This window comes from Phalangium opilio, unplaced genomic scaffold (assembly GCF_054372755.1).
Source record: "Phalangium opilio isolate 3A_F unplaced genomic scaffold, DU_Popi_V2 ptg000022l_1, whole genome shotgun sequence".
Lineage (NCBI taxonomy): Eukaryota > Metazoa > Arthropoda > Arachnida > Opiliones > Phalangiidae > Phalangium > Phalangium opilio.
This window is the reverse complement of record NW_028324154.1, coordinates 4081755-4225933: the sequence shown is the minus strand read 5'-3', so window position 1 is coordinate 4225933 and position 144179 is coordinate 4081755. Positions and strand designations below refer to the sequence as shown.

Here is a 144179-nt window from a genome sequence, read left to right as displayed (position 1 = left end):
TCTTGTGATTCGTGGAGGAGAGGCACGGGAAGAAATTCGTCTGTCGGCTGCTACTGTAACATACCACAGACGAATTTCTCAATTTTCTTCCAGTTAATCCCCTCCAAGAATCCCGAGATAGCCCCAACTTAAGACGATTGGGATTAAGGTGGATTAGCTGTCATAACCGAGACAAAATAACTTCCCCACTGTTTTCATCTAAAAGTAATTAATCTAACCTTGATATCTCACAAATGTCTGCGGTAATTCAAATTACGCTTGGAACCAGTTTCCATTTAAACGACACTTTAATTAGGATTATTTTAAATTCGTGTAATTAGTCCAAAATTAACATGTTGTGAAGGAATTGCAAAATAAATGCGAACAAACCAGAAGCCTTCCAGAAGCTATATCAAACCCATAATAGGGACTTGGCAGTACTACATCATGCAACGTCAGTCTACCTTCAGTAGTGCTAAAAAACCTACCAGTTGGAGGGGCTTATATAGCTTTCATTCTGTTAAAAAACATACCATAATGGCGCTGGGGGCGGAGTTAAGCCCGAATTGCCAAGTTCCTATTCTTCCAATTAGTTGCAACAATTAATTCTCCTTTTCAACAGAGATTAACGCCGATAACGATGAAGACACTTGTACGCGACTCTTAAGTCACATAACACAAGCCTGCAGTGTACCACATGACCACGTCCACGTTTTTAGTTATTCGTAAACCTTCGGTATAGTAACCCATAATGTACCCAAAGAGAAACGAAGAGTGAAATTTTCTTGTCCACTTTTAAAAATATATTTAGCCCAAGTCCCAAAGGCCCCACGTCAAGTGATGCTATCTGTCTCTGTTATCCGATCTATTTTATCCCTTTCATGCATTATCATTATATATAAATCCGCCTACAATTCGTCACGTAGATTTTCTTGTCAGAAGTAAATGAACTTAAAGCTACAACTCTATGTTAAATTTTATTTTCAACAAGCCGTTAATATAATTTTAAACATATTTAGCCTTATCAAACACAATAAGAAACTCTCCCAGATAATAATAAATACATTTCAACCATAAATTTTCTGGAAATTAGAGCCGAAATTCAAAAATAAAGTTTTCGCGCCACGGTAATCTACTTCTGTCTCCTTTTTTCAAGTCTTTGAACAACACTCCTACCACAAACCCGATTTCCATCTGTTTCCTTCATGTACATGTAAAGAACCAACAGTAGTTGGCAGAACAAAACAGAAGGTGTATAATTCTCCCCTACATTATCTGCACTGTCATAATGGATGGCAACCAGACAAGACTCTCTCCTCTCGTTTTGTTGGGAAATCATAATCGCGTGAGAAAAATTGTTTTCTCGCTATGGGATAGTCGACTCCGAGGGGTCGGCCATTCACGAAATCCAACTTAAGAAATCCGAAAACAATAACAAAATCACAAATCCGGCAACAATTCAAACTTATTTCGCTGATTTCGAAATCTCACAAGAAAACCGAAATCAGTAACGAAATAACGAAATCACAAAATCAGTAACGAAATAACGAAATCACAAAATCGGTAACGAAATAACAGCATAAAAAAATTAGTAAATAAATCACAAAATCAGTAAAGAATTCGCGAAATCCAAGAAAAAGTCTCAGAATCCATGGAAATCACAGGAAATATCTCAAAATCCGTGGAAATCACGGGGAAAATCTAGCAAAATCCGTGGGATTTTATCGAATCTTGAAATGAATCAGAATCCGACTAAATCAAACGATACCCGAAGAAATCAAATTGTATTTCAAAATCCGTACATTTTATCCAAAACGTCCGACCCCTCGCTCTACTCCGTATCTCCGACGGCAGCTGATGCGATATATACACTGTTCCAGCTTCGGTTGTCAGTAAGCGCAGTGCTAGGTCTCTATGTGAGGTAGGTTTTTGCGTACTGCCAACAGAAGAAAGCAATACTGATATTTAGGATTTTGAAACGCGAAATTCTGTATAGATAGTTTTCACACATGGAGGATTCATACCATTTACACAAGGAACACGGGCTATCTGGAGGACAAAAGCAGACGGGTTTTTGTCCGCCAGATAGCCCGGTCTCCTGGTGTAAATGGTATGAATTCTCCATGTGTGAAAACTATCTATACTGAAATAAATATTTGTTCGTCGTTACATAGAGACCTAGTTTGGCTAGTGCTGAAAACCAATGCTGGAACAGAGTATATATCGAATAATCATAATTAGTTGCCATCGAACGTTTTAAAAATTTATTTACTAAAACCTTCCTCGCCATTCAAATCAATAAAACCACAGGAAAAATGAATCTAATCTATCAAACAACAAAATAAATTCTCCTCTCGCAAAGACTTACTAACTCATACTCTTACACAAAAAACTTCTTCTGTTATCAACAAATGTTTAGCCATTAAAACAAAAAAATAAAAATATTAAAAATGGTGAAAATCGAGCTTCCTCAACTTAAACTCCATAAATTAAAACTTAAAAAGTATATACAACCCAAGGTTTACTCGTTCAGCACACGCAAAGTGAATTTGTTTACATGAGGGTTCGGTGCTAATAGGGAATCTCAGAGCAGGATTCTAGCCATGTCAATATCAGGTTAATGTCAATATACATTATGCATGACGTCACGAGTGACGACTTCTACACCTGCCCTCATTAATTGACGCAGAAAGACCCAGAACACGGCTGTTAAAGATTCCACGCAGATGAAATCTATGAATTCCTCCCCATATATTTGAGGAGAATTCTTAACAAACACTTCGATTTTGAATTTGTGTCAAACCTATAAGATTGTTTTAGGTATTTCAACAGACGAGTGGGGTCTATTAAACACACTTTTTCTAATTTCATGTATATTATAATTTCATAGTTAAAATATTGATTATTATAATGAAATTTAGGTATTTGACCTATCTCTAGCTTAACACTTAAGTGTTGAGCTAATTTCAGGTTTACAAGTGGGGACCTTAACCGTCTTCCTACCTTATATCTGGGGACATGTGTATAAATTATTAGATTTTGAATTAGTGTCAAAACCTATATGGTTCCATCAAGTATTTTAATTTCATTTTTCACACTCGATAAATTTACAAGTGGGGACCTTCACTGTCATTTCAACTGACAAGTGGGGTCTTTTAAACACACATTTTCAAATTTCATGTATATTATAATTTTATAGAAAAAAATATTGATTATCAGAATGAAATTTAAGTAATCAGTCCTGTTTCTAGCTTAACACTTAAGTATTGAGCTAATTTCAGGTTTACAAGTGGGGACCTAAACCGTCTTCCTACCTTATATCTGGGGACATTTGTGTATAAATTTTTATATTTTGAATTAGGGTCGAAGCCTATATGGTTCCATCAAGTATTTTAATTTTATTTTTCTCACTCGATAAATTTACAAGTGGGGACCTTGGCTGTCATTTCGACAGACAAGTGGGGTCTTTTATACACACATTTTCTAATTACATGTATATTACACTTTTGTAATTAAAATATAGATCATTATGATGAAATTTTAGAAATAGGATCTTTACGGTTCCTTCAAATATTTGAAGATATTTTTTTAAACTCGAAAATTTTACAAGTGGGGACCTTCGCTGTCATTTCAACGGACAAGTGGGGTCGTTAAAATACATGTTTTCAAAGTTCATTTTAATTCACTTTTTTCAATTAAAATATTGATAATTATGATGAAATTTACATTATATGTAACGTTAGTCCCATTTTAAAATGTGGGGAACTTGGCCATCTTTTTAATGTACATCTGGGGACATACAGTTTTTTAAATCGAATTAATGTTTTAAACGAAGTTAATTTAATGACGCCTAAAGAATTAGGAAAAGTAGTTTTCGTACGTCAAGTGTAATTAAATTATGAAAAAATCACCGTTCGGTCTGTGAGATACAAGATTTTATATTGTTATCGCTGAATAATGTATATTTTGTATTTCTAAAGTAGCGACATCTATCTGTGCTTATTGTAATGAAAACCCATTTTTGTGCCCCCACATGTACGCCGAAGAGACCATATGGTCCTCATTTCGTACAACTGGGTACCCGGGTGTGTGAAAACCTCTGGTTACATCTCTCGGATATGTGTTAATTTCCATGGTCCCCACTTGTAATGTGAAAAGACCAAGTACCTTACAAGTGGGGACTTTTTTAAAAAATTTAATTTGGGCTCTAATTAGTCTAATTATATCATTTATCTAATTACTTACATGTGAGGACTTTAAAATGTCCCCACATGTAAGTCGGGTCCCCACTATGTGGGTGAAAAGATTGTCAGAATCCCCACTTGCCAATCGTATGCAGACGCGGCCGTTACAGAACCTCTCCTGGACTACGTCACACGGAGAGGTAAAAATTAGGGCTAAAATGCGTGTCTCTAACAGTGGTAAAACGCCGTAATTCCAATACCCAAAACAACGTAAGTCAAAGTATGTGTTAATAATGATAAAAATCAATACTTAAACTTAATTGATCTTAATGAAACTAAGAAAAGGCGATACATTGAACTGTTCTCTTTCATTTAAGATGGTTCCCAAACGTATCGAATGAATAGTTTTCCTTATATGCCTGCTGACATAATCCTCTTTTTTATAAAATTCCCAAGTTATGTCTATGGAAGAATATTGTATTTTTCACCAAATGTCGGATTCATTTTATGGATACTAAAACCACCCTTAACAACTTTTTTCTTTATAGAATTAACTATTAGTTGGATCTCTTTGAAATTTTAACCACAAATTAGGGTCCAAATTTTAGTTCACTGGCAGAATTTCAAAGCAGCAAACACAATATGAAAAACGTTACGGCCAATCAAAGAACCCTCCTTTAGCATTAGAGGCAGTATCAAGTCTTATCTACGAGAGCGACCGCTCTCCTAGAATTTAGGAATTGTAGGTTGAAATTACGTTGATTAAAATGAATAATCTCAGAAGATAAAAATTTCAAAATGCCTGTAGAATTGTTTGACATCTATGGCACCTATTATTGAAGAGGCAATTCAAACTGTGGGACAAAAGATGATCTTCCTCGTGGAGCTAACCATAGCAGGTTGGTAAAAAAGATAACTGGCTTATTCACTTTATGGAAGATACCTTACACCTCTTGTTTTCGATGATATTCACGAAAATCTACAATTTTTGAATTGAAATATCGCACGCAATATTATTGATTTGATAATAATGGAAACATTAATATTTAAATACTTCTTGCTTACTGTTACGGGTCTTACTTTGAGTTTCAACTTGAGCAAAATATTTTTGCAAACAATTATTTTCAAGCGTTCACACGTTTTTGCAGCACTGGATTTCGACGCATTAGATGCATCGCGCCGTTTTAACTTAAATAGACCGTGGCTATGTTTTGGTGATTTTTTAGCCGAACATGGTAAATGCATATGAACTTTATGAGCCTATTGTCTCTGTCAATTAACTTTGACATTCCAATTTCATAGGAATACAAACCATGCAAAGTTTATTTATTCTAGGCTATTACGACACCGAATGGAAACATGTTTGAAACGTCTCACCTTGCCTATCGTCAGAGGTTTTTAGAGCCTTTTGCGAAAAAATTTTAGTATCGGAGGATGCGGTTTCAGTCTTAGGATTGGTTGATTCCTGGATAAAGTTCCTTCAAATTGCTGAAAAATGGGCCAAAACGCTCTTGACCAACATGGTTCAAAATTCAGGAAATGAGTTGGAGGAGACTAGCTGCTCCCTATTTGAAGGCTTGGAAAGCCCACGATAAATGTTCTCTATTTCATCTTCAGAAAAAAACCTACGATGAATATTTAAAAGAGCACCTATAGTGTCCACTAAAGAATCGCAACAAAACAACAACTTTGCTGTAGACTACTGGAGGGGCAAAGAACGATTCCCAGAGTTAGGAAATATTGCTTGGAAAGTTTTTTCAAGAAGTTTTTCATCTGGGCTTGAAAAATTGCCAATAGAAAGGGCTACGACAATCAAGAAATTTTTGAATTCGGGTTACAAAATAATCGACATGGTCTCACTTTTGACCCTAAAAGTTCAATTACAATAGCTTAAGCATGATTCTGTTAATAATTTCACCACTAAAATGACTTACAACCAAATATTAAATAAAAATGATTCATCCTCAGGGTTCACATTTATATGTGAAACTCAAAATCCAGGGTATTTACTATGAGGGAGACAAGAGTCATACAAATAATACATCGAATAAATTTAGTTTTGAAAATAACACCACCATGATGTGCTCCAGACTTAATTAATTCGATTCTATTGTACCTCTTGAGTTGACGTGGAAACAATAGGTTGGAATTATTGTTTTGTTCTTGGAGGGTTAGATATTACTTTTCCTATTTATCGGTCTTGACCATAACAATCTGACAAATGATTTGTGTGCCGATTAACACGAAAGTCATGGTTCTTAGAATAACTGATTCGCGTTAAAAAAGATGTAATTTTTAATCTCGCCACTAAAATTAGGCGGCTCGATTATAGTTTGCTGGAGAGTTAACTATGCCACTCTTCCAGAACATTCGATGTTTTAACCCTCAAATTTCACAACTTAGCGTCGTCCATTTATAAAAATAATGGACTAATCGTGACTATTTATTTTTGCAGTTAAATAGAGAAATCAAGACCGCTTATGCTGACCCTCGCTGAAGGCTTGTGCACCACTGTCATGCATTACCATTTTAATTTTCTATATTGAATCACAGGTTTGTATGACACTTGAAACCGAACTATACAAGGAAAAGAATTGCGGATTCTTCCCATAAACACTTAAGCATGATTTTCACTTGGCGTAAATCACGACTTTTCGCCCTACGTCAAGCGACAACCGGAAAAAACATAGTTATGCTGTATAGAAATTACGTTGAGTGTGGCGATATTAGCTTTCTATTTTTACCTCTCCAAGTGACGATGACGTCACGGAGAGGTATTACACCGGACGTTTCTGTTTGTGTGTCTGTCTGTCAGACCCCACGTGACCGCGTTCGCAGTTTACAAAACGGAGCAAACAAATACCCGATTTCCGGAACGCGTTTGCGGTTCACGGAAATTTGGCCATTCATCTGCCAACACCAGTCTTTACCAACTGGCTTGTAAGGACCACAATCTGTTAGTCTTGGTCCATCCCACATGGACACTAGCCTGTACTTGCTGGCTCGTAAGCACCACCATCTTCTGTTCTTCGTCAATCCCACATTGACACCAGCTTCAATGCACCACCATCTTCAGGTCTTTGTCCATTCCGGCTTCTTCTCCATCGTTATCGTTTGGTTTAAAGATTTACGCGGCGATCGTCTAGGGTTACGAGAAACGTCTAACCTCCCAATGGCAGGGCTTCCACCATCGGTTCACGCGAATGCGTTTTTTATCTATTATTATAATGGAAACGAATCGTATATATACCACAAAATTTGAAGAAAGCGGGCAAGAGGGGTACCCTTCACTTTAAACGTAAAGTTATTTAAAAGGGTAGGACACGTGTGACACGTGATATTATTTAAGCAGACAGTGTCTGTTGCATTTGGACAACCGCCATTTGTTTTTGGAGCGCCTAGAATGTTGTTGCGCAAAGATAGGTCAAAATTTGTATACCCGCGCCATCAAGGTTACTTGCCATATCAACAGGAAAAGTCGAAAGCACTCACGCACTGTGTTTGTAACGCGTAAGAGAATTTAGAAATAAGAGAGAAGCAACGGTTTTAGGTTTTTACTGGCTTTACGTGTTTTTCTCTTCGCATTGAGTTCCGATTTTAATTTTTTTTGCTTTAGACAATATAAGGAAGGAATAGCAGATAGACCAATTTTTTAAAGGTTTACTGTTAATGTCAACCTCTCATGGCTTATACAACTCTGCTGCTGGAAAACGACTCTTATACTACTTAAGAAACTGTGTTTCACGTTTATACCAGTGGGCAGCTGTCCGAGTCGAGCAGGGCGGCTGAGCCGCTCCCAAACAAATTACCTTGAAAGATAATAGGCCTATTTCATGTTTTTATAGTTTGACCTTTCAGAAACAGTACGAATCTGTTTGAAAGAGTATAGTGTTGAATCGCCTCTAGATGAGGTATATTTCCCTTTTCGAAGTCCGATTTTTCCTCGTTAATCTTTACTATTTGCCTACTAAATTTTCAATTGTTAGGCAACAATTACTAGTCTGTTGTCAAAGCTACTTGAATTAAGGATATAGATTAATTTCAAAAGTAGGTTCGCATGCGGTTGCAGAGTTGAAGGATTGAGTTTCCGCTGGTGTAGTATTCCGCTTTCAATACGGATCCCTTCTTACAAGTCAGTGGCGGCTCCTTTTGACCCGTCTTTCTATGTTTATCAGTAGGGTGTTTTCGTGGTTCAATGATTAGAAGAAACGGTGATAATAACGTTGGCCGAATCGAACTCAATTCGGTTTTGGCAGAATTTAATGTGGCCGCTATATATTTATATTGCAAATTTGTAAAATCAGTTTGGTGGAATCTGTTTTAATTAATTAATTCCGGTTCTGTGGGCATGCTTTATTTATATATAGACCGAAAAAATAACACAGTTGGAAAATAATGATAATGTTTATTCAATTTTATTTTGTTTTCTACTTCAAAGATAATCATTCGGCACATTTTAAAGGAATCAGTGTTAATAATTAACTAATACTACAATTTTTACTTAATAATGCGACCAGTAACCGCCATTATCGAACACTTCTCTTACTCGATTGGGCATTGACTCATTGTAGGATTAGAATAATTCGTCCTTCAGCTTTAGATCTCGCCAAGCATTTTGCACAGCCTCCAACAACTCTTGGACATTTCTCACGTTTCTGTGATCAATAACACGAACCACTTCCGCCCAGAGATTCTCAATTGGATTCATGTCGCATCGCTTAGCAGGCCAATTCATGACCTTCAAATAAAATAAACCATTAACTACAAGGTCGCAATGTCCAATTGATTTAAATACTTATACAAAAGTAAACAACATAACTTACTCTAAATCCATGGATTTCCCTAAGCCTTTTTAATGCTTGGGTTGCGATTCTTGCCGTATGAATCGGGGCTCTGTCGTGCATAAAGTCGAAGTCCCCGTTCGGAAACCTCTCCAGGATGCTTGGAAGGCCATCGTTCTCCAATAACTCGACGTATCGTTGCGCGGTATTTCTCCCTTGGATGTGAACAAGACATCCGGAGTTAGCTGCCGATAGCCAGCCCCAACAGTTTACGGAAAACCGACCACTTCTTTGAACCTCGGTTACGTATGGTTCGTCGAAGCGAGTACCGATTGGTCTTCTAACCCAGATCTTAAATATAAAATATTGACGAATGCTTAAACTATTATTCTAATTACTCGTTAAAAACACTCATTACCTGGCCATTGTGCCCGACAACGAAGCTTTTTTCGTCCGTGAATATAACTCGCGCCCACTGCTCGGGTGTCCAGTTTAAATGGTCTCGTGCAAATTCTAGTCTCCCTCGTCGGTTTTCTGCGCTTAACTTCTCTTTCTTGCAGGCAATGCGTCCGTGAAGGTCATGCCTGATCAACTCCCTTCTCACAGTTGGTAAGGACGCTTGGAGTTCTAGTTCCGTTCGCAGGCCTCTGGCTGTCAGAAATGGTTGCGCTCTACTGGTTCTAACTAGACGACGCGAATCTCTGGCAGACAAAACCTTATTTCTTCCGGCTCGTTCCAAGTCCACCCCACCATTAAACCCATTGTTGCGGAATCTATCTACCCACGTAGCTACTGCAGCGCGAGAAACGTTCAACTGCCTTGCAATTAATCTATTTGAAAATCCTTGTTGATGCAACTCTACTATCTGACGCCTAACTTCAATTCGATCGCCCATTTTTCGCGTTAGGATTCCAAGATTGAACTGTGATCTATCATGCGTTTCATTCGCTTTTATACTTTAATTTTCTTACTAATTTTTTATTCCTGGCCAATTGGCAACGGAGTAAATACAGCTAATGTTTTACCTAAAAAGTAAGCGATTAATTTTCTTACTAATTTTTTATCGCTTACTTTTTAGGTAAAACATTAGCTGTAATTATTCCGTTGCCAATTGGCCAGGAATAAAAAATTAGTAAGAAAATTAAAGTATAAAAGCGAATGAAACCCATGATAGATCACGGTTCATTCTTGGAATCCTAACGCGAAAAATGGGCGTTACCATCTGTGAGAAGGGAGTTGATCAGGCATGACCTTCACGGACGCATTGCCTGCAAGAAAGAGAAGTTAAGCGCAGAAAACCGACGAGGGAGACTAGAATTTGCACGAGACCATTTAAACTGGACACCCGAGCAGTGGGCGCGAGTGATATTCACGGACGAAAAAAGCTTCGTTGTCGGGCACAATGGCCAGGTAATGAGTGTTTTTAACGAGTAATTAGAATAATAGTTTAAGCATTCGTCAATATTTTATATATAAGATCTGGGTTAGAAGACCAATCGGTACTCGCTTCGACGAACCATACGTAACCGAGGTTCAAAGAAGTGGTCGGTTTTCCGTAAACTGTTGGGGCTGGCTATCGGCAGCTAACTCCGGATGTCTTGTTCACATCCAAGGGAGAAATACCGCGCAACGATACGTCGAGTTATTGGAGAACGATGGCCTTCCAAGCATCCTGGAGAGGTTTCCGAACGGGGACTTCGACTTTATGCACGACAGAGCCCCGATTCATACGGCAAGAATCGCAACCCAAGCATTGGAAAGGCTTAGGGAAATCCATGGATTTAGAGTAAGTTATGTTGTTTACTTTTGTATAAGTATTTAAATCAATTGGACATTGCGACCTTGTAGTTAATGGTTTATTTTATTTGAAGGTCATGAATTGGCCTGCTAAGGGATGCGACATGAATCCAATTGAGAATCTCTGGGCGGAAATGGTTCGTGTTATTGATCACAGAAACGTGAGAAATGTCCAAGAGTTGTTGGAGGCTGTGCAAAATGCTTGGCGAGATCTAAAGCTGAAGGAGGAATTATTTCAATCCTACAATGAGTCAATGCCCAGTCGAGTAAGAGAAGTGTTCGATAATGGCGGTTACTGGTCGCATTATTAAGTAAAAATTGTAGTATTAGTTAATTATTAACACTGATTCCTTTAAAATGTGCCGAATGATTATCTTTGAAGTAGAAAACAAAATAAAATTGAATAAACATTATCATTATTTTCCAACTGTGTTATTTTTTCGGTCTATATATAAATAAAGCATGCCCACAGAACCGGAATTAATTAATTAAAACAGATTCCACCAAACTGATTTTACACATTTGCAATATAAATATATAGCGGCCACATTAAATTCTGCCAAAACCGAATTGAGTTCGATTCGGCCAACGTTATTATCACCGTTTCTTCTAATCATTGAACCACGAAAACACCCTACTGATAAACATAGAAAGGCGGGTCAAAAGGAGCCGCCACTGACTTGTAAGAAGGGATCCGTTTTGAAAGCGGAATGCTACACCAGCGGAAACTCAATCCTACAACTCTGCAACCGCATGCGAACCTTCTTTTGAAATGAATCTATATCCTTAATTCAAGTAGCTTTGACAACAGACTAGTAATTGTTGCCGAACTATTGAAAATTTAGTAGGCAAATAGTAAAGATTAACGAGGAAAAATCGGACTTCGAAAAGGGAAATCTACCCCATCTCTAGAGGCGATTCAACACTATACTCTTTCAAACAGATTCGTACTGTTTCTGAAAGTTCAAACTATAAAAACATGAACTAGGCCTATTATCTTTCAAGGTAATTTGTTTGAGAGCAGCTCAGCCGCCCTGCACGATTCGGACAGCTGCCCACTGGTAAAAACGTGAAACATAGTTTCTTAAAGGCCGACTTCCACCAAAAAGGGTTCTTACGAACTGAAGACCGTGCATTGATTCTTAACAATAGAGCGACCGTGCCAATTTTCGAGTCCCCACTGAGGCAAATTTTGGAGGGGTTCTTACGAACTGAAAACCTTGCTATGCGGGTTCTTACGAACAGAAGATAAACAATAGAAAGTCTCTTAAATATTTTATTCCCGATTTTTACGACCCTCTGAAGGAAAATATCTATTGTTTATCTTCAGTTCGTAAGAACCCCCGTATCAAGGTTTTCAGTTCGTAAGAACCCCTCAAAATTTTGTCCAGCGGGGATTCGAAAATCGGCACGGTCGCTCCATTGTTACTCTCGATGCACGGTTTTCAGTTCGTAAGAACCCTTTTCGATGAAAGTCGGCCTTAAAGTAGTATAAGAGTCGTTTTCCAGCAGCAGAGTTGTTATAAGCCGTGAGAGGTTGAAATTAACAGTAAACCTTTAAAAAATTGGTCGATCTACTATTCCTTCCTTATATTGTCTAAGGCAAAAAAAATTAAAATCGGAACTCAATGCGAAGAGAAAAACACGTATAAAGCCGGTAAAAACCTAAAACCGTTGCTTCTCTCTAATTTCTAAATTCTCTTACGCGTTACAAACACAGTGAGTGAGTGCTTTCGACTTTTCTTGTTGATATGGCAAGTAAACGTGAACGCACGGGTATACAAATTTTGCTATATGTTTGTGCAACAACATTCTAGACGCTCCAAAAACAAATTGCGGTTGTCCAAATGCAACAGACACTGTCTGCTTAAATAATATCACGTGTCACACGTGTCCTACCTTGTAGTTTTTCCCTGGCAAAAAAAAAGCTGGCAATGAGGTTTCAACGTTGACGTGTGCATATTTTGTCATGCTGAGGATCAATATCAGCCACAACTCCACATTCCCTGCCCAACCACGACATAAGACGTCCTTCGTCAATTACACCATTCTATAAACATTCGCCCTGTCCAGTTCTATCACTGTTATTGAACAGTAGTCACCCAAATAAAATCATTCAGATTCTGTCCGGTTGTCTAGAAACCCCGACCAGCAACCAGCCATTATGAAACAATGTCGATCATGAATCGGTAAGCACTCAATTCTCCTTCAGTCATCCAAAGCGTGGACGATTCTCAAATTTGCAAATCACCTACCAACATGACTCTTTGAGACTTTAATGTCGAAAACGTGAATAAGCGCCACCGAAACGAAATTCAAGTTTCCAGACGTCTCCCATTAGTCCACCCTTCCACCTTCACATGTCTAAACAAATATCCGCGATTTAGACAACTAGTGAACATTTCCATTACAATTGTATAAGTTTACGTTCTAGGGTGAAGCTAGATTTTAATACGGTGTGGCCCAACTTGTTTTTCCCAGCTATAGCTTAAGCATAGTCGGGTTGACTCTAATTTAATTATAATTATTGAAAAAGTGTTTTTTTGCGTCACTATTTCCTTAATTACCTTTGAAGTTCAAATCCGATTTTAATTTTGAAAACAGATTCGGTTTCTGGGTAACGTTATGCATAAAATGAGACCAACCACCTCAAATTCGAAGAAATATTTCGTGACGTCATTTTGCGATAATTTACACATTCATGTGTTGCTCGTGCTCCTTTCAAGATTTTCTATTAATTTCGATGGCATCGGGTTTTCAAGGGTTCAGCCTTTCCAAAAACGTCTTACTCGTCGCTCTAGCTATTATAGTAAAAAAATGGCGACCGAATGAAAACGGCCGGAAACTTTTGATCGCGACTGTACATGCGCTAAGCTTTCAATACTGCTTTAATAATTCACAAATTTTTATTTAAAAAAAAGAGAAATATTTCCATATCAGGGTAAATAAGTTTGACTCGGAGAGGTAATATTTTGGTTTTCCCAACTTGTATTAGTTTAATGTAACATGTTTAAATTTCTAAAAATGCTAGTTTTACGAAAAATTAGAATATTTTAGGAAACCAATAAAAGGTCGCGGTATCCTTTACTAAAGAGATGGTCACTCAAATGGTTAAGTTAACGCTCTTTTTATTTAAATCGGGAAAAAAATAATAATTAAGCTGTTAACGCTACCGTGGTTGACTATGAAAAAAATCCTAAGCATTTAAACCAACGCACATCGTAACACCAATCAAAAGATTTTAAGATTAATCCGCAAACTAGGCTTTTAAACCTTTAACTTGTTTTAAAACTAGACATAAGAACGTGAAAGTGTTAAAACCTAAACATACAAACAAAAAAAACGTGTTATGCAACTAGGCATATAATCGTGTAAACATGTCTTAATACTAAGCATTGTTTAGCATTATGGTAGAAAAACATGACATCTACCACATTAAACATGATTAAACGCTAAAGATGAGAAGAAATCAACATATTGTGAACCTAAACATAAGGTGTTGCAAACCTGAGCTATTGAAACAGTGTTTTTAAACATGAAAAAAATCTGTTACGTATTCTTGTTTAAGTCTCTAGTTTCTTAACACTGTTTTTTGTGTACTATACGTTAAAAGGGAAGATTTGAAGTGTCGTAACGTGCAGTTATTTTGAAGAACAGACACAATTTGTGAATCTTCGAGGAATTCCATTTCCTTTCGAGGCGTATTTAGTTTGCATCTTTCATGTTAAATAATAGAAGATAATTTCTGTTATAACAACAACTGCTGTTCCTGACGAGAACATGAAGAGAAAGTAGAAAGTAACGCAGACGCTACTCAGGTCCAAATCATTCACGCTTTTCAACGGTTTTTCCCACTTGAGCTGTTCAATCCTGTAGTCGAGCTCAAAGTTCAGAAATTTGAAAACTTTTGTTTCGAAAATGGGTGCCATACTGCAATAGAACATTCGTCAAACCAATTTATATTTTTACGATAAAATTCTTACAGACCTCAGTTGGACGGACTCGTGCAGTTGGGGACTGCTTCTCACCCAAGAGGTGTTGAACATGGTGTGTACGTAGTCGAACACGACGTCTTCTTGCGAAAAGTAAAGTCCTCCTTTGCTCTTGATGAACTTTACGAAATTTTTGATGTCCTTTTCGAAACTGTTTAGGCCCGTGTTCATACTTAAATGTGGTAGCATGCAAAGTAGCATTTCGACCGTTACTATCATAGCTTTTTTCCCGGAATTAACGGGTTCGAAATTGTTCTTCAAAGTAATTCCAGTTTCTTCATATACCTTCGGCTTATCGAATGCGCCAAGCCACTCTTTAACAGCCGGGTCCTGGGCTGCCTGTAGACACGCAACAATGATGTCTGAAGAATAGGTAAACTTAACATACAGATGGATATTCACCAAAACTCGGAGGTGATCGTATGTTTCCGGCAACATTGTAGGTGCAATTCCCGATTTGATCAAGTCCGAGAGAGTGTCGATGCAATTGTAACTTTCCGTCGTGAACTCCGTCCGCAAATAACAAACCAAGTAGAACAGAATGAAAGTCACTCCGATCATCCACGACGAAGCCAGCAGACGACAAGTAATGTGAGGCAAAACGGAGGGAATCGCTGTAGGAAATAAAATTATCTAGTTCGCTTTACCATAAATGGTTAAAGCGCCAGCCATATTTTTTTATCGGGACATTTTCTTTGTTTAGTATGTCCCTCATAGGAAACTAGTTCGCTTGAGGGTCAATTGTTATCAACTGTTAGTGGTGCGCTTAATCGCTTACGTTCAGCGCAGAACAGCGACACGTTCTCTCAAACATTTTTCAGGGTTTCTCGGGCCATTTTCTTGACAACTATCCTACTGGGTACCGATTCGTATTTGTTGGCTACAATGGAGCGAACGACGAGCAAAAGCGAGAGAAGCACCAAAGTGAACACAATTAAAATCACCACCTAATTGAACGGAGAATAGGAAAAAAATTTATTTCGTGGTGAAAGGAATGTAAATTTAGCGATATTTACTGGCGTGTCCATGTTTAAGAAGGACAAAGAAGTGGATGTGACTCTCTTCGGAACAGCCGAAAGGATAATCGTGTTGGTCGTTCCGTAGGGAAAAGACGGAGTGAAATATTCCAGTCGTTTATCGAAAATTGAGCGTGGCGTATCCATCGTGAAGATATGAAATTTCTAAGACCATCGTAACGACTAAGTATTTATAATTCTTAATTACGTAATTAACTATAAACCTTTTAATCACTTACAGTGAACAAGTGTAGCATAGATTCGGTATATAATGAATTTAAGTAAGGAATTGGAACATGAGTCCACTTCACTCTGTAAAAAGAGCGACAAAATGAATTAAAATATGACCTGAATGTATTCTTAATAGTTTTCATTAACAGAATGATATTCGTTTCTGAGGGATAATTAAGATAACATATAAGGAATTTTTCATTTATTTTTTTCTCAAATCACAACCCTCGGTTCGATTACATTAGAGCTTTCCAAATTTCGCAGATCTTTTTCGTCAAAAGAGCGAGCGAGAGAAGATTAATTCATCGCGTTAAGGCGATTCTTTCTCGCTCGCCCCAATTAATAGTTGTCTAATAGTTTGAAATATGAAATTTACTTCATGTTCAGGGATCATTTTAAATACTGCCGCATCATTTCGATCTCGACCCTTTTATTTATGCTATAATGAAATTCCTGAAAATAAATAAAAGTTCAAATGTTCTAGAAAATGGATTTTAATTCCGAGACTCTGGGCGATCTCCCTTCAACAATAATTATTAACTCACTGCAAGTGTCCCGTAATTAATTTCGGTCTAATTGGCGAACCTATTATAAACCACGCATTTGTGAAAATCAAGGATAAATAACATTTACGATTTGAAAATTCAAATTCTTTACCTGTATTTGAAATATCGATTATTTCCCAGAAATTCCATTTCGTTCAGCGCCATTTTGGGCTTCACTTAAATCATAACGTGTAAAATCCGAAATTCGAATTACGGCAATCCTATTATCGTCTAATCTCTAAAATTTTCGAGGCATAACAATTTTAAGAAAGTTTGCTACGCTCCTTCGAGTACCATTTTACGTTTAAGTATGTCAAGCCTCGTGCCGAACAGTTTGCATAATGAATATAAAATATCATATTAATAGCTAATTTTGTTAACCATACAGTCCTGCTAATGTTTCTGTTGCCAGGGTAACTGAAATGAAAATTCTGAATAATGCATTTTTCTAATCAATATTTTTAATTTAAAATAAAATCCAGAGTAAAAGAGTTAAAGTTTAAAACATGGAAGGGAATGGGTTTTGTAGGGGAATTTTACCCTTTCTAAGACTGAATTCTGATATGTACAGACTCTCGTTACATTTGGTCTTGCTCGTCGCCCCACCTCCAATCTGTTTCGTTTTTCAAGAGGTGATGAAGTGGACTGGCGATTTTAGCGAAATCTTTTTTAAATCGCCTGTAATAGCTCGCCATGCCGAGAAAACGTCTAAGTTGACGGACGTTTCTTGGTGTAGGGAATTCGGCCATAACATCTGTCTTTTCTGGGTCCACCTTCACACCAAGCTCCGAAACAGTATGTCCCAAAATTTTGCATTCCTTTTTGCAAAATTGCATTTTTGCTGCGCTCACTGCCAACCCTGCTTCCAATAACCGATTGAATACGTTTTCCAACGTTTCTATATGTGAATTAAAATCTGAGGAAGCAATAATTAAATCGTCCAAATAAGCGCAGACGCCTTTTCCCAATAGCGATAGGTCAGCAAACATGTTGTTGACCATGCGCTGAAATGTAGCCGGTGCACCGGTGAGACCAAACATGGCAACGCTTGGTCGAAACAATCCGCTCGGTGTCACGAACGCAGCTATATCGCGGTGTGGCTCATATATCGGTACTTTATGGTATGCGGCGTTCATGTCTAAGGTCGTTATGAAAGCGGGCTTATGGATGGAGTCTAAAATGTCGTCTATACGCGGCAACGGATATGAGTCTTTTCTAGTTACACTATTAACCGGTCTAAAATCTATGCACATTCTTGGTTTCGACTTTTGCATAACTAAAAATGATGGGCTTGCCCAGGGGCTGTTACTTGGCTCAATTAGATCTTACTTAATCATATCACTAATAATGTTCTCTAAAATCACCCTTTTAGCTGGGTTGAAACGGTATGGGGGACTAGATTTAGGTAACGCGTTCCCCACGTCAATATAATTATAATGTTCGATTCTTTCGGTTCTACCGGGAATTGTGGAAAATATGCTTCGGAACCTATACACTAGTCCCTAAGCTGTTCCTGCTTCTCAAAATCTACAGTATCCGTCCTTTCTAAGGCTGCTTTAATTCCTTCATAATCGGTGAAACGGTTTTGATGAGCTAAACTACAACACAATGGTACCTTTGCATTTACATTCTGAAATTCTATTAGCTCGCTATCCTTATCGGGCAAACTAAAACAATTTTTCCCAAAATTAGCTATCATACCCGTTTCCCGTAACATATAACGACCTATAATACAGGAATACTCTATGTTCAGAACGTAGACCGCCTCAAAACTTAATTGTTTCTTCAGTAAACTAAAATCTTCTTTAACTAAACCCTCTGTAGCCAAAAGTGAACCATCTGATTGAGCTAATTTTCAATTATTTTGTTTTGTGCAATATTCGAATTTTTCTATAAGGGGTTTTATTGCACTGTTAAGCAAAGTATGAGTGGATCCAGGATCCACTAAAGCTAAGCACGGTATAGGACCTACAAAAATATCACGATAATCTTGACCCCCTACAAAGTTCAGTGGTTTCGTTTCCCTTTTCTTTGGTTATCGGAACCGGCCCTTTCTTATTTGGACAGTGAACCTTTTTGTGCCCGAACTGATGGCATTCGTAACACTGAATGTTTGGAAAGTAAGGAGCACTCCTTCCGTGGTCTGGCCGGTTACTTGGCCTAGACCAACAATTGTTTATGGTATGCCCCTGCTTCCCACAGCGCGCGCATTCACGAGGACGAGCGCCATTATTTACTCTTTGAAAATTTTGACGGGTTGGTTGACCGGCAGTGTTTGCACTATGGTTAGCTACATTTTGATTTAAGTTCGAAGGCTGCCTATTCCTTCTTGCTAGTCTTTCTATCATTACCGCGTCATCAATTAAATCTCGAAACGTGGCATAACTCTTCGTTATGAGATGGATTTTAATCTCCTGTCTGAGATTGCGTCTCGTTAGCCTGACGTTCGGCTGACGAAAGGGGCTCATTTAATTCTCCAAACAATTTTTGGAGGACGTCTAAATATTCACAGACCGATTCCTGTGGTTTTTGTAATCGTTCACTAATTTTATCCTTGACATGTTCGTCATTAGTAGTACGCTCGAAACGAGCCCTACATCTACTTTCAAAATCGGCCCAGTCATAAAATCCGCCCTCTTCGTCAAACCAGTCAAACGCTGGACTCAACAACATTGTCGGCATCCATCGTTGAATAAATTCTGATTCAGGCTGATTGCTAGTTAGCATCACCTGTCTCACTCTCTTCAAAAACTGTTTCGAACTGGGGTCTGACGGATTACCGATGTACGAGGGAATGTTTAACCGGGTAGAGGTTGCTGTATTTGGACATACGCTAGGGGCGCTACACTCTTAAAAAATATCGTTCCCATCTGAACAAAATGTTGTTCAGAGGCTTGTCCCCGTAGCTAAACACTTTTTTGTTCAACTTTGAACTCATTATATAGCGTTCAAAACTGAACGCAAGGAGTTTGTTCTTTCAAGAACACAAATGTTCCATACTATATGCGAATCTAGGGTTCATTTAAGAACGCAAGTGTTTTTTGGATTGAGTTTAAAATGTTCAGTACTGAACGAAATTGTTATATCTTTTACGCACATTTAACGTTCAACTTTGAACGTTACTGAGAAATCTCGAACGTTCTATGGACGTTCAATATTGAACGAAACCGATTTATTTTGACCAAATATTTACCGTTCATTTTTGAACGAAATTGGTGTATTTTGAATTCATAATTAGTGTTCAATTCTAAACAGTATTTATGTGGATTGAACAGATATTTAGCGTTCAACACAGAATGATATTGGTATACCTCAAACTCGCATTTTTCGTTCCACAGTGAACGAGTAGGTGCTTTATTGAGCAGATATACAGCGTTCAAAGTTGAATGATTTTGTTGTATTTCGAACCCATATTTAAGGTTCAATATTGAAAAAAAGTGTGCTTTTGAAAATAGTTTAAAGATAAGTAGAATGCATAACATAAAAACCCAGGATTTTCTAGAATTTCAATCCACTTTATTTGATTTACCAAAGTAAATTACAGAATAAAATTATCCGTTATAAATCTATAATTTGTTATAAATTGAAAGAAGAACAACTTTCTGTAGGAACTTCATACCTCGAACGACTAAATTTCCCATTTGCATCCTTTCATGACGAAATTTCATTTTCAACGAATTCATCTAATAAAAGATAATTCATATTTTAATTACCAGTCCCTTAGAATAATTAGTTGTTTTAGAAACTTGTGTTTAGTAATTAGAGCTAAACAGATTCTGTAGTAGTCAAACCTTTTGGACATCTAAAAATATTCCGAGTATGGTCCGACTAGAATGGAAGAATGAAATGATATCATGGCTATGAACTTACATGTCAAACTTACTGAAGTCCTCATTAGAGATTTTATGGATTTAATTTAAATCCATTTGCGGTATGATAAATTCTTGAATGTCATTGAGAATAAGATATTTGGACCACCTTAACATCAATTTCAAATAAATTTCCAAAAATTTGTAGTAAATTAGTTCGTGTACAGCTTTCCTTGCAGTTAAATATAATTATTTTTTCTTATACATTACATGATATTGCCAGTCCATTTTCCAAATTAAAAAATTGGTCGAGAAGTTCCACCTATAATGGAGAGTTTTTATATATATTTAAAAGAGCATATAAAGGGTGTTTCGAAATGGGGGCTAGGACCAAAATACCGTTTTTAAAAGACGATTTTGAGTCGAAACTTTTCTTTGACATTTTGACTTAGAGACAATTATTTACGAGTTATGATTAGGGATGGTCCCGTAAATTTAAGTAGAGCACTGAAAGATAATGCTAATTTAACGGTTCATACGCAAAATACTGATCACAACTTGTAAACGGTGGCGCTTAAGGAAAATATCCAAGAAAATTGTCGACTCAAAATTGTCCATAAAATTAATAGTATATATATATATAATAAACCTAATACTTCATTCCACTAAGCTTGTGAAAATCCCTAGGCTTTTAAAAACTTTTTCTTTGGGCCACAATAGCCCGGTTTTTTCGACATTAAGGCGCGACTCCACGCTATTGGGGGAGGGGGGAAACTTAGGAAAAGTACCAGTAGGAAAGGTTCGATTTACCAGTACTAGGGTTTTTCTTTATTTATTAATGATTTTCAATTATATTTTGAAATTTAGCACTAGCTAAATGACCACGTTAATTAGAAGTGTTTTAAACAAGAGCTCAAGGTGAAAAATAATATTATTATGGACATTTTTTCTGTTTATTTCTGAAAAAACACTTAGGCGTTATCTCTTAACACAGGACCTTTACAAAAAGTGACTGGTTCAGCTAATTGGTAGAATTTATAGTGGCTTTGAGCTCCGTTATATTCAAATAGCCCTATTGTCCAATTAAATTGTACACATTTTAAATTTTAATACCTTAATTAGCTAGAAAATAAAATAAAATATTACATACCTGAATTATATCTTCAATAAAACAATTTTTATATAGACTTTCAAATGGATCATCAGATTGAAATCATCGGTTTAGCTAGCGTACTGTAAAAAAACCGTTTTAAGCCGCTTTTCGAAAACATCGCGAAGCACAGTGGAAATTTTTAGTAACCGTTTACCACTTAACAAACACACAAAGAACCGAACCTGGCCCATCCCCATCGTCCACTGAAGGGGGAAAGCCTTCAAAGGGTTAAGGGTCTTTGTACTCGGTCTATCGAGGGGTCGGACAGAAACTAAATTTAGGGCTTGTGGTTGTAGGAGAATTTACTTTTATGTGGCTATAATAGGCATAATTAAAATCATATACGAGTATTCCGGGAAGTATATCCAGAACGTGTTTGTACATTATGTTCGACCCCTCGGTTTTAATGCCACGAGGGCATATTTTACAAATACGGTATTTTTTTTGCAGTTCAGTTTTTTTTCAGCGGTAACCTGGACCGCGTGACCTGGCGTGACGTAGGATGAAGGCTCGAGGGGGTGGAGAGGGTCACATTTCCAATGGGGAGAACGGGGTAGTACACCCCTTTTTACATTTCTTTTCAAGAGGGGGGATATTGGTGATAGGGGTCGAATTATTTTAAACACACCGTGACACCTCCCTTTCCTGGGTTTCTTAGAAAACCCCACCAGGCCGATTATTATGTGTTCTACGTTGAACGCTTATCTTTAAAAAGATGCAGCGTGAACGCTTTTTGAAATCTAATGAGCCTCTGAACAGCAAATGTTCAACGAAGGATCGTACAGTTCAAATTTGAACCTTATTGAACGCTTATTTTTTAGAGTGTAGCGTTGGACGGTACAGATACGCCGCTTGCCGCACCTGACGCAGAAGCATTTTGCATTAGGGTTTGAATCAAGTTTTGTTGAGAATTTTGGGTAGGGATTAATGAATCAATACGTGTTAATAATGCGTTTAGGGCATCCTGTGGGAGTACTACGTTCGAAGAAGCGTTAAGTGAGGCATTACCGCTATTATTAGCAGTGGGAACATTACTTTTACCGACGGGAACGTTACTTTTACCGATGGGAACATTACTATTACCAGAATTAACATTACTAATTAAACTAACACCGAGAACCTGAGTTCCAGGACGGATGGTCTGAACGGGACCTGCTGGGGGAACACTTTGCGTTTGTGCCTGACTCACATTGGGATGAAGAACAGTAGGGAAGCTAGGAGTTGTAGGTTGTGATCTAATAGGTGACGGTTGCCTGGAATGCGTAGGGGTTGCTGACAAAGACATGCTTGGCGTTCACACCTTGCGCCGAATTATTACCTGGCTGACTTATCGCGTTGCGTCTCTCATAACGCTCATTACGTAACTGTTTTAATGTCTTTACTAACGTTGAATCGAACCTACTATAAGTATTATCCATAAACAAAACCTTTAGTTTCTGTTACCACAATTAAACCACCCGTACAAAAATTTACGGCTGCATTTTGCTGTTAAGTAGATTATTTTGAATCTGCAATATATTGCAATTAAACTGTAATATTCTGGAATAATACTGGAATAAACCTGAAAAAGGTTCAACTTCAGACAAAATTAAGATGCATTCCAGAGAGCAATGCAGAACATTTCAGACGTTTTGCAGAAAAAATATCTTCCGTACAGCAGTATACAAAATTTAGCTACTCTAGAGTCATAAAAGAGCTGCCTTACAGCTAGAAAACAGAGGGGAAATAGTAACTCCCGTAAGAAATCAGGATGTTTGTAGGCTCATTACAGGTACCTTCCAGATATTTTGTAGGCATGTTACAGTCGGAAATTGCTAAGTTTGTAGGATAATTGCCGGCGTGTTTCGGATACTTTTTAGGATAATTACAGGCGCGTTTCATATACTTTTCAGGACCATCACAGGCGCGTTTCAGGTAATTTGTAGGATAATTGCAAGAGCGTTTCGTATAATTTTCTGGACCATTACAGGCGCGTTTCATATACTTTTCGGGATCATTGCAGGCGCATTTCAGATACTTTGTAGGATAATTAAAGGCGCGTTTCAGATACTTTGTAGGATAATTGCAGGTGCTTTTCAGATATTTTTAGGATAATTGCAGGTGCTTTTCAGATATTTTTAGGATAATTGCAGGAGCGTTTCATATACTTTTCAGGATCATCGCAGGCGCGTTTCAGATACTATGTAGAAAAATTGCAGGCGCGTTTTAGATACTTTGCAGGATCATTGCAGGCGCGTTTCAGATACTTTGTAGGATAATTGCAGACGCGTTTCGGATACTTTGTAGGGTAATTGCAGGCGCCTTGCTGATACTATGTGGGATAATTGCAGTCGCGTTTCAGAAACTTTGCAGGATCATTGCAGGCACGTTTCAGATACTTTGTAGGATAATTGCAGACGAGTTTCAGATACTTTGTAGGATAATTGCAGATGCGTTTCAGATACTTCGCAGGATCAATGCAGGTGCGTTTCAGATACTTCGCAGGATCAATGCAGGTGCGTTTCAGATACTTTGCAGGGTCATTACAGTCGCGTTTCAGATACTTTGCAGGATCATTGCAGGCGCGTTTCAGATGCTTTGCTGGGTCATTGCGGGTTTTCTTATCAATTATTGTGAATCAGTCACCTTATAAACCCTAAATTTCCAAAAATTGTTAAAGAGGCTTACGCTTGAGTTAAAACGTCAACAATAGCTATGTTTAAAATGATTTTAGTAATAAAGTTTCTTAAAACGATTTAACTATAATAAAGGTAAATTAATGACGATTAAATTAATGAATATCAATTATATTTTTTTAATTATTTAAAAATAGCCTCTAAATTGCGTCTCGACTTCGAGAATCTTATTTTGGATTCCCAACTTGTACTCATCCCTTACAAAAATATTAAGCTGTAATTCATCTGCATACACGCTTTTTTATCGCTACCACGCTGTAATACGTATACATTAAGGCTACATTTTCTGCAGCTCAAAAAACGGGAAAAATTCACAGCATTTCTAGGACTGCAAATTGACTGCCGTTTTTACATTTTCTGTATGTTAACTGTTAACTGTCTAGCCTGGCAGAAATATGCAGCACAATTCTGCAAACGCTATGCAAAAGTAGAAATACCAGCTGCTAGTTTAAAACTAATTTTTCCGTTTTTATAGACAAGTTACAGGTCTGCAAAAGTGATGGAAATGTAGAAATCCAGCTGCTAATATAGAACTGTAATTTGACCATTTTAATAGACATGTTATAGGTCTGCAAACGTGATAGAAAAGTAGAAATCCAGCTGCTAATTTAAAACTGCAATTTGACCACATTTATAGACATGTTACAGGTCTGCAAAAGTGATGGAAAAGTAGAAATGCAACTGCTAATTTAGAACTGTAATTTGACCATTTTTATAGACATGTTATAGGTCTGCAAACGTGATAGAAAAGTAGAAATCCAGCTGCTAATTTAAAACTGCAATTTGACCACATTAATAGACATGTTACAGGTCTGCAAAAGTGATGGAAAAGTAGAAATGCAACTGCTAATTTAGAACTATAATTTGACCATTTTTATAGACATGTTCCAGGTCTGCAAAAGTGATAGAAAAGTAGAAATCCAGCTGCTAATTTAAAACTGTAATTTGACCACATTTAGAGCCATATTGAAGGTATTCAAAAGTAGGACATTTTACTTGAATTGAATACCTGCAATATGTCTATAAATATGGAATAGCTACAGTTTTAAATTTTAGGCTAGATTTCAACTTTTCAATCACTTTTGCAGACCTGTAACATGTCTATAAAAATCGTCAAATTACAGTTTTAAATTGGCAGCTGGATTTCTACTTTTTCAGACCTGTAACATGTCTATAAATGTGGTCAAATTGCAGTTTTAAATTAGCAGCTGGATTTCTACTTTTCTAACACTTTTTCAGACCTGTAACGTGTCTACAAATATGGTCAAATTACAGTTTTAAATTGGCAGCTGGATTTCTACTTTTCCATCACTTTTTCAGACCACTAACATGTCTATAAATGTGGTCAAATTGCAGTTTTAAACTAGCAGCTGGATTTCTACTTTTCTATCACTTTTGCAGACCTGTAACATGTCTATAAATATGGTCAAATTACAGTTTTAAATTGGCAGCTGGAATTCTACTTTTGCATCACTTTTTGAGACTTGTAACATGTCTATAAATGTAGTCAAATTACAGTTTTAAACTAGCATCTGGTATTTCTACTTTTCCATAAGATTTGCAGACCTGTAACGTGTCTATAAATCTGGTATTTCTACTTTTCTATCACATTTGCAGGCCTGTAACATGTCTATAAATGTGGTCAAGTCGCAGTTTTAAACTAGCAGCTGGTATTTCTACTTTTCCATCACATTTGCAGGCCTGTAACATGTCTATAAATGTGGTCAAGTCGCAGTTTTAAACTAGCAGCTGGTATTTCTACTTTTCCATAAGTTTTGCAGACCTGTAACATGTCTAGAAATATGGTCAAATTACAGTTTTAAATTGGCAGCTGGATTTTTACTTTTCCAAAACTTTTTCAGACCTGTAACATGTCTATAAAATAGTCAAATTGCAGTTTTAAATTGGCAGCAGGTATTTCTACTTTTCCATCACTTTTGCAGATCTGTAACATGTCTATAACTGTGGTTAAATTACAGTTTTAAACTAGCAGCTGTTTTTTCTACTTTTGCATCGCGTTTGCAGAATCGCGCTGCATATTTCTGCCAGTACAGAGAATTAACAGTTTATAAACAGAAAATGTAGAAATGGCAGACAATTTGCAGTTCTGGAATTGCTGTGAAATTTTCGCGTTTTTCGAGCTGCAGAAAATGAAGCCTTAAAGTATACATATTACAGCGTGGTAGCGATAAAAATGCGCGTATGCAGATGAATTACAGCTTAAAATTTTTGTACGGGATTCGCTGTGAGCCTTAGAGTATACGTTTTCCGAGGAAGGTAGCGAAGTTCGGTTTTGTCAAACCATATTTACGTCTTCAGGTTCTGCGTTAGGTTTGGATGTAGTGTTTTCCCAGTAACGACGTATAATGAATGGACTGGGCCAGTTGTCATTGTTTAAGATCAGGGTATCATATTTTTGAGCTGCTTCTATAAGGAATGATTTTGTCCACTTTGATGGGGTTGCAATTTCAGTCACCAGTACCTCCATTACATTCAAGTCCATTAAATGAAACTTTATACATCTTCTGCCGTGGAGTTCCCCGTACAATACGAGAGTACGTATTTGGTTTAAGTTGAGTTTGATAGTTTGATTCCATCTGGGTCTTCGTTTGTTCCCCATATTCGATTGGGTCTGTTCAGTTGACCACTGGTTAACTTATGGCAAGATATTCCCGCAGGCCATACCTCAGGTTTTAAAAAATATCATTGATGTCAGTTGATGATTGGAACACAAAACAATTATATCTTGAAGAGGGCTCTTCAGATATTTGCATATTGTCCATTGTTGAGGTTTTCGCACAGTTTCCAACAAAAAAGTCGTACAATAGGACTGTTTTAAATCGAGAGTTTTCAGTTCTTAGATCTGTCATTCTACCCACAGATTTTGGTTTATGGGCTACAACATTGGATGGGTTATTTTTTTAATAAATTGGGCTGGTTAACTTCTTTATCTCAATTGTTAAAAAGATCCGTGTATGATTTCTTTGAATAAATTAACTTGATATTTGTCCCGAATCTGGTATCACTCCTAACGGGAGGTACTGCGAAGGGATTTATAAGTGGGTTAATTGTCTCCAGAAGTTGAGTTTCTTTATTATTCGTGGTATTTGTTGGTAGCGAGCTATGCTTCTCTTCTAGTGACTGATCTTGCAGTTGATCGTAATATTAATGAAAGAGCATAAAAATAAGAAGTACATTGTTACTCAAAGAGGTGATGAAGGATTTTTCTGTGGTGTTAATTTTATTGTTCGTAGTCATAAACAGTACAAACCTATGGTGATGTTTTTGCTATTAGCATTAGACATTTAAAACCATATTTTCATTGAGCAGTTGTTTCCGGTAATAAAAAGTAAAACAATTAACAATAATGAAAGTGATTTTGGAGTAATAACACGGACTTCAAAAGGGCTTTTTGTTGAAGCTATAGCCTAGCTTGATTATAACTTCTGCAAAGAAGGTTGCTGTGGCAATACCCACACCGTAGACGAACAGCAAGAATGTTCCATATGTTTCGTTGATTGACATTGCTGCAAGGCTTTTCGTCGGTTTTATCCAAGAGATTCTCGAAATGTAGAAATTGTTTTTCATAAACAAGTAATCCGAGAATTTTGTCTCGGTGGCTACCATCGTTCTAAAATGAAAGATAAAAAGAGAATTTGTTATTGCTCATCAATGAATGCCGTATAAATGAAACAAAGCAATTTATTCTATACCCAAGAGTCAGTTGCTCGATAAACTCAGGGCACTTTTTCGCTTCGCTACTGAGAGGAAAGACGAACAGCAGATTTTTGATTCGCTTTGCGTTGAAGTAGAAAACCAATTTCCTGAAATCTGCGTCGTTTTCAAGTAGAATTGACCAAAGATTTTCCATGTAAAACTGTGGAAAAAAAATTCCAGTTTTTCCCAAATACGCATTATAATAATGCTCAACGTTTAAGGCGTCTTCTAAATAGATGTATTCAACTCTGGAAGCCAGGGACAATTTGGGTTCCTTTTCCATGATGGACGTTTCCTAATATAACAGCGCCATTACCAAATATGGCTATTTTTATCAATGACAACTTTGCTTACCCATTCTTTGAAAAAACTGGCGGCGATGTCTGTTGGGTTAAATAGAATTTTAGCTTCGGTGTATTTGCCGAAGCTTTCCAGACTGTCGATCAAGACGTGTTCGGTTGAGTACAGTTCCGTTTTCAAGGCGGATCCCATGAATATCGATATGATTAAAATAGCAATCAGCCACGAACCGATTGTTGTCCTCCATGAAATGCATTTTGGAACACGAATAAAGGCTGGAAAATTATTTGAAATATCTTTTCAAAATTTTGCAGTTTGGAAAATATCCACAGGAGAAAGTCAATAGTCACTATAGTTATGAACTTACGCTCGAAGAAAAATATGCAAACGAAATCCCATGAGAAATTGAAATGGTTTTGAATTTTCCGACGAATAGATGTTTGCTCTTGCGGTCGTCCTTGACCAATGTTGGTAACAAATTCGGAAAGCTTTGCCAGCAGAGGTAGAGCGACGATGCACGAAACAAGTAGGTATGAAGCCTGGAAAATAAATTTTATCTCTTGAATCTTATGCCACGTTTTATGAGAGCGATTTGCGAGAAAAAACCGGAAAAAATCGCTCGAGAATTTTTCTCGCCTATTTTCAAGTTTGCGAGAATTTTGAGACAATAGCGAGAAAGAGCCTGCGAGATCAATGTTAGCGAAATCGCAAACGTCTGTTCGGTTTTGATTTCTTCGCTCTCGCATCACCGATTTTTATAGCATTCCTCTACGTCACAACTTGGCTAAAGTTAATCAACCATTAAAACTGAATAAAAATTTGTCACGCGCTTTTTTAATTATTTACCCACATTAGGCCTAATTTTCAAACTTTTTCTCTTTGACCGCGTGCAGGATAGTGACGGCTATTAACATTAGGCTTAAGTTTTCAGAAATCATTTAGATATTTCTTTATTGTTTTACTACATTCCTCAATCTGTCGGAAAAAGTGCCTACGAATCATGAATATTTCAAGCCTTTTACCGAAACTTTGAACAGTATAATTAAACAAATGTAAAGGTGGGAATGGCGGTAATGTTGAAGCTTTAGATACTACTAACCAACGTTTCGTAATGTCCCTGGGATTTTCTGGTTCGCTAGACTGGGTGAGCCCCTTTTTGAATATGTACGTTTTTATTTCTGTTCAAGCTAAACAAAACTTGCAAAAGCAGAAGCTTCTTTATCAGAAGTAGGTCCTTGAATTCATGTTCAACCGCCATTTCATGTCGGCTTAATATGTTTAAAAATCGCGCGTGAAATCACGTGCTTATAAAAATCGCCCTTCATGAAACTTGAAGTAAGACTCGCTAAAATGTTGGTGCGATATCGCTGTTTGGAAACTCGCTCTCGCAAATCGCTTCGAATTTCGCTCTCATGAAAACGGGGCTTTAGAGTATTAGCAGGGGTAAATAACGAAAGGAGTTAGAGACGCTAGCTTCCGTAGTGTAGAGTACAGTGGGACTTTCAAACGTAGACACAGAAAAGAGAAAGCGCCTCGGTCGCGCCGTCTATAATTCAAAATAAGTATGATATTTTCCAACCAATAGCGTGGCAGCAAAGATTCGAAAGTCATGCTGGGATATCGATTTTCTCCTGTCTGCTTGTTTTCGTCTGCTAGTTTTCGTCTGCTAGTGTTCGTCTGCTTACGACTAAGTGACAATTAGGCTAAGAGTAAAGTTTATTCATTAATGTGCACTTGAATTAGAAACAGGCAACTTTAAAGTTGGTAAATTCCTTATTCGATAATGAAATGGAAGTAAATGTCGTTTTTGCATCCTTCAATACAGTTTTAGTTGTTTTAATTTCTTTAGTCACAGATACAGATACAGTCGATGATCCTGATCCCACAGTTCCACTGGCACTGACTCGGAAAAATCACTAAGCCTTGGCTCACTGGACCGACTCTGTAACCACGCACTTACGGCAAAACAAGTTTGATCACATTTTGAGGATTTCCCCGGCTTCAAATTGCAAATTGTTGACTTATCTTTCTTCTTTAAATCGCTGTTAACTCGCGATTGAATATAATAATTTTATTGGGTTGATTTATGAGATGACTTCACAACATCGACACCCGCCATTTTACTTTACCCAGAATACCTTGCGGCGCCAGATTTTAAGGCAAAACTTTTAAGGTTCTGGTCTTATTTACAATACAGTTCCAAAGACGGCACTACGTTAGTTACAAATTCTATGACGTTTCAAGGTCCCAATGTATTCTACACTACGGAAGCTAGCGTCTCTAACTCCTTTCGTTATTTACCCCTGGTATTAGATATTCTTTTGGTGACAAATTGTTAGACAAAATATTATTTTACCGTATTGTCAATGGTCAAGAATGACATGGAATACTTTTCAACTTCAGCCGGTGGCCCAGTGATTAAAAGGAGCTCTGATGTCAAGAACATTGGTGTATAGTACCAAAAATTGTCCTTCGCTATGTCCGAAAGCTCCACGGGATATAGTACACCCAACATATTCTGTAGTATCGAATTAAAATACTCTTACCCATGATAGTGCAATAATTATGAAATACAATTGAGTCGTTTACTTCATTCAACTTTTACCTGAATTTGTGCGATGGAGGTTCCATTTGTTGTTAATTCCCCATAAGGAATAGGATTGTATTCTAATCTGAACATTTAAATTGTAAACAATTGTGCTATCTTCTTAATTAAAGGGATACAATCAATCTTTGTTTTGGACTTTTCCAATAACAATTTCGACAAATCGCTTTTATTCCTTACTCTACAACGTAACCAAGAGTTAATAGAACAATGAATTATAATTAATAAACATGAAAAATCCTAACATTTTTAAAAATTTCCCCTCAAATATGCGCCGCTAATTTCACAAGGGACTCTCTGGATTGTAGTTAACCTTTTATACACGTCTAGAGTTTCCAACATTTTCATATTTCCTAACAACCAATGAAACAAGGTCCCCTTTCTGACGGCAGAACGGGGAAAACAATCTAGTCAGTATATCGCGGTTGGTTTGAATTTGAAAATCTCTAAGGTACTTTCCTTAACTTTAAACTGTTTATGTCGTGGTTTGAATTTCAAAATATCTAAGGTACTTTCCTTAAATTTAAACTGTTTATGTCGAGCTGTTTTGTCTTCTACATAATTTTAGGCGCATTTTCGAACTAATACTGGCCCATCTAATAATAGTCGTAAAAGATTGCGAGTATCCCTTTACGCACAACATATTTAGTATTTTCAATATCAACTCCTTACTTTACGTTAAAGAATTTGAGGTAAAACTCATCCATTAACTTGAACAATTTGACAACTGACTCTAGAAGTAGAAGCTCCTAAAAGACAGATTTAATATTTCAATATCTCGATCAGTAAATTTTAATGATTCTTATATTACCTGGCATACTACAATGGGAACACTTACGCAGGTTGCAGCCCTGAAAAGAATAAAGAGTTCATGTTGTAATAGCTACAGGAATTGTTTATACTTGAAGCTGAAAACTCTATTAAGGAACTAAAAACTCTATTAAATAGCTTAAAACTCTATTAAATAACTTCTATTACTTGTATTTGAAGAAGCGATCTTCGCTATTATAAACTTTAGTCAAGTTCATCCTAAAAACATTCTCACAATTCATGGCTATTCAATTGTGAAAAAAAACTACTCTTTTAAAGAATTATTTCATGAGATGCCTTAATTTCGTGTTTTGTTTGCGTTAAAGACTATTTGATGTTAAGTCCCATGGGCGATTGCCAGACATGTTGTACAAATGAGTTTATGATTGACTATTGCGTTCGAACGTATGTCCAGATGTTTGTGTAATGATTGAATGCCTGCAAATATTGGGTTTCTTTCGTTAAATGTTATGCAAACCTTTTTATGATCATTGCAGTTCAGTTTCGAATCGGACGTGTCATGATGCAAGTCGCATTACCCTCCTTACAGCGTCCCTTTGTAATTGATTTAAAACAGGTTCTAAGAGTATCTCTTTCACCCTCTCTCACGTATTACGTTTACACTCTATTATTAACCTTGACTCTTCTGTCTGAGTCAAAACTTGTAAGCAATTTTTCATATTCTTCTACCGAAACGATTTCTCTCATTTTTAGTGTGCGCGGTTTCAAATGTGACGACAATATTACCATGGGAGGGTTCAGACAGTTTGCCACCCAGTGAAAATAAGTAATTTTAAAGCAACTCTTTCTAAATTATTCTATTATTGAATAACTTGTATTATTGGAGGTGACTTTCTCTGTTGTAAAGAGAATTGTTGACTTGCTTTATTTGCAATAGACGAAAGAGGTTACTTTTGAGCAATGCATGTATGCACGCGAATAAGTGTTGAGAATGTGTCCAAATGTTTCTCTATTGATTTAGCCACGCCTGTAAATATTTGGAATAATTGCCGTCTGACGTGTTTTCTGTGGAATGAATTTATTTTACTTTGTTATATTGTTGGCCTGTTTTTATGATATTTCGTTCAGTTTCGTGGTCTATCCCCCTTATTGCGTTCCCTTTTTTTGACATAATACATTCGGTAAAGTTTTGTTCATTGCCCCTCCCACGTATAAATTAAAAATGAAGTTGTTGTACTGTGGTATATTTTGACCCATTTTTATGAGAGTTTGTGAAGTTTCGATTCTGCGGTTTTGTGTTCTAAATCGCTCTGTCGATCTCCCTTACTACGATCCCTTTTATTGACTTAATACAAGCGGTAAAGTTATATTCACTGTCCCTCCCACGTGTAAAATAAAAATGAAGTTATTTTACTTTGTTATATTCTTGAAGTTATTTTACTTTGTTATATTCTTGAAGTTATTTTACTTTGTTATATTGTTGAAGTTATTTTACTTTGATATATTGTTGAAGTTATTTTACTTTGATATATTGTTGGCCTATTTTTATGAAAGTTAGTGCAGTTTCGTGTTCAATGTCGCTCTATGCCGCTTACTGCGTTTCCTTTTATTGACTTAATATACACGCGGTAAAGATATGTTCACTGCCCCACCCATGCGTAACTTATAATTTTCAAATTGATTTCACGTCAAAATGTTTTCTTAAACATGATTAATTTCCCAATCCATAATTTATTGATCGTAATATTAATTGAAGAACATAAAAATAATATGTACATTACTTACCTAAAATAATCCATTAATTTTATATAATTTTCAACAGTTGCGTTTCTAATCGTGGAACTCACATTTACTTGTATTGACACAAATCGAAAGACATTCAAATTTGGCATCGACCCTTATACTAGCCTAGGCAAAGTTTAAAATTTGGGGTTCGAGACTCGAAACTTCTCGAGTAGTTGCGCAGGCCTACTTTAAATCAATAATGAAAGCATTTCTTTTGTCGACCCAAGGAGTACTATATCTGGCCCACACCACACCCCATCCCTTAAGGAGACCTAACTTAGCCTTTGAAAGCGCCTAGTTACTTTCCGAGACAATTGTTATTGGTCAAAGCGAAACTTGGTCTTTGATTCGCCAAAAATCCGTTTGCACTAAAATTTTCTTTTGGAGCGCTAAATCCCTTTAGATTCCCGCGGCCGTATTCTGCAGAAAAGTTAAGCTCCTCCTTCTGCCCTTGGCTCGCTGGCTGGACCGTCAACCATTGCCCTTGGCCTTTTAATTGGCTACGTCTACCGATGACGTTACATGCCTTGGCTCAGTGATTGGTGCAAATTCCGTGCAGACTTAGATGTAAACTATCAAATTATACACCAAATCCAAAATGTTTTTTCAAAAACTGACAAATGAGTCACCGGTTAAACACCGGTTTTAATAATTAAATTTTGTTAAAAGAAGAGAAAACTTATGGCAATTAAATACAAGTATTTTATTAGGTGTAGAATGCCTAATTAAAATACATTAAGATGAGAGCTTTCGGCTCGTGAGCCTTCATCAGTCATACTAAAATCTAACGCGCGTGACCCTTACGAGGTGACCTCGGTTTTTTTAACAAATCATATCACGCCCTCTCTTGAACAAAATGCCTGTCGTCGTTTTAATGGTTGCTTCGGTAACACTATGTGCTGAACGCACTTACAGCAGCATAGATAATAATCACCAGGATCAAAAGGTCGGGGCAGAGCTTGCCGCGCTTTGTACAAACTGGGTAGGTTCTACTTCCGGAAACCAGCGTACAGCGTAGAATCATGGATAAATAATGCACGTGTGGAAAAACAAATTTCCCCACGTGTATTCTTTAAAGTTTTTATATAAAGATTAGGCCTAGAGGTTATCATCTTATAGTATCATATAGGCATATCTTGGCAGTATGGCTTTAACTGACTATAAACTACTTACTAGAAACAAAAGAAGGATAACCCTTAAAGGTCAGGTTAATTTATACTTTAGTATTTTCAATAATTATTGAAAAACACCCTAAGCCTCGGTTTAGATTAAGGTGCCACACGGGTGCCACGGGGCGGCGCGAAAAACGAGCAGGCAGACCTCGTCTGCGCATAAGTGGAAGTCAACTGCAGAAGTTTGGCGTGCGCCCCCCTGCACAAGCGCGGCAAAGAGAGATGCACTACGGAAGGCATACCTTCCGATCCTTGTGTTTATTATCTATGACAACAGACGACATTTCAACCCTTTAATCAAATCAACCTCCCGACGTTGATCAACGTGTCGAGTAAAGTGGTGAGTGTAATTTATGAAGTATTCAACTAAACTCTTTAATTTTCACCCTTAAAAATCCGATTTAAATAAAAACACACCATTTAATTTATTTCTTTTATGATTTATTACTTGTTCAGATTGTGTGGCAACTGTCGATCGCAGTATAGAAGTCACTGCAGTAAAAAAGTGAGAGGGCTGATCGCCCGTGGTAACTGAATGGTTAAAGCCTTATTTGAGCACTTAGCATGACCAAAATCGCAAGAGCAACTCCATGATTCGTTCATGCTCTTGTGGCACTAACAATTTCGCACTTATCATATTCTCGTGGAGTGGTGTGTTGATGAGCGAGATACACCCTTACCCTTCAATCAATATTTATCCTTTCCTCTCTCAGACGAGGTATATCTTCCAACTGCTGACGAACAAGCTTATCCAGACACTGAGTGTCAAGCCATTTGCGCCTCGCAACTAACACTGGAAGTCGCGGATCACCCGCTTAGAGCATTACAATTGCAAATCGACATAACTTATAAAACATAACCAGTAACCATATTTACACCTTCCCAATGAACAGTTACTTGAAAAGTAAGCATTTCAGTATGCAGCAACTGGTATAATCACCCCTTTGTTTCTCTAAATATGAATATGGTAAATCTGAAGTAGGTCTAATGAATGACAATAGAATTGAGAAAGACTAATTTTGCGAAGAAAAACTCATGGTAATGATTTAATACTTTATTAGAAGTAAAATGTTTCTAATAAATATAACAAGCGGAAAGCTTTCGACCCGAGGGTCTTCATCAGTCTAAGCCACTATTGGCTCTGACAATAGAATAGTTAAGTTATATTTAAAATAGGTATGTGGTCATGAAGACTTCGGAGGATGTAAATTGCAATCATGCAACAGAAAAGAGCAATGAACTCTTGACAGTCAGAAATATGTAAAGTTTAATACACGTGGAAAATAAATTGCTGAATTTTTGGGTTTGAGAGCGTATCGGGACTGATTGGGTGCTGGCATGCTGGTTATAATTAATGTCATCTTGAGTAAAGGCTAGAAATCATCAACATAATTCTAATGTGAACATATTAAAAACATGCCATTAACGCTTTTAAAGCATTAAAGGCGATAACAGACTTTTTCTTCTTTTTTAAATCCCTCCCCGGCTCCACTTAGCTCTATGAGGATGACGAGCACTATCCACACAGGCTCACAACCCCTTTTAATAACAGTCAATGATAACAAAAATCCAACTAATTTAAAAAAATGCATGCAATAAATTTAATGCGCTTATTAAATGAAGCGTCTACTAAATTACAATATAAGTTAACAGTAAACTAACACGTATGCGAGAAATAAATCATAAAATAAACGCAAATATCGCGTGTAATAAATTATATGGATTAAACGCGAAAAAATAACTATTTATAATGAGAGAATGAAAAAAGTACATGTCAAATTGGATATTAAAGAAACTTTGGTGAAAATGAATTAATAGAATATCTACAATGAGTACTATAAAATCACAAAGGAGAATACAATAATCAGAAAGAGTTTATGCCATCATGAAGAAAGTGCATACCAAATTGAGCATTGAAAATAATCGAAATACAGGGAGACGTTATTCAAACAACCTATCATGGCATTTAGAATATTATCTACAGTAAAGTAGAACATGCTTCGCTTGAGCATGTCTTCAAAAAAGAAAACTAGTCATTATTTTCAGGCTGCAGTTGTTCACTTCGGTCATGATGTTGGCTTGAATACTCTCGGTTTCCAGTCTAAACCTTTTATTTTCAAACCTTAGCTTTTCGAATTCATTCCTAGCCCTTTCATTTTCAGTCATTATTTGCCAAACAGTCGCAAACATGAGTAGGGCCTCCAAACATGCATTAGCGGAAGCTATGAGCGTTTCTTACTAGGCAGCGACTAAGCTATAAGAAAGTTTAGCCCATTTATAAATGAAACAATAAAGGAAGGCCATGCATGCAGAAACAATAGCAAGGAATGATGGAAAAAATTACAATGAAATGTTGAAGTGAAGAATAAAATTCAAAGGTCACCGCAGTAACTCTTAATGGTTAACTGACTTTGCAGCAACCCTCTATCTCAAAAAAATGTCCAAATGAAATTTTCAGATGAACTTAGAAACCCTACGTCGAATAGAAACCATTCTTATGACCATTTCTGTGTTATTCAGTGGCAATTGGATGAGCACCATGTTCATGGAAAGCAGAAGGCTCTTTGAGGAATCTTCAGCAAAAACTGGAGGAAGGCTATTCAAGAAGCTTGCACCCACCTGCAACAAAAAATAATGTTAATAACATGGTTAATACATTACAAGAACTTACCAAATTTGCAATACGCAGAGCTTCACGTTCTTCTATAACAAGTGGAATATTGTTGAGGAATGCCTTTCATTGTCACCTCTGGAAAGGGTTCTCTGTTGGCGGTGGACATCATTTACCTGCTTTGTGATATGTTATCACATCTTTGTACTCACTTCGGGCGTGTTACCTAAGTCACTGATGACCAGCAAGGGTACAACCTTCAACTCATAGAGGGAATGCGGCGCCTTTTTCAGTTTTTTAAACATGTTTCATTACTATGTATAAATCAATACAATAACTACAAATAAATCTTACCAATGTTAGAACATATAATTATACATGTAATTACAACTTTAAAAGTTGAAGTTAAATTACACAGGAATGAAAAAATTACTGTTTCACCATTACCAATAAAACTACTGACACAAAAATCTGTGTGCCCTTCACCGCCTTCACGTTATGCCTTCATTACGCTTAGGTAGTTGTGGTTCGATGTTATCAAAGTAAAAACATGGAAACAGGGAAAGATTTGACGTTTAATACTTAATTCAGCAATTACAATTGGTTTTTAATTTTTTATACAAATATGTCAAGCACATTATTTACGTGAAAATATATAACTTACTCAAAATTAAACGATGTTACCTTGACCAGCGGCTGCCTCAAATACGTTGACGTCATTTAAAATTAAAAAAGAGCAGACGGCACGAAATTACTCTTCAGTTCACACGATAGGTGGCGTTAATAGCTTAAACGTTTCGGGTGAAAGGTTGCAGCACTGACCTTTGGCGACAAATTTACACTGTACCTTACACCGAAATTTGGTTCAACTTGAAACTCAAACTGAACTGAATTCAAAGGCTTATTTTTGCCGGTTGAACCTCCAATCACTGAGCCAAGGCAAGGAACGTCATCGGTAGACGTAGCCAAATAAAAGGCCAAGGGCAATGGTATACGGTCCAACCAGCGAGCCAAGGGCAGAAGGAGGAGCTTAACGTTTCTGCAGAATACGGCCGCAGAAGTATTTTAAAGTGTAAAGCCTAGGGTTAGGAACTTAGGATATGTTTCTAGCATGAAACGAAGCAGACTATATCAAATTCCAAAACAGAGCTGGAAATCAGCTTTTTTTATAATCTTTAAGGACGAAAGACGCTATAAATAGTATAGTACACAGACTTACCAAAATTCAACTTAAGCCTTGGCCAAAACGAACGTTGAAAAGTTACTTCAAACAATATTAAAACCTCTATTAACTGTAATTATTTACCTGAATTACTTTTTTAGACGAAAATTGGACCTGATAAAAACAATTTTGGTTAAAGTATAGGGCGTTATAGTTCATTACAAAATCCAAATAAAGGTGTTAAAGCTCGGATGAAATATCAAAAAATTAATTAGCGTTGCCTTACTGTCGTCTGCTATGAAATAGACTTTCTTACTGTCGTCTGCTATGAAATAGGGAATTCGAGGCATAATTAATTAGTTAAATTACAAAAAATAAACTTCATTTATTTTAAAACTAAACAGGTAGGTTTCTCTTTTAGTAAATGCTTGTTAATTTGAAAGTATTCCGAAAACTAACTTCGCTGTAGTTTTTCCGTATCGCCTATGACAATTTCCCTAAAAAACCGGGTAAAGTGTAATGCTTTTTCTATGGGACGCTAACCCTAAAAAGGTGATTTTTTCCTTTGGCATTACAAATGGGTATCAAGTCAAATTCAATTTTAAATATAATATGAAATTGAGTTAGTGACAGAAGGCGCGAGATGGACTCAAACCATTACAGAATCCCAACATCGCATGTAGTGCGGAGTTACAAAGGGGCTTTCGGGTATATGTAGCTGTAAAGTTATCATAAATCTTTTAATTTATAATATGATATTAAGTTAGTGAATTACATTATAATTTTCTTTTACGGCCTCTCATATTGAAATTTCCACGTTGTGATATATTTTGACAATTGACTTCAGAGAATAAAAATTCTGCCAGATATAATTGAAACAATGAGCACGACAGTCTTGAAACAATGAGCACGACAGTCTTGAAACGACTGGTCCCGCGTTTTCTGCAACGAGGTTAAATGGCTCAGTTTTCAAATATTTAATACTCAAAACTGGAGACGCTTCAAAAATAGGACTATAACCTGGGGCCGTATTCTGCAGAAAAAGTTTGCTCCTCCCCCGGACTTAAGCTCGCTGATTGGTCGGTCAGGATCGAACTTAGGGCTTTTCATTGGCGGTGGCGGTTTTGGGGCAAAACTCACTTAGGACTTGTGATAGGTTGAAATTTTCGAGCAGACGACATTGACACGTGTCAAAATATACACCAAATTCAAAGTAGTAATTTTAGAACTCGGCAAACCGTTCAGCATCATGAATCGGTTAATTGAGCGGTTTTTTGCTTTCTTTTTCCACCGGAACTTAGCAGACTACACTTCGTCGTTGCTAATGGCGGTAATGGCAGGTAATGGACTATATTCTACAGGGCCGGTAGGCCCTTGTAGATATGACATGACACCCTTCCGTAATGTTAAAGGAAAATTCACCGTTTTTAGGGTTAGCGTCCCATAGAAAAAGCATTAAAACTTTTTCGTTTTTTTGAGGAAATTGTCATAGGCCATACGGAAAAAGTATAGCGAAGTTAGTTTTCGGAATACTTCAAAATTAACAAGCATTTGTTAAATGGGAAACTTACCTGTTTCGATTTTTAATTAATGAATTCTAATTTTTGTAATTTAACTAATTAAGATAGTACGTCAAAAAATTACTTTTGGGTCAGAAGTCAGCCTAACCTTATAGCACGCTTAAACCTAATTCTACATTTCGTTCTCGTTGACAACTAGAAGGGCCTAGGTTTGTGGGTGCTAACAAGTTACGTTGGCTTTCTTGCTGATTTTCCTAATTTCTTAGCAGTGGACGCTAACAAATTACTTTGGTATTTCATCCGAGCTTGAGCACCTTTATATGTATTTTCTAATTAACTGTAGCACCCTTAATAAGAAATACGTCGTTATCAGGTCGAATTTTCGTCTAGAAAAGTAATTCAGGTAAATAATTACAGTTAATAGAAGTTTTTATATCATTTAAAGTAAGCTTTTCGACGTTCTTTACGACCAAGGCTTAAGTTGTATAGACTAATGGCACTCCATGTTATTTCCCCATAGAGCTTAATACAGTCGAAGGCAGAGGGCTGCCATTCCCCTATTTTAGTTACTCTATGTAATTTTAGTCTCATATAGTGTCTTTCCTCTTTAAAGATTATTAAAAAGGCTGATTTCCAGCTCCCATTTGTTTTGGAATCCTGTAGTCTGCTCAATTTTATGCTAGAAACATAGCTTAACCAAGTACCAACCCGCTGGCAATCCCTAAATTACCGCCAACTTGGAATCTGCCGAAAATTGCCGAATCCACAATAGTACTTTTCCGACTATGCGTCGTCTGCTAGAAAACACCCTTTGGCTAGATTGACTTGGCTTTCGACTTAGGCGGTAAAATAGAGTAGTAATTCGGCAAATCAAAAGACTAGGCGGTAAAATCCAAAAAACCATGATTAAAGCTAAATAACGACTTCATTTGAATAGAATAACGCAAGACCATTTAAATGCGTTTAAATATTACAAATCAAAGTAATTAAAACGTTTTCTCTCAACAAAAAAGCCTGCGAATAGTGGCGGTACAGTAGTGTGTTTATTTTCGGCATTTTTCGAAACAAAACAAAATTGAAGCTAATTAACGACTTAAACAAGTTTAAATTAATCTTATAATGCTCTTTCAAAATTTTCGGACATTTAAACATCATTTAAACATCACTTAAAATCCACCAAACCCCTCCATTGTCTAACGCAATGCCATTTAAACACGTTTAAATAATACTAATCAACGTAAATTCGAACGTTTACTCTCATAAAATAACAGCGCGAAAACTATGCGGTAAAATTGTCTCTTCGCTTTTACTATTTTCCAAAATAAAAAACACTAATTAAAACTTCTATTGGTTCTATCCATCCATTTAACGCAAAAAAAATTAAATTTCGGCAATTTCCAAAAAAAGTAACTAACTAACTAATTAAGTAAATTTTTTCCAAATACCAAATCGTTTTGCCTGTTGTACCGAACCACGTAGCAATAAATTAACAACAATGACCATTAAAATAATTTTACAATTAACTTTAATCATTCTCGGCGTATTAATATTCTAATTTAAACATCAATTCAGTAGAGAATTCGCTTAAGACCGATTAAGTTTCATCATCGTCTAATGCAAATGCCTTTACACACCTTTAATCATTAATTACCAAAGTTAATTATACTTAAATGACTTCGTTACGATAAATCTCATTCAAATAACTCGCTACAAAAACATGGCTGTCCAAACCAGGCGGTAATTTAGTGTATGTACGCTTTCGGCACTTTACAAAAATCACGTCAGTTGCCTACTCTAGAGCCTAGATGGCAACCCTATCGCCGTGAAACCGATCGATAGAAAAATGGCTGTCCTAACCAGGCGGTAAATTAGTGTATGGACACTTTGGGCAATTTCCAGAAAAACCCTATTTAAAAGTAACAAACTAATTAAATAAATAGTTTTGGAATACCAAATCGTTTTGATAGTTGTACCGAACCACGCAGCGAATAAATTGACAACAATGACCATTAAAATAATTTTACAATTAACTTTAATCATTCTCGGCGTATTAATATTCCAATTTAAACATCAATTCAGTAGAGAATTCGCTTAATACCGATTAAGTTTCATCATCGTCTGATGCAAATGCCTTTACACACCTTTAATCATTAATTACCAAAGTTAATTATACTTCAATGACTTCGTTACGATTTATCTCATTCACATAACCCGCTACAAAAACATGGCTGTCCAAACCAGGCGGTAATTTAGTGTATGTACGCTTTCGGCACTTTACAAAAATCACGTCAATTGCCTACTCTAGAGCCTAGATGGCAACCCCATCCCCATCGCCATGAAACAAATCAATAGAAAAATGGCTGTCCAAAACCAGGCGGTAATTTAGTGTATGGACACTTTCGGCACTTTACAAAAATCACGTCAGTTGCCTACTCTAGAGCCTAGATGGCAACCCTATCGCCGTGAAACAGATCGATAGAAAAATGGCTGTCCTAACCAGGCGGTAAATTAGTGTATGGACACTTTCGGCACTTTACAAAAATCACGTCAGTTGCCTACTCTACAGCCTAGATGGCAACCCTATCGCCGTGAAACAGATCGATAGAAAAATGGCTGTCCTAACCAGGCGGTAAATTAGTGTATGGACACTTTCGGCAATTTCCAGAAAAACCCTATTTAAAAGTAACAAACTAATTAAATAAATAGTTTTCGAATACCAAATCGTTTTGATAGTTGTACCGAACCACGCAGCGAATAAATTGACAACAATGACCATTAAAATAATTTTAGAATTAACTTTAATCATTCTCGGCGTATTAATATTCCAATTTAAACATCAATTCAGTAGAGAATTCGCTCAATACCGATTAAGTTTCATCATCGTCTAATGCAAATGCCTTTACACACCTTTAATCATTAATTACCAAAGTTAATTATACTTAAATGACTTCGTTACGATAAATCTCATTCAAATAACCCGCTACAAAAACATGGCTGTCCAAACCAGGCGGTAATTTAGTGTATGTACGCTTTCGGCACTTTACATAAATCACGTCAGTTGCCTACTCTAGAGCCTAGATGGCAACCATATCGCCGTGAAACAGATCGATAGAAAAATGGCGGTCACTCTCGAAAACTTTACATTAAACGTCCACGACTCAACGTCGTTAAACAGTCATTTTTTTTACCGGGTTGTTCCCTTATGGAATTCCCTTCCCAATGATATTATTAATTCGACCTCTGTCAAATCATTTAAACTTAAGCTAAAAACCCACCTCTCAAATATGTAACTGTTCTTAACTCTGATGTATACTTTAATTTTTAATCTGGCCCATACCTACCAAATATGTCCCTGTTTCCTTGGTACTATTATAGTCAAATTTTAAATATGCCTCAAGGAGCTGCTATGGCCTGCGCCCTAGCTCCACAAAAAACCAGAAAAAGAAAAAAAAGAAAAGTCCTAACCAGGCGGTAAATTAGTGTATGGACACTTTCGGCACTTTACAAAAATCACGTCAGTTGCCTACTCTACAGCCTAGATGGCAACCCTATCGCCGTGAAACAGATCGATAGAAAAATGGCTGTCCTAACCAGGCGGTAAATTAGTGTATGGACATTTTCGGCACTTTACAAAAATCACGTCAGTTGCCTACTCTAGAGCCTAGATGGCAACCCTATCGCCGTGAAACAGATCGATAGAAAAATGGCTGTCCTAACCAGGCGGTAAATTAGTGTATGGACACTTTCGGCAATTTCCAGAAAAATCCTATTTAAAAGTAACAAACTAATTAAGTAAATTGTTTTCAAATACCAAATCGTTTTGCCTGTTGTACCGAACCACGTAGCGCATAAATTGACAACAATGACCATTAAAATAATTTTACAATTAACTTTAATCATTCTCGGCGTATTAATATTCTAATTTAAACATCAATTCAGTAGAGAATTCGCTTAATACCGATTAAGTTCCATAATCATTGTCGCCTGTACACACCATTGAACGTTAATTACCAAAGTTAATTATACTTAAATGACTTCGTTACGATTTATCTCATTCATTTAAGCTAGTTATCTTTCACACTCTATCTAAAAATAGCGACCCCCCCTCACGCCAACCCAACAAACTGGTCTTTACTCTTTAAGAAAATATTTTCCGATAGAGTAATGCCAGTACTACGTTTGCCAACGTCAGACCCTTCTATCTCTTAGCTCAGCCTCAGTGTCATCCCCCTACTGAGCGTGTACAGTATCTCCATGGATGAAGAATGCGCGTGAGGAAATTTGTTTAACTCTACAGGATCGGCAAATCCCTATCTCGAACGACAGCTTATTCTGTATATAGGCCTACTCTGTTACAACATCGGTTGTCAGCACGCGCAAAGCTAGGTCTCTATGTAACCTAGCTTTGTACGTGCTGTCAAAACTCGTGGATATTAAAATCCTGAAGATCCTGAAGTTTTTTTGGTCTCTTGACAGCACGTACAAGGCTACGTTACATAGAGACCTTGCTTTGCGCGTGCTGACAACCGATGTTGTAACAGAGTAGGCCTATATACAGAATAAGCTGTCGTAAGAGATAGGGAGTTGCCGATCCTATAGCGTGAAAACAAATTTCCTCACGCGCATTCTTCATCCATGGTATCTCCTCATACAAGAGCGCTCTGGTTTGATGTTTTCTTAGAAACAGGCGATCTCTTCGGTGTAAAATTTTGTATAGGTCTTTTAAATAGTGATAAGAATCTAAGAATACATACCTCGATACATACACTCAGTGAACTTAAAAGAGATTTTTGCAGTGCCCATCTCGGTTTTTCCCTGCTTATTTTACCAGAGAACACTTCATCCGAGCCCGCTTTGTCGCCGAATATAATGTCGAATTTGTGATTTCCGGTTTCGACAAAACTGTTATATTAATCTTAATTAAATTTAAAAGATCCTCTTGACCAAATTTTTTTAGGTGACATATATTTAATTTTTTGAAGGTTACATATATATTTTTTTGGTTAAATGTTAATATTTTGTAGGTTAAATGTTAATATTTTGTAGGTTAAATGTTAATATTTTTTAGGTTAAATGTTAATATTTTTTAGGTTAAATGTTAATATTTTTTAGGTTAAATGTTAATATTTTTTAGGTTAAATGTTAATATTTTTTAGGTTAAATGTTAATATTTTTTAGGTTAAATGTTAATATTTTTTAGGTTAAATGTTAATATTTTTTAGGTTAAATGTTAATATTTTTTAGGTTAAATGTTAATATTTTTTAGGTTAAATGTTAGTATTTTTTAGGTTAAATGTTAATATTTTTTAAGGATTTAAGAATTTTTTTTAGAAAAAAAAGAAAGAAAGAAACATTTTTAGTAAGGACGGCCCCTTCTTCCATAAGGTCTTCGCCATTGACCGAAATAACCTCTCCAATATGGGTCCGGCTGAAATCCACGGCCGCGGCTTCTATTGGGTCCGGCCAACCGTTTCTGTCCCATATGAATCGTCTGTTCAAATAGTTAATTTAAAAATTATATTCCACTAATTGCAAGGAGTTAGTTTTTATTATCCTCCTTTGATCATCCGAAATAATAATGCTTGTCTGACCATTTCGTTCTCCCTTCAAAATGAATTAAACGCGATTATAGATTTCGAGACGAACTTACTTCTTCTGTTCCTTCTATTTTTTTCGATAACTTCAAGGCTTTTTATGGCCTTTTCATGTTCAGCCAATAGCTGCGGACCGAACAGATTAGAGTTTCTTTCCAGGTCGCACTTTCCCATCAATTCTTTGGTCTTTGGAAAGAATACGTATACATTTTCCCGCCGACGCTCTTCGAGCACTTTCATGTGCTCGAAGACGAGACTTTTTGTTGCATCTAATGCTGACTTAATTTCGGCCTATATAACGTCAAAAAAATTACGCAGTTTCAGAAGCTGATCCAAAAGATGTAAAGCCCTACAGATTCGAGTGATATGCTCGGCCATACAGGTTGGTCGAATGCAGGGGGAAACCTGAAGCTCACCATTATGGCTGCCAAACCAAAGTAAGAGCTTGGAGGGTTTAACGCCATATCGGAATTGAGGGAAGTTGGGAACATAGTTGAATGTCATTTGTATAAATATTCCGACTAAAAACGAAGACGTTTCGCTGTCGCACTTTTTATTATTTATTTGAAGGGATAGTTACAGCGGATTCTGAAAGGGACTTGTGCCTCAGAACAAAACACAGACCATGTGCATCGCTTTCATTGACTAAATCGCGACTTTAGCCTGAATTAAATGACTAGAAGAAAATCCACTGCTGAGTAATAGCCCGTTTAAATACTCTTCTTTATTTTAACTCTCAATTACGTGTTCTTCCTCAATCAATATCACGAGCCACTCGGTTTGAAATACCATGACGTCAATAGTGACGGTTTCTACACATCCTCCCTTTAATTCAAGCACTAAGACCCAGAAAATGTCCTCTTAAAGATTCCAAGTATAAGTATGCATTGCAGCCCCTGGTAATAACCATATTGTTTCAAATTTGACTGCCAGCCGAAACGTTTTTTTTATTATTATTATTATTTATGGTCAAAGTGAAGATTGATGTTATTTTAATAGAAAGTTTAAGAAATTGGGCGAAAAGCGTATACATAAACGTTGAGCGCCCTAAACGTAAGATCTTTGAAATACGGCGTGAGAAAAATCATCCGTTCTTTTAAATTTTAATATTTTAATTAATACAAACTTAACGAATTTGAAGTGCGAAAGCAGTGAAACGCCTAGGGAACTACAAGTTTTCGTACAAGTTTCTCGGTCAATACGTACAAAAACGTGTTGTAGCTTTTACAGTAGATAAGACCGATGAAATAATAAACAATGCGTTCGCGTATTTAAGTCGTTTTCTTATGGTGTAATTCATAAACGTCGGACGAAACGCAACGTACAGGTGATTTTTGCGCACGACGCCCTGCCTTTGCCTGTACAAAATAGCGTTGCGTCCAACGTTTATGAATTACACCTTTTAATCTCTCTTAATGCTTAAACTCAGTACGATCACTTCCGCGATTAATCCACAGAAAAAATCCTGTCCTCTATAGGGTCTTTGCGCGTGACGTCAAGTTACCTACCCCCTTTCCTCTCCCCTTGCCGGCTGCCCGCTCTGGCCACGTTAGGACGCCATGTTGACATCCCCTGAAAACCGGTTTTCGCCCCCTATTTCTTCTCCCTTTTTACTCTCGCGGAAACACCCTATAGAGTAGTGTCGGTAGAGAGGGGAGTAGACTGTTTATCCCTCCCTCTAGGCGCGCTTTTGTAAGAGGGGATACTGTACGCGCCTGGTAGGGGGATGACACTGAGCTAAGAGAGTAATGTGAGTTCTACGTATGCAAACGTCATACCCTTCTATCTCTTAGCTAAGTGTCATCCCCCCTACCAGGCGCGTACAGTATCCCCTCTTACAAAAGCGCGCCTAGAGGGAGGGATACACAGTCTACTCCCCCCTCTACCGACACTACTCTATGGTATGACGTTTGCATAGTAGAACTGACATTACTCGTGACGTCACAAATTGTTAAAATTATTTATATAAAAATGATTCCACATGTTTCGTCATGTTTAGTTAATGCATAATATAAAATGCCATATGAAAGAAAGTAGTGACCACCAATATATGCCTGTACGCGTATGGGGTATGCGTATGCTAAATCTCTCTAATTTCTTAAATTATAAAATAAAAATAGTTGTAAATCATTACCATATCTTGTAATTTAGTTGTCTCATTAAGAGTACTTAGTACCCCGCACAGCACCGTCTCCGTCTGGAAATAGATCGCCTCTTTTTGCTTCAATTCTTCCGTACATCTTGTCGACCGTTTAATAAATTCGTCTATTCTGGGCACAAAGGCACATTCCTCGAAATTTACCTGTTTATATAAAATTACAACTGTTAGATTATCCGAATAATCATAGAACCATAAAAAATAGAGTGACATTGAATAATAGCTCCTCGACCTCATGCTTAAATCGGAAAGTGCAGCTATTCTTCAATATAGCGGAAAAGCGAAAGGGAGCTGTAAGGCTGTTTGAGCCCTAGCTCGTCAGGAAAATTTAATTTCAATTATACGGTGCTGTCAGAAGTCTCAGTGTGACGTCACCCATGCTATCAGCCCATTATAGAACTATCTCAGAAGACTTAGTCGTCACCCATGCTATTTGTTCATAGAACCTAAGCCAAATCCAACCACGTGACGTTTTACCTAGGCACTGACGTCACAACTGAGATATCTCTATTAAGATAAAACTTTAACAGTCATAGCCGCCCATTACCAATTTTTGTTTTTGTTGTTTAATGCCAAAAAAAATAATTGGTATTATGGGTCTAAACATCCAAAATTATAGGATATTAATAGGTCCAAAAATGATTAATTTATAAGTTCAAACTTATGGTAGTTTTATAAGTTTCAAATTTTTACTGAAAGTATATGCCTCGGGGTTTTTAACCAACGTATTAAAAATAGAGATATTTATAGGTTAAATTTAGAAATTATAGGTTTGTATAGGACCATCTCGGAATTTTAGGTATTTATTGGTATCTCCCTTAGATAAGACTTAATACTGCCTTTGGTGGTACGGGAGTCAAGACACCATCGGCGTAAGCCCAGTCCTCGAGTATAGATTCGGCCGGAGTTAGATTTTACGTTTCTGGATCAGTTTACCCAAGAAGGTACATCGTTAATCTGAATTTTAGCGTCATCCTGAGGACAGAGATGGGGTGTCCGAAAGTCCGAGCGCTAGAGCGTTCGGGATCCAAGAGATCTAAGCTGGTGTCCATTGTTTGAGCCCAGGCTTTTCTACTGGGACCTCAACGTTTCCGTTAGAACGTCCGACGGCGATTGGTTTAGGTTTTTCACTTCCATCAGAAAGTCCGGCGGTGACTCGTTGGAGATTTAACCAAAAACCCGAATATGCAGCTCTGCGAACTTTGACCAGTTATCTTAGGCCGTCCGACTTTGCAGGTGCAAAGTTTTTTTCGTAACGCGAACTTGACGGTGCTCGTGATGAACAATGGGGTTAACCAAGGGGGGAGGGGTTGTAACCTGTAACCAGGCAAAAGCCAAAAGAGATAGTTTTTATAGATAAAAATAATATAATAGACAAGATTTTACCGTCCCTATCCTTTGCAAGCAATTTTGAAAGGTTTAATTTAAATTTAGTTTTAAATTCGTCAAACCTTTCTAAATAGGAAATTTTTAGGAATTAAAGAAACAACTTGATCCAGATAGAAGTCCTTTCTAGTCTATTTTCAAGTTTGCAACGAACGGGGTTTGCTGTATAAAAACTAAATTCCAATTTTAAGGAATGTATCTGTTCAGCTTTGGTTTCACTTTGAGAGATTAGCAAGTATGAAACTAAGGCGTAGGGATTCTATTCAGAGGTCGAAAGTAGGATTCAAAAATTGTCATGTTTAAAATCTTTTACTTTTTTAAAGGGTTAAGTCATTTAATGTTTTCCTATCGGCCCCTGTAAAGGTGATACCCACAATACACGGGTGTATCATAATTTTAAAAAATTCGTATAATGCTTAATTATTGACCAATTTTGTCGTGCTTGGGCTTATTTTGCACCGCAAATTACGACCTATATGCATATATCGTGAAATGCTAAGAGATAGCTTGAAAGGACAATAACACTGCCAAATATTAAAACCACGATTTTTCATATCAAACTTTTCTATAATAAAATTTTTATACTCGTTTTCACTTTTCAGTCGGAATTGAGGAAAGAAGTGTCCCTGAACTACGACACGAGTGTAGCAGTACAAGTATAGTAAAATTGCGCAACTCAAATAAAATTACATGATTTTTATGACAAATTGATAATTGGAATCCATTCACTTTTTACACTTATTTTCTAAATCCCTCGCCTTTTATAGCCATTTTCAAGTTCCCTAAGAAAGCTACAGACGCTAATCTCTAGTTTGATCCTTTAACCATATTTTCGTGTTTACCCTTTTTGAATTTCCATGTTGATCACTTGGTGTAATGCGGAAATATTTACCTGTATCAGTTTTAAACATCAACATAGTTCAAGGCCGTTTTGATTCTAATTTTTTAAATGTTGGCTATTTTAATCATTAAATTAAAATACAAATTGAATCAAAAATGAGAGAAAGAATTTGTCTTTATTTTAATAAGTTACATGAATATCTACGCAAACCGCTCGTGAAATCAGCTGTACAATGTTTAGCCACATCGTATATACGATGGGCTATAAGTTTACCTGGTGTGTAGAAGAAGAAGAAGATGATGATGATGTTTCGTTCGCTATTTTTAAATAGTATTTCGAAAAATCACTTCTATGTGGCGCTGGCTCCATATTTTTTTCATGTGAACGATTTTTAAATTCATAATATTTATTTTCTTCTCCACAGAGAAAGAGAGAGAGTTTTTGTTTTTAAAAGGAGATCATTTAATGTGTCAGTATGACAATATGATGATGATAATTACAATGTATTACTAAAATATTACAAAATTACAAATCAAAATAACCAATTTAAATTAAGAAATTAAAACTAAGGGGTTGGCTGTTTTTTTTAAAAAATAAACAAAAGAAAAGGGGTAAAATAGTTGCTAGGGGGGAAGGGTACAGGCAATCGAAAAATCCCACGTGAGATTCCATGAATTTTTAGAAATTCAGGATCGTCACTCCCAGAGCGTAGAGCAGAAACTGGCAATGGTGAGACGACGATGCCTGGAAACAAGGCGTTCAACAATATTATTAAAATCCACGGGGTTCAGGGTATTGTGCGGGATGGCGCTATAAAACTCGTAAAAACGCGTTTTAGTAAAAGAAAGGCAAGGTTGCAAAAGTCGTGACTCTTGCCTAAGGGAAGGAACCAGATATCAGCATCATCATGAGCGTGATGTCGCACCTCGTGAACCCACAAAAGAACGCGAGAGGAGACTGTCTCATAATGCGGGCAAGTGAGATACATGTGATCTAATGACCGAACACATGGACAGAACGGGCATGAGGGCGTGGCGTAATCAGTATGGACATGGTGCATACGCGAAGGGAAAGGTAGACTACCATGCATTAGGCGCCATTGAAGGGAGTTCTCCATTCGAGTCGTAAATTTCGAACGGCGTGACTGTTGCCATACACCAAAGATGTTAAAACGAGGTAAGCGTGGCACCAAAGGAAGTGCGGCAAACGGTGTAGGGGGCAATATTATGGTGAACCATAGATTGGTAGATTGTCTTGGTGACTGTGAAATCTACTAGCGGGACAACATTTCGGCTCAAGCGTAGGTCAGGTTTCAAATTAAATACTGGGTCACTAGAGCCCCCAAAAATGAGTCCATGAACAATTCCATACTCATTAAATATATGAGGTAATGATAGAGGGAGAGAGGGAGAGAAAGAGAGAGAGAAATGGGATGGATGTAAAACCGGAATTCTAGAAGCGCGCTTTGGAATTTTTTTGGTTTCATCTTAGCTACAAGGATCGATCGATGGGACTAATAGTTTTACCTGAGTAGTAGTAGTAGTAGTAGTAGTATAATTAGTAATTTAGTAACGGGCGTTAGCGATATTTGATTCTCTTTGCCAAGCAACCATTGAAAAATTATTCCCTCTGACCGGTATATAGGGACTTGGCAATTTGGGCTTAACTCCGCCCCCCGCGCCATTATGGTATATTTTTTGAAAAGAATGAAAGCTATATATATTTTTAGCACTAGTGGAAGGTAGCCTGACGTTGCATGACGTAGTACTGCCAAGTCCCAATTAGGGGATATTTCACTAGAAGTATATTTATTGTAGTAGGGATAGCGAGAGTACGTAAACGATGTGGCTTAATTATGGGCTAGACCATCTTCTTTATACTTGTGGTTTCCTACTGATACTCGATACGCAAATAAAAGATGCAAATAAAAGATAATATTTTGATAATAGCCTAGTGCAATTTAGAAATATAAGTGTAAAATATAGCGACATAAAACACTAATAATTTCCCAATAACCACAAAACGGATAAACCAATTAAACGTGTTTAAAAAAATTGATTTGCACCTCTCTCAATGACGTGAAATTACAAGAATAATAATAATAAAGCTTTATTTCTTGGATATTCCCGTTCAGGCTAAAGTGTGGTTTACGGGGGAGTCCAGTGTTAACTTCCAAAAGGTTTTCCATATATAATCAACATCAATTTATGAGCTAAGTTTCGTTTTAAATTACAGTTTTCTTATTGAATATTTAAAAAATATTGTAGCCTTGTTTTTAACTTAATTGGACCCTTTTGTAAATAAGCGAAACTTCCTTAAAAGGATATCACGAATAAATCTTTTTACTATAATTATTTAACATGACTTAATTTAGTGTAATTTAATAGTGTATGATTTAGAAAAGTATTTTTGCATGTTATCATGCACTAAGTAAAATCCTGTTCAATTATTATTATTTTACTTAATAGAAGAGCTATCTACATAACTTGGAAATATCTACGAATGATTTTAAAAGTTCAAATTCAACAGATTTATTGGTCTTTATAGAACCCGGTTTCGCCTTATCTGAGGCTCATCAGTACTGGGCAGGATTATCTTGCTACAAGTGCTTATGGTTCACTCACTTTTTGGTTAGCACTTAAAAATGGACACAATGAGCGCGAGTGTGCTAACTCAGGTGATATGTCCATAGTATAAACTATTAAACAAACCTAGAAAAAGTAGAGCTTCTATCCGTGAGAAGCTCTGCTTATACTAAAAGGCAATAGGTGTAAATTAAAAGCAGGAATCAACACCACCCCTTGGCGTTATTATTACTTCTTTTATTCCATCCCTATTGCCTCTAGTTCAGTGAACCTAACATAGTGACTCTGAGCAAGAATATCCACCAGCAGACCGGTTTCACTATACCAGATCTAGAAACTCATTTTTTTTCTGCTTTATATATATATATATATTAAATTTTTTTGGTCTGATTCTTTGAATTTTTTGTATTTTGTAGCTAAGTAACTTACTTTATTTGTGTTTTGCGCGGAGATTCTGACAGCCCTAAATCCAAAGGGCCTCCTGTGGCTACCAATTATCGTATAATTTCATATGAAATTAAAAAAGAACACAAACGGTGAATATTACAACGTATTACACAGTGGAAGCAGTTTTTCGGCACTTATGGCAAACATAGTATGTTTGGTAACTTTCAAATTTTACACCTTCGCAAGTGTAATGGTACCACCCATGGCAAACAGTGCAATGTACCTGCCTATCTTTTCTTGTTTTTTTTACAGTTTTTTGTGCCTTTGTTACAAATTGTGTAGTTTACCCTTGTATTTTCAAACCAGCCGCTAAGTTTAGTTTCGGTTCCTTTAAGTTTTGGATGAATCTTAATTTCGTATAATATTTTAGTTTCATTGAATGAAAACTCTGGCATTTTGAGGTGTTTTCGAAATTTCATTCCATCTTTGTAAATATGCTTGTTGTTATGACTTTTAGAAAGAGCATACAACCATTTTCTACCGTCACAACTTCCAACTTGAACAGCGTCTGATTTTTGAGCAGTGAGAATGGCATAAAGGTAAAAGCGAGCATATAAGCCGCAATCAAAGTTATTTGGTTGCAAAGCGCAATCATTACTTTTGAAAAAACGCCATTTCCTAGGATAGAAGTTGATCTTAGCTACACTGTGAGCCATCCATGAAATTGCTAGCAGAGCTCTATAATGAGATGTAGCAAATTCAAAAGATTCTCTTTTAGGATCCAAAACATAAATGCACTTTTCCTTGAAATGGATAACACCCAAAAAACAATGTACTCTTTCTACTCATGGTTGATCGACCATGGTGACGACAATCATATCTTTATTTGCAGCTTCATGCAAGTGCAAAAACGCCATAACGCGCTGTAGTAAATCATTGTTTTTGTTCGAGTTGAACATTACTAGGCCTTTGTATGCATTTTCATACATATGAGTTGGCAATGGTAAAACAAAATTTTCCATGTTGGGCTCGTAGGTTTGTTTTGTCGATTATACTAACACTTCTGCAGCTTTGTTTAAAAGGTGCGTGCAAATGAACTTTCCGTTTTGAAGAGTTGCATGATTTGGATCTTTTTCAAAAAGAGTTTCATCAATTGTGTCAAAACGGAAATGTCTCTAATTTGTAGTTCCATTTCCTAAGGATGCCTTCAATGATTTCATCGTTTATACTCCTAAATCCACAACCCAAGGTCGAGGTGTCATGCTGCGAAGTACTTTCACTTTGCACTATTTTCATAACAGACTCCACTATTTTATCGTTTCCATTAGGCAGTCCAATTTTGGAGGGTGATTTGTTGCCCTGTTGTGAAACTTTGATGTCCCGAATGGATTGAAAACACACTTGTGTTTCATTTTTTTCATTTGACTTATAAATATCGTCAAATTCGCGTATTTCAGAAGAAATTTCAGCGTAATTGAACTTGTTAGGTATATTTTCTGAAACCGATTTTGTAAAATGGGCATAGGTATGGTCTTGGTTAGGCAAATGAGGACTCTGGGCATTATCGAAAAACCAACCCTTCATTTGGTTTTGGGTGTCTTTACTTGAAATTTTAACTACCGCCTTATTAATCTTGTTTTCAATAGCCTTAATAATTTCTGGTTTAAAGCAATTCCCGTCTGCCATATTTTCATCTTTGTCTTTTTCGGATGACCCGTTCAAAATGCTATACAACCATTTTCGACCATCTTCACTTTGAATGGTTTTTGCCTCTTCTCCCTTAAGAAAATAGTACAATGCCAATTGAGTATATTATCCGCAGTCATAATGATTTGTTTGCTTAAGGCAATCCTGAGAAATAATAAAGTGCCAATCTGTCAAGCAAACACTTGGATCACAACTATACCCCAGGCTATACGATCCAATCAACATCAATGTTTGGAAAGGCTTTAACAATTCATTAATGGATGTATTCATCGAATCTAAAATATGAATTTCTTTTTGTTCCAAAAATATTAATCCCAACATCCAATGATCGTCTCGACTGGGATTTCTGGGAATCAAAACGGCTAAAACGGATTTTTTACAAGCTTCTCCTCCAATGAGAAATTGAAGAAGGTACTGTAGACTAAGCGTATCATTTCTGTAAAAAGCCCTAATATAATGATCGCTGCTAACGGCTAGTACGAGATCTTTCATATCCAATCTGTTGACAGTGTTGACATACAATCATTTAAAACGTAGTTTGATATATATTCACCAGGTAACAAAGTCTCGTATTTCGGAATTTTACAAATTTCTGGCAAATTAATTTTTCTTGTAGACGATTTTGTCTATGTCCCAAAAGCCCCCTTTTTTTGATGAAACGAAATCAAATTCATCTATCAAATTTCCATTGCATTTGTCAATCCGAGTAACAATAAATTCCTCACTGTTTCGTAAAGAAGAGTTGTTTGAACTTACGTGTTTAACACCAGAGATGTCACATCCCGAATGAGAGTAATCATCTTTCGTCTGATTTAATTCATCAAAATGAAGCTTGCGGCTTGACGCTTTCATTGAAGATTTCGAATCTGATATTTCGCTTGGAGAGAATGACAAATCTTTCTCCGCTTCTTCAATACAGGGAGTTGACAAAATTTTTGTAAACGAGGCATTCAAGTCCATTTTAATGGACTGGGTGGAGTCAGCAAACAATTGAGATATGCATGTTGCCTTTCTTCTTTTTGATTTGCTTAGATCACTAAGCTGAAAGATTCTATTTTGTTTTAAAATTGTTTCCGAATTTCTTTCTGAAAACATGTGCGCTGCTAAAATGTGAAAACACATTTTTTTCTTTCTGGACGTGCAACTGCATGGCTGTTCAACATCATTTAGATTCACAAAATTAATTCTTTCCAGTTCGTAAGGGTCTCTAACATAATAGACGTCAGAACTTGGGCAGATCCTTCTCACAGCACAATTTTCCCAGTGTTTTCAGAGAAGCTGGTACTCTGGGTCTCTTAAGTGCCTTAGGTTTATCAGAGGGATACGCTCCCATGACTACACACTTGATAATATCTTCATCTGAACTAAACTTAATGGGAAAGAAACTGAGTATTTTCTTTGGATTAATTTTATCTTTAACCAAATAAGGCCCATCTTTCCTAACATAAGCGATATTAAACTCTTGAATTGCCTTCAGCTGTTTGAAGAGAAAAATTAGAACAATTTGGTCATAATGGAGATTTTTAATTTTGATCTCATGCAATAAATTGTCATTAAATCTTTCTGACGTTTTATAATAAGGCATTTCGTCTTTAAATGCATCATAGGCCTTAAATTGAGCTGCGATAGCGTGATTTCTCAATGCATTGTCAATAACAGAATGAGGAAACTCAGGAATGTTAACCCAGCTCTCTACCTCAAATTGAGCACGCAATTCATCAAATTTTTCAATTGATTCGCAATTAATGAGATCGTTCAATTGTTGTTTGCAAACCTGCAACATTAAAATTTTCAACATCAATTAGAGAACGAGTTACACCATCGAGGATTTGGGCCGGGGAATATAGCAACCAATTTTCGCCATTGGCAATTTCTGTGAAATGTTTGTCAGTGTAATCGCCCACTACAGCTACACTTCCAAAACATTTTTCCATTTGCAAATGTTTACGAACATACTCTTGCCAGAAAAATCTGATAGTTTCTGGAAACTTATTTTCATGTAGCAAATAGTATACATCAAAAAAAAGGATCATTTTCAAGTTCAGTGTTTCGCATAGAAACAACAGTAATGTACATTCCACTGCCCAGATTAATTTTTTCCACTGCTATAAACTGTTTCGCAGAAAATTTGTTACTGAAATTTTTAAGCACACGCTTTCCCAAATCTATAGCTTGTTGAAGACCAAATATTACCTGGAGCTCTTTTTCTATTTGTACTTTTTTAATATCATTGTTAAATCCACTATTTCTCAAAGCCAATACTGCATATAGTGAATCTCTACAAAATCTGGACTTACTAATGACGTTTTCTTGTTGTTCCCCAATAATTTCTACATCACATTTTGTTGCCTCTCCATGGCCAATTGATTTCTCTGCTACATCTTCAACTAATTCCTCCTGTGGAATGTCTTTGGTATTTCATCTCTTATGTCAGAGATACTTTGTTCTACTTCTTCAGTGCTAGCCTTTCTTTTTTCCTTTAGAGGAATAGCTTTCAAAATTTTGGAATTACCATGAGGAATTTTAACACTCAACTTTTCATTGCCTTTGTAATGAACAAGATAAGGTTGGCTGCCAACACATGTATTCAATGTGAAAACATCTCTTTGGAATTCATTTGAATATGCGCTTTTGGCAGTTTTTACATAGAAATACCTCTTTCTAATGAGAAGCTTGTCTTTTTTACAGGATTTACTGCTCTTATTTCTCCATCCAATTCCATCATCTTTCAAAATTGTTTTATCACTTCTGTTTTCTCTGTTACAAATGACAAAAACATCACCACCTTTTATGCCTTTAGAGGGTAGCTTGTCAAGCATTTTCCCTTTAAATGTTCCATCTTTTACTTTTGTTAAAATTTCATAGGCATAATTTAGGTCAATACTAGTTGTGACACCTGTGTCAAATGTGAAACGTTCGACATTTCCTGATTTAATATTTGTTGCCATATCAGTATCAGTCTAAACCAAATTCTGGTTTACAATCTCATAAACTTTTTCGACTTAAAAAATGTCACAAAAGTAGTGAATTTATCATGTGACTATTCTTGCTCAAGCGGCATTTAAATTATAAATTATTTGGATTATATCATGTGATTACTCTTGCTCAAGTGGCATTTAAATAGCAAGTGGCCTTTAAATTTAAATTATTTCGCAAAAGTAGCGATCATATCATGTTATTGTTTTTGCTCAAGTGGCATTTAGGTTAATCAAATATGAATATCAAGTATTTCGCAAAAGTAGCGATCATATCATGTTATTGTTTTTGCTCAAGTGGCATTTAGATTAATCAAATATGAATATCAAGTATTTCGCAAAAGTAGCGATTTAACCTTTTTTATCCTGACTCTTCCTGACCCAAGGTTTACTCTGTTCTCTGTTGGTCAAGACGTAAGCCTTGGTTCAACAACTTCTTTGAAACGTACCAAGAATTTCGCCAACGTAATAAAAACTATCAGTTAGGTCAATAATTAATGGTAGAAAAGTAATAAATTTTTCACAACTTTAACAAAACAATGATTAAGAGTACACTATAGAAAGTTCACAACTTCGCAAATCGCATACCACACAGTGACAAGAGTCACAAGACAAGAAGTAGTAAAATTACCAGATCTAGGTAGTAGGTAGGTACCGCCGTGAAGCTGGCCGTAACATCACGTGACCCCACGTACATAGGGTTAGTGTGTTCGCGGTATATTTAAATGTTTCAAACTCATGCTTACGCTTTCATCGGTTAAAAGGACAGTACCATATCATTAAATTTTCTACATCTTTGTAAAGAAGAATCGATTCGTAAAGATTGCATGCCAAAAAAGCCTTTATTATTAATTTTTTGAACATTTTTTCCAATAAAATACAAAAATGAAAGCCTTTGATCTATAATGCATGACCTACGTTTACCGAAATATCTATAATACAATATTTGACTTAAATTATCTTTGGCGACATCCCAAAGAATCGACACAGTTATGCTTTAGCAGGGATAGATTTATTTTTTTAAGTAGCAATGGAGAACAGAGTAATCTGGGCGCCCGTCCAAGTCCCGGACCACCTACCCCGGGAAGGGGGCGGGGGTATGAAAGAAGAGGCGGGTCATAGCGACAGAGTTATTTTATTTATTTTATACAATACAATATCCCACAGAGCCAGCTGAGTGTTTTAAGCATGAGCAGCGATAATAATATGCGTTTCCTATGAGAGATGACAGAATATATATATATATATATATATACATTTTTTTAGAGAAAGCAATTAAGTAAAAATAAACTGGAATGGAGGGGCCTGCTATATGACGAAACAAACGATCTAGTTTCTAGCTAACGTGTAGACTTAAAATACTCGGATAATTACTTATTGGTAATAATAACGAGATCGGGGGGGGGATAAAGAGTTACAGTCATCGATGACCGCAGTAGTAAAATGAGTTCCACGATATGTAGTTAGAGCCCTAGGCTTAAAAAATTTATGAGAGTGACCACGGGTACGAGTGGTTGAATTACGGGTAAAATAGTCGGAGAAGGCGGAGGCAAGGTGACCATGAATAAATTCATGAACGAGGCAGAGATCATTAATTTTGAGGCGGGTGGGGACAGGGTCAAGGTGTAGTAATGAGAGCCTAAGCGTGGCTGGGCGATTACAGATTTGATTGCGGAGCTTCCAGTACGCATTTTGAGCCAATTGTAATGTGTGAAGGTCGGTGGAGAGGTGGGGTGACCAAATTGGGGAGCAAAAGTCGAATATAGGGAGAACAAGGGAAGAATAGAGCGTTTGTATTAGGGGTAAGGAGCCGAAATGAATGTTACGTCGTATCATGCCTTACCGAAAATACCACCTCTAAAAAACGTCTTAGGTTGGGATGAAGACGTTTTTTAGAGGCTTTTTTCGGTAAGGGATGCCCGTGATGCTCCGCACCCGTTTAGCTACCTTTGAGCAGTGGGCTGACATTTTAAGCAGGGTGTCTATAAGGACTCCCAGATCACGTTCGCAGGTGTACATAGATAGGGCCTCATTATTAATCGTATAATCAAATAGTGGATTTTTACGGCCAAGGTGGAGAACCTTGCATTTCGCAATGTTAAATGTTAGCCCGTCAACCCTACCCCAATGGACAACCTCGTCGAGGTCGCGTTGGAGGGCTGCGCTGTCAGCTGAATTATGGATGAGATGGTAGAGTTTGGCATCGTCAGCAAATAGGACTAAGGAAGAGCTTGCAACAACTGAAGGCATAGAGTTTATGAGCACATTGAAAAGTAATGGTCCTAAAATGGAGCCCTGTGGGACCCTTTTTCAATGCACTGCCAATCAGTCGTGATTCCGTGCTTGCGGCCAGTGAGGTATTGGGAAAGCCAGTTGAGAGCACCGCCCACGACACCAGCATCGTAGAGGGCCGATAGGAGGGCGCTATGGGGAATAGAATAGAAAGATTTACTGAAATCCAAAAAAAATGATGTATTTTTCGCCATACCCGTCAGCAACGTCATAAAAACGTTGTTTATGTGAGCCAATAATATAATTTAAACTTTTCCCAACGTGTTGGAGGGAGGGACTCTTTACTGGGCTATGAGTCGGACTGAAGTAAATACTAACCGTTCTCCATTCCTACTTCAAAATTAAATCTATCCCTGCTTTAGTAGATTCGTTACGATATCGCACATTCGCACGTTCTAGCCTTCATCTAATAGAAGCTAACACCTACGACGTTTTTTATTTACCACTCTGAAAGCAATCAGAGAGCAATTTGAGTTTTTTACGTGGTACAATCTCGATTGCATAAACGATTATAAATAGATCCCGGTTTCACCTTATTTGAGGCTCATCAGTACTGGGCAGGACAATCTTGCTAACAGAGCTGGGAGAGTTATACTAGAAACTTGAAGTAGAATGTAAATTTCTCTACTCCAAGGCATAACCCAACCTTAGAAGAAAGAAGTAGAGCTTCATAAAGAAAGTTTTCTCTGTAAAACTCTAATTCTACTTAGCTCATTCAAATTCATATACAAACCAATAGGTAATAGATTTACTTAACAGGAAGTAAACAGGTGCATCTGCGGTGTTTATTATTCCCATTCTTATAGCTCTATTACCTGAGGGTCAGTTGACTGAATCGAATATAGGTAGCAAGAATACCCACCAGTAGACCGGTTTCACTTGATTTAGAAACAGGATTTTTTTTTAAACTTATTTTGGGTTTTTATAGAAATTATAGTACAATCTTTAGTTATAGAATACATAAAACATTTTTCAAGACCTATTCAGAATTTCTGAATACGAAATTGTGAAAGCATTTAAAAAATGTCTTTTTTTCCTAACTAGGAAGTATATTTATCTATCTTATGAAACAGGAAATGAATCAGTAGCTATCAAAAATTACTTTTTAAATATTGTGAAACGCAAGAGTTTCAAGTGGCAAAGCGTCGTATCTAGACTTTTCAAAGCTAACAAGAAAATAATTTCTATCACTGAAACAACTTCGCGACTTTTAAAAACATAGTCTTAGTGTTTCTATTTAATCAGTTGATGTATATATTTATCATTTAAAATTAACCAGCGTTGTTCTAATTTAAAATGTACATGATCTACTGTTTCATTTATTCACTTATTTAAAGTACTGAAAAATTATTTCATTACGTGTTGAATAATGGCTGTGTATAATCTTCAAAGGTGTTAAAAAAATTAAATTAAATAATTATACCCGAACAGACCCATCTCTTTTAACTCTTCGTATGAACGAGTGCCTTCTTCATATTTTTTTACCAAATGGTAAATCCACTTACGGCCTTGCAAACTATCCAAATTCATCTTCCAGTCTTTTCGGTCCTTATTTTTCAAAATATTAAACGCATTTGAAACTGCGTAAATGCCGCAATCAAAACTGTTGGACTGTTTAGGGATTGTTTCAGTGACATATTCCAATTCAAAATTTTCTTCCCGTATTTGGTTGTTGAAATGTTAATTCGCCAACTCAATAATTTTCGCCTTGTGATTGTTTAGCACTTCTAGCGACGTTCTCAAAGAATCAAAAACTGTAATCTTACCATTTTTACGGATAACACCAAGAAGCCAATGATCCGACGAGCCCACATCTCGTGGAATAACCATGATTAAATCACGGTCATTTTGGCCCATAAAAGCACGGTGACATCTTTGGAAAAAACGATGCACCTGCAATTTGCTTTCACCTTCGTCTTCAATAAACATGAATTGGTAAACACCAACAGAAACAACCAAAAAAACCGCGTCCATTTCCAAAACTATCAGGAGAGCATTAATAGCTTCGTCCAAAAGGAAAAAAACTATTTGCTTTCCAGGCCTTAGAGTACTATATTTCAACAACGTGTTCATTTCGGTATACGGACTAAATACCCCGAAGACAAAGACCCCCGGTCATAATCCCCCCATTTTTAAAAACGTACAAAATCCCCCTCTCTCAAGACAAAATCCCCCGGTCATTTTCCCCCCATCCAAGTTAAGAGTACAAAATCCCCCCACTCTGTAGACAAAATCCCCCTACTCTCTAGTCAAAATCCCCCTACGCTCTAGACAAAATTCCCCGGTCATAATCCCCGGTTAGGTTAGGTTAGGTTAGGTTTGGTTAGGTTAGGTTAGGTTGGGTTAGGTTAGGTTAGGTTAGGTTAGGTTTGGTTAGGTTAGGTTAGGTTAGGTTGGGTTGGGTTGGGTTAGGTTGGGTTAGGTTGGGTTAGGTTGGGTTAGGTTGGGTTGGGTTAGGTTAGGTTAGGTTAGGTTAGGTTGGGTTGGGTTGGGTTCGGTTCGTAATATTTTGGAAATATTGTAATGGTACGCCTTTTCCAAAATATTATTTTTTACATTTATTTTCTTCCGAAGAACACAGTTTGGGGGGAATTTGTCCTGGGGCTGGGGGTATTTTGTCTTCGGCATCCATTCGGGGGGAAATTGTCCGGGGGATTTTGTCTCCTACCTGAGGGGATTATGTCCTTTTCTTCTCAAATGGGGGGGATTATGTCCGGGGGATTATGTCCTACATTCGTTAATTTCCTTCTCGCAAGATCTGTCACATTCGAAATGGTCAAAATCAAATTCTGTTCTTAAACAACCAACAAGATCAGTAGTTTTTTGTATTCCAGACCTTACATATTCAATGGTAGGGTCGAAAGGGGCATCGCTTTTGCTTTGTTTCCTTGGAACATTTTCCAACCTAGTTCTACGTTCTTTTCCACTCTTTACACCTGAAATTTCTTGAATTTCTGATGAAGAAATTTAATTTCAGATGGGCTTAGTAAAAATAATATCCATTTTCGTAAGGCTATGCTGTCAAACTTAGCATCTTTTCCTGTAAGTATCTTATTAATCGATAGGTATGCATACAAAACACAGTACAACCCAAAATCAAATGAATTTGTAGTTTTTGGAAAGCCATTATACAATTGCTTCTCTCATTTTGGACGTCGCAAATTAAATGCTACTTTTGAAATAGCACCAAGTGTTTCAAATTCTTCTTGCAAGTTATTAAGATCAAGGACCTCTCGGGCAGGATCCAAAATCGTTATTGTCTTGCTTTGTTTAAACGCTACACCAAGCATGAAATGATTTTCTAATTCGTAAGATGGAATTGAAAAGATTGCCAAAATCTTTTGGGATTTTGAGGTCTCATCTAAATAGTCGATAGGTACAGCTGTGGACAAAAGGTTGCCTTGTGAAAGAAAGTAATTAGCAGTACCGACAAATAATGTGTCAGACCTATTTCCAAGCAGTAAAATCTTTTTAAAGGCGCTCTCCAAAACTGGTATCTCGATGGGTGTTTCTGGCCTTAGCCATTCAAAACTCTTACCCTTAATCATTTCTTCATACCTCAGATCATCACGGCAAAAATATTTGGGGCCCCAATCTGGTTCTTCATTTTCATCACTCTTTTGAAAGACCCGTTTATGGCCCTTACTTCTAACAGGTTCAACAACCTTATTTTTCATATGGGTTTCAACTTTGTTTTCTGACGAGCCTAAGCCTGCGGATAAAGGAATTGTGTTTTTCCGTGTCTTAATAGTTAAACTTTTCATTTCACCCTCTACTTTACAATTTAAATTCATTTCTTTGGATTTAGTAAACGAGGAATTTTTGATGGAATTCAAAATGTTCAGATCTTTGGTTTTGCAGGCTTCCACGTTTCCAGCAAATATGTGATCATCAATCCCAGAGTGTAATATATCATCATTCGAACATTGACGAGGCAAAGACTCAATTTGACTTCTGACGTATATCGAGTCAGGGGCGTCCAAAACAGTGTAATCTACGAGGTTGGGAAAATTTCCTTTAAGACATCTTTTACCTGTAGTAGATACCTTGTAACTATCGAACAGCGAATAACTGGATTTTTCGCAATAGGAGCAGCTTTCTCAAAAACCATTTTGACCGCTAAGAGGTGGGAGCATTGTCCTTTTGCGTATTTGCAAGACCACTCTCTCCGCGCATCTGTAGCGTTTACAAGGTAAGCTCGGCTTTCATGAAAATGATTTCTAACTTTAAATACATGTAAATGAGGGCAAAACTCAATTATTCCATTTATGACACTCATTTCAGCCAACATTTTAAATAATAATCTGCGTTCTGCCTTTTTTAGCAACAGAGGAGGGTCATCTTCGAAACCAGAATATAGGTATAGTCCAATTGGACCGAAACCGCTTTTTGGTTTTTTATGGAAATTATATTTAATTTTCCAGCCCAATGGCGGGTTTCTGCTGAATGGGAATTTATTTGAAAGAATTAGTTAATTAAATGTCTGTGAGGATTTCGAATCACCGCAGCAGCATGGTAGAATATCAGGCTTTTAATTCAGAGGCTCGGGTTCAAACCCAGAGAAGGAAATTGTAAGTTAAGTTAGGTTAGGTCAGGTTCGGTTAGGTTATTATCCTATTAATTAGCTGCGACCTTTTCCAAAACATTCACCTACTAATTAGCTGCTACCTTTTCCAAAATTTTCTCCTAATAATTGGCTGCAACCTTTTCCAAAACAATGGTTCCAATAATTCGTTGCCACCTTTTCCAAAATATTCTCCTATTAATTAGTTGCCACCTTTTCCAAAATATTCTCCAATTAATTAACTGCCACCTTTTCCAAAATATTCTCCAATTAATTAGCTGCCACCTTTTCCAAAATATTCTCCTATTAATTAGTTGCCACCTTTTCCTCAATATTCTCCTATTAATTAGTTGCCACCTTTTCCTAAATATTCTCCTATTAATTAGTTGCCACCTTTTCCTAAATATTCTCCAATTAAATAGCTGCCACCTTTTCCAAAACATTCTCCTACTAATTAGCTGCCACCTTTTCCAAAATATTCTCCTATTAGTTAGCTGCCACCTTTTTCAAAACAATGAAGTTCTCTCCATTATCAATCACTCTTAAAATTAAATTTTGCATTTCAAACATCAATATACATACAACGAAATCTGTAGGGTAAAAAAATTCCTTAAAAACATTCCTTAAAAAAAGTGAAAACGTTTGCTTTTTAAATTTTGATATATATTTTCCCAAAACCGCACATTTGGGCTGTTTTCGGTTGAATGGGAAACGCGTTCGGTCGAATTGGATTCGGTCGAATGGCACACAAGGAGAATACAACCCAGATTTCACCGATTGCACTATATCCGAAATTGGGGGTATATCAACATTTAGATGAACTTCAACCTCAAGACTTTCTTTCAAGTGATAATTACCCTGGTTTTTGTATGTTCTATTAAATTCAAACAAATAAAACTGCTGTAATACAGTAAATTCAACACAGCTTCATCGAAATTGACTTCCAAGTTCTTTGTTTTGTCCTTTAATTGTTTATCAAACGATTCACTGAGATTGTTTGTTCAAATCATCTCTTGAAACGCGGCGAATCGCAATTATTGAGCTGCAATAGCATGATTTCTAATGTCTTCCATTAAGCTTCTATCGACATATTCTCGAAACGTTTCGGTCCATTTTTTAGGAAACTCATCATCAACTCATCATCAATCAAATGACTCAATAGTCGCGCATTTTAGTAACTCATGCACATGGTAATTGCAACCTTGGATATCTAAATTATCACCCCCATTATGACGAAACCAATAAGTCACATCATGATTGATGTGGTTGTGGCAAAATAAGAGGTTTTCAGATTCTGTAACACAACTATTTTTGATTGCATCAATAATTCCTCTTTCACGATCTGTTAAAATAGGACAATTCTTTCCCAGTTTGTCATATTTTGGTTCTAAAACTAAATTCCTCCAAAACTTCACGTGTACAATCCCAAATTTGTTTTGGTGTAACAAATACATTGCAGGGAACAATGGGTCATTTGCTATTTCTGTGTTTCTCATGAAAACTGTTGTCACGTAAAAATTGCCAAGTTAAAATGTTGTACCGCAGTTTATAGACTGATCCATAATTTCATGATTTAAACATTGTTTTAGAAGACGTTGGCCAAATTTTACTGCTTCGGGATCACCAAACATTATTGAAAGATCTCTTTCAAGGTCAATTTCTCGTATAACATGTCTAAATTTACCCTCTTTCAATGCAATAACAGCATAAACGGAATCCATGCATATTATCTCCTGTTTCTTCGCCAGGTATTTTGCATTTTCAACTTGTTTCGTGTTCCTTGGCAATGCGCGTGGTTCTATTTCTAGCACATTTGGTTGACATATATACGAATTTACTTCTTTATTTGTTTGTTGACATGAATTAAGGTTTCTTGATACACTTCTTTGGGTGCAGTTTCTTTGGTACTTTTATACTGAATTTTTTCAATGTGGAATAGTTCGTTGGAAACCATGGGCGTTTCATTTTTTTGTATTGCCATGCGCTTTATCCTTCAATAATATTTCATTAACTTTGTATTGTATTAAAACGGGGTAAGGCGCACTAATACAATCAAAAATGTAAACGTGTCTCTGAAATTCAATAGATCCCTTAGCTGAATTTTCAGTCCTACTATTAAATGTTCGTTTTGTAATTGGGAGTTTTTGTTTGCCTTAGTCTTTTCACTTTCTCAAAGCATACCTAGAGGTCGGCATTATCTAACCGTTATCCACACATTTTGCGGTTATTTATGGTTAATTTCAATGATCAGATAATATTATCCATATGGATAAGTTCGACACATTTATCAAAAAATGTCTTCTGAATAATATCGCTGAGACTGTTATATTGTGTTAATTTATCTCTGGTCACAGTTAAGAAGTATAATTTTATCCAACAGGTGTCTATAAAGTTGTTTTAAACGGAATATGCCGAAGCGAATAAAGGTTATAAATAAGACAAGTAAAAGACACTGACCATTTGCTTTATTTTAGAGAATTTTCTCCCAAATTACACTCATGCATGTACGTTACCTAACATAACTAATAATTTTAAGATTGCTAATATAATAATTTTATTTTTTATTATACACGCATTGATGTTATTAGATATCCGTATTGTTGTCTTTAGACATACATAATGTCGTTTTAACATCGTCATTTTTCCACCACAATTTTAGGGACATCATGGCCGTTATCGTATCCGCTTGCAATCCTCCCCTTTTAGGCTGTATTAGATCCGTTCCAGCGGAAAATGCTCGTTCTGCAGGAACTGAGGTTCCTGATATTGCCAAGTAATCTCTTGCCATTTTAGCCACTGATGGATAGTTGATTTCATTTGTCTGCAATTGCCATATAATTTTTAACTTATTTTGTTCTTCACTTGTTATATAAGAGACAGTCTACATTGTTCTTCGTTTACGAATTTAGGCATAACCCTTACCGAAAATACCACCTCTAAAACACGTCTTAGGTTGGGCTGAAGACGTTTTTTAGAGGGTTTTTTTCGGTAAGGGAACGCTAATACAAACCTTCCACCAGTTGAGGATATTCGTCGTTGGAGCCTGAAGATCATCCTTGAAGAATTTTAACAGTTCAGACCCTCTTGCTAGTTTTACGGGACGCTTGGGGTAAAACGCGTATATTCCGGCGCTGTCTTCACAATTAGCTAATGTTGACGTAGATGGAATAGGACTATTTTCGTAATACGTATTGAAGACATTTAGGACCAGTGATTTGATTATCTTAACTTGAGGTTTGCCATAGTTTGCTTGAATGAAATCCATTTTCAATGTAGGGTCCAAAGCTAATTGTTGTTAGGGGTTATAAACAGTTCACAATTTCGATTAAATTATTATAGTTCATGCAACTATAGCGCACATTGTATAATAGAATAATTAACACATAACTATCATTGCAATTAAATTCAGAGCACATGGACGTAAGTTTTTCACAAATGAACCAACATGTAAGTTTTAAGCTTCGAATATACACAGGATTGTACAAAGGTGAAATAAATATTGTTCTGTACCAATAGCAATCCAAAATGCATCCCTATTCGACGCCTCCTGGTATGTCTGAAGCTTTCCCCTAGCAATAGTACAAGCTTCCTCGAAAACTGCGTCCAGTGTGGGATTGTTTAATTTTTCAAGAAGCCAGTGGTAGGCTGGTATTACCATGGAAATAGTGGGATATTGTGCAGAGGATATTAAATTTGTAGCCAAGTCGAAAGCCTAAATCGCATTACAAAGAAACACATCATTCTAGGATGAAAGTTCATAGATTAAAAGCACTATTCACAATACAGAAAAACCCCTTCATTATACAAAAAAGAATCTAAATATTCTAATCCTTTAGCAACAAAGATGTCAATGTGATCACTACGCCATTGACCTTAAGCAAATTTAGTAGCCCATTCAATGTTTCCCATTCGGTTTCGGTTAAAGCAAACTTTCGAAGGTCTTTGTCCGTTTGTATCATCCACTGCAAAGACTATTAGCATATAACACAAAGTATTTAAAACCAATTTTATGTAAAAGGCGTATATAATATCATCACTTATGTAATGGACCTGCTTTGAATGCATTGCTCGCGTGAGCATTGCATAGGTAGAATTCCATCGAGTTTTGACATCGAGTACCACTTTAACATTTTTAATGCCGAAAGACAGATTAAGTTGAGCTAGTTGATCCTCACGCAAACCTGAGAGCCGGATTTTTGTAACTACTGTTCTTATCTGTTAAGTCATGAATCATATATAAATAAATGGAGCCCCGCCGGCAGCAATGATATTCAAAACCTTTTTAAACAACCTTAGACACAGAATTTCCAACGTTGCTGTCCGTATTAACAGTCTCATCTAATCTACCTTCTAAATATTCTTCTAGAGAGTCAAATGTTGGTTGGGATTTAAGGTGTTTCAACAGTTCTTGTACTGACAAGTTCAGAACGTGTGCAAAGCAATGAACTCTATTTTGTGAAGTAAAACGAATTCCCAATTCTTCACTCATTTTCTCAAGCTCTTCGCTGAACGTATTATTATTAGAGGCGTTGTCCATGGTAATGGCAAGCACCTACGAAGACATCAGGTTTAAGGGAGTTAACGGACACAGAAGATATACTCCTAATGTCCAAGTCAACGTTACAGTTATAACTGTATGGCATAGTGACGATATACTAAAATTTAAATCGAACTTTTGTATCAGAGCTACAAAGGCGTCACAAATATTTTTCCCTGGATGTCGAACCGGGAAATGAATAAACCCTATTAACTTGTTATGAAGATTGAAATTTCCGTCGATCCAATGTCCAGTGACGCACAAAAATGGAATTCGGTTAGTAGAGGTCCATCCATCAAGTGTGAATGACACTTGTCCAGTAGCAGACTATATTATCAATGAAGACATTGTTTTAAGTTATTCCACCTATATGCATGCCCCGGACAATCTCATTAACTTTTATTAATTGCAATAGTTGAATATAAGATGTACGACATGACTTTTCCCAATTAACAATGTGGTTGAATATTACGTTTATATCTAGAGCTCGGCATTTTCTATCCGTTTTAAAAAAATTAGTGGATAACCGATTATTTATAAACAAAGTTGTGGATGTAATAAAATTAAATATGCAAGTTCTGTGGATAATTTTCGAGTATGGAACGAGGGTAACGGATACATAATGCCGAACTCTACTTACATCACACTCGTAAGCAAAAGATATACAATGACCTGAAAGGGAGGGTAAAGTGGAAAAAAATAAAAATCAAGCGATTTTTTTTACTCTTCTACTAATTATAAGACCAATCTGCGTAGTGAAACATCCATGAAATATCTCCGAATGATTTTAATATTAGGTTGTTATTTTATGGATAATTTTAAATAAGGACCACCAAACGCGTAACGCCCTGCCTTCTTGTTAACAAAATTCTCGTGGCAAGCTCCATGCCAAATGAGATTTATCGCGAGATTTGATAAGATTTGCGCGTGATGTGATAATCGTGGCGCGAGATGGAGGGCGTGCAAGTGGACATTTGTTAACAGGAAGGCAGGGCGTTACGCGATTGGTATTTCAAATTATTCGGAGGTATTTCCTGAATGTTTCACTATGCAGACTGGTCTTATAAATAGCGGAAGAATCTATAAAAAATTGCTTGATTTTCCTCTTCATCCTCCCTTTAACTGGATTGTTACACAGACTACGAGCACGCTAAACCGTATTCTTCACAACTAAAGCGGTAGGAGCGGTATTGATTCGAAAACGCAGTTCCTTACTTAATAAAAAATACTGCTCCTAGCAAACCACCAATAAAACCACTTTAGCAGAACTAATATCAAGGTCAACCAAGATTTCAGTATAAATTATAATTACGCTCATTGTCTGGCTAACTTAATGACATAGTTTAAGCTGCAGGTTAAGAATACACAATTATATTTCAGAAAAGAACATTAAAACTATATTGTTGTAGCAAACTTATGGGAAATTTGCTGGGTTATTAAGATATGTGCAGAAAACCAGTTGAAAGATATCAAATAATGCTTCACAGGTCCCAACTTGAGCCTTGGTTAGATGCTTTTTCTAAAAGCATATTCGATATTAATATATAGTCCCGCAATTAACCCCCTTCCAATAAAATGTGTATCCCTGCATTGAGTTTGGGATTCTTTAATCAACCATCTCTGTTTTCGGTGTCTTAACTCTAGTAAAAACTACTATTTATCCCTTTATAACATACTTTAAATGAAACTAGCATATTTATTTATTTATTTATTTATTTATTTATTGGAGGGATAGGGTTGCTAAGCCAAATTGACTTATGTGCAACCCCCCAAAAGCATTAAGGTACAACAAATGAACCGAAAAATATTAAATTAATTGTCCAGGATCCAAGCCGTTAAACTGTGACGGAAATTGGTAGAAGATTCCAATGATAACAACTCCTCAGGTATCGAGTTCCAATCATTGATGACCCTTGAGGTAAAGTGACTAGCTTTAGGAAATGACTTCGCCACAGGTTTCGCCAGTTTAGCAGGATGTCCTCTGGTGCGTAGATTAGTTGACGGGAGAAATAGCGAAGACATGTCAGTATGCACATTGCCTTTATAAATATCAAAAACGTAGACCAGGTCATTAACACGTTGTCTAAGAGACGGGGAAAGTAGGCGGAGTTGCTCATCACGCGTAGCAGGGGAGTGGTGGCTAAATCCCTTTGTGACCTTTGTGAATCTATTGTGGGCCTTCAAGATTAGAGATTGCTGCGTAATTCGAGGAGGGCGCCAGATGAAAGAAGCGTAGTCAATTAATGGTAAAACCAGGGAATTATAAATTGTACGCATGATAGTTGGCGAATGGTGGCAAAAATTCCGTCGCGTTAGCCCAGTAATGCTATTTATACGATTGGCGGTGCGTTGAGCATGGGTGCTAAAGGCAAATGTTTCATCCATAAAAACGCCTAGGTCCCGCACTGAAGCCACATTAGACAGAGAGATACCGTTGATATTGTAAGAAAACCTAGGGTTTTTTGTTCCTAAATGAAGCACCGTGCACTTTTCCACGTTGAATTGCATCCCATAGGAGGACGCCCATGCGACGACGTTGTCTAAATCACTCTGCAATTGAAGGCATTCATCCTCGGTCTTTATGGCATTGTAGAGTTTCGCGTCATCCGCGAACAGAAGCATTTTAGAGTAGGTGACATCGTTAGGCAGCGAGTTTATAAATATGGAAAATAGCAGTGGTCCAAGAACGGAGCCTTGAGGAACGCCACTTTGTAATTCGCGATAGGAGGAAGCGAAACCCTTATAGACCACACGCTGACGCCTATTCGAGACAAAATCGATTATCCAGGCAAGGGCATTCCCGGTGATACCAGCACCCATCAAGGAGGAGCGAATGGCGGAAATTGGAATGGTGTCAAAAGCCTTAGTGAGATCAAGGTATATGATGTCAACTGAAGTTCCATTTTCAAGCCATTCCACCCAGTCGGTTGTGGCAGTCAGTAAATTAGTCACGCATGATTTTTTACGCAGAAAACCATGTTGGGAGGAATGAAAGAACTGAGTAGCTTCAAGATAGTTGTCAATTTGAATTTTCGCGATCCGTTCGCAAGTTTTGCCGACTTGACTTGTAAGGCTAATTGGACGAAAGTTCTCCTTTGCAAGACGACTCCCTTTTTTATGAATCGGAGTGATATCCGCGGTTTTCCAGCCCATCGGAACAGTACCCGTAGAGAAAGAACGATTGAACAATATGGTTAATGGGCCGCAAAGGAGAGTAGCCGAATTTCTCAAAAGATACGGATGTAAGTCATCGGCGCCGGGAGATTTCGAGACATCGAGTGAAGAAAGCTGAGAGAATACATCCTGTTCAGTACAGATGAAAGTGTTTAAGGCACAGCGATCGAGTGACTGCGCCCGTTTGGAGGTCACGGCGGATACTTCCACGACGTTAGACGAAACCCCCGCGAAGTAAGCGTTTAATAATTCCGTGATCTCCTCCTGGTTGGACGTCAGTGAGCCATCAGGACGCCGTAATTGTGAGATGGAGAATTTGCACGAACGTTTAGTGTTAATATAACTGTAGAAAGCTTTAGGGTTGGATTTTATCATGGAGGTTAGCCGCATATCCTTTTTTCGCTGGGCTTTCCTGGCAGCATTTGTATAGCCATTACGAGCCTTCTTATAGCAGTTATACGCTTGGTCAACGAGAGTATTATTAGCTTTCCGCTTCTTTAGTCGTGAATAGCGTGCCCAAGTTTGTCTCTTATATTCATATGATTTCGTCGAACGAACATTAATAGGTGGCCTTGCCGACGATATTTTGCGGTAAGGAACGTAATACGAGATTCCACGCTGTAGAATTAAACAAAACTTCGACCAGCATTCATCGAGAGTGGGATTGTTGAAAATGGCTATCCAGTCTTGACTTGATAAATAAGCGTAGAAGTTTACATAGTCGCCCTTGAAATAGTCTCGTGTGAGTCGAGGAGTGGGACTGGACGAAAACACCGGAAACGCGCAATTAAATGTTAAAACATCATGGTCGCTGGACGCGATGGGCGACTGGTGAGAAAGATTGTAAACAAGCAAACAATCAGACACTAGTAAGAGATCCAAGATGCTTGGTGTGGTACTGGTGGTTCCCGCGCGGGTGGGTTCAATGACTATTTGATAGAGATTTAAATCCTGAACCCGTTCTAAAAACGCTTTCGTTGCCAATGTAGCTCCGCTGAGTGAAGTAAAGTTTGACCACTCAATTTTCGGATAATTGAAATCGCCCAAAATCAAAAGTTTACATTTCTTCATCAAACTGTAGTCGTTGGCAATGGTTAGGACAAGGCGGACTTGCTCGTGGTTATCAAAGGAAGGAGAGCGATATAAAACCAATAATAATAGACTGTCCTTGTCATTACTGCAAAGCACCGTTAAAAAATCAAGACCAATAGTTGAAGACCATAAATCATCTTGATCCGATGGAACAATAGAAATTGATTCGGCAAGATAGTCGTGGTGTACATAAAGAGCTACACCGCCACCATTGGACGCGGCAACACGATCCCTTCGAAACAAGTGAAATTTGGGAATTGATCTTTCACTATCCAAAATGTCCGGCTTCATCCAAGTTTCAGTTATAGCTACTATTTTCGCGTTGTGCAAGCAAATCAGAGAGGACAATTCAGCGAACGCATATTGCCCACGTACATTTCGTATATTTGTATAAAGGACGATAGAAGATGCCCGGAGATTGTTTGTGGTATTGATTGAGTTAATGTTATTCGGAAGCAAGGCATGTAATTCATTTTCATAACAAGTCATTAGGTTTTCTCTCAAAACCTTAGCGGATTGTGGGACACTTTCAGCAATTCTGGTATTCTTGGGATTCATAGATCGAAGAAGGCTTTTAAATTGTGGGTGTTCAACGACGGTAAAGGCTTGATCATTTTCCACCACCCAATGATTTAAGCACTCATTTGCATGGTCAATGACAGCTTGACTCGGCTGTAATATCATAAGTATTAGTGTAATTGAACGTATTTTCACCAGAAGAATTGCTCCTACCATGGAAGTACTCCATTCACCCACCACATCTGGATGCTTTTTGTCTAAATGATACTTAAGGTGGCTTGTACCTTGGTACTTTATATTATCCTGGATTTTATATTTTCCGCTAAACATGAGAATAAGTATCAACGCTTTCCTGCTTGCAAAACTTACAAGCAAAGTGCCAAATTGTGGCTTAGATCACATTCAGCAGTTCAGCCATTCTTGGTATACATAGATGTAAGACTAGGAAGGCTAACCCACTTCTTTCAACTAAATTGTATTTTGTGAATGTGCTTTTAATTTATGTTATAGGGCATTAAGGAAAGTGTCCCTTGTTGAGGACCCATCTCTAACGCGCGCGCTTAGTTGTTTAGGACGTTTCGGTTACAGACCTTTCGATATGTAGGACGCGTAAAATGCCGTTGCTTACAGTGCGCTGAACATCTCGACGCTGGTAACACACAATTCTAACCAATCTTAATCTTTCTTCAAATTATGCAATAAAAAGCCTTTTTATTTAAAGTGCAGATATGCTTACCCTTAAACTATCGAACGTCAATCGTTTTATATATTCAATTTACGCTTCGCTGCAACCCTATCAATACCAAAACGTCCGTTAGAGAGAACAAACCCCACCGACATTGACTATGCCCAAACTTTTGAATCCCTATTTCGACGGATCCAAGTTTTATGCCAAGTATCAATTTAGTATAACATAATAATTGCCTTGTGAATTATTATTTCACACCAGACCGTCGATCGATAATATCTGTTTTTAGATTATTCTGCAACCTTATAGGTACTTACAAAGCTACGTTGCTAACTTGTATAATATATCTCATTAGAATGGTTCTTATTTCTAACGCTGCATTATCGTAAGGGTCTCGTTTAGGCACTATGCTTAATGACTTTAACCGAATCGAAAAGACTTATTCAAACATATAATACGTAAAACGCAAAACTTACTTCTCACAATATTTGCATATTGCCATTCCGCCAGATATGTCGAAATGATTCCACACAGGGCTTCGTAAATTTCGCTTTTTTTCAGGCTCACAAATTTCATCCGCCATACTTTATACTATCTAGCTTATAACTATTGTTGAAACCTTATCGCGCAGCCCGGCAACGACGAATTAATTTGATTATCAAAGGTACGAACTCGAAAACTTGGTTCTTTTAAGATACATACGGTGGGAAAATCACGTAAAAAATTATATTTTTTTGGAAGCAAAAATAGGCTTTAACAGATGTATCCTCGCATAAATAAAATATCTAATGGAAAATAAAACAAATGTTTTTTATAAAGAAGGTGCAAGGTGGACAAAGTCTACGAAGGGCGTTTATTGTGAAATAAAAAAGTTTAGTCGATTTCTAATAATATTGACTACGGCATGAATGACATGGATAATTGTTTGAATAATTCAGGTTGAACACATATTGTCAAAACAATTATCCGTGGATGAAGCTTTCTAAAGGTATCCATGGATAACGGTTGACGGATTGCCGACCTCTAGCTATAATCATGTTAGGTTACAACATATTATAGACTAGGAGCGTTGCTTAAGCTTACTATAAATTAGGGCGAATAAATAATGCGAAGCGGTATACAGACCTTGTTTTGAACGGCGTACTTTGTGATTTTTTCCTCGTGAGTAGCGTCGCCAGATGTCGCTTATTGTAATATTAAAGCGGCTGGCCGGAGCTGTTGGGGTTACCATATGGCTTACCCGCCCACTGCGACAGTGGCGCCATTGCTTATGGCCAAAGAGCTGGGTGTTTTCCCCCTGAACTAAGGGCGGTCTCCCCCCCAATAGGGCCGGTGAGCCTCTATAAGTTACCTCATCTCATTTGAATCAATAGTTGGGTCGCACCCAAAATTATTTCAAGTAGGCCTAAATATTTTACTTTTTGAAAATTGTCCTCCTAATCCATTTTTCAAATAATTCTAAAATCAGGAAAGCGTTCAGTATCAAAAATATGACAAGTAAAGGGTTTCCATTAGTTTATTATAAGTAAATATAGGTTTGAATTTTGAAATTTAGATAGAGACAAATTTTGTGTAATCTTTATTTTGCACAATTACATTTAGTGACATTTAGTAATTATTTGGTCATTTAACGTTTAGTTATTAGATTACATCAACAATATTTATATATATGTGATTTTTGATAACTCTTAAACAAATTCTTGCTAGTGGACAAAATAGTAAAGGCTTTTTTAGAGTCAGGGCGAGTTAGTGAAATTATTTCTACTTTCAATATTTTGAGGGTTTCAATTGTTCTATTCCCTTAATGGAAATCACTTATTTTTTGCTATACTTTTAAATATTCTTTAGTTTCCCGCGGTGACCTCTACTTTATGATTACGTTTACACTAAAATCCGAACTTTTGATCTTTCCCAACGTATTGTTAATTCTTAGTCGAGTGCTTTCGTAATTCCCCTTTTTATTTACATTAATATGCTCTAAGTCAATGACCAGTGACTTGAAGGCGAAAAATCACGGGGATGACATCACGTCTAACTTACCTAGACTGTCAGCTCTGTCACCTACAATGGGCGAATACGGTCTGCTTAATGCTTATGCTGCCCCTAATGTACCATTAAACTGGCAAAACTACCACTCTTAAGTAAATAGTGATGTCAATGCTTAGTTGAAGAATACGTTGCCAGGGCCCCCAGAGGTGCTAATATTCTTATAATTTCACAAATCGTCTTATGTTTTTGGCATTTCGATGTAATGTTTTAAAATCCCAGCTGTATGACGTTTTAAACGCCGAATTACGAATTAGTGAGATCTCATTTGGTCAGATCAAAAAATGTCGGAGCTCTCTACGCTCGCTCAGGAATTTTTTAAACGCAATGATCACATAATTGAATTAATATAATAATTGTGTTATGGTTTTTATACGAAACGATAACAATTACTTTGCACTCTGAGCTGCGCTCCAAATTAACAGACTTAATTTTGTTGCCTTAGGCCTTTCATTTAAATATCTAAGCTCACAGATTGAGCTCAACAGACCATTAAAATAAGTTGGATTATAAAAAATAATAATGAAAATCCGTCATATTTGAAAAACATCTCTTCCTTCTTGAGCCTTTTAAACAGCTTGATTTGGTCACTTTCAGTCACTTTTTGCGTACAGTTTATCAATTATTAGTCACTTTTTCATGTAAATCTAAATGTTAGCTAAGACCATTAACAATGCTCATAGATGTGTGTTGTGCGAGCCTTTCAGTTTTTGATTAGATCTAGGTGCGATGTAACGCAATTTAAAGAATCATACGTTTTCAATAAAATTAAATTATCGACACTCTAAATCTAATAATTTATGAGTCCTATATAATCCTTTAATTTAGCGAAGGGCATCCTATTTTTCGTATTAAAAATAGAGTTTTTGCCCTGCATCGCTGTTAAGGAGAGTGGACCGTGTATGTGCGAGCAATCTTAGTAGAGTGCGGCGACAAGGCGCATTTGCTATTAAATATGAAATGGAAAATTAGTAATATTAAACGTTTGTATTCTTCTCATACTTTTTGAACGGTCAACACTCGAGAAGGGGCGCTTATTTTCGGGCTGCGGGCGGGCCGAAAAAACGTCGTTACGACACTGCATGCACTGTGAAACAGGTCAGACGAAAATTTACTTTGAGTGTCTCAAGGTAAAATATAGACACAATTTATGCTTTAAACAATAACATTTTACGTTGACGAAAAGTAGATCAAAATTAGACATAAGTTTTTAACTTTTTGAATTATGTAAACTTAGATAAAAAATCTTATCGCACGTATATAACGGCAAACTCTGAATCAAAATAATTTGTTTATCAGTTGCTTCTCGCTTTTCGTATTTTAATTTTTCTATTACTCGGTTTTCACTGGGCGTTTTTCTAGCGTTTTTCGCAAAATTTTGCGGAAAAGGAAAGATTTTTCCTCTTTTTTTGGCGAATTTCGCGATTTTGCGTTGCAGGTCCTATTTCTATTTTTTCGAATTTTCCCGAGCCGCGTTTTTTTCCGTAGGCACAAACCAATCATTGAGGGTATGCTAGTCACGTGGTTAACACTGAGCGCGTGTTTACTAGGGAGCCGCCATTTTGAAATTTGCTGTGTTTAACCGAGGCTTAACCTGTTTACCCTCATTTGATTGAAGAACTGTGATGTTATTTAAATATTAAAATGAATTGCTTATATGAAGAAAATCGAATGAGCTCAATCGCTCAGTTCGGACACGGGGCTTATCAGATATTTATTTCCACCACGGTTTCGTCCAGTGGAAACCGACCACACAGGATAAAAATTTCCGTGGCGGTTTTTACCTTTTTCGCTTTTTCTGCGAATTTTTTCCCGGAAAGAAATTCGCCCAGTGAAAACCGAGTGTAAGACGTCGGTGAAACCATGAGTTCTTGAATAAAGATTAGTTAAGTCTATAGTCTTTATTAAACCCGATAATTACTTTGATCATACTTGGATATTTGTTAGAAAACCCCTGTTTGCTTAAATCCCTCCTTCACTGAAAGCCTCACATATAACAAGATACGTCTACGTCACTCACTCGTTTTAAACGCAGTGTCATAACTCTGACACTAATCATACCGATTATGTTTCTCTCGTCATTACAGATACAATTTACAACCTAACTCGTATTCCGAGTATATCACGAGGCTTAGATCTCGGGAATTATTCTTCTATTGAAATATACTTGTTTATCAAAAACTGAAGGAAACGTATTATTCGCACGGCTTCTCCAGAGCTAATACAATTTCTTCAATCTTTACATCTCGTAAAATCGGAATGGTTTAAAAATATAGCGATTTATAAGCTGACGGGTTATTTGGGCTTGATGCCTGTCAGTGTCGGATTTTGCTATGCTCGCCTTGAAAAGGGCAGGGTTGGCAAGTTTTAAACAAATTGTTTTAAACTTTGGTTTAAAACTTGTTTTAAACAGCCATGAAAAAAACATTAATTTGTTTAAAACGTTTTAAACAAACAATTTAAAACGTTTTAAACAAACAGTTTAAAACAGGTTTTTTATGAAGAGGAATTTCAAATATTTTTAACTCGTTTTATTTGAAAATGAGCTTAAATAGAAATAATAAGCTTCAGTCAAAACCTTGCAATAATTTGACTGTTTCATATGAGTGTTTAATTGTTTGGAAACCCACCAGTTGATTTATCCGTTACCAATCTGTATTGAAAACTGATATTCAATAAATTGATTAAGAATAACTTATTTTGTCATCTACCTAAGGTAAAGGAACAACGTTTTTCTACACTGTTGGTACATTTTACTGTTCTAAAGTGATTACGCGTAATATTTAAAGCTAGGCCCTTGACAGTGCTAAAATTAATACGCTTTATCCGTAAACGGAAAACATGAAGCACCTACAAAGTAGAAAGGGGTGGTAAAGTTTCATGTGTATGAGTTCTGACCAAGAAACTCTGCAGTATGGAAGCGAAAATTCCTTAATAGTGGCCACAAAAGAAATCAAGCATTTGGACATTTGGGGTTAAATGAACAATTTTACCCAACACCCTCATTTTGTATGCGCTATTAAAAAATTACATTTTCGTTTTGAAAAGATCTCTTGCTCTTTTTAAACAGTCAGTAGAACATTTCAAATATCCAAAATAGATCCATCAACACGAACTCCCATTTAAATAATTAATTTCATGATAAAATGTTTTCGGAAGCTCTAATTTTAAATCGTGTTTTAAAGAATAAAAACGCAACTTTTTTTACCACATTTTTGCCAACCCTGGCAAGGACCCTTTCTTACACCTTCAAATTCTAAATTTTAGGAGCTCTTGATTTCGTCTTTTAGTGTTTTTCTTCTCAATACGTTTTCGTGGTCTGTTGGTCAAGCTGTATGATACTCGCTTTGGGTTTATGTGGTCCCTGGTTCTAATTAGACACGGATAATTTCTTACACCTTGAAATTCTAAATTTAAGGAGCTCTTGCTCTTTTTAAACAGTCAGTAGAATATTTCACATATTCTGTATTGGTCGCTTAGCACGCACTCCCTTCAAAATAATTAATATCATAAAATAATTTCGGAAAATCTAATTTGTTCTTGAAAAAGCTCAAATATGTTATTTTTCAATTAATTTGGAGGGAATAAACCGATTAACAATTAAATAAGTTGATTGAATTAAATTGTGATTAAGGAATAAATTAATATAAATAAAGAAAAATCGCAATGTCGGATCTTCAGTCAATTGATAAACGTCACTCTCATCGTTTGTTTTTTCTGTCTTGGTCCAAACCAAGACCATTTTGTTTAATCAAGTAGGCTGTGAAAATAAGCGCCTTGCGGTAGCGGGAGTAGTGGCTTAAATGGAGAGCCGTGATGTATAATATATAGACTATTAGATCTGCAAGAGTGATTTTAAACATGTTTAAAACTAGGTTTTTTTTTTGTTTTTTACTGTTTTTTTTTCTACTTGTTTAAAAAACAGTTTAAAACAACAAATCGTGTTTTAAACAATAAAAAACACAACTTTTGTTGTTTTTTTTAAAAAAACTCAATTTTTGCCAACCCTGCCGGTAGAACCCCCTAACAGTCGACCTTCTGTACAATGCTGGAGAACCGTATTTTTTAGGTGACTCGCTTCTCTATTGTTATTCGATCGTGAATCATTTTCTGTACCAGGAGAACCCTCTAGCAAAAATAAGGTTTCCAAAGATTTCAAATTGGAAAATGTTTAAATAAATGTTTACAAAGGAAACGCAAACAGTAAAATTCATTATAAAATAATAATAATAACCCAATTCTACATATTTAATTTTGAAGCGAATGATGCGTGATAAGAATCAGATTGCTACGCTTTCGAGACAAGTCTTTCCCAAACAACCAAATAAACTACTGTTGGCGTACGAGGACGCGACTAGTTTGTCACCGTACGCGTATCTAATTCTGGATCTCAGGGTGGATTGCCCCGATGATTTAAGGTTAAGAGGACACGGAATTTTGGAAGATCTACCGATGATATTTTAAAAATAGCTATATTTAACAATTAATTTCATCATTATGTCGAGAACTTCGAGGAGATTTAGTAGTCTAAACGGTCTTCCTCTTAGAGGAGTGGATTGTGTAAACGATTCGCAACTTAAATTCATATGTCAACTATCGAGCAACTTAAAAAAAGGAAATGTTATCATAGATAATAAAACAAGGAGAAAATTAGTCAAGTACAGGAATTTGATACGTAAACTAGCTGATAAAAATATTTCGTTAAAAAGAAAGAAGTCTCTTCTGAAATTGACAAGAGACGGGGTTTTTTCCCATTAATTTCGACGCTTTTACCGAGCATTATCAGCGGTATTTCAACATTACTCGGGCAATGAATACTCTTCAAAAACTAATTCTCGTCCCATATGATCAAATTCGATCAAATCAAGATCTTATTAGCAATGAATTGACGGACCTTGACCGGGAAATGTTCACGGTAATTCGAACAAAAGGTCTTAAATCGAGAGAAAAAATCGACGGTAGCAAGAATTGCTTCAAAAGTATCAATTTTCTAAAAAACACATTGTTCCGAAAATGGTTAGCGTTAGCAATCTACCATCAACCCCACCGAATATACAATCGTCACCTATAATAATTCATTCTAACCCTTCCACCTATACACCTCCCCTTCAAACCCCAACATTTCAAACTAACACAGTTCAAAACCCCACAGCTTCGACTTTTACTCCCACTAACGCAAAACCAATCGTAAAAAACTCTCGGAAATATAACGTCTCGGGTAAAGTGAACATAAATACCGGTCAATAACCGATTATTATAACTAGAAGCCAGACGGAGTTATTGGAAAAGAAGAAGAAACCCCCGACTATGGTTAATAAGAAAACCGGAAAAATTTTAATTGATTGGGACGATGAAGATTTTTAGAAATAAAATGTTGTAAAAATTAGACTTTTATTGGTTGTTTATTAAACAAATTTTAATTTATTTTGGAAGATCAGGATCTCACTTTTTTTACGATTACATTTCGCTGCCCTCACTCTCAAAAAGTCTTTAAAAATTTGAGACCTGGACTATTCATGCTCTAGTATGAAGGTTTCCAACTTCTTCACCTAGTGAAGAAATAAAGAAAACATGGAACAATGATGTAATTAAGCGAGAGAGAGAGAGAGAGAGAAAACATACCTGTACGGTGCTTTTTTCCTCTCCTATTTTTCCAAGGAGCCGGTCCATATTGGGGTGCTATGACACAGAGACATCGATGGATGAAATCTCTGGTCTAATCGGATGACGAAGCCGATATGGATGGAACGCACCAAAACCTTAAACAAATGAATAAAAACATCGTCGTGATATTAAATTTTTAATATAAAAATTAATCAATTTGTTAAATAAATTCTTACCTCCAAATCTCGGAAGGTGAATGTTGGGAGGTCACCTCTCCTGGTTATTGGCCCCAGGATGGCCGTGTATCTTAATATTGCTTTTACTTCCTCGCCAACGGCAAGAAGACTCGAGGATTTTTTCTATACTAAAATGCGGCTTTATCCCGAAAATCTTATTCAGGAATGGTGGTTCTTGAAGGAAGGGCCGATACTTTTATACTCTATCACCGGAACTAATAAATTAGTATAGTATAGTGCATATACAATCTGAAAGAATTCAAACTCACCTACGACAATACCTATAATCCTTATTGAGGTATTTTAGTTACGATGGAAAGCGGTAACTTTTTTATCGCTTGTTAATCCCACCTCGAACTAGTTTCATACGTGGTCAAATAAGACATTTAAAAATACCATAAACTCATAATCGGTGTTTTCTACGATAGATCACGTAGGACTTATTTTCATAAAAAATCTGATATACATTAAAAACCGAAGAAATGACTATCCATTATTAATTCACCCGCAACGATTAATCCGAAAACACGCCCTCGCATCACGTTTTGACGTTTATTAAAATGAAAATAGTTCGTTTCAACAATATACCCGTAATATATTATATTGAACGTAAAAATAGAATAAACTATTTCTCATACGATGTCGTAAGATTTCAGCAGCTTATTTCCACCATATATTCGAAGTTGGGTCCGATTTAAGAAAAAGGTTTGAGCGTAGAAATAAGAGAGCGTAGAGATAAGAAATTTTTTAAAATAATTGATGTTTTATAATCACGTCTTTAAAAATGAAAATTTGAATATCTGTTACTTCAAACAGTTAATTTTCTACACTTATCTCTTCCTTTTTAGCGTCTATGTGTACAAAGACAGTTTTTATTAATATCTGTCACTTCAGTCTTAATATGAATTAAAACTGGTTAGAAACTAGTATTTTAAAACTTATTCTGAAAATCAGGCGCTCCATTTAAGTCTTGTGGTGTTGCGCGTTTATTAGTTACCGCGTTTGAGCTAACAAGGCCCTAACCATCTATTATAGAAGTATTAATCTTGATTGCTTCAACGCCCAGTCCAACTCAAATTGCCTTCCCGTCGTTTTCATGTGCAAAGCACAGTGGATGCAATAATACATATAGATTCCGAAGACTTAGGCTAAAAAATTATTACGTAGACCTGTGTACAAAAACAATCTATACACCTGTGCACAAACATATTCCATAGACCTGTGCTGGGTGACCATATTTCCTAAATTTTATAGTTTTTCCTATTTTCGGATGTCTTCCTATTAGTTCCTATAATATCGATAATTTTCTTATATTTTCCTAGTTTTGAAATTGTAGATATTTTGTGCAGTCTCACTTTTGGTTTTGTTATATATCACTCAAAACAGAAATTTGACAGAAAGTAATGCCGATTTCCACTAGCTTCTAGCAATCAGCCACCGTGGATTTACAATACAGGCTAACGCTTCTGTGATTCAGATATTCCGATCGTGTTTTAAGTTTAAGTTTAGTATTCCATGATGTATGTAGCTAAAGCTATGGAAGCCTCTAAAAATATTTGTCACGGAAGTCCGTGATGCTTTAAAGTTATAGCATATGTTTCTAAGATTACGTTCCATAAGTATGACACTTCCTATACTTCGAAATGCTAGAGACTTAATGAGAGCTAGTTCGAGAACGACGCGAGAATTGACTACACGCAATTTTCTACTCCATCTTCCTATTTAGTCTGTACTAAGTTTTTGACAGGGCCTCATCAGGCGTCGCGTTACGAGAATCTATGACGTTTCATTTACGTCACTTCGAGACAAGCTCTCAGTTTCAAGTGACAAATTTATGTAACATATCTTATGAACTCATGGTTATAATTAAACCAAAGCTCCTTTGTAAATCTTGTCTTATTACTTTGAAAGCATTTGCAACCTATATTTTGCTATTTTTTCAAGAGTAGTTCTCTTGTCTTAAGTTCAACAGTTTAAAGGTAAACCACGTAATTCGGAGCAGGTACTTAAAACTATTAAAAACAATACTTAAACTTTGTTTTTCTTAATGAAACAAAAATTGGCGCCCACTTTAAAAATGGGGCTTTCATTTAAGACCGTTTTCAAATCTATCAAACGTATAGTTATTTTTGTAAGGGTAGTTACAAAATGGGTAAGTTTGGAAAATTTCCCATGTTATTTCTATGGAGATTCTCTAGTTTTTCGCCAAAATCTGTGATTAATTTTATGGAAATGAAAACCACCCTTAGCAACTCTATGCTTTATAAAATAAACTATTAGGTGGATCATCTTGAAATTTTTACCACATATTAAGGGCCCGGATTTTAGTTCAGTAGAAAAATTTCGAAACAATAAACTTAATACGAAAAAAGTTAAAACCAATCCAAAAACCTTCCTTATACGTTAAAGCCGTCATCAGGCCTTATCTAAGGGAGCTACCGCTCCCTTAGAATAATCCAAATATAGAAGAAATTCTTCTAATCTTTATTGATTAACTCAATTTACGTAGGGATAAAGATCCAGCAACTATTTCGTCAACACAAAACTCCGTCTTGGGAGAGGTTTAAATAAAAACGGAGGGATCTGCTCCAGACAGAAGCCAACAGTAAACTAAACTTTTTCTTGCAAAATATCGCAGTAAGGAAAATGGAGGAGGAGTATGTAGCATGGAAGCTTAACACCCTGCCAGATCCAAGGAGTAGAAACTCCAGGAATCTGGCAGCCATGCTACAATAACTAATTCGAGCTAAAAATAAAAGAGTTTTAGATGAAAAGAAAGAAAAATTGATAGATTTAGTTAGAAAAAGAGACATTATATGGAACTTATCGCCACACAGTTTTAAAGAGAATAAATGGAAGGAAGTAGCAACGAAAATGGAGATGAATAGTACGTTTTTTTTCGTTGATATTGGTGTTTTTCTTCAGCTAAAATGGTTATTATTTAGAAAAGGAATGTAAGCGCTTCTCAAACTGTGGCCCGTGGACCGGCACCGGTCCGGGGACATGCGGCTGCCGGTCCGCAAGCAAGCGCCGGCAGAATCTGCCTTTCCCTGGTATAAACGGCCGTTTCTGTTTCTAGTCCCACCTCATATTAGTAAAGATAAAAAAGACCAAGGTCGTATTTACCTTCTTTAATTTTCATCTTAACGGATCATGCGCCGAGTTAGGTGCGCGAGAGTTAGAGATCGAGCTGCTTCATTATAGTAACCTTCCCTAACCCCTTCAGTTAAAGTTGAATTCGCGGTTTTCTTGGAAGAATCCCGCTAGGTGTCACCAAGTGCAGACTAATGAGAGGCGTGCCCGAGAAATATCTTTTTCATAAGATTTCTGCGACTCAACGATCATTATTTTAGCGTATTTAGCTTATTCAATATTTGAAATTTAAGCGTTTTCCGTAAAGGCTCGTTTACATGTGCGAGAGAAATGTAAAAAGTCGAAGCGTAAAGCTGAGAGATGAGGCGTATTGGGGTTTGGGTTCCCTAGGCGTACCGTTTACAAACAAGCGAAAACTTTTTGAGTCGCGCTTGTTGCTCATAGATGAAGCTGGTTTTCCGAAAAAGCTCCGATCTGCCGTGGTAGATTTTTCACCTCATGTTTGCTTGTCGCAAGAGTCACGTGATTTGCGAAGCCAATAGCAGCCAAGGACCGAATATCGTTTTATATTTTTGCGTTTGTTTATCTCGCGAAATTTTTGAAATACGTGTAATAACGTTGACTCATCCTTTCAAGCTTGACAATTAAATCAACATTATTATCAAGTTCAAGTAGAGAAAATATACGCATTTGACAAATTATATCGAATAACGTTTCAAAAGGCGGAAATAGCCTTCTTTCTTTCTATTTTTCCATATAGGATGTACCCACCAACGACGTTCCATTCTAATTTTCTGTTGTTTTTTGTTATAAATGTCGATAGTTTTTCAAAAGCAATAGTTTTTTAAGCAGAAACAAACTAACGACAGTCGACGCCATTTTAGTTGTTTACTTTCGACTGAAAGGCAACTCTGCAATCTAGGCTCATGCTACCGCCCAGCTTGTATGTAAACGAACTTTTTTAGGCGCGCGAAAAAAATTTGACTTTCAACTTCTACTCTCCGCTTTAAGCGTAGTTCTCGCTCACATGTAAACGAGCCATTATATCTGTACTAATTTTTATACCGTAAGTACCCATTCTGTTAAAAAAATATAGTTTGAAAATAAATTGAACATCTGTTTTGTTGTTGGAAAATAGTTCACACTTTTTGGTAAGGGATGGCGAAAAGAGGCCCCCCTGGCTCATGCTTCCCATTAGGTTGTAATCTCTTAATAATGGTTTTCACGCGTATATCGTCATTACCATTTTTTCATTCATTAAACTTGGAAAATTGCTAACTATACCAAACAAAAAATATATTTGGTCCGTCATACATAGTTGAAAAAAAACCCGGTCCGCAAGGTTAAAATGTTTGAGAAGCGTTGATGTAAAACACTTAATGAAAAATTAGGCTTAACACTCTCTCTATGCACGTTTATCGCGCACATGAAAACGGTTGACAAAAAAGGTATCGGTAGCGCAAGCGAAAGCGAGAAAAAGAAAATTTCTTGGCGAGAAAAAAAAATTGCGCAGTCCGCTTCTCGCTAAAAATACCCTCAACACGCGCCTTTGAAAACGCACCTTCAGTACCCAAATGGGCCCGCAGTTTAAGGGCTTGTAACTCTGTAACGGTTCGATTAAGACCAAAACCGCTCAGAAAAATTCGACTGGAAATTTTGACGCATACATCGCTGAATCACTCTGTATAGTACAATGGAAGGCGTCTTAGTTTTTCGAAGCGCACCGCGCACCTAGTTCAATTCCTGTCTGCGACCAGGAAAAATAATGAAACTGGTGTGTACAGTAGAAGTTTATATTTTTTACAGTTAACATCTTTTCCTCTTACTTTATTTTTTTCCGTTTTTCTCAGGGGTGGTTTCCTCCATTTCATTCTCTTCCTCAGTGTTTTCATTTTCCTTCGGTTTCTCCTTTTCCCTCGTCTCCTCAGTGTCTTTGGATTTTTTGTCATCATTTTCATTCGTCTCCTCTGCAGGATTATCTACTGACTTCAAAAAATATATATTGGTTAATTTAAATTTTTGTAGGAAAATATTAGTGAAAGAACAGATACAATTTGAGCTTCTGCCATTTCGATGGACCTAATTAATATATGATCCATATCATCATTCATTAATTCATCAATTTCATCATCATCCAAAGTTATTAGTCTCAGCTTTTTAACATTGGCCCTTAAAAATATAGACAATGTTTGAGAGTTTCGGAAAGTATTATACAATAAAACAAATTTATATATGTATATACATGGATGTTGCGGCGTCAAATATAGATTTTTCAAGGGTGAATGCTGATAAAAAACATTTAAGAGTAATTACTTTTCGGAATTTTGAAAGTAAGTTCGGTTTACAATACATTTCTTTGGTGTTGAAGTGAGCATTGTTGTTGACTCCACCGCAGGGAAGATGTTAAACTTCAAATCGACCCTTAAAGATTAAAATCAGACCTTATAGTTCTGATTTATTTATTGAATGTTACACATTTTTTCACTATAAATGATATATGCATCATAGGGAGAGAGAGAAATCGATTTCTTAAAATATTTTGAGCACCTTGTCGTGATCGTGATGCCTATGGGTGGGGGACGGGGGTAGAGGGGGAGCCAAAAACGCTGGGGAAAAAATAAGGTAGAGTGATAAGGAATAGATACTCTTTCGGACCGCTGTATTCCACTGTATGACGAAAGCAGGTCTGGATTTTTTAAGGGGAATTGTCTTAGGACTTCCGCAGGAGCATTGAGACTTAAGTCTCGAGGCAAACTTAAACCGCGACATAAGGTTTCCATTCCTTATCACTCCGTATTTCTTTCGGCCAGGGGTGACGTCATGGTGACGTGAAAATTCCATTTAACGGTGCCAGCCAGTCTGGGAAATAAGGATATTTTATTATTTTATTTTTTAAACTAGTCGTTGGGACCAGTGACCCCCTAGTGTCCCCGCCTTTGTTCTTTTATAGATTTGCAATTAATAAACTGGTCCCGAGGACCATTAACCCCCACTTCTTGAATTGAATTTAAAAACTAGTCCAAGCAATTAATAAACTGGTTTTGGACCAGAGGAAGTGTGCTATATCCCATACTGCTGCCAGCGCCCTCCCGAATTTCGAAATAACGCTATGGGGTATTTTTTATCAAAGTTTATTTCACAAAATATTCATTAGGGGAAAAAATACTGTGTAAAATACCAAAATCAACTTTAATCCTAGAAAAAGTCTTTAGATAACTTATCAATTAATCTGAGCAAATATTACTAACTAACGGTAGTAAAGTCTCCACGGGGAAATTAAATTTGGAAAATATATTCGAAATCCGAGGGGCCAGTCACTCAGAGTAATCGGCGTACACGCAGTACCTTTGAAAGTGCTAAAATAATTACGCGTAATCCGTAATCGGTATACAGGGAATTTGAGAGTGATTAGCCCCTCGTCGAAGGCTTATACCCAAACCAAATTAAAAGAAATAAATTTTAGATTTAAACGTTCGGCTTACCTCTCTTTTTGCAAATTCATAAACCTGCCAAGCCTGACGTGGTAACTAAATACTGTCCTGTGAAGATCAATACTTGACTTCCATTCAAAAAACTGAGCCATAACAGCCGCCGATAGATCCGCGTAACAATGCACCACTTTTGTACATGTCATGGCCGATATTATAGTTTTTTCCTGAGCGTCATTTAAATAACAGAAAGCATATATTTTTTTACCTCTCCGAGTGACGATGACGTCACGGAGAGGTAATGCACTGACCGTGTCTGTGTGTGTGTGTGTGTCTGTCTGTCTGTCTGTCTGTCTGTCTATCAGACCCCACGTGACCGCGTTCGCAGTTTACAAATCGGAGCAAACGTGTTCGCCATTTCCGAACTGCTTTCACATTCACGGAAATGGCTCCTCTACTTGAGTTCTCACACCACCATCTTCTGGTCTTTGTCCATCCCACACGGACACCAGTCTGTACATACTGGCTTCTAATCACCACCATCTTCTGGTCTTTGTCCATCCCACTTGGACACCAATATGTACATTCTGGCTTCTAAACACCACCATCTACTGGTCTTCCGTCTATTCCACATAGACACCAATCTGTCTCATTGGCTTCTACTCCATTATCATCGTTTGGTTTTAGGATATACGCGGCGATCAGCTAGGGTTACTAGAAACGTCTAGCCTCCCTAAGGTGGGATCGCCACCAAAGGTTTTCGCAATTGCGCTTTTTCCTTACTATTATAATGGAAACGAATCGTATATATACCCCAAAATTTGAAGAAAGCGGGCAAGAGGGGTACCCTTCACTTTAAACGTCAATATTAGCAAAGTTTGAGATGATAATAGGTATAACTTTATTTTAAACGATTTAACTATTATTAATGTTAATTATTGAAGATTAAAATAATTAAAAATAATTATATTTATTTAAATATTAAAGATAATCTTGTTTCTCAACTCAAAATTAATACGGAAAGAGTTAAAAAGCAGTCTATGTTTTTGTCTGTGTGTGTCCGTCCATTGTTACACTAGTGCGTCGCGTTAGCAGTTAGCCTTGTGTTGATGTGTTAAGAAATCATACAGAACCTTAATATTCCCTTTTTCCATAATATAAAGTGAATATGTGGAAGTATTTGTCGTAATTATGATGCATTTAGTACTTTTGTAGCTTTAAAGCTCTGTTTCATTTTGATATTCCAAAGATTTTTTTTAATATTGTTATTTGAAATGGCTGTTTATATATTACTTAAGCTATACTACATCTGTATATACAATAATCCTTGGTTGAGTGATTTCATGAAAAAAACTAAAACCTAGACTCCGGCGGGTATATTAAGTATCATCCGCAATAGGCTTAGTGAAACAAAGAGTAAATAATTGAGGCCTGAGGTGAAGTAAACTTTGGGATTTGATTTTCGTGTCTGAAATGAAGAGACATCAACGGTTCAGAGTGAGCCGAAAGTTAAATACACTATTTAATAATCAGGTTAAGATTTTATAATAGAAGAAAAGATCATGGTGGCAATTAGAATAGTAAAAGGGCTAATGGTAAACGGGTAGTAGCTACAGACCTTTTATTCTCTTTATGGTGCGCATTGACTATCAGTGCGTCTAGCTACAATTTAGCTTTGGTGTTATTTAACGTTAACATTCATGTTGGCAAACTAAGAATATTGTTGAGGTGAGACAAAGAAGATACACGCCTCAGGAATGGAAAGTGTAGCTTCCTCTAGTGTAAATTTTTGTCTCTCTGATCCTAGTACGCTCCAAAGGCAGGCTCGGTTGACCGAGGTATTTCCGGCTACATTGAAATTGCATAGACCGGAAGTTCATTGGTCAACCAAAAACCGAGACATAGCTTCCATTACCGGAGCGTATATTTTCTTTGGGTGAGACGAGACGATAGTGTTTACACTGCAAACCAGTTGTGAATGTAGCTATCAGAATATACGGTAAACAGCTGAAGCGTAGACTTCATTTCCTGATCTTTTCCCCATTGACTGATTTCCATGTGTCCAAGATTTATCCTTATTTGATGTAAAATGTCGTCTGCTATACTGTATTATTCGCTATGCTTGGAATACTGCTTAAATATTTCGTAAATTTTTACTTCAAAAAAGAGAAATAATTCCATATCTAGGTAAATAAGTTTGTAGTAGTAGACCTCTTGACTCGGAGAGGTAATATTTTGGTTTTCCCAACTTGTTATTAAATTATCGGTATCCTTTCTCTGTGGTTTACGCCAAAATAGTTCTCTTAACGATTTAGGCCATCTGCTGAAATCCCCAATTTCAATTTCCAGCTCGGCCCAACCATTTTTGGCATACACTGTTTGCGTTACTTTATCGGTCATGTTTAACGAATAAGCGTAAAAACTAGAATGAATTCGTTTTTGGTAAAGTGACAAGGAGTTATACCCCAGGGCATAAACGTATTAGTAAGCCTAAGTAAGTGGTCTTGATAAGCAGAATGTGAGGCGCCTGTAGTTTTCCGAGTAACGCACTAGCCCCGTCCAGTAAGATTTTGAAAGTCTGCTTCATATAGTGAAATCAGAGAGAATTAAGAGAGGGAGTGGAAGATCTTGCCTTTGGCAAAATAAATCACAATGTAGCGCGTCTTAAATAACTTTCCTGGTTAACTTCAGGTGACATGACAAATCTAACGCCTTTTAGCGAGGGAAACGAACAGCCTTACCGGATCTGGCCTGTTACCTCTGATCACGTGGCTTTCAGAGCTACATCTTTCCCTCAAGTTTCCACCCACTTTCTTAATTCTCTGTGGTGAAATATTCCTTTTTGGTGTTACTCATGCCCTCCTATAGACCATTCCATTATTGACATGGGTTAAGAGAGCTGCACAAGGCGAAGGGGTGCGTCAAAAAGCACCGCTAGAGGCAGTGCGAGTTGGCTAGCCTCCCGTATGTAGTGAACTCTGGCTCCGTCTGACTTTGGTTTGTCTACAAGTAATTACAGGAATATTTTATAGTCGCGCTGAAAGGATTTTACTTTGCTCCAACATAAGGGTGTTATTTCGCAGGATATGCCCAAAACCATAACGAACCGCTTTTAAAATGTTCCTCTTTGAATCCGCGAATTTAAGCTTAAAATCGTTCTTGTTTATATATGTAATATTTTAGCTCCAGATAAATTTTTAGGTCAAAATGAAGCGAACTAGAGTTCCAAATTAATAGAAAGGTGTTACCGCACTTGAAAAAAATGTTACAATAAAGGCGGATGAATACCAAATATTTTGCCTCATAGAAAAGGAAGTAGTTTATCAAGTGCAGAGACCTTTATTGTATATTTATATGGATGAAATCACTATACCTTTATTTATAATTGAATCTAATAATAATAATGTAAGTTCTATTTCAAAAAACTACTCCATAAAGCTTTTCTTTGCAAAAACTTTTAAATCTCTATTGGTTTTTACATGTTATTAAAAAAAATTAAAAGTTTTTCCAGCAATTCTTTGTTGCGATGATTGTCCGAATTGTGTCGTTGGTATGGGTGGCCGTTGTTCCTTCTAGTACGGCTTTGTTGACCTCGGGGCCGACCGCGCCTGACAGTGGGAAGATCATGACATTTCCTAATTCAGTGTCCTGGAGAGTAAAAATGGTAACATTTTTTCCTTGGGATGACATCCTTTTCGATGCTGATTGACTCGTCACTTTTGTTAGTGACGTCCTTTTGGCTGCTGGTTGGCTCGTCACTTTTGTTAGTGACGTCCTTTTGGGTGCTGATTGGCTCGTCACTTTTGTTAGTGACGTCCTTTTTGGTGCTGATTGGCTCGTCACTTTTGTAAGTGACGTCCTTTTGGGTTTTGATTGGCTCGTCACTTTTGTTAGTGACGTCCTTTTGGGTTTTGATTGGCTCGTCACTTTTGATAGTGACGTCCTTTTGGGTGCTGATTGACTCGTCACTTTTGTTAGTGACATCCTTTTGGGTTTTGATTGGCTCGCCTTTTTTGATAGTGACGTCCTTTTGGGTGCTGATTGGCTCGTCACTTTTGTTAGTGACGTCCTTTTTGGTGCTGATTGGCTGGTCACTCTTGTTTGTGATGTCCTTTTGAGTGCTGATTGGCTCGTCACTTTTGTTAGTGACGTCCTTTTGGGTGCTGATTGGCTCGTCACTTTTGTTAGTGACGACCTTTTTGGTGCTGATTGGCTGGTCACTCTTGTTAGTGATGTCCTTTTGGGTGCTGATTGGCTGGTCACTTTTGTTAGTGACGTTCTTTTGGGTGTTGTGTAACTCGTCACTTTTAACGACATCAATAACTTCATTCTCATGAGATGTGGGATCGGCACTAAGGAGTTTCTCTTCCTCGAAAATTTCCATTTCTCCATCTCCATTTTCTTTCTCAAGAACTTAAAATACATCATTTTTTATGTATACTGTTTATACACTATTATATACTAGATATAAAACGGATATTCAAAATCACAATTCTATGATAAACCCAAAAAGCTAATAGTCACCGTTCAATTCTAATACATTCCTAATCTTTCGATTTTATCATTATAACACCTTAATCCCACAGATGTAATTTACCGGTATAATTAAAAAGTGTCAAATAAAAATAAACAATATCGTAAAGGACTTACTTTTACTTGCAAGGGACATCTTTAATGGCAACGGTGTAGGCCACGAAAGTTCAGGTTAGAATGATTTGGTACCGGGTAGACCAACGCTTCCGTAGAGAAAGATTGTGTGACAAATACTTCTTTCTTTTCTATGAGGGTTAACATTGGCTTTATTCATTTTATCAAGTGCAGCCATCTTGGCGAACGAAACGAAGGTGCGGTTAGTGTAAGAAAGGTTAAATTGGCCAAAGAATGATTTTCCTCATCCAGCTTAGCACAGCGGGTGAGTAGAAAAGGAGAGGGTCGGTCGTGGTCGGTCGTATCTCTCTAAAATATTTTTTCAGCCAGAACTTCAGAGTGGAAATTTTTGGAAAGAGAAATGGCTACACATACGAGGTAAGAACATTTAACATTTTATAGTTGATTTTTATTGGTACTTAAAGAGAGAATGAAGCCCAGAAATGAAAACAACATCATTTCTTTATGTCTAAAATTAGATGAATTCGAAAAATGGAGTTTTGAATCCAAATTAAGGCTTATCATTATAATATCCGCATATTCCGAATTATCCTATTTTGACGAATTTGTTTTTCTTCATTATTGTTGAGAATAAAGAAGATGAAAAGGAAGATATGGAAAAATCATTGCATAACAGTGAAGAAATCTTGGTTAAAGAAAACATAGATATTGAAATGGAAATGGTTGAAGAAAAGGAAAAAGAGATTGACGAGATGGAAATGCAAATGGATGAGATTGAAAAAGAGATGGAGGAAGATGAAATGTTAGATCAAGCCATGATTCTATGGGAGGCTTCTCAGGGATTCCTTCATTATCCATACCCAGTACCAGCGGGAAGCCTTCATATGAGCAGTTCCCTTAAGAGCGGATTTCTTGATAGCGGTCCTCATAACAACAGTTCCCTAAATCGCGGTTCCCGAAATGGCAGTTTACCCATTACAGCAATTACCGATACAGCGGTTCTCGTAAACGCAGCGTACCGTTACAGCAGTTCTCTTAAGAGAGGAAAAACAGATATGCGAAAAACTTTAAATGTTTATTATGGTGTAAGCTGGCCCAGCTGGGTTTGAACTCAAAGATAATATTTGGTTAGGTTAAAGTTGATTATTTCAACTAAATAGTATTAGGTCAGGTTAGGTTTTTGTTCTCGTTTGGTTTGACTTAGCTTAGTAATATTTTGGAAATGGTGTAACAATGTTACGCCTTTTCCAAAAAATTACTGTTTTTAATTATCTTCTTCCGAAATAAAATAACCTTTCTCGAATTATAAGATGCCTTTTCCGAAAAATTACTGTTTACAATTATCTTCCAAAAACATGATGTTTTATTAGGTCACATTCCTGATTAAATGATCACGGAAAAGATAGTATTTGAAACCAACGAATATAAGTGTATTGTTAAGAAATGCTCGAAACTCAAGACAAACACTGCTATTTCTCAAAATAGCGACCGCTATTTCTAAAACAGCAGTTTTGAAAAACTCCGCTGTTTTTTGGAATCGCGGTTGCTATTTCGAGAACTGCTCTACAGGGAACTGCTCATATGAGGTACACCCGTACCAGCATGGCTACCTCATCCTGAGATTGAGAATCTAGAAAGCAAAGATGAGGGGGTGGGCGACATGCATGACTTTTGAAATCAATGGAGCATTTTTGAAAGTTTTAATTTGTGAAATATTATAAAAACGTCAATAAAAATTTTGATTGCTAATATTAAAAAAACAAACTTATTGATTCTTGTAAGAAATTCTATGACATTTTTATCATTCTTGATTTGTTTGCTTAAATAATTTTATAAAGAGCAGTCTATTTAAGGTTTGCGACCTAACACTGATTAGGTATTATATTTAGGGGAACGTTTAGTCATAAAAAAAACAGTTTTCGCGGAAACAGATGTTCCAAATCACTACTCGGATATCACCAAGTGATCATCGGTTTACAAGAATATACTCACAGCGCAAGGTATTTGTAAACAGTAAGGAAATCTCCTACGCAGCTTCTGTGGGTAGAGTTTAGTGAAATAAGTTAAAACCAGAAAGGTGTGTTTTCCCAAAAATATCCAATATGAAGGTACTAAACGTAAAAGGCAGTATTCCCCTTATTTTTGATATTAAAAGTTAGGGATATTCTGAAAGGAGAAGATAGAAATATCTTCCTGGGGCGTTAGTGTATTTTATACCATATGCACATCAAAATAATAAACAAACTTAAAAAAATATTTTCGACACGAAAAACATAGGGACCAGGGCCTTAAAAGTTATAATGGAATTGTTCTTGGTGTTTGCTTCCCCCTCGAAATTTTCACACAGCCGTAGTTAAGACTGCTTTTTGGATTACTCGATTAGAAGGTTTACGGGTTTTGGTAAATTATTGATTTACAGGTCTCCAGCGGTGTTAGTTTAGTTTTTTATTCATTCATCATTCGGCATCATTGGTCTTTGCTTCTTGAATTTTTTTGGAATTTTAAGTTAAGGGAAATGTTTTTCCCTATATTGGTAGAATTAGCTTCATTATAGTGTTTTGAGAAGTATTTTTGTATGTTATCATGCACATTATTATTATTTTACTAAATAGAAGAGCTATCTACGAATGAACTTAAAAGTTCAAATTGAACAGGAGATTTATTGGTCTTTTTAGAACCCGGTTTCGCCTTATCTGAGGCTCATCAGTAGCTTTGGTCCCATTGAACCGAATTCCCATTCGACAGAAGGGGTTTTTTTTTGGGGTCCCAATCGACCGAACGTAGCCAAAGGTGCGATTTTATTATAGTCCCATTGGACCGAAATTCTATTGAACTGGAAGAAGACATACTGTGTGGTTTTGCATTAAATATATTTTTAATTTCACAACTTATTATTGTTAAAAAAAATGTGAGTTGAAAATGTATTACTGCACTTATTTTAACTACGTTTTAATTACGGCGAACCCCACCTCACCTACCCTAGCCTAACCTAACCTAACCTAAGCCAACGTAACCTAACCTAACCCAACCCAACCTTGTTTGGAGGTAAAAAGATTATTTATATGAGTATTAAAAGCCCGCCTCTTACCACGAGAAGGAAAATCTTTTGGAAAAGGTGGCAGCTAATTAATAGGAGAATATTTTAGAAAAGGTGGTAGCTAATTAAAAGGAGAATATTTTGGAAAATGTGGCAGCTAATTAGTAGGAGAATGTTTTGGAAAAGGTTGCACCTAATTAATAGGAGAATATTTTGGAAAAGGTGGCAGCTAATTAATAGGAGAATGTTTTGGAAAAGGTTTCAGCTAATTAATAGGAGAATATTTTGAAAAAGGTGGCAGCTAATTAATAGGAAAATCTTTTGGAAAAGGTGGCAGCAAATTAATAGGAGAATGTTTTGGAAAAGGTGGTAGCTATTTAAAGGGAGAATATTTTGGTATAGGTGGTAGCTAATTAAAAGGAGCATATTTTGGAAAAGGTGTCAACGAATTATTGGAACCAAACCTAAACTAACCAAACCTAAGCTAACCTAACCTAAGCTAACCTAAGCTAACCTAACCTAACCTAACCTAACCTAAGCTAAACTAAGCTAACCTAACCTAACCTAACCTAAGCTAAACTAAGCTAACCTAACCTAACCTAACCTAAGCTAACCTAAGCTAACCTAAGCTAACCTAAGCTAACCTAAGCTAACCTAACCTAAGCTAACCTAAGTTAAGCTAACCTAAGCTAACCTAACCTAACCTAACATAAGCTAACCTAACCTAAGCTAACCTAACCTAAGCTAACCTAAGCTAACCTAACCTAACCTACCCTAAGCTAACCTAACCTAAGCTAACCTAACCTAACCTCAGTGGCGCCGCCAGGGGGTAGGCTGGGTAGGCTACAGCCTACCCGTTAATTTCAGAGGGCCCCGAAATTAGGTTCCCATAATATTAAAATACCATTATTACAATATTTTGATCGAGGCCTACTTAAGACAAAGTTTCACAAGGATGATGAACCTTTTTTGGCATCTGATTTTTACAATATTCTACAAAATGGGAAATGGGTTAACACTTTAATACTTTCGTGTTTAAAGGTTTTGAATAGCCAGTAAAGTTATCTCGCTTTTTGATTTTCAGCCATATCGCACGATCTACATCTACGATGAGGCTCTTAGTTTGACCCGCCCTGTTATCATTCTCGTAGTAGTAGTAGTGTAAAATTTTTGGTTCGTTATTTAAGGGACAGTGAATGAAAGAGGATTGTGGTGAGGTGATATTTTTCGTTCTCTTTTTTACATGGATGGTGATTGTAATAGTAAGTTTAAGCATTTCACTTAATTGTGCCAGTGAGGTTAATGATTGCGAATTGTGTTTTACGTTATCTCGATATATCTCAAGCGAAAGAAACGATTATTGGATTGCCTTAATATAATGGAAGGTGTTAAACTCTCCCTTTAAAATTTATGTCACCCGTAGACAATAAGGATTTCACGCATTCAATCCCGCCCCTGTATTTAAACAATCAAGGAAATCGAGGTTAACTTTAAATGCAAAAGCAAGTATATACAGATGGTATACTTTTTTGAATGGTCTTAAGGCGATGTTTATCACGATCCCAGAATTTACGTGTATTTCTCCAAAAAGCGAAAATAATTTATAAAGCAAAAGGAAGTATATAGTATCTTTATATATTTAATATAGTGTATTGCAATTTTAACGTAAGTAAATTTATGAACGTAAGGGAAACGAGGGGCTAATCACTTGGATTTTCTGTACTTCAAGTAAGGTTTTAGGTATGCGTTATTGTGGAGCTACTCACTCAAGTTTTCTGTTTGTGTCGCGCTATTACAATTATAAAAGACGGTAAATTATTGATGTACAGGTTACGGGCAATCATTTTAGCACAGTTAAAGATAGCGCATCGAGGGACAAATCAGTCTGATTTTCTGTACTTTAATTAAGGGTTTACTTATGCGTTACGATTAATCATTTTGCACTGTTAAAGGGTACGCAAGTTTCCTATTTGTGCACTATTATAATTATAACGGAAGAAAATGAATTGATCTTAGGATTACAAGTAATCGCACTAAAAGGTAGTGCGTCGAGGGGCTATTCACTGAAATTTTCTATTCGTTTCGATGTGGCTAAAATTATGAGCCCAGCCCTTGGGTCATCTTGTTTGTTTTGCGCTCTTTACCTATCCTTCTTCTCTCCCGTTCCTTCTGGTCCCATAAAACTTAGAGACTCCTTTTGGTAAAGTAATTTCCCTTTTCATCACCACATCGACAGTGCACAGTGACATCATAGGGGGCTTAACTTAAAATCCCCCTCTCTCTCCGACTACGTGTTTTTATTATTTTTGCAAACTATAGTTTATATAATTATGTCTATTGTCTGATAACACTGAACTTTAATATATTAAACTTCTCTATATGAATAACATGATAAAAATAGTTGTTAATCTAATATTATCGACGCTGTGCAACTAAATTTTTCTCTTGAAATTTTATAAGGGGCCCCCAAATCTTCCTTAGCCTATCTGTAAAAAAATCCTGGCGGCGCCACTGCCTAACCTAACCTAACCTAAGCTAACCTAACCTAACCTAACCTAACCCACCCGAAACCAAAATATTAAAATTTTAATTTAAAATTTAAAGACATTGATGGAACTACCATTAAGACTGTACTTCATTTTAAGCACAATTTGATTATTAATTCTATATATCTCTTGCCTTGAAAGGAATGAAAGTGAGCGTTTTAATTAGTATCACGAAACATTTACTTTTAATATTATTAACATACCTTTCGGAGATTCGAACCAACAACCTATCGCTTCGCAGTCCAACATCGTATCCACTACACCACCGAATCGCTGACGGCTACAGTGTTTCAAGTTATATTCATGTATTTTTTAGGGGCATATTCGGAAGATTGGGATTTCGGTACATCGGGAATATAGCCATTGGGCTGGAAATCTAAAATCATTGCGGGATATTCGGTCGAATGGGATTTCGGTCCATTGGGAATTCGGTTGAAAGGAACGATACCCATCAGTACTGGGCAGGATTATCTTGCTACAAGAGCTTATGGTTCATTCACTTTTTCGTTAGCACTTAAAAATGGACATAATGAGATAAATCCATAGTATAAACTTTTAAATCAACCTAGAAAAAGTAGAGCTTCTATCCGTGAGAAACTCTACTTGCACCAAGCCTGTACACAAACCAAAAGGCAATAGGTGTAATCTAAAAGCAGGATTAAACACCACACCTTGTCGTTATTATTACTTCTTACATTCCATCACTATTGCCTCTACGTTCAGTGAATCTAAGAAGTGAGCAAGAATATCCACCAGTAGACCGGTTTCATCATACTAGATTGTGAAACTCATTTTTTTCTTTTATAATTTTTTATTTTTTTTTGTTTATTTTTTTCAGTTTTATAAATTTGTTTTTATTTTGAAGCTAAGTAACTTACTTTATTTGTGTTTTGTGCTGAGATTCTTACAGCCCTAAATCCAATAGGCCTCCTGTGGCTACTAATTATCGTATAATTTCATATGAAATTAAAAAAGAACACAAACGGTGAATATTACAACGTATTACACAGTGGAAGCAGTTTTTCGGCACTTATGGCAAACATAGTATGTTTGGTAACTTTCAGATTTTACACCTTCGCAAGTGTAATGGTACCACCCACGGCAAACAGTGCAATGTACCTGCCTATCTACTCTTGTTTTTTACAGCTTTTTGTGCCTTTGTTAAAAATTGTGTAAATTACCCTTGTATTTTCAAACCAGCCGCTAAGTTTAGTTTCTGTTCCTTTAAGTTTTGGATGAATCTTAATTTCGTATAATATTTTAGTTTCATTGAATGAAAACTCTGGCATTTTGAGATGTTTTCGAAATTTCATTCCATCTTTGTAAATATGCTTGTTGTTTTGACTTTTAGAAAGAGCACACAACCATTTTCTACCGTCACAGCTTCCAACTTGAACAGCGTCTGATTTTTGAGCAGTGAGAATGGCATAAATGTAAAAGCGAGCACATAAGCCGCAATCAAAGTTATTTGGTTGCAAAGCGCAATCATTACTTTTGAAAAAACGCCATTTCCTAGGGTAGAAGTTGATCTTAGCTACACTGTGAGCTATCCACGAAATTGCTAGCAGAGCTCTATAATGAGATGTAGCAATTTTAAAAGATTCTCTTTTAGGATCCAAAACATAAATGCACTTCTCCTTGAAATGGATAACACCAAAAAAAAACAATGTACTCTTTCTACTCCTGGTTGATCGACCATGGTGATGACAATCATATCTTTATTTGCCGCTTCATGTAAGTGCAAAAACGCCATAACGCGCTGTAGTAAATCATTGTTTTTATTCGAGTTGAACATTACTAGGCCTTTGTATGCATTTTCATACATATGAGTTGGCAATGGTAAATCAAATTCTTCCATGTTGGGCTCGTAGGTTTGTTTTGTCGATTTTACTAACACTTCTGTAGCTTTATTTAAAAGGTGCGTGCAAATGAACTTTCCGTTTTGAAGAGTTGCATGATTTGGATCTTTTTCAAAAAGAGTTTCATCAATTGTGTCAAAAGGAAATGTCTCTAATTTGTAGTTCCATTTCCTAAGGATGCCTTCAATGATTTCATCGTTTTTACTCGGAAATCTACAACCCAAGGTCGAGGTGTCATACTGCGAAGTACTTTCACTTTGCACTACTTCCATAACAGACTCTACTATTTTATCGTTTCCATTAGGCAGTCCAATTTTGGAGGGTGATGTGTTGCCCTGTTGTGAAACTTTGATGTCCCGAATGGATTGAAAACACACTTGTGTTTCATTTTTTTCATTTGACTTATAAATATCGTCAAATTCGCGTATTTCAGAAGAAATTTCAGCGTAATTGAACTTGTTAGGTATATTTTCTGAAACCGATTTTGTAAAATGGGCATAGGTATGGTCTTGGTTAGGCAAATAAGGACTCTGGGCATTATCGAAAAACCAACCCTTCATTTGGTTTTGGGTGTCTTTACTTGAAATTTTAACTACCGCTTTATTAATCCTGTTTTCAATAGCCTTAATTATTTCTGGTTTAAAGCAATTCCCGTCTGGCATATTTTCATCTTTGTCTTTTTCGGATGACCCGTTCAAAATGCTATACAACCATTTTCGACCATCTTCACTTTGAATGGTTTTTGCCTCTTCTCCCTTAAGAAAATAGTACAATGCCAATTGAGTATATAATCCGCAGTCATAATGATTTGTTTGCTTAAGGCAATCCTGATAAATAATAAAGTGCCAATCTGTCAAGCAAACACTCGGATCACAACTATACCCCAGGCTATACGATCCAATCAAAATCAATGTTTGCAAAGGCTTTAACAATTCATTAATGGATGTATTCATCGAATCTAAAATATGAATTTCGTTTTGTTCCAAAAATATTAATACCAACATCCAATGATCGTCTCGACTGGGATTTCTGGGAATCAAAACGGCTAAAACAGATTTTTTACAAGCTTCTTCTCCAATGAGAAATTGAAGAAGGTACTGTAGACTAAGCGTATCATTTCTGTAAAACGCCCTAATATAATGATCGCTGCTAACGGCTAGCACGAGATCTTTCATATCCAATCTGTTGACAATTGTTGACATACAATCATTTAAAACGTAGTTTGATATATATTCACCAGGTAACAAAGTCTCGTATTTCGGAATTTTACAAATTTCCGGCAAATTAATTTTCTTGAAGACGATTTTGTCTATGTCCCAAAAGCCCCCTTTTTTTGATGAAACGAAATCAAATTCATCTATCAAATTTCCATTGCATTTGTCAATCCGATGAACAATAAATTCCTCACTGTTTCGTAAAGAAGAGTTGTTTGAGCTTACGTGTTTAACACCAGAGATGTCACATCCCGATTGAGAGTAATCATCTTTCGTCTGATTTAATTCATCAAAAATGAAGCTTGCGTCTTGACGCTTTCATTGAAGATTTCGAATCTGATAATGCGCTTGGAGAGAATGACAAATCTTTCTCCGCTTCTTCAATACAGGGAGTTAGCAAAATTTTTGTAAACGAGGCATTCAAGTCCATTTTAATGGATTGGGTGGAGTCAGCAAACAATTGAGATATGCATGTTGCCTTTCTTCTTTTTGATTTGCTTAGATCACTAAGCTGATAGATTCTATTATGTTTTAAAATTGTTTCCGGATTTCTTTCTGAAAACATGTGCGCTGCTAAAATGTGAAAACACAATTTTTTATTTCTGGACGTGCAACTGCATGGTTGTTCAACATCATTTAGATTCACAAAATTCATTCTTTCCAGTTCGTAAGGGTCTCTAACATAATAAACGTCAGAACTTGGGCACAATTTTCCCAGTGTTTTCAGAGAAGATGGTACTCTGGGTCTCTTAAGTGCCTTAGGTTTATCAGAGGGATACGCTCCCATGACAACACACTTGATAATATCTTCATCTGAACAAAACTTAATGGGAAAGAAACTGACTATTTTCTTTGGATTCATTTTATCTTTCTTAACATAAGCGATATTAAACTCTTGAATTGCCTTCAGCTGTTTGAAGAGAAAAATTAGAACAATTTGGTCAAAATGGAGATTTTTAATTTTGATCTCATGCAATAAATTGCCGTTAAATCTTTCTGACGTTTAATTATAAGGCATTTGGTCTTTAAATGCATCATACGCCTTAAATTGAGCTCCGATAGCGTGATTTCTCATTGCATTGTCAATAACAGAATGAGGAAACTCAGAAATGTTAACCCAGGTCTCTACCTCAAATTGAGCACGCAATTCATCAAATTTTTCAATTGATTTGCAATTAATGAGATCGTTCAACTGTTGTTGCAAACCTGCAAGATTAAAATTTTCAACATCAATTTGAGAACGAGTTATACCATCGAGGATTTGGGCCGGAGAATATAGCAACCAATTTTCGTCATAGGCAATTTCTGTGAAATGTTTGTCAGTGTAATCGCCCAGTACAGCTACACTTCCAAAATATTTTTCCATTTGCAAATGTTTACAAACATACTCTTGCCAGAAAAATCTGATAGTTTCTGGAAACTGATTTTCATGTAGCAAATAGTATACATACACCAAAAAGGATCATTTTCAAGTTCAGTGTTTCGCATAGAAACAACAGTAATGTACATCCCACTGCCCAGATTAATATTTTCCAGTGCTATAAACTGTTTCACAGAATATTTGTTACTGAAATTTTTAAGCACACGCTTTGCCAAATCTACAGCTTGTTAAAGACCAAATATTACCTGGAGCTCTTTTTCTATTTTTACTTGTTTAATTTCATTGTTAAATCCACTATTTCTCAAAGCCAATACTGAATATAGAGAATCTCTACAAAACCTGGACTTACTAATGACGTTTTCTTGTTGTTCCCCAATAATTTCTACATCAGATTTCGTTGCCTATCCATGGCCAATTTATTTCTTTGGTACATATTCAATTAATTCCTCCTGTGGAATGTCTTTTGGTATTTCATCTCTTATGTCAGAGATACTTTGTTCCACCTATTCAGTCCTAGCCTTTCTATTTTCCTTTAGAGGAATAGTTTTCAAAATTTTGGAATTACACTCTAAAAAAAGATGGTGTTCTAAGGGTGTATCAGGGGTGTAAAGATATATGTTTATTCCTTTTATGGTGTTTTCTAATCAGGAAAATGGAGTAAATAAAGTTTTATTCCATTTTTACACCTTTCATGGTGTTAAAAAATGGAGTATTTTACTAGTGATTCCTTTCATACACCATTTAGGGTTTAAAAAGGTACTGTACGGGAAGGTGTCAAAATGGTGTATACTGCATTTGATTCCATTTTCACTACCCAAATGTATTTTAAAAAGGAGTAATTCATATTTACCGCTAAAATACTCCATTTAACATTTATAAAGGTACTGTATGAAATAGGTGTTAAATGGTATATAAAGAAATTGATTCCTTTTGCACACCGGAAACGGATATAAAAATTGAGTAATTCTTAATTATTCCTTTCATACTCCATTTATGGATATGGCTGTGTTATTTGAGAAATGGAGTAAAATATGCTTCTTTACTTTTTCACGCCTTAAAAGTAGGATGTTTAACCTTAAATTGCAAAAATTCTGCTTCCCTTCAGCCCGTATGGTTTCCGCTACATTTTGTAGAGTAAAAGCCGATAGTATTAAGAAAGGGAACGAAAAAAAAACAATATTACTAAAGAAGATTTCTGCCATCTGAAGCTGTAAACCTAGGTTTTCTTTTCATTCAACCTTGGATCGCGGCTATAACTCCTTGACATGATGGACCTCTCAATTGTGACGTCACGTGAAAATTAGCGGGGCCAAATATATATACGTAGATATATAAAGGTGTGTTTTCTCTAACCCCTATCGAAAAAGGTCAGATTTTATCTTCGAGAAAAGAATTTGCTTGAAAAGATGTCAATAGACCAGCAGCACCCCATGTTATTTGTCCATAGACCTTAATAAAGTCAAAGCTTGGAAACTGCCATTACTCTATAGTATACTCCTTATTTACAGTAAAAGCATTATCTAGTACATTCAGTACAAGGTTTCCAAGGAAGGTTCGCTCGACGGGAGGAATAAACGGGGAGACGAAGGTATTCACTAGAAAATGTGGCCCATTCAATACACGCTGCTTAACCCACCCGCTTCCCAGAATTTTTTAAAACCGAGGGGTTCATTCCCTCGATTTTTTCGACCATACAATTTCACCACCTGAGGAAGGGTGAATTGAAAAGTGAAGTGTTTTTTGTGGATGCTTCATAGTGTAACATCGAGGAAATATATCCAAAAACGGACTTATATTTTATCGATGATTTCAAAGTTGCACCTCCTATCAATTGAATAACCCCACCTTCCCTCTAATAAAATTTCCGTGTCTTTTTTAATGTCGCATACAATGTTTACCACTTCTCACGAGGGAAGGTGGGGTGGTTCACGATTGGTCAGGGGTGCTACGTTTGAATTATGGTTGAAATTTGAATTTGTTTTGATTTTTAAAAGCATTCGGATATATTTTTCGGATGTTTAACACAGAAGTTTGATAGGAGTAGAAAAATCGATAAAAAACACTTGATTTTCCTTTTTAACCTCCCTTGAAGAAGTTGATTTCCTCTTATTTTTAAATCTGAAGTTCTTAGTCTAAGAAACAGTGTCGCGCCTCTCGAGAAGACGAAAGATATTTTAGATATACAATACTCAGTGGTTTTCAGTCACAGTTACTTGCTTTTGCTTTAGAAATAAAAATAGAAAAAAAGAACCTAAGAAATAGGGTTGGTTATATCGAGGGTTATATACAATATAGCAAGAAAGTGTGGTCACCTGCGAGGGGGACATTTATATAGGGACTAAGGGAGAAAGCATTCAAGCGTCCTTCACCCCATGGGGTTAACTGAGAGGAACAACAAAGAAGTTGACGAGGGAATTTGATTTGAGTTCCACATTAAATACCTACATCCAAGTATATAGAATGAATTAAACTATGTCATGCAATATTTAAAGCTCATATGAAATGTAATTTTTCTCTTTTTAAACAAGAATTAAAAAAGTCAAAATGTCCAAATAAATATTTAATATGGTAAACGAAAATATTATGCCAAATTTTACAAGTTCCACGTTAATCGAATTAAAAAATAAGATAAATATATTCATACATAAAACTTGTAAGTATAACCATGTAAAACCAAAAGTTAAAATTTTTAAAAGGCTGGTCACATTTGTAAAAATTATCGTCCAAAAATCAATTATAATTAAATCAAATTGACGACTTGGGAAGTATTTTAGAAATAATTCAGGTTGGATAGACACCCATATCGCATGGGTATGTAAGTTTTGTCTCCAATTTGGTACTTGTCTACCATATGGTAATTGGTAAATACACCCGCTTCTATAATCCTCCATTCACATAACTGTTGCGATATAAGTTCATAACAATGTAAACGTTCAGAAATCCCTTAACAGTTTAAAAGAGATCCCACTATTAATAAGCGATTATTTACGGAGAATATAAACTTCATTTCTAAAAATCTTGGATTTGACGACGAAGTTAGCTCGTAAACGAGTAGGTTTCCAATAGCAAATTGAATGCTGTCGTAAATTGCCGTTCTAACAGAATATAATTGATTGGGTAAATCAGGGCTAAGTTGGGTTTTGATTTCAAGAGGCAGTGTTGATTTTTCAATGAATGATCCTAATGATGTGTGTTCAATGCAAGGCGTTTTTTCTGACAACCAGTTATAGCACTGGTAAAATTGGTGTTTGTGCGATAGAGTTTTTGTGATATTCTTGAAATTTTTGCAAGTTAGGGTAATGGCTTTAAAATAAGAATGCTTGCTTTCGAACCGAATGCACGATATATAGCGAAGAGGGCCAAATTTTTTAATGCAACCAACATAGTGAATTAGATAATGAAATTTTGGTGTTAAAAACTCATCACCACAAAACTCTATAACTTGTGTGAGAAACGCTTTGATTTCATTTTCAAGATCAGACAAACATTCCTTTGGTATCGAAGGAGAGAATAAATAATCACATATTTTTCTAAGCTGAATATATATCCCCCAGTATGGGTTATCATTAGTAATGTATTCTTCGAAGATCAGAGGTAATAGTCTAAATAAGCAGAAGAGTTCCGTGGCTGTGCCTTTAAGTTGTCCATTACCCAAAACAGCATTTCTAACCTGAATTTGAGGTGTGTTTTTTTCTGACTTTCCGTAAGGGAAATCAGAAAGTTTTTGATTTAATATTTCAAGAGAAATCCCGCTTGATGAAATGAATTTGGACAGAACCAGTTTAAGAATTTTACTTATGATCCCTTCTTGTAAATCATGCATAATGTCTACTGGGAGTTGTCTGGTTAAATCAAAGTAACTAAGCCTAAGCAGAGGGCTCTCAGAACGTACCCCGTTAATAGAACCTTCTTTTTCGTCAAGCGCTAAGCATTCCAAGTGATACTTGTGCATTTCTAAAGTACGAAGCTGGACTTCTGATTCAGAAAACCTTTCTCCTATGTCACTTCTTTCAGTCATACAGAATCGACAAATTCTACCCGAGTTAAAATTCGCATTTAGGCCAGCAAGTTTATGTAGTCCTAAATTGTCACCGGAAAATATGCTAACAAATCCCCGAAGAATTCTATCTTTACATTTAGCATAAATGCCCTCTGTAGCCAGTTTTTCCAAATCGAAAAAAAGTGGACGAAATACTTCGTGCCATCCGAAATCGTCGACGTCTTTTGATTTTACCAGAAACACTAAATGGATATCACTTAGTTTGGTCCTATATTGATTCTTACGGTTTAAAAGGGAAAAATAACACCCGGTAAGTTTTTGTTTTCCTCTTTTCGAACCAAGTGGATTAACAACTTCAAATTCGTCAATGTATAATTGAAGTTGTATAGTTTCAGAATCGGAGTCGTTCTTCTTTATTATCTCGTTCGATATTTCACCTTGACGAAAATGCGCTATTAAATTATTAGGAATTAGTTCGACATTGACCTGGCGATGTAGTTCTTCAACTTTGCTGAAGATTCCCTCTAGCACTTTCAAAATTGGAACGTAATGAAAAACGCTTTGTTTTTTTCTGTCCACGCTCTGAGTAAATGAAAACTGTTGAGGTTGAACCATTTTCAATTCAGAGGTGCAGTACGACGACACTTTATAACTGGTATTTACACTTGAAAATACCTCACGAAAGTCGTTAGTTGTCTTAAGCAACTGGGTTTCGTTAAGCTCGATATTATTTTCTCGAAGGATGTGTTTTATTTTAGATACCTGGTCCTCAAGAATATTTATGCATAAATGAAATAAATCATTGGTCAAATTTTCCGTGACACTTCTTGGTAGCAAGTGCATTTCTCTATATTTTAAAATGAGTTTCATTATAGTTTCTCTTAAGTCCGGAGGCTTGAAATTACATTCGGGTTGCTCATCTACGTCCGAAATGTTTTCTGAATGAGCACTCTCATTTGCATTATAGTCCATGTCCTCATAATCACTTTGCGCGGAATTATTTTCGTTGCTGCTTGCTAGAGCAATTTCCTCGCTTATTATATTTCTGTGAAATCTATAAACGTGCTTTCTATAACTTTCAACGTTCTTAAAACATTTCCCACAGTTATTTAATCCGCAAGTTACAGAAAAATTTGGTTCGTTCCCATGTATTTTTCTTACGTGAGCAATTAAAAGAGTATATTTTTTTGCAAAAAATACACATTTTCCGCATTTATATAGCTTAACTGAACTCATGATCAAATTTATTTTTACATTACTTCCATTCAAAATAAAGCAATAATTAAAATATAAACAGAAGTGTACTATATAATTTGAGCAGCGTTCCTCAAACCTATTTTGCGAAATGACTAAGCCCACATTTTGATGCGAAAAAGAGTATTTTCTTGGAAATTTGTTCTCTTTCAACTGTCTTTCTCAAGGCTAACCCCGCGAGCTAAGTTTGGGGGCCTAAAAGAACAAATAGTAGGTGCCCTCCAAACGTGCCCCGCGAGGGGTCGGACGTTTTGGAATGAGTGTACGGGATTTCAAAATCCAATTTGATTTCTTCGGATTTTGTTTGATTTCTTTGGATTTCGTCGGATTTTGTTTGATTTCAAAATTCGATAAAATCCAACGGATTTCGTGAATTTTGTAACGGATTTCGTGAATTTTGTAACGGATTTCGTGAATTTTGTAATGGTTTTCGTGAATTTTGAAATGGATTTCGCTGTTTCTTTACTCATTTTGTGATTTCCTTGTTGATTTTGTGATTTCTTTTCTGATCTTTCAATACTTTCCGGATTTCTGATTTTGTTATTGATTTCGGATTTCTTAAGTTGGATTTCGCGGGTAGCCTACGGGATTTCGTGAATGACCGACCCCTCGGAATAAAGGCTTCTAAACTAGCCAAACGTTTTCGCGCCAAAATTTTGGGGGTTCGTCGGTTCGATCACTTGTGACTTCATTCCCATCTTAGCCCCATCGTCAATACAGTTCGCGCAAAATTAAACATTGGCCGCGTTTCGTGACTGTCGTGTTTCGCTTAGGAACCGGTTACTCGTCAGTTTGCGGTTTTTTAGATATTTTATTGAAAAACAATTTGAATTACGGATTATTAGATATGAGTTCAAAGATAGTTTGCTTAATCAGCTATGGACAAAGCAATCGAAGATTGAACGTACATGTAGATCAGCCCACCGTTTCTGATGTAAAAGACGCCATTGCAATGGATCCATTGTTTTGCGACTTAAAAGATGGCAAATTTATTTACCAAGTAAGTCAGCCTATTTATACCATTACGGTTTTTTTCTGTTAGTTTCCGTTAATTGCGGATAATTACATATTCATAATACAAGATGGTTGTAAGAAAAACAGTTACCTATATGTTAATTTATTTTAGGCATACGATGATGAATTTCAACAATATGTTGATTTAAATAATAATTCACCAATTCAAGACAAGACGATAATAAAAGTTATAAAAGATAATAGCGAGGTTTGTTGTTAATACAAAATACACGCGTCAGTTGTTTCTAAATTTCACTGCTTTAACAGATAATTTTTTCTAATGATGACTCAAGTAAAAATAGATTACCTCAAAATTGCAATGAGAATAGTAAAAATGCAGTAAGTTTTTAAAGTTATTAATTTCTGCTTAATGTTACAACAAAATTTTATGCCCTAATATTCATAGTTTTTGCTAAAGGGGCTAGAGATATTTCCTTCCTTCTGTCTTAGCTTTAACTCCACTGCAGTGTTGTCAGATCCTCAGTGAGGCAGTTCTCTCTAGAACTGAATTAAAGTATATCTACTAGCCTCTCTGATCTCTCTCTTGATTGAAATTGCCTCACACCTGGGCTGGAAATACTGGTGGAACGTGAAAACTACTATAGGCCTAGTCAAATTTACTTAAAAATGTTAGATTGTAAAAAGCTTGTCTTCCTCTTATCTCTAACCTTTCATCTGAGAGACTTAATGGGTAGCCAGGCTTGTAACTGCTGACAGCCTGACATTTCAAGGTAAATTTCGAAATAGAAAGCTTTGCCAGCCCCCCCCCCCGAAAGCTTGCCCATTCACGAAGATCTTACTGATTTTCCAAGAAATAGAGCGGTGTTAAAACCTTAAGATTAATTTCTAAATAGTTCTAATTCCCTGAAGTTTAATTTCTGAATAACTCTAATTCCTTTAAATAATTTAATTTTCTAAAATAATTCTAATACCTTTTTAAATTAAATAATTCTTATTCGTTTACTACAAATTTAAAGTAAAATAAAATAAGCTACAAAAAAAATACTATGTAAAGTTGTAAAGCGAGTTTGAGAAGAACCCTTTCAATAGAGATGTCAAAGGGGCGTGAAGATCGCGGGCGCCTAGAAAAAAAAAGAGAGTTCAAGGGATGGCAGCTTTCGCTTATAAACTGGTAAAACACCATAGAGCTATGCCTGGCGCTGCCATCCCCAAAAAAGGTGCAAGTCACGGAAACTTTCTCGTGCCCGGTCCGCGGTCTGAGCGTCGCCAAAAAAAAAAAAAAAAAAAGCAACTTCCGCGAAAGAGAGGGGAAAAGACCGAGTGCGCTTTGGTAAGAGGGGATTAGACAGGGTTGATACATACCTGGAAAACCTGTAAATATGAGGAAAATAGCTAACAATTAAGTAATTTTCAGGGGAATTTAATATATTTAGTGCTAGCAAAGATACCTGCGTTGCCCATCCGCACGATGTTGTTTTTTAGAACCTAACCTTTTTCACAACTTTCAATTCAATTACTATTTATAAATATACTATAAATACATATCTGGGAAAACAGGGAAGTGAGGATTGAGTAATTTTCTTGTATATTATTTGAAAATAAACTACTCCATCGTATAGTGACAGTCAGGGTTTATCTAAAAAATGTTAGGTTGTATTGTACCTGGAAATATTAGGGAATTATTGGTTTTCAAAAGGTTGTATGAACCCTGGCATACTCTAACGTTGGCTCAAGAGTTTCTTTACGTAGCACTGATATTATAAAAGGGCTGATCATCGGCGTGCTGGCGGGGAAAATTTCGCATGCTCAACTTGAACTAAATACATTTTTCGAAATATACCCCAGTTCAAGTGCAATTTACATGCGCTACTTTTGTTCCAATGAAGTCTAACATTACGCATAATTTTGTCTTCACTTGCGCTATACTGTAAAGTGCGCTTGCTCACCACTTACTCTGAAATATATTAATTGATATAAATATAAAGACAGGTGTCATTGGAACTACAGAAAATTCGACTGCAGTAAATGAGGAAACTTGGTACATATTCACTCAGTCTGCAATTATAGAAAGTATTCTCGTTTAGGTGCATTTCGTCATTGGAAAATTATAATTTTTCCCATCCAAGCAAGATTACTTTCTACAAGTAAATCAGGGATCCCGAATGTTATGAGGGGTCAAAATCTAGGGTCTCGAGAGTAGTCTCAGCCTGGTATGGTAGATGACACTTAGGTAGGAGATAGAAGGGTACGACGTTATCATATGTAGTAGCACTGATGTAACTGTATATAGACGTGGCAAGTCCCATGTTGTACATGCGCCACTGTGATTTACGAGCGTATAGAACCCCTTTCAACATTAGGGAACCCTGATTAAATATCCTACAACCAGTCTCTGTGCTGACTCAAATTTCACCGCGTTATGTTTTACGAGGATAAAGGTGCATTAATGTCCAAAAATACTTATTGTCACCAAGTTATGAAAAACGTGACAAAAATTTTCACTTCCTTTGTGTCAAAATATTTCACTTATGATAACACTATTACTCATGTTTTAAGACCCCTAGTAGATGAAAAAAATTCTTCACTTAAGTCTCAGCGATGTATTTCTTGTCAGCACCAACTGGTTGTAAGAGCAGAACAACATTTAGTATAACGGTTGGCTGTAATGCTGAAGTTTTACAGTGTTATGGAAGCGGAGAGACATGTGATCCAAGAGGAGGCCAAAGTAACAAGAGCACAGTTCGCGTTAGAATACAAACTCCCTGTATTCAGTTCGACTTTGGTTGACGAAGAAAGGTACAACCTGTTAAGCAAGCAGGAAAAAGCAAGAACGGATAGGGAACTTACGAACATATTGTATAGTGATCTAATTTTGAAATATTCGATGTAAGTGAGAATTTATAACAGACAGTTTAAGGCATTGAACGGAAAACGTGTGCGAAAACGTTTAACAATTCAGACTTAATATCTTTCAAGTTTGGCATTTCAAATTATACGCGCGTGGAAGATTTCGGAAAATTTGTATTAATTTTGGTCGGCTCTTCACGTTGACTTACACGTTTTCCGCATAGTTTCTTCAACTGTAATAATCAATTTAGCACCGCTTTAAATTTTCTTTATTTAAAGATATCCTCCATCGCATGCGCACGTCGCAACAAAATTGGCAGTTGAGTTACCGCATCTTGGGAATTCGGTAATAATTAAGAACTTAATTTAATTGAGCTAAAGATATTGACCGAAATAGCCCTATACCAATTGCATGGACATTTTTGCAATTTTTAGAGTTAAAAAAAATTCCTGCCCTCGTTCTCGGCTTTTGCTTTAATGCAGGATTGCACCGAGGGGCTAATCACTCAGATTTCCGTTCAATAATAAAGGGTTACGGGTATTAATTTTAGTGCTGTTAAGGGCTTCGCTTTTAAAGATTACGTTTAATCACTTTAGTACAGTCAAACATATAACTTGTACGTGAATGGCCTCTCGGGTTGCACTTGCTAACATGCTTGCGAGTCAGTTCGTATTTGAATACGTTCTAAAGTTCAACAAAGTTCTCTCCACATAAGGTGGGTTTTTAAAGATGTTTGTCCGCGACAACTCAGAAGCGGTATTCTTTTCTCATAAAGAGCACAAGAATATCTTTTCAATTTTGATCTTAGTGGATAGTGATATTTATGGCATTTTCATGCCTTAGCGCAATTCTACCCTCAAAACGCGCCCTAGAAACCCACCTCACCCACCTTAAAGAACAAGGCAGGGAATAGCAATATTAAAAGAAATATGATAAAGGATTTATTGAGAAAAAAAAAGGAAGACAAGAGACAGAAGTAGAATATAGTTTTTTGGTTTTCTTTACAGGTAAAATGGATTAAACTTCTTAGAAATAAGTTCAAAAACACTAGAAAGTATATTAAGAATAACGAAGTGGTTGAGAAAAATAGGAAATTATACGGGAGATCAAAGGCGCAATTAGATTTTAAGAAATTTAGAAAAGATGAACACGAAAAAACGGAAAAAGGAGCGGCTTCGAGTGATTTGAACAGAGATGCTAGTGGGGTAAAGCTAATAGAAGCTGCCAATATGAAGAATTTGGAATTTAATGGGGATGACAGTGTGAGGAATTGTGTTGAAATAAATATAGACGATAGCGGATACCTGGAACAGTTAAGTGAAGATGATAATAGGTCCAATATGGAATTATATGATGAGAATAAAGGGAATGGGGTAGTTTTAAATAGAGATGACAAGGACCTAATCGAAGATAGTAGTGATATAGAACTGTCTGAAAATGTTGTCAAGAATAGTAAGGAGCTTAGTTGCAAAGAAAGGGACATAAAGGGGAAAGACAAAAATATGATAGGAAAAGAAAAAAACTTGATAGAAAAAGATGAAAGCCTGATAGAAAAAAATAAAAACATGACAGAAAAAGATGAAACCATGATAGAAAATGATAATAACAGTAATGTGCAAGGTAAAAACGCTAAGGAGAAAGATAAAGACGCTAATTTGAGAGATAAAGACGCTAATTTGAGAGATAAAGATGCTAATTTGAGAGATAAAGACGCTAATTTGAGAGATAAAGACGCTAATTTGAGAGATAAAGACCTTCGTTCAAATAAAAGCTCAAGTGTAAGGGTAACAGAACACAGTCAGAGGGCGAATGATGATGACAAGTACCTTGCTGAAAAAGAATCTATCTCCTCATCCCTTCCGCACAAAACCAAAAGCTCGAGAAAAAGAACGCAGTCGCAGATATCTCGATTTGAGGTTAGATACTCTTATTAATCTTGTACACAGGTGCTCTTACCAATTGAGACAAATCGAGCAGAATTAATGATAACGTACGTGGGAATGAAGTTCATTGGCAAGAGCGCCTGATTTTTTCATATACCCAAAGTCTTCTGCCTCTATCTTTCCACCCATTTAACATGTTTATAGATTTTAGGCCTACATTTACTAGAAACATGTTGCAGAAAACATCTGACCTAATAATTTTGAATTTCACGTAATTTCAAACAATAAAAAATAGATACCACCATCTTTTGAAGATGAAAGAAGCATCCAGCAACACATAAAACAAATGAAAGAAGAATTAAAAAAAATAGAGTGGACTATCGTTTGATCAATTCAAAAATGGAAAGAACATTTGCTGACAGAGCTGGAAAAATTAAAGCATCCTTTTCAGTCTCTGATATTCTACAAGAATACCCAGCCTTATGTGATGTCAAACAAGTAATAAAAAATATTTATTCCTTATCAATGAGAGTTGATATTAACCCAATATAATTGTAATTTTCAGATCTTTCATGAGTTTCAGCGAATTAAAAAAATAAATGTCGAAATGAAGTTCCTGCAATCTCTTGTAAAGTATGAGAAGAGAATTTGGACTATCGCTCCGCCTAATATTAAAGACTTCAAAAACCAACTTTCAAACGAGATCAATGAAAGCACCGATCTGGCTGAAATTAAACGTAATAAATTTTATTTGCCACTTGTGTGAATTAAAATTTAGTCAAAAATTTCTTTCGCTAAAAATTCATTGTGATTTTTGACTGTCGAGGTTTTATGTTTTGCTAACAATTCTTGATATTTTATTATGTATTGTTTTAGATAAAAAACGATGTGGAGCCCTCCTCCTAATTCCAAGCATAGTGAAAGAAAAATATAACAGGATCTTCCACAAGCAACCAGACGAAGGAGTTGTGGAAATTCTCCAAAATGAACCAGTTCTCGTTTACAAAGGGAAATCAATTCTTCAAAGCGAATTATATGAACTCTATATAGACCAAGCAAAAATTGTAAACACGAATGAACTTTCAACCGCATTGCTTGCTTGGTTTTGTTCATTTTGGATTTTTAACTTAAAGTATATTCCCTTACTAAACAAAACATTAATGGTTTTCGAGTATTTGCTACTTGACATTAATAAGCCAAATAGGGCTATTAAGTCTCTTTTGGACCCTTTTTACACTTAAATTTCACAGCAAATGATTGAATGCTGAGTTAAAACAAGTGTTCAGGTAGAACACCTATGATAAAATTTGTATTTTTTGTTACAATACGTCTAGTGAAAATAATGCGATTTATCTAGATATCGTATAACGAAGTATAAATATCTTCGTGTTTTTGATGTCTTTCTAATAAATTGAAATTTGTAGTAAATCACATTTTGTGTTTAAGTTTGAATTACTACATCCGCTATGGGGACCCCATTCCCAACATTTTTTTTTATTATCTTTCATATGGATGAATAAAAGTTAACTTCGAAGGTTGTCGGGATCAAAAAAAACCTTTTACTTGAAATTTATAATTTACCCCATTTTGTGTCTAATTATGGATGTTTAAACCCTTTACGGGGACCTTTGAGCCAACGGTTTTTCATGTTTTTGCTTTTAGTGAAAATATTGCGATATATCTAGATATCGTATAACGAAGTAGAAATATCATCGTGTTTTTGATGTCTTTCTGTTAAATTGAATTTTGTAGTAAATCACAATTTGTGTTTAAGTTTGAATTAATACATCGCTAAGAGGACCCCATTCCCAACATTTTTTTATTATCTTTCATGTGGATGAATAAAAGTTAACTTCGAAGGTTGTCGTGTATAGTTTTATTCAAAAAAACCTTTAACTTGAAGTTTAAAATTTACACCATTTTGTGTCTAATTTTGGATTTTTAAACCCTTTACGGGGACCTTTGAGCCAACGGTATTTCATGTTTTTTGCATCTTGTGAAAATAATGCGATTAATCTAGATATCATATAACGAAGTAGAAATATCTTCGTGTTTTTGATGTCTTTCTGTTAAATTGAAATTTGTAATAAATAACATTTTGTGTTTAAATTTGAATTACTACATCCGCTGTGGGGACCCCATTTCCAACGTTGTTTTATTATTTATTATATGGATGAATAAAAGTTAAGATAACTTCGAAGGTTGTCGTGAATATTATTATTCAAAAAAACCTTTTACTTGAAATTTATAATTTACCCCATTTTGTGTCTAATTTTTGATTTTAAAATACTTTACGTGGACTAATTATGAAAATTAGTAAGGTTCGTAAGGTATCGTACAAAGCCCTAAAAATAATTTTTATTTTTAATAGGGCCTGTATATTTTTTAATTGTTTCTAAAATTTAACTTTACCATCCTCTGTGAGGCCATTGTTCCAACATTCTTTAATGATTTTTGTTCTTGATGAAAATTTTGATATACACCATTTTAATTGAATTTTATTTGAAATTTTGTAGGTGGATCATTGTTCCAAGTTTTAAGTTTTTAATAGTTTGTTTCTTGAGGTTTCGTATTACTATTTATGATTTTTCCAAATTTATACAAGTATTATTTTTAAGTTTTCAAAATGAATCTTGACAATATCAGCTACTTGATTACGCCTTATGCTTGTCGTATTAACGTATTAAATTCCGTTTCCTTTTGAATTGAGACATTTTGTTACCCATAAATCAAGTTTAGAGAATATTAGTGTATTGCTATTCTTACGGGGACAAAGTTAACCGGAAATACGTCATAGATTTTGGTCCCCATAAAGAATGTAAAGAAAATTATGTAAAAGTTTCCTTTAAAAATATTTGGGATTCATTTTAAGATGCAATTTGAAACAAGTCATAAAAGTGAAATATATTTTCGATTTTACGATAAAAGCGGAGGAGATATTGCGTTTTCTAAATGTCCCCGTAAGTGACTTTTTAAACTCGGTCCTCATAAGCAATGTAGGACATGTATGGGTGTGTGTGTGTGTGTCTGTCTGTCAGACCCCACGTGACCGCGTTCGCAGTTTACAAATCGGAGCAAACAAATACCCGATTTCCGGAACGCGTTCGCGGTTCACGGAAATTTGGCCATTCATCTACCAACAGCAGTCTTTACTAACTGGCTTCTAAGGACCACAATATGCTAGTCTTTGTCCGTCCCACATGGACACTAGTCTGTACTTGCTTGCTTCCAAGCACCACCAACTTCTGTTCTTCGTCAATTCCACCTTGACACCAGCTTCTAAGCACCAGCATCTTCTGTTCTTCGTCAATTTCACCTTGACACCAGCTTCTATATACCACCATCTTCTGTTCTTCGTCAATTCCACATTGACACCAGCTTCTATGCATCACCATCTTCAGGTCTTTTGTCCATTCCACATGGACGCCAGTCAGTACATACTGGCTTCTTTTCCACCGTCATCGTTTGGTTTCAAGATACACGCGGCGAGCGGCTAGGGTTACGAGAAACGTCTAGCCTCCCAATGGCAGGGCTTCCACCATCGGTTCACGCGAATGCGTTTTTATCTATTATTTGGTTTTAAGATATACGCGGCGATCAGCTAGGGTTACGAGAAACGTCTAGCCTCCCAATGGCAGGGCTTCCACCAAAGGTTCACGCGAATGCGTTTTTATCTATTATTACAATGTAAACGGATCGTATATATACCCCAAAATTTGAAGAAAGCGGGCAAGAAGGGTACCCTTCACTTTAAACGTCAATATTAGCAAAATTTCGAAAGATATTATGAACAACTTTATTTTAAACGATTTAACTATTTTTAAAGTTATTTACTGGCGATTAAAATAATTAAAAATAATTATATTCATTTAAATATTAAAGATAAACCCAAGTACCGAAGTCGTTAAATCATTGCCTCCTATATCTATCAAGGCCCGTGCATTGCGTTATATTTCGTACATTGTCTCTTATATCTATCTAGGCCCGTGCATTGCGATATATTTTTGAGAACAACAACCAAAATGGGAAGCTCCTCTCAGAACCATAATAATTTGTTTTCTCTGTTATATGAAATGAAAATATGGATAATATTTTCGGCAATTCGATTTGAATGGCTCTTTCTGATGTATCATTCTCTCAGCACTGTTCTTAATGGACAGGAACGTAGAGATTCGAGACACTTGGAATTACGATAGTGTTTCAAATCCTCTGTAATGAGGGCTTAACGACTTGGAGTGACTGGAAAGATAGATACACATCCTATTTTTTAGTTGTACCATGCGTACCACAATGTTGTCAGGCGTTTATTGAAGGATGCTTGGGTACTTGGTACAGACTGTTACGTCTACCAAGTTTCCTAGCATCCAAGAATAAATAGGATTCATAGAAGCCAGTGTTATGGGCATGTCATGGGTCAAGTCGTTAAATATATCGACGCAGTTAAATAGCTGATGGCATTATTTTATCCACTTTCTCATTGCGTTTCGAGTGGAAGTTCAACTTTGGCACGGACGACAGATGGCGCTCTTGACCTTCTACCCCCAAAAATCGCTGTTGTCTGCTCGTTTTCCCCTGCCGCGTTTTTTCGTTATAAACTTATGATTTAACGAACTGTTAAGATAAAATTTCATATTTCCTAAGACAGATAAGCTTCTACTCCTTTCATCTTACTCCCAGTTAGATTTAATCTTGTTAAAACATAATCAGATGAATTTGAGTTATAATGTCGTAAAATCCTGTGCGTACAGTTACCTTGGAGTGATAGAGACATTTTTACCGATGTCTAGAGATGTTAAGCTTAAGCGAAATTGTTTTACGTTTGAATAAAAATACCGCTTCCAGTAGTGGGTTTATAGTACTCCTTGTTTGTCTAAGATTAGTGTAGCTGTAGAGCGTTGTTGCTGTTTAGTTTATACGCCCCCTAGGCCTATTTGTGAAAGACCTTTTTTACGCACTTTTATCATTCTTTATTAGAAACAAGTTGGGAAAACCAAAATATTACCTCTCCGTGTCGAGAAGATTATATAAACTTAAGTATCCAATGAAAACGTCGACCTTTTTGCCCTCATCCTTTCCCGCGCTTTGCGCTTCCGCATTTCATCCTTACTCTCAACATTATCTTCCTCCATTTTACATACAAAAATGAAATACTCACAAAAAGAAGTGGCAAAAACCTGCTGGCTCTTTACAACCACTTAATTTGACTTGATATCCAATTTCCAACAACAATAATATACCGGTAGTTTAATTGACAACCTACTAGCATCGAAATTCTCATTAAGAATGGCTCCCGTGGATAAAAAAGGCCAATTTTTAACTAGGTGAGCGTTATCTCATTAGATTTGAAAAATTTCATTTGTCTTTTTTACCAATGCCTAACCTTTTGAATTTTTTTAAAGCAATCTTAGCATCAAAAAATAAATGTTTTATATTCTTATTAAGAATAAAACAAGAGGATAAAAAAGGTCTGTCCTCTCGTATTTTTTAAGCTTTTATCATGATCACTCTATACAACAGTAACAAAGTGGAAGCAGTATTTTTTTTTCGAAACAATTTCGCTTATGTTTATCCTCTCTAGACTTCGCTAAAAACGTATTACTCCTACGTAAAATATTAATAGACAGGCAAGGATTCATACCGTTAAAGAAGGAGCGCAATATTACCCATATTTTCATTTCATATACAGAGAAAAGAAATTATTATGTTTCTGAGAGGAGCTTCCCATTTTTGTTGTTGTTTTGAAAAATATATCGCAATGCACGGGCCTTGATAGATAAAGGAGGCAATGAATGAAATATATCACAATGCACGCGCCTTGATAGATATAGGAGGCAATGAATGAAATATATCACAATGCACGGGCCTTGAAAGATATAGGAGGCAATGAAGGAAATATATCGCATGCACGGGCCTTGGTAGATATAGGAGGCAATGAAGGAAATATATCGCATGCACGGGCCTTGGTAGATATAGGAGGCAATGATAATCTCTCTCTTTGCACGAGAGGTTTATCTTTAATAATTAAATAAATATAATTATTTTTAATTATTTTAATCTTCAATAATTAACATTAATAATAGTTAAATCGTTTAAAATAAAGTTATACCTATTATCATCTCAAACTTTGCTAATATTGACGTTTAAAGGGAAGGGTACCCCTCTTGCCCGCTTTCTTCAGATTTTGGGGTATATATACGATTCGTTTCCATTATAGTAGTAAGGAAAAAGCGCAATTGCGAAAACCTTTGGTGGCGATCCCACCTTAGGGAGGCTAGACGTTTCTCGTAACCCTAGCTGATCGCCGCGTATATCCTAAAACCAAACGATGATAATGGAGTAGAAGCCAATGATACAGATTGGTGTCTATGTGGAATAGACGGAAGACCAGTGGATGGTGGTGTTAGAAGCCAATGATACAGATTGGTGTCTATGTGGAGTAGACGGAAGACCAGTGGATGGTGGTGTTTAGGAGCCAGTATGTACAGACTGGTGTCCAAGTGGGATGGACAAAGACCAGCAGAAGATGGTGGTGATTAGAAGCCAGTATGTACAGACTGGTGTCCAATTGGAATGGACGAAGACCAGAAGATGGTGGGGTGATTAGAAGCCAGTAAGTACAGACTGGTGTTCGTGTGGGATGGACAAAGACCAGAAGATGGTGGTGTGAGAACTCAAGTAGAGGAGCCATTTCCGTGACTGTGAAAGCAGTTCGGAAATGGCGATCACGTTTGCTCCGATACGCAAACTGCGAACGCGGTCACGTGGGTGTAACAACGGACAGACAGACACACAGACACACACACAGACAGACAGACACGGCCGTTACAGAACCTCTCCTGGACTACGTCACACGGAGAGGTAAAAAGTGTTGGCAAAGTATATTTTTTAAATATGACGGAATTGCTGTTGGTATGATAGCGCCCTATTCGCTAAAAAAAACCCTTTTTTAAACAGTTGATTCATTCTTTGATAGAATTTCGAAGGAAGAAGTTAAGTGTTAAATTTGCTCGATTAATTTTGTTCGGCAAATAATATAATTAAGCCTTACGTATTACTGAAGGAGATTGATTTTGCCAACCTGTGTGAGTATTTAAGGAGATTGATTTTGCCAACCTTTGTGACTATTTAAGGAGATTGATTTTGCCAACCTTTGTGAGTATTTAACTGATTAATAAGTAAATGGAGGAAGATAATAATTTAAGTAAAGAGGAAATCAGGAAACGTAAAGCAAGGGAAAGAATGAGGGCAAAAAGGTCAGATCCTGAATTTAGGAAACGAGAAAATGAAAGGAGAAGAGAGTTAGCAGCTGAAAAAAAGGCTGTTTCGGGAACAGGTTCTAGCACACCCAATGTTGGTCCTACCGCGAGGCCAGTTGGCCATGATTTTGCGAAAGATGATGCATTAAATAAAAGTTCTATTGAAAGTACTGTAAGCGTAGGCATATCTATTAATGAGGAACCCAATAATGTACAAAATGATAATGCTAATATTAGTGAAATCATCGAAAGCGATGAACAAGTACGAGCCTAGCTTATGTGTGATTGGGTTGTGGCTTCCATGTTTTGGGGACATTTGCTTTTTGTGTGGCGAGGTATGATTCAGCTTTGATATGGACAAATGTTACAAATCATACTGGTAGACTAAGAATACGGTTGAGGTATAGCGAGAGAGTATAGTTTCCACAGCAATTGAGAGATATTGAAAAGGCTTGAACAATTGACTATTTTAAAATTGAATTCCAGCACTTGCAAAGAATTAAAAAAAGCGATAGATGCATATATTAAGGTTGTTTAAGGGGTAGTGAAAGTCATCTCCACTCGGAGAGGTAATATTTTGGCTTTCCCAACTTGTTTTACAAGTATTTTAGTATTTTAAATTTTTTACAAGTGTTTTAGTACTTTCAATTTTTTTATAAGTACATTACTCTTTTAATATATTAGTATTTTAGTATATTTTTGTGTTTTAGTATTATTATTTAGGCCTATTCAAATTTATTATTAGTATTTTGTGGTATTTGTATTTTTAAATTATTGCAATAGCCAATTCTAATGCAGAAATTGAACTCCCTATTGAAGTTGATAGTTTTTTAGTCGACTTTCCAGACTCGTTAGAAATAGGATTTTTAAATGCCGATGACACGTTCTTGGAACCCTATGCGACCCCTCGGTCTATGTTTAACATTACCCCGCAGTCTAGGGCAAACAATAGCCCTCTATCTCCTTTATCGCCTCAGGAAGAGGCGTTTCAAAACGACACTGTTTCTTTCTTAGATGGTTATACTACCCCTCCTATAGCTCCATCTCAGAATGAGTCAATGGATCAAGGGGAATGACAGGTAGGGGGTGGGGTTCTTACTCCTCCACCTCCACCCCCATCCCCGCTAGTTGCACCACCAGGTGTAAACGTACTTTCTAGCGGGGTAGTGTCCTTCCCCAATTTTAATCTTGATGGATGGTAAATGGAAGTACAATTTGACAATAACATCGTCGAATCTGTAAGAGACTTCCTAGAATACGTTTTGGACGACTGTTTACCCGATGACATGATTGCAATTTCAATGACAAGCATTAGTAATCCAGGAATTCAAACCGCGGACTTTAGTTTTAGAAGAAGAGACCAAATAGATATTGGATTTATATTAGAAGTAGTTGCTGATAAGGCGTATAACTCGGAAGGGGGTCAAAGTTTTTTCTCCCTCCTATAGGAATAAACATACAGCGCGTGAGGTTGCCCCAAGGCGCCTACCGTTCGAAACGGCTAGGAATTTGTAGCTTCGAGACTTTTGCCAGGGAGAAGAAATGTATTGTTCAGATCAAGAACAACGATCGGCTATGCCTCCCTTATTCTCTAGTTTTTGCTAGAATACACAGGGATCATACAATGCATCCCCTTGACAAAAGCCTCGAGGCGGATTTCAAAACACTATGTCGTCCCAATATTAGTAAAAAATCGCGAGAGAGGCTTAGGAGGATGGCGGAGGAATTAGCCGTGGCGGAGGAATTAGCCGTGGCGGCGGAAATACCATTGGACGAATGCGCGGGGGCGGGTGCTCTACCTAGATTTCAATCATACTTGGCTGATTACCAAATAATAGTTTTTACGGTTAGAGCAAACGTCCCCCACCGTATTTTCGGGGAACCCGATTTCCTTCTCGGTACCGATGGTAATCCAAAGCCGCGGCTATACCTTTTTAACTACCAGAATCATTTTGACGTCATCACCAAACCTAAACCTCTCTTCCATTTTCATTATTTCTGCGAGAGGTGCCTTGTAGGATATAACAACTTAGACTTCACTCACGCTTGCAACAGGTATTGTTATTCCTGTTAAAGGGCCGAAGATTGCGTGGGGGGTGAAATTAGATACAGACCCTACAAAGATATAATAATTTACATATTATCGCTAGGCAACCTATACCCACGGTCCCCCAACCAACATCCAACTATTACAACTTGGCGTGGTTAGACGATATCCCCCTTAAATATATAGGGCATGTACAAAGTATCGTTGATCAGATGTCCACACCCCTGAAAAGCTTAGGTGGACAGATAGTGGGGAAGTTATAGTTAATGATGCAATAATATCTGGCTCGAATATTAGAGATATAGCTTTAGAATTTGTCAAGCCTTCCTCTAACAAAGACCCAAAACCTAGAGGTTTTTACGCATTTACAAACCTACTTTCTAGTTTTTCCCCTCTAACCTCGTATACAATACCCCAACAAATTAAAATTAAAAGAACTAGAGCTCCTAAAGTTAGTGTCAAGTCAGCAGCTAAAAAACTTAAAACCGAGTCTCCGAAATGGGCAGCGTACGTAAAATCTCCAAAATATTAGAAGGTATCTACTTTAACCCTTCCCACCCCGCTAGTTTCGGGGGTGCTGAAAAATTATATTTAGCAGTAAAATTAAAGGGGATTAGTAAGAAACAAGTACTACATTGGTTAAAGGGAAAAGACGCGTACACTTTACATAAGAAAGTTTTTAGAAAGTTTAAAAGAAACAAGGAGGTTATAACTAACATAGGGGATCAATATCAGGCGAATTTGAACGACATGCGTTCTTTGAGTCAGTACAACGACGGGTACAAATACATATTAACCGTAATAGATTGCTTTAGCAGAAGAGCTTGGGCCGTACCTTTAAAATCAAAAAGCGGTGTTGAAACGGTTGAGGCTTTTAAGTCTGTCTTTAGAGAAAGGGTTCCCAATTACAAGGATACTTGAAGGAAAAAGGGGTTATATTTTTTACAACTGAGAATGACGATATAAAAGCGTGTATGGTAGAAAGATTAAATCAAACTTTAAAGTCACGCATGTACAGGCATTTTACAGAAAAGAATACCAATAGATATATAGATGTTTTAGATGACCTGGTAAATGCTTACAATAACTCGGTGCATTCCGCGATAAAAATGACTCCTTTGGAAGTTACTGGCACCAATGTCCTTCAGGTTTTTAAAAATGAATACGGAAAGTACTTTAGCGAAAAGAAAGTTTACGGGAAAAAATTAAAGGTGGGCGAATACGTCCGAGTAAGTAGGAATAAGATGATTTTTGAAAAAGGGTACGAGCGAACTTACACAATAGAGGTTTTTAAAATAGTGGGAAAAATAGAGAGACGCCCTCCGGTATTCAAACTATAAGATTTAAACAGGGGAACCAATAAAGGGGGTGTTTTACGGGATGGAACATCAGTCGGTAGCTAGACCCGAGAAGTACAAGATCGAGAAAGTAATTCGTAAGCGGACTAGGAGAGGACAAAAGGAGTTCTTTGTAAAGTGGTGTTGAATTGTTGGATTCCGTCTAAAGATGCAGTCTCCCTTTAACCTAACGCTACCGAGCAACGCTAGCATGAAAATTTATGACAACAACAAGATCTCTTCGTACACTACCAAGTTGCCCCAGGCTACAGAGCTGATCGGGGATGACTGGGAGGTAGCTCTTGTAGAAGTTTTGTACCCAATGTCCTTTTTTAACATACCCAGTGAGGAAGGTCACGTGCAGGTGGTCTCGCATGAAAATAAAAAAGGTCGGGACGGAAAATCACAGCTTATTGTTAAAGCCGAGGCCTTTATAGTTTCCGGGGGTTATTACAAATCATTAGAAGCCCTCCGTAAACAAATAGCTTCCGGATTAAGCGGCTTTCAATACGGTTCAAAGTTTAAATTTGATTCGGATCCCCTCTCTGATTACATTTCTTTAACTATTCAACCTAACGGTATCTTGGCTCTTTCCCCCACTTTGAAAATGATATTAGGATTTAAAACCCCAAAAGGCCAAAGTACGTCTTTCTCTTGCCCTTCAGATAAAACCAGCCAATCGTATAGAAGCTCTGTTCCCGCTAATTTAAATTATTATATTCTTGACCAATTGTTTATTTATTCCGATATAGTAGCTAATGAATTTATAGGCGATACGGTAGCCCCGCTACTTCGTATAGTAGGCGTAGACAGCGAAAAACCTCACGGTTCGACTATAACTAAATCATTCAACTCTCCCCATTACGTTAAAGTTGCTAAACGTTACTTTGATACTATAAACATTGATATAAGGAATAGTTTAGGCCAAGCCGCGTCATTCGAGTTTGGAACGTCGACCTATAAACTACACTTTAGACCATGCCAAAACCCCAAACATTAGAGTCTCGTTGCGAGTATAGGAGGTATTATTTAGATCAGGTAGGGGGTGGAGGGGTGTCAAAAGTATTTGTCGGGACACCCCACCAAAAAGGACCCGGAATAGGAAGTGCCCTGAAAGGGTTATTTAGATGGGCACGCCCCTTATTAATTAGAGGTGCAAAGTATTTGGCACCTAGAGCCATTAGTACGGGACAAAAGATTCTTGGTGACGTAATGCAAGGTCAGAATGTGAAAAGTGCCGCGAAAAAGAGATTGCAGGAAACTTATGAGAACATGACTGCTGCTCAGCAATGTTCAGGATTAAAGATAAAGAAACGCAAAGTTAAACGCCTATCAGTTTATCACCGTCATTCAAAGCAGACGCCACGCGATATATTTAGCTCCTGAAAAAATCATGTTTTCTCTCCAAGCTCTTAAGAGTGAATTGGACATTTTCGCCCCTGTGCCGATTCAAACTAGTGTCGAACATTCTCAAGGTGTATGGGCCAAACCCTTGGCGGCCATTGGTGATAGCTCTACCCTCGAATACCTCATCTCGGGCAATGGAGATAGCTACATCGATGTAGCCCACACCATGCATTACAACAAAGTCAAAATCACCAACGAAGATGGAAGTGATCTTCCTGATGCCGCCGTGGTAGCTTTCGTGAACAACGCTGGCCACGCATTGTGGAGAACTTGCGATGTTTTCTTGAACAATACCCGAGTTTCTTCAGCCGCTCAAAACTACGCCTTCACTTCTTTTATCGAAACTGTCTCAAATTACGGACCCGCGGCCAAAACATCTCACCTTATGATGGCCGGATGGGAAAAGGACGAAGCCGGAAAGTTCGACTACTTTTCAAATAAAGGTTTCGTCGCTCGAATGGCTAAAACTGCTAAATCGGCCGTGATTGAATTTTTTACACCAGTGTTTAGTGACGTGTTTAATATTCCCGAATAACTCTTAAACGGGGTGGACATTAAAGTCGTGTTTACTTGCAACAAGGACGAGTTTGCCTTAATGTGTGAAGAAACAGCCACTCTCAAAAACTGTAAAGTCAAGATACTAGACGCTGCACTCGCGGTACGTAAAGTTAAACTCAGTCCTAAAATATTGTTAGCGCATGAAGCAGCGCTTAATAACGGTACTGCCAAATATAATTTTACGCGCACCGAACTTAAAACTAAAACTATCTCTAGCGGAAGTAGCACCGAGAGTTTTAACAGTATATATCTAGGCCCTCAGCCTAATCGCGTCATTATTGGAATAGTCTCCAACGCGGCGTTCAAGGGCAGTTACACTCTGAACCCCTTTAACTTTAAAACTTGGGATTTTAAATTTTTTGTCTCTGTATCTCGATAACGAACAAATACCTTCGAAACCGTTGACTCCTGATTTCGGTAAAAACTTGTATATACAAACTTATCAAACATTGTTCGCGGGCACGGGTATTCATTATAAAGACGACGGTAACGATATTACTCCCAACGAGTTTGCCAACGGCTTAACTCTGTACGCTTTTGATCTGACACCGGACCTATCGGCTAGCGAAACAAACCACTGGAACCCCGTTAAGCAAGGACAATTAAGATTGAACATGGGATTCGCTAAACCTTTGCCCGAAGCCGCAGTCTGCATTGTATACAACGAATTTCAAAGCATGATTCAAATCGATAAAAATAGAAACGTAATTTTAGATTATTAAAATGTCAGCAACCACCACCGTAGACTTGATTCTCGCTTTATCAGATACGCCCAACTTTTTGGGTGTTTTCGCATCAAATAGGTTACCCAAGGTTACCAGATATCCCGCATCGTTAATTATAAATTTAGATCAGCACTATGAAAAGGGGTCTCACAGGGTATCGGTCTTTATAGACGGAGCTCGTGTAGGGTATTATTTCGATAGCTACGGTTTGCCACCATTTCTGCCTAGTATAAGAAGATTTTTATCTTTAAACTTCAGAAAATGGACTTTTGGTAAGCGACAACTTCAGAGGCTAGAAAGTAGCGTATGCGGGCAGTATAGCGCCCTCTATCTTATTCATAGAAGTAAGAAGAAAAGTACGAAAGCTTTCCTAAAAGCTTTTACCGCAAATCGAAAAATTAACGATCTGAAAATTGGTAAACAATTTCAAAATCATATACGGCGACTAAAAAAGTGTAAAAGGAACTTATTAACAAACCGTGTGGTTGCCTGGTGGTAATGCGTCCAGCTCAGTGTTGTTTCAACAACATTTGAGTTTCCATTCCAGGGTTCGACTTCCTACCAACGGCGCCCTACCAACGGCGCTTTATTAGTCCGGTATAGAAAAAAAAAACATCTTCAGATACGGCTTGAATGAAGTTTAAGGAGGAGGTTTTTTTAAATTTTTAACTACTTTGTTATTAATTTAACTTAATTATGTATGTTAAATTCACGCTAATTAAATGTTTTTAACTCAAAATCTGATTCATAGTAATAATAAGCCTAGAATAACCTAGCATAAGCCTATCTTTTCAGGATCTACTATAGCATAAGCCTATCCCTACAGGTATCAGCCCCGTGACGTCATCAAGAAAACCACCACCAGGTGGCTCAACAATTCAAATTTCCCGCCCAAACCATCACGTGACGTCATCAATTCCCCCCTCTCCCCCCTCAACACCATCACGTGACGTCATCAATTCCCCCCATATTCCCCCTACCCCAGGGATGTCGGTATAAACCAAAAAAGTTTACCCCCCCCCCCTGAAAGGGGGTGGAAAGAAGGGGCGTAAAAGTTTTGGGTTTATACCGACATCCTTACTCTCTATTGACCAATGTCTTTCGCAAACGAAAAACGTTAAAGCATTGAAAAATCTTTCAGACTTAAAGGGTATGAGAAGCTTTGTTTGAATAACCTCTTGATTTAAGAAAAAAAAAGATAGAATTAATTTCTGTGAGTCCAAAAATGTCAAGCTTTTAATTCTCCGATTTCTGGTTATTTGGCAATATGCATTTCAAAATGCTTGATTTGAAATTATTTGAAATCCACTTATTATGAAAGGCTAAAACGTTCCCAGTAGTTTGACGTCAAAGATATATTTTTTCACGTGAGGTGGTGCCACTCTCTCTGCTATCAGACCCAGAGTTTACACTGGCGAGACGCTCGAAACGCGTATAAAATTCCCGCGCTTTTTTCCTCAACGTTAGTTACTTTTTAGTAGCATTAAAGCACTAACAGCTTATATTTTCACTTTGAAATCTTTTTATAACCTTTTTTTCAAAATATAGAACTTAAGCCTCGGTTAATGAGAGCTGCTTTCTTTGATTCTTTCAAGGCTGCAGCTAAAGCTTAAAGGAAGTAAAAAGAGGGCCGTTTGGCTGGTGGGGAAAAATTATTAAAAGTACGGTACAGGCCCGTAATTAAGATAAACAGGGTTTCAAGAAACTAAGGTCGATTAATTCAAGAAATTAATGTTTTAAGATAATTCCAATGCACCCCTTTAATATTTTTTTTATATAGTTTTTGAGCCCGTTTAATATTTTTCACTATTAAAATAAGCTAATGTAAAAATAGTCGTTGAGTAAAACATAGGTTAGTACCATAATAATAAATGTCTTTATTTCAAAAAATAGTTGGCGATATGCATCGCCAATTTACGGTTTCCGAAAATACAACGGATATATTGCAACTTTTCTATGGGGATGCAGCTATTCCCGCAAGAGGGCGCGCAAAAGGCCGCCGAGGTGCAATAAGGGCCATAAGGCGACCCGCCCGAGGCCGTGGGGCGGCGTTGATCGCTCCACCAGGGAGACGACCTGGAAGGCCCCAAGGCCCTGGGGCGATCGCTCGACCTTGGAGGCTTCCTGGAAGGCCCCAAGGTCGTGGTATCGGCCGTGGAGATATCGTGCCACCCCGAGGCCGTGGTATCGGCCGTGGGAATATCGGCCGAGGCCGTAGAGGATGTCGGTTCGGCCATTCGGGCTTGGCACAAGAGAACGGGAGACGAGTCCTTGGTATAAAAATGCATTTATTGCTTAAAGGTTAAAATTTACAATTATATTATACAATTCCGATGAAAGGAGCTGCTGGAAGCCAACGGGGATCGTTGGGTGAGGTGGGGCCTGTCCCGCAGGCTGCTCATGGCGTTGAGATGGAAGAGCCTGTCCCGCAGGCTGCTGCTCAAGGCGCTGAGATGGAAGAGCAGAGGCAAGGAGAACTAGCTCCAAATTGAAGTAATGTAATATTTCCAAATATAGTGGTAAGACCGAAGTACAATGTGTGTGTTTATGGGGAATTTTTCGGTTATAAATGTTCTTTGACATTTTGCCATCCAGGTCGTTGACGGATGACCCCTTAAATAAATTATATAAAAAAGGACTTGGTTTGCCCAACCCTAAAAAACAAAACGATAAGAGTTTTTTTCCAGTTGACTGAAGCTCGGATATTTTATTTTTCTATATAATTTTAAAGACAATCTGTATTTTACTACTCTTTAATTCAATCTCCTGATTTTACTGGTAATGGATTTATTTCCTATAAATTAATTGAAATAAAATATCTTATCTCAGATTTTTCAACAACAATTCCATTTTCGTAAACATTTTATCATGCGAAAATCTGTGAGTTTTCATTTAACATTACGGGAGGGTGTGGGATCTTATCTAGAAGGGCCTACCGGCCCTCTAGAATAAATACGCGTAAATAAATACAGTGGCAAAATTTTCGTAGAACATTTTCCACTCTATATTGGCCACATAGCTCACTGTACTTTGATTCTACCACCCTTTGGATGGAAGGGGGGGAAATACTGTAAGTTTCTTAGCGAGTTATCGTGATTGATAAATATGGCTGAAGGGTTTGTGTCCATCTCATGTGTTAAATAATTTTATATTCATCTATGTATATCTCTCGCTGCCATAACATCGTGTGTTAACATCTGTAATAACTAGCTAAAAAGTTACAGAATTTTCCGCTGGTCATGATTCTAATTTTAAATCATTTCCTTACAGGAACGCCATTTAGACTTGATTATTTTAATTGTTTTTTATTTTAAACATAATTTTTATGCAATTTTTTCAATGATAAATTTCTTTTTTTTGCAAATATTATAAAAAGCTTTTTTCAAATATTAAATTGTTTTTAAATAAAAATCTTTTTATTATCAGTATGTGTCAGACCTTTTCATTCTCCCTTTACTTGAAACGTGTATCTATTTTACATCATGACTTAAAAGGAAACACACAAACTTTCAACATCACATCTACAAGAAGTCTGGGAATGTCATGCACAGGGCCGGAGATAAGCACAGGACACTGGACATTGTCCAATAAAATTATTTAAATATCCCATAATTTTTTTAAAAACTGAGGGGGTCACTGGACATTTTGACTAATAAATTATCGGAAGTTTTTATAGCTAGACTATGAAGATGCGATATTTACGCACACGCCACGGGACAATGTCCAATAAATTTTCCAGTAAAATAGGGGGGGGTGTCACTGGACACATGTCCTATAAGACATTTATCTTATTTCTGGCCCTGGTCATGCAGCGGCTTCGCCCAGAAACCATTGCAGACGACGGAGGGTCAGACATATTTCTCGGAATATGTCAGGTCTTCCGCCGTCTACGTCACCTCCTTCTTCCTTCTTTCTTTCTTTCTCTCCTCCCCCTTTCTTTTATGATTTTTAAATATAAGGGAGAACCGTGACAGAATCACGGCACCTTGGATTAATAATAGTTAAACTTGGATACATCAGTCGAAACATTTTATGACCACAAATCGCTTACGCGACCTTCGCGCCGCGTAGTGTGAAAATCTTGAAACTCCCGTAACAAACAAGAAACACGTGACGGTGACTTTCCTTTAAAAAAAGAACTCGTGTTCCTGTGCCTTCCTTTTTTAGCCTAGGCCTAGGGCAATTTAAACCTCAACTTTACTGGTTTCTTTTAATATAGAAGGTAATTATATTTAAAGTATAAATAATTTTATGAAATTAATCTGATTTATTGTTTTATAGCTATAATGTGGGAGGACTCCTACAGTTTGATATTTAATGCTCCCTCAAAATCATTTCCGCCCAAGCCTAAACTTGAATATTGTTCAAGTGAGGGAAGGAAATTCCTTTTAGATGAAGAAAATTTAGGCTGTGCTTCTGATTCAGGTGAAGCAACTTGTAATCATTACAAACATTATGATGGTGAATTAATAACATATTTCTTGAGAGATGAAAATGTAGAAAACGTAGCTAAGAAGAGAGACATTGATGAAAACATCCAAGACTTACTCAATTCCGGTAAAACAATTTTCATAATACTTCCATAAAATTGCAAATATTGCTGTCTTACTTTAGATGACATTCTATCAGGTGATGAAATAGAAGATATCTTAAATACAATACACTCTAAACCACGATCTCGACAGAAAAATGCACTCTCTGTTATTACCAAGTATGCCTTTTATAATTTGATTATTCCTTGTATGATTGTTTCATTTAGTATTAAATTCAAATGTCATTTAGTATATGTAGTATTTGCAAATCGAAGCAACCCGAGGAAGAGGTTCCTAAGAAAAAAAGGAACAGAAAAGTGACAAGAAAGAGTATCTCTCTTGTAAGATATAATTCTACGTATAGCCTTCATTTTAGTTTAATGTGTGATTTTAATATATAATTTTTAAGTGAAGTGTCATCTCCAAATCTATCTATTTTCAGCTGTTGAATTCGAAATGACATTTAATGCCTTATTAACCGAATTGCAATCCCAAATGCAAGAAAAGTACTTAGTGACACTAAATGCTACTGCTGAAATGAAGAAAATTACAAAATGGATCACAGAGCTAACTTCAACCGAGCTATCGGAATTAAAAAACATCTGCATTCCATTTAACGAAAACTACAGAGTCTAAAGTTGTGGAAAACACAAACCATTTAATAAGGAACAGGAGTGAAATTGCAAAAATATGTCAACGATTGACTGATGTAAGTTTTAAATCAATTTAATTTGTAGTGTCTTTACTAATTTTTTTGCTTTTAGAATGTACCAGCACAAAGCAAAGTGTGTGGCATAAACATGCTTATCCGAAGACTTGTCGAACAGGCATGAGCCCAAGAAAAGATACCACAAATAGATGTTACAGCTCAGGTTGAAGAGAGTCCAGACACTTTAATGCATGTCATTGGCTCAGTGATACGATCCATCAGTCGAAAATCAAAAATAGGACTAGAGATATCTAGCAAAATGCATAACGAAGAAAGAAAATGTAGCTCGAGATCTACGGAAGTGAATAGAGGCCAAAGACAGGGGTGGTTTGTTGTATCCCAATGAAGACGCCTATAAATTATTTGTGGAAATCTACAAATTAATTTGTAAATTCTATGGAAAAGTCCATGTTGATCAACGGGCAATTTAGGCTAAGAAGAAAGAAAGAACAATGAAGCTGTTATGCAAATGTGGAAAAAGATCTGTGATTGAAAGGAAAATGGTGAAATCCTAGATAAGTGCCTGCAAGTATTCATTAATACTATAGCCAATGGTCATGTAAAAAACTCAGAGAAGATTTGAAATCAAAGGTACGATCAAAAGCACTACAATCCAAAAGTGATTCAAAGGCCAGATTAAGAAAAAAACTACAAGAAAACTACCCAAGTAGAAAGTGAAAATAATAACCCAACATAACGTAACAAAACACTGTTTAATGGAATTACTTTTAAAAATGCTCCTTAACCTACTGTGATACAGAACCCTTACCTCAAGTATTACATTCAAAATATTGCTTCATGGATTTACTTTCAAAATGTTCTTAGCCTACTGTGATACAGAACCTTCTTAAGTATTACATTTATAAAGTCTAATTGTTGAATTTTAATAGATCTCTTTATTCCATCTCCGATGTTAACGTTACATTTCCTAAAGCACTGGCAGTTTTTATTTTAAAGGTTTTTAAAATCTTTAGTTTTTCACCGTTATTTGTGTAGGTTAGAACCACAAGCCTGTCTGTGACGAGAAAATTCTAACTCCAAGGGATCTTGATTAACTTTCCCAGTTAACACAAATGAAGCTCCTTTTTGCAATAGAAAATCAGTCACACCTACCATGGCTCGAGCTGTGAAAAATTATAAATGCATTAGAAGATAAAACCTCAAATGTTGGTTAGATCTTAGACATACTGGTTTGCTTTAAACCCGAAAGAGTTTCTTGGGACAACAACATTTTCTTTCTTTCTTCATCTGTGAATTTACCAGTACGGCATTTCACATCTTTTTCCCCAGGCAGCCAAAAAACCAAGGAATACCTCTTGTAGCCACTGTGATTAATAATACATTAGTTTTTAAAGTTGTTCAATTGCCAAATTATATTAAAGTTATCACCTTTAGCCGTTACGAGTGATAAGAGAAATTAGCTAAGACATATTACTTTCAACTCAAAAACAGAAACAGTGTCATGTGTCGGGTCTGGATCTGAAGCTGTAGGATCTTTGCCAAAAACGAAATGCTTATTGCATATTGCATATATATGTGTTTTCTGTTATTTTTAATACATCGAAGTCTTCCCTTACTTGTTTCAAACAAACTAACCATTTCTTAAAATAAAGAGGATTGGAAATGGGTTTTGGAAAGGGTAAGAATTTAACACTTAACATATAATCTTTTTGGGCATATCTCGAATAAATTCTACAACGGGGATATGCACAACGTTTTACTCCCATTTTAAGTTCATATGAAAGTCACCTACTATAATAATTAGAAGAATAATAGTTCATCTTCAAAACTTCCATAATCATAAATCACCGCATAAATAAAAGCCACTGAAAACGATCTTAACCCTAACCGCCGTTTATTTTCAAATTCAAACGGAATCAGAGCAGAAGACATAACAAACGGAAACCAAGAAATAATTATTTCCGGTAAAAACACCTTGTCGCGTTACCAAATTGAGAACCCCTCTTTTTACCTCTCCAGGAGAGGTTCTGTAACGGCCGTGTCTGTGTGTGTGTCTGTGTGAGTTCACTGATGTTTCTTCTGCCCTATCTCCGACACCGAACTTTGGAGGTTGAAGATAAATGGTGTTGGATGTCTTTCTCGCTGCCCGCACACTTGCATAATATTCATCGTCGGAATCACCCGCACTATCACTTGTTGAACGCGGATCCTTAGGCTCGCGCCATTCATTATAGTTAGCATTTGCCATTTGTTCACAATTACTGACTATTACCCTACCAAAACTAATAAATAAAGCTAAATACAACTACTTAATTCCTTACCCTTCGGGCCCCACGTTGGGCGCCAATAATAATGTAACGGATTCGTGCAAGCTTTAACTAGGTTAAAGAGAACCTGTTTAAACAGGACCTCGAAGGGGGGAAATAGTTGCAGGCTACTAATAAAACTTAAAGAGGGGCAGCGTTTCTTAGCAGGGCGGCTAAGGACATAGTTCCATACAAATCCTAGCAAAAAGGGTACTAAGAGGAATAAATTCAAAGTACTTGGAAATTAACAACTTTTATTTAAGCCGACTAGGCAACAAATAATCCGGATGAACACACTGCCATAAAATGAACTACTGCCCCCGTCCCGTCGTCTGCACCCCCTTTTTACCTCTCCGTGTGACGTAGTCCAAGAGAGGTTCTGTAACGGCCTTGCCTGTCTGTGTGTCTGTGTGTGTGTGTGTCTGTCTGTCTGTTGTTACACCCACGTGACCGCGTTCGCAGTTTGCGGAGCAAACGTGTTCCCAATTTCTGGACCGCATTGACAGTTCACAGAAATTTGTAAAATTGTATTTCTCTCCGTTGGCTACTCTATACTTGAGTTCTCACACCACCATGTTTGGTCTTCGTCCATCCCATATGAACACCAGTCTGGTACTTTCCTGGCTTCCACCACCACCATCTTCTATTCTTTGTCAATCCCACATTGACACCAGTCTGCATTTACACTGGCTTCTAACACCACCATCCACTGGTCTTCCGTCTATTCCACATAGACACCAATCTGTATCAATGGCTTCTAACACCACCATCCACTGGTCTTCCATCTATTCCACATAGACACCAATCTGTATCATTGGCTTCTAACACCACCATCCACTGGTCTTCCGTCTATTCCACATAGACACCAATCTGTATCATTGGCTTCTACTCCATTATCATCGTTTGGTTTTAGGATATACGCGGCGATCAGCTAGGGTTACGAGAAACGTCTAGCCTCCCTAAGGTGGGATCGCCACCAAAGGTTTTCGCAATTGCGCTTTTTCCTTACTATTATAATGGAAACGAATCGTATATATACCCCAAAATTTGAAGAAAGTGGGCAAGAGGGGTACCCTTCAATTTAAACGTCAATATTAGCAAAGTTTGAGATGATAATAGGTATAACGTTATTTTAAACGATTTAACTATTATTAATGTTAATTATTGAAGATTAAAATAATTAACAATAATTATATTTATTTAAATATTAAAGATAAACCTCTCGTGCAAAGAGAGATTATCATCGCCTCCTATATCTGCCAAGGCCGGGCATGCGATATATTTCATTCATTGCCTCCCATATCTATCAAGGCCCGTGCATTGCGATATATTTTTCAAAACAACAACCAAAATGCGAAGCTCCTCTCAGAAACATAATAATTTCTTTTCTCTGTATGTGAAATGAAAATATGGATAATATTGCGCTCCTTCTTTAATGGTATCAATCCTTGCCTGTCTATTAATATTTTACGTAGTAGTAATACGTTTTTAGCGAAGTCTAGAGAGGATAAACATAAGCGAGATTGTTTCGGAAAAAAATACTGCTTCCACTAATGGGTTTATACTCCTTGTTACTCTTGTTGTCTGTGTGTGTCCGTCCATTGTTACACTAGTGCGTCGCGTTAGCAGCTAGCCTTGTGTTGATGTGTTAAGAAATCATACAGAACCTTAATATTCCCTTTTTCCATAATAGAAAGTGAATATGTGGAAGTATTTTTCGTAATTATGATGCATTTAGTACTTTTGTAGCTTTAAAGCTCTGTTTCATTTTGATATTCCAAAGATTTTTTTTAATATTGTTATTTGAAATGGCTGTTTATATATTGCTTAAGCTATACTACATCTGTATATAGAATAATCCTTGGTTTAGTGATTTCATGAAGAAAACTAAGACTTAGACTTCGGCGCGTATAATAAGTATTATCCCCAATAGGCTTAGTGAAACAAAGAGTAAATAATTGAGGCCGGAGGTGAAGTAAACTCTTGGCTTTGATTTTCGTGTCTGGAATGAACAGACATCAACGGTTCAGAGTGAGCCGAAAGTTAAATACACTCTCAAATAATAATTATAAGGTGAGTAAAAGGGCTAATGGTAAACGGGTAGTAACTACAGACTTATTATTCTCTTTATGGTGCGCATTGACTATTAGTGCGTCTAGCTACAATTTAGCTTTGGTGTTATTTAACGTTAACATTCATGTTGGCAAACTAAGAATATTGTTGAGGTGAGACGAGACAATAGTGTTTACACTGCAAACCAGTTGTGAATGTAGCTTTCAGAATATAGGGTAAACAGCTGAAGCGTAGACTTCATTTCCTGTTCTTTTCCCCATTGACTGATTTCCATGTGTCCAAGATTTATCCTTATTGAATGTAAAATGTCGTCTGCTTTACTGAACATTCGCTATGTTTGGAATACTGCTTCAATATTTCGTAAATTTTTACTTCAAAAAAGTGAAATAATTCCATATCTAGGTAAATACGTTAGTAGTAGTAGACCTCTTCACACGGAAAGGTAATATTTTGGTTTTCCCAACTTGTTCCTTACTATTATAATGGAAACGAATCGTATATATACCCCAAAATTTGAAGAAAGTGGGCAAGAGGGGTACCTTTCACTTTAAACGTCAATATTAGCAAAGTTTGAGATGATAATAGGTATAACTTTATTTTAAACGATTTAACTATTATAAATGTTAATTATTGAAGATTAAAATAATTAAAAATAATTATATTTATTTAAATATTAAAGATAAACCTCTCGTGCAAAGAGAGAGATTATCATCGCCTCCTATATCTGCCAAGGCCCGTGCATGCGATATATTTCATTCATTGCCTCCTATATCTTTCAAAACAACAACCAAAATGGGAAGCTCCTCTCAGAAACATAATAATTTCTTTTCTCTGTATATGAAATGAAAATATGGATAATATTGCGCTCCTTCTTTAATGGTATCAATCCTTGCCTGTCTATTAATATTTTACGTAGTAGTAATACGTTTTTAGCGAAGTCTAGAGAGGATAAACATAAGCGAGATTGTTTCGGAAAACAAATAATGCTTCCACTAATGGGTTTATACTCCTTGTTACTCTTGTTGTCTGTGTGTGTCCGTCCATTGTTACACTAGTGCGTCGCGTTAGCAATTAACCTTGTGTTGATGTGTTAAGAAATCATACAGAACCTTAATATTCCCTTTTTCCATAAAATAAAGTGAATATGTGGAAGTATTTTTCGTAATTATGATGCATTTAGTACTTTTGTAGCTTTAAAGCTTTGTTTCATTTTGATATTCCAAAGATTTTTTTAATATTGTTATTTGAAATGGCTGTTTATATATTGCTTAAGCTATACTACATCTGTATATAGAATAATCCTTGGTTCAGTGATTTCATGAAGAAAACTAAGACCTAGACTTCGGCGCGTATAACAAGTATTATCCGCAATAGGCTTAGTGAAGCAAAGAGTAAATAATTGAGGCCTGAGGTGAAGTAAACTTTTGGCTTTGATTTTCGTGTCTGAAATGAACAGACATCAACGGTTCAGAGTGAGCCGAAAGTTAAATACACTCTTAAATAATAACACAAGGTGAATAATCTAATATTATTAATCTAAGATTATTCTACTTTTAATAATAATAATAAGATTAGTAAAAGGGCTAATGGTAAACGGGTAGTAACTACAGACTTATTATTCTCTTTATGGTGCGCATTGACTATTAGTGCGTCTAGCTACAATTTAGCTTTGGTGTTATTTAACGTTAACATTCATGTTGGCAAACTAAGAATATTGTTGAGGTGAGACGAGACGATATTGTTTACACTGCAAACCAGTTGTAAATGTAGCTATCAGAATATACGGTAAAGAGCTGAAGCGTAGACTTCATTTCCTGTTCTTTTCCCCATTGACTCATTTCCATGTGTCCAAGATTTATCCTTATTGGATGTGAAATGTCGTCTTCTTTTTTGTACATTCACTATGTTTGGAATACTGCTTCAATATTTCGTAAATTTTTACTTCAAAAAAATGAAATAATTCCATATCTAGGTAAATACGTTTGTAGTAGTAGACCTCTTGACACGGAGAGGTAATATTTTGGTTTTCCCAACTTGTCTTAGGTAACGTTAGAATGGGCGCAAAATAATTAATAATTCAATTGCTACCTAGTACAAATGATTGGAAGGACCTGAATTAAAAATATTGGTTGATTTGGTGGCAGGGTTTAGTGATAGTGTGATTAAATCTATCATTTATTTTACCAGTAAAAAACATATCTTCGGAGCGGTAACCGTTGCCTGACGGCATGAGTCGAGAAACCAGGGAACGAGCCCTTGTGCGTAGTTTGCATTGATCTACTTTAGACAACAAAAATTGATTTAATTTAAACAAATTACCTAATTAGCGGCTATCGTTGGCCGATGGCATCAGGTGAAACACCTTAAAACGAACGCAACACGGCCAAATGATCTCTACTCTCTACATACAATCAGCTCAGCTCAGCTCTCTTTAACTTTTGACCGAGGCTTAGTGAAATCAGTGAATTTAAAAATTACTGGCTAAATCCTAACTTTAAATTCTTTTGTATTACATTTTAATGAAGTTTAACTTGTGAGAATAAAATAAAATTAGGACTAACTAAGCCCTTCTTTTATATGAAAAGTGAAACAATTCGCCTTAAGCTCGAGCATACTGCATAGGCAGAGCGGACGACAAAAAACTTAGCTCTATTAGCGGTAAAACAGCGTAAGTCCAACAGCACGTTTCTCTATGATTTTAGCTAGGATGAAACCACGTAGGTCCAACAGAATAAAAGGTCGCAAATTTAAGTATGTGCTTAAAAGTACAAAAAGTAATACTTAATATTAATTGTTTTCAATAAAACTTCGAAAGGCACCAGTTTAATGTTCAACCTTTCATTTAAAACCATTTTCAGACCTATCGAATAAATAGTCTTCAAAAAATGGTCGAGTAGCTTTGGCCATCACAGCAAATATTTCCCATGTTATTCCTATGGGAAAATTTCCCTTTTTTTGCCAAAATGACTGAATTTTTTTATGGAAATATAACCACCCTTAGCAAAAACTAATGGAGGCATCTCTTTGAAATTTTAACCACATATTAAGGGTCTGTATTTTAGTTCAGTGGATGTTTTTCAAAGCAGTAACCATGATAGGAAAAACGTTACATCCAATCAAAAAACCACCCTTATACATTAAATCAGAAGTAATATAAGAAACCTCCCTACGGGAGGGAAGTATACAAGACGCCATAGGCATAACGTTAAAACACGCGATACATCCTCGTACCGCCAAATACCATATTCAGACACTATTGCTCATGGACAAGGTACGGTAGTCTTTCGATATGGTCGTTGGAAAAGGAAAGAGGAAAAAGCGCTTCAAACTAGTGTAGTCTGCTTAGCCGTCTGTCTTAAAGAAACAGGAGATTCCTGATTTTGTTAATAAATATTCACATACTTTTATTTCGAAACGAAAATCTAGTTTATTGTGAAGCCAAGAAAAAGATGAAAATTATGAATACAAGAATAAAATTTCGAGAAAGATAATAACACCATTTTGAAATCTATGTATAGTGTTAGTCATATACCTTGGCAAAGTAAGGGTTTATTTCAAATTTTACGCAAAGACCTGTGAAAATCCTACAATCTAGTCACTGCCTGTCTATTAATGATTGATTATCATCAAAATCTAAAAATACTGCATGAATTATTTCATTGGAAAAGTTTAAAATTACAATGAGTTTGTGAAATTGACAAACTTAAGCAGCCGACGCAATCACTTAAGCAGCCGACGCAATCGCTTAAGCAGCCGACGCAATCGCTTAAGCAGCCGACGCAATCGCTTAAGCAGCCGACGTAATCGCGAGATCAGAGAATGTATTCCTACGCTCTACGCGGCCCAGCCCTATTTTTTAAACTTTGTTTACGGCCGTGTAAGTGCGCGGGGACATTGGCGGTACGAGGATGTATCGGGAAAAATTCGCCTTTGTACACTTTCCTCCCGTAGGGAGGTTTCTTATATTACTTTTGATTAAATGCAGTATGAAGTCTTATCTAAGAGAGCAACCGCTCTCTCTCAGAATTACGCCGACCCCTAAAAACCATAAGGAAAGCAAAATTTTAACGCCGTGTCTTAGTTATATCGAAATGATCGTTTACTATTTCTGTATTAGCTTTGAGAAGAAAATTCGATAATTTTAATTTAAAATTAATATTATACATTTCCTTCGTTAATTATTCACATCATTACGCGTTACATCGTTTTAATGGACAATTGATCATTTTTGAGACACCTCTCTAAAATTGACGTTTGAAGTGCAGCGTATGCCACTTGTTTCGACTTTCAGAAATCGGTATTATAAATGGGTTTCGAATCAAAGCAAAAGTTTGAACAGCGCTGTTGCGTAAATCTTTGCAGGAAAACCTCTATATGGAAACTAGAATCCCTACCCATCAGCAAAAACCAAATCCGGGTGGACTACAAATCTGATCAAGTGGAGTTATCGGACTGATAGCAAGCCACTGAGTTGTGAATGTGTCCCCTTATAAGAATCAATCGGACTTCAAGCTAACTCAAACATAACTTGTCGAGTTACAGTCGGAATATTGTATTAGCGTAACTGAACCAACGCAAAACTGACAAGTTGGGAAGCCGTTAGAAAAAGAGATGCGTGTCACTATACCGACTAAATCTAATGCTCACTAAATATTTTAAGTTAGTTTAGGGAGTTGCATCTCTTTTTGTAAGCGCTGCTTGCAAAGTTAGTTTTGAGTCGGTTTAGTGACGCTAATAGAATATTCCGACCATCTCTCGACAAGTTAGTTTTATTTCGGCTTGAAGGCAGCGTAATTCTTAGCCTAGTGCTGATTGACTACTCAACGGCTCGGACATGAAGTATTGCGCACCAACAGTGCGGTAATTGTATCATGCTATTTAAAAATTTATATTTTCTTTTCAAATTATGCCAAAGGTCGGTTGCTATTTTAAAACAATAAGCAGAATATTTCAAATATTCTATTTTGATCCCTTAACACGTACTCCCTTCAAAATAATATATTTTAGGATAAAAGGTTTTCGGAAAATGGAATTGTTCTTGAAAAAGCGTAGATATGTAATTTTTAAATTAAAAATTATAGGGATAAAGTCGTTTAAAAGCATAATCAGGTGATTGAATGAAATAGTGATAAAGGATTAAATAAATAAATGCTTTTATTCAGGAGCAATCTTTAAGAGTGATTCTTATTTACAAAGATGTCCCTTAGGTTAAATTATTAGAAAGTTATAGTATTTTACAGTGAAATGACCTTAACATAATTATTAATTTCTTTTTTAAAAATATTTTTAGAAGTTGAGTCTTTAATATTGTTGTGTGGGTCATTCCAAAGGCTGACGCCTTTGTGTTTAGTGCTTTTATTTCTATACTTAGAGTTAAAAGTTTGCACATAAAAATTTAATTCATTACGTGTACTGCGTCTTAGTAATTTAGGGAAATGAAGCAATAGATACTGGGGAACATGGCCATTTTTGATTTTATACATTAATATTAAGATAGCCATCAGGTATCTTTGATAAGGTGTGTCTATTTTGGTGGTTGTCAATGCCAGTGTGGCCGATGAGTACTTTGTGGCTTTGGCAATTAATTTTGAGCAGGAAGTATACAAGGCGTGCAATTGTGCGTGTATTGTTTTACTAGCGTTAGAGTAGAAGATATTTCCATAGTCTATTATCGGCTGAATGCACGCAACGTATAGCATCCGTAGTGTATCGATATCTAGGCTGTTCTGTAGTGGTTTAAGGAGCCAAATCCTGGATCGGACCTTCTTCGTAATGTAATCTATTTGGTGAGTCAAGTTTAATTGTTCGTCTAACCAAATACCTAGGTATTTAAAAGATTGCACACGCATGATCCGTCCATTATAGATGCTGTCAATGTTTTTAGAGTGTAATCTCATCTTGGGTTTTGGGGAGAGGATCATGAATTTAGTCTTCTCTAGATTTATAAACAGTCCCCTGGATTTTAACGTCTTATTCAGTTTATCGACGTCCATTATTAGATTTTCTAGGTTTTTGTTGGCGGCTATTATGGCGGTGTCATCAGCATATTCATGGGCTTCCGTGTGCTCGAGCGCTTCATGGATTTTTGAAGTATATAGATTGAATAGCAATGGGCCCAGAACACTGCCTTGAGGAACTCCGTGGGTAATGGTAAGCTTTTTGGCGGAGAAGCCATTATGGCAAACACTCTGCTCCCTGTCCTGGAGATAATTTTTATGCCACGCTAGTGCTTTTCCAGTCACTCCCGATTTTTCCAGATCTCTTATCAAAATGGCGTGTTGGACTGTGTCAAAGGCTTTAGTTAGGTCCACGAAGACGATGATTACATATAAGTCCTTGCTTAAATGTTCTAGAAGGTTCTCAAATAGGTTAAATATACACGTGGTTGTTGAATGTTTGCTTCTAAAACCAGACTGTAGCCGGTATAATATCTCATGTTTTTCCAAATAGTCATATATCTTTCTATAAACTAACTTTTCGCAGACAAGTGACAGAGTTGGCAAAACTGATATTGGGCGATAGTTTTGTACTTCGAATTTATTTCCAGATTTGAAATGGGTGTTATCTTCGCTATTTTCCAGAGCTTTGGGAAGATGCCATGACTAAACGACAGGTTTATTATTCTTGCTACGGGTGCCGCGATTATTGCTGACAAGGCCTTTATTAAGGCTGGGGATAGATCATCCGAGCCACATGCTTTGTTTGGTTGTATCTTCTTTAGCATAGCGAAGATTGTAGCCTCGTCTGTCAGTTCAAATTTGTCCTGTGCTACTAAGGCCTTATCTACTTCTCCTCGCATATGGTGCTGTGTTAGTTGGCATTGGTTTTCCTTTATCAATTTTTCCGCCATGTTGGCATAATATTCATTTAAGGTATTAACTATTTGGTTCGGATCTTCTATAGTCTGGTTTTGATAGTTAAGCTTGGTTATTGGCGGGTTTATCTTCATGTT

The 144179-nt window shown here is 36.6% G+C and overlaps 2 protein-coding genes and 3 long non-coding RNA genes across 6 annotated transcripts; 1 reads left to right on the top strand and 4 right to left on the bottom strand.

Moving 5' to 3' along the window:
• Positions 1-20166: 20166 nt before the first annotated feature.
• On the bottom strand, positions 20167-21719 carry LOC149695177 (uncharacterized). Its single transcript, XR_016382502.1, has 4 exons — positions 21485-21719; positions 20605-20656; positions 20409-20503; positions 20167-20353 (listed from the first exon to the last, which is right to left on the bottom strand). It is a non-coding gene; the product is annotated as an uncharacterized LOC149695177 (long non-coding RNA).
• A 23383-nt stretch (positions 21720-45102) lies between these two features.
• Positions 45103-47844, bottom strand: LOC149695176 (uncharacterized). Its single transcript, XR_016382501.1, has 4 exons — positions 47790-47844; positions 47534-47701; positions 45456-45690; positions 45103-45296 (listed from the first exon to the last, which is right to left on the bottom strand). It is a non-coding gene; the product is annotated as an uncharacterized LOC149695176 (long non-coding RNA).
• Positions 47845-56359: 8515 nt separating this feature from the next.
• On the bottom strand, positions 56360-103720 carry LOC149695175 (uncharacterized). Its single transcript, XR_016382503.1, has 3 exons — positions 103706-103720; positions 103602-103624; positions 56360-56575 (listed from the first exon to the last, which is right to left on the bottom strand). It is a non-coding gene; the product is annotated as an uncharacterized LOC149695175 (long non-coding RNA).
• Positions 103721-106300: 2580 nt separating this feature from the next.
• LOC149695174 (uncharacterized) lies at positions 106301-108328 on the bottom strand. Its single transcript, XM_089867490.1, has one exon. The coding sequence runs from the start codon at positions 108326-108328 to the stop codon at positions 106301-106303; it is 2028 nt and encodes a 675-aa protein (XP_089723616.1).
• A 952-nt stretch (positions 108329-109280) lies between these two features.
• On the top strand, positions 109281-115819 carry LOC149695173 (uncharacterized). Of its 2 annotated transcripts, XM_089867402.1 has the most exons (9): positions 109281-109832; positions 109892-109963; positions 111571-111623; positions 112268-112471; positions 112712-112778; positions 113441-114349; positions 114612-114814; positions 114882-115053; positions 115193-115819. In XM_089867402.1, the coding sequence occupies exons 4-7, from the start codon at positions 112272-112274 to the stop codon at positions 114702-114704; spliced, it is 1269 nt and encodes a 422-aa protein (XP_089723528.1). In that variant the 5' UTR covers positions 109281-109832; positions 109892-109963; positions 111571-111623; positions 112268-112271; the 3' UTR covers positions 114705-114814; positions 114882-115053; positions 115193-115819. The 2 variants fall into 2 exon arrangements, with proteins under 2 accessions (XP_089723528.1, XP_089723529.1); XM_089867403.1 differs by lacking the exons at positions 109281-109832; positions 109892-109963 and having other exon boundaries at positions 110905-111623.
• Positions 115820-144179: the final 28360 nt, after the last annotated feature.

Coding starts and splice junctions, on each gene's coding strand:
- LOC149695174 (XM_089867490.1), bottom strand. CDS start 108,328: ATGGACTATAATGCAAATGAGAGTGCTCATTCAGAAAACATTTCGGAC.
- LOC149695173 (XM_089867402.1), top strand. CDS start 112,272: ATGGAAGCGGAGAGACATGTGATCCAAGAGGAGGCCAAAGTAACAAGA. Junction 112,472..112,711: donor CTAATTTTGAAATATTCGAT/GTAAGTGAGAAT, acceptor CTTTATTTAAAG/ATATCCTCCATCGCATGCGC. Junction 112,779..113,440: donor TACCGCATCTTGGGAATTCG/GTAATAATTAAG, acceptor TTTTCTTTACAG/GTAAAATGGATTAAACTTCT.